Genomic DNA, 144,179 nt, shown 5'->3' on the forward strand with positions numbered 1-144,179 from the left:
GAAATCAGACAAGGTACAACAAAATGACATTAAGGACTAAGAAACTTCCTCGCGGACAAGAGAACATACATATGAATATGAAAACAAAACAATCACTTCACGATTGTTGAAGAAGCAAACATGTAATCTTCACTCTGTTCAGAAAGCCAGCCGTCAAGAGTTTCAGCCGACAGCATGACTAATGCTGGTCATGCTGTTGGGCATCTCAAAGCCCACCAGCAACATGAAGAGATGAGCTCCGGAGAAAAGAGTTGGAGAGCCCTGGATGTGCTTTCATGTGGCATACATTCGGAGGAAATCATATCGCCGTAAACGAGCATGTTGCTGAATCATGACGTGAGGGATGATGCCGCTGCTCCGTTCAGTTTGCTGGCCGGCTTCAAAGAGCACTTGAGCGAGTGCGAGTGCACACCGACATCGTTTCATGCGTTCAATTCAATTCAATTCAGTTTATTTGTATAGCCCAATTTCACAAATTACAAATTTGTCTCGGAGTGCTTTACAATCTGTACACATAGACATCCCTGCCCCAAAACCTCACATCGGACCAGGAAAAACTCCCAAATAACCCTTCAGGGGGAAAAAAAGGGAAGAAACCTGGAGGAGAGCAACAGAGGAGGATCCCTCTCCTAGGATGGACAGATGCAATAGATGTAATGTGTACAGAAGGACAGATTTAGAGTTAAAATACATTCAATGAATATGACAGAGTGTATGAATAGTTCATAGTAGGCATATTCCACGATGGAGACCTCCACGATCCATCAGGCAGATGGCGGTGGGGAGGAGGAGGGCGGAGTCTCAACAGGACAGTGGCGTAGTCATGAGCAGGAATTCCACGACCCAGATGATCCATCAGGCAGATAGGATCTATGCCGTCTCATAGGGTCCGATGACCCCATGAGACGAAAGTCAAAAGGACTTCCCGGGAGAAAGCAGAGTTAGTAACGTGTGATTGAGAGATGAAAATTCATCCTTAAGGAGAGAAAAAAAAGAGGAGATAGGTACTCAGTGCATCCTAAAACGTCCCCTGGCATCTATAAGCCTATAGCATCATATCAAGGGCTGGACCAGGGCAAACCTGATTCAGCCCTAACTATAAGCTCTGTCAAAGAGGAAGGTCTTAAGTCTACTCTTAAACGAGGTGACTGTGTCTGCCTCCCGGACTGAAATTGGAAGCTGGTTCCATAAAAGAGGAGCTTGATAACTAAAGGCTCTGGCTCCCATTCTACTTTTTAAGACTCTAGGAACTACAAGTAGTCCCACATTTAGTGAGCGTAGCTCTCTAATGGGGCAATATGGTACGACAAGCTCCTTAAGATATGATGGAGCATCACCAATCAAGGCTTTGTAGGTTAAGAGAAGAATTTTAAAAGTGATTCTTGATTTTACTGGGAGCCAGTGCAGAGCAGCTAGTGCAGGAGTGATGTGATCTCTTTTCTTAGTTTTAGTGAGAACACGAGCTGCAGCATTCTGGATCAACTGGAGGGACCTAAGAGATTTATTAGAGCAGCCTGCTAATAAGGAGTTGCAGTAATCCAGTCTCGAAGTAACGAACGCGTGAACCAATTTTTCTGCATCTTTTTGAGACAAGATGTGCCTGATTTTTGAAATATTACGTAGATGAAAGAATGCAGTCCTTGAGATTTGCTTTACGTGGGAGTTAAAGGACCTTTCATCAGCCGGACTCCTGTATCTGGGTCTTTGAGTGTCAATGGTAGCAACTAATACATTGATTTTGAGTCATTGCATTTAATATGTGCATAATGAAACGAAAAAGTAACTAAATATTAGATTTATTCCATATTGAAACAACCTTGAATTGGAAAGACGGTTCAGGATGCATTTAATACTTGACATTTAAAGATGTGTATGCAGTACGTCAAATAAAACTCATCTTCACACAGTTTAAAATGAAAAAGAGGTGTATGTAAAACAGTGAGACAAGGAAATGGACGGTGCGGATACATAAACGGTTAACTACTTAAAAACTAGACCGAGCTCGAGCTCTTAAGATAAAAATGGTTTCTGACATGTCAAGGACAACATTATTACTTCAAACTACACACTGTTGTGTGGCATCATGTGATCTACAGTATATCTGATCACTTACACAATAATAAGGACTTGACATCCAGATCACTGAGAGGAGGAGACATCAATTTAAGTTTCCTAAAAGAGCAATCAAACATCCAGACCAGAGCCCAGGCAGACTGAAACCACTCTGGAGACAGTTCAATCAACAACCCCAGCATCCCGCATGGCTCCAGTTCTGCAAATCAAATTCCAAAAAAGCCAATAAAGTTATATCATTATTAGATATGTTTAATTTCACTTTGACACAAGGGTAAACATAGTTATGTTTAGCTTTCAAACAAGCTGGTCTAATTGGATTTCACGGTTGACATCAGGACATCATCTGAATGAGACATGAGAAGCAGCGACGTCATGAGTGAACACTTCACATCTCGACCTGATGAGGGATCTGTCCCCTAAATCTGGAGGACGGGACTCGGCGGTTTGTTCCCACAAGTCTGATGAACACGAGCACAACCAGGGAAGCGGACATGTTTTAAAAAGGACAATGCCTGCCAGTACGCCACCCCTTAGTGACACCGACACCACCGGAGTCCTTCATCCACAGTCCACCTGCCAGCATAAGTCTGAAGCAGCGTTGGTGTCATGACTCACTGAAGTTCTGCACTCTCACTGCTCTTTAGGATCTAGCACCTGGACCTGATGGCCCTTTGACCCCAGCTACCTGGTTTATGTTGCAGCACATCTCTTAAAGCTGCATTCATTTATTGTGTTGGCCACCTGGCAGCAGCAGAGTTGTGAGAACAGTCGGGGACTTCTTAGCTGCTAGAAGTTCCCGTGTGTTCACCTGCTCGGCCTCCCTGGGCCCGCGTGCTGTTTGGGGCTGAGCAGGTAGACTAGCACTGAAAACAGCTGCTCCCACCAGCGGACGGAAAAGATCAATCAACTCTAGTTGGTGACATTTGTGGCACTGTTCACATTTGATCAGTTGTTCATATGTTCCTTTGAAAAAAAAAAAAGAAGATTGTTCAGTATATAACTGTCTAAAACATGCAGAGGGCCTTCAACAAATTCCTTATTTAAAATCAGTTAGTCATCCAAACTTTGTTAATCACTAAATAAGCAAATAGCACATTTAAGTAGTTTAATCAAAGGGGATAGTAGATACGTGACGGATCACACTCACACAAGATCGAGAAAACAATCCAGAAAGGTTCATTTGTGGAGCTTTTCTGACACGATAAAAAACATGTTCTGCAGAGTGAGAGAAAACAGTTACTCTAACCTCCCCTCACACGTGTACTGCCTCTTCAATCCATGCTAGTTTCACATCTACACATACAAATAGAAGGACCAGTAGAAAGGTCCAACTTCAGTCTTCAGAAGGATTATCCCCCCAAACATATCCAGCATTCATTTGGAAAAAACAACAATTAATTCTCTCATGCCCAAACATGACACCATTGTTGACAGTATTAAGATTTTCCAGAGCAGTGGTTTCACTCTGTTAGTGTGGTCCAGTAGGTGAGGTGAGATCACTGCTATTCCCCAAAAGGAGAAACGACAGCAAGGCCCAAAAATGCAGCTCTGTGCCACAGCGACGACACACATTGGAGTTCCGCTCACACTGGATTGGAAAACAATGCATCGCTCTCCATTGACTTTCCGTTGTCACTTACGAGAAAAACAATCGCCTAAATGGAATTTAATGAATTAGAAAGTTATGCAGTATTATGCTGGCAAGAACCTTTGGCGACTTCATTAGCTTGCTAAATTATCCCATTATTGTTAAAGTGGAAGATGTCAACAGGGTGCTAAAATATTCCCTGGAAATGATGAACTCTGATATCGGAGCTAGGGACGGGCTTGTCAGAACCTGGCTGCTCATGTGGCGCATATCGGTTTCCCTCCTGTGATACTGAGCTACATCTCTTAGCTCAGGATGTGGCAGCATTGAAAACATCATCTATTCTAAACCAACAGGACCTGAAACATGAAAGGGTTTATGGGTAGGAGGAGGTAGATATTGACATCTGGAATGGGCGTACCCAATTCCCTTTGAACCGTGCGTGCCACTGTTGACAGTAATGGTTTCCCACCATCTAGGACACTGCTGGTTTGCTTCCATTATAAATTGACACCACAAGATAAGAAGTGGAGGATGGTAGAATGCTCATTTGTATTAATGCCATGCTATTGCTGTGTGGGAAAGCAACTGAAGGTTGACAACAATATGCTGTTATGTCGTAACCCATCTGAAGCATTATGACATCATCCACGTGATGCTCATGGTCACCATGGTCCGATATTCTGACTACTGTGCTTCAATAGATTGAACGGCACAGTTTTCACCGGGCCAAAGTAGTAAACTGCTCCAAACAGGCGTTCTCCCGATAGTCCTTTTGATCAACGGCACACATTGGCCAAGTGTTGACATCTGGGCAGCCACAACTTTAACGCCCACAATATTCTCACACTTTCGAATTTCAGATACATGACCCGGACTGTCGTAAACAGCAGAATATTACAATCTGATAAGAAAACATGGTAAAAAAGCTCTACATGGTTTAGTGTATAGAAAGAGTCTGAAAAGCCAAGCCTGAGGGCAGCAATCATAAAGTCTGGAAAAGTAATAAAGGTTTAAATGGCAAGATCATCACTACTCTAGTGTTCCTCTCAGGGGGTTAAAGTTAACACATACTGGGAAGGACTTATGTATTTGCCTTAACATTCAAAATGATATATTAACAAAGTGGTATAATACAACGCGAATGCATTTCGAGACAGTTCGGTGAGTGCTGGGAAGAGTCCAGTTCCTCTCCCTGAGGAAGAGGGGGTCTCATTGCTGGGCCTTACATTGGCTGGTTTGGATTAGGGAGGGGTGAGCTGGTGGAGACGAGGAAGAGGGCAAGGCCACCACCAATGAGCCGTGATGGCTTCGCCATGGTAACCCTGATATGGTGCAGCATATGAGGATCTGAAATGCAGAACAAAGTGTGTGCGATTAGGGATTTTCAGCGCTAAATAAAACAAAGACATCATCTGTACCTCATTTCAAGACTTTTGAAAGTGAAAGTGCCGGCGGACAGAACTACAGAAGGCAGAAATCAAGGAGCACATCTCCACTGTGAGCTTAGTTAAGAAAAAGAAAGCAAAAACGTAGAAGATAGTCGGTCTGTACAGTTGAACACAGGTTTAATGATATTTAAAGACAATTTATTTTCAATTTCCTTAAATTGAGGTGCGTGTAACCTTTGTTCACTCAACTTAACCTTCTTCCAGCCTGTTGACTGGCAACATATATTTTCTTACAAGATGCCAAACACCAGATTAAAGCTAAACGGAGCCAGCCATAATGACTCTTACTTATTAAAGTGGCAATAACAGGACAACACTATTCATTGGCGGTTCTCTTGATGAAATGCAACTAGATCTATTTCTGGAGGCATCATCTCTTCCTTTTCTGAAGGAATGGGCAGCATGACCGGACATGGCCTGCTTTTCTGGGGTTGTGTTATGGAGATGGTAGTTCACTTTTGTTTTTCTTCTGTTACTTGATAGGGAATAACGGATAAATTAGTGACTCAAACATTTCTTTAATTCCATTATGCAGAGATTATGTCGATCATCCTTTTGTTTTGGACCCGTTCTTCCTCCATGATGATGTCAAACAAGTCAACAATTTAATGATGCGACTGATGCCTCTAATGCCGCATTTCACCCTTCATGGTATTCAACCGGACTTTTTGTGGTGCCACCTCAGTGGAGGCTCCAAGAGACCTCAGCAGATACAAGAAGATGGCGCTAAAACACTACAGGCCACTGACTGGTTGGAGACCATTATCCCGAGCACAATACTGGACAGCCAGCACACACCTACCTTTTTTAAATAGCTACCACTGTTGTATCCAAAATGTACCAAACTGGCAGCCTGCCCGTTTACTTCTGTGTACACAAGGTTGTACGTGACACAATCTACTACTTACATGACAGGGTACACCAAGTCCACGACAACTTACACTACCCTGTACAATAAGTCCACTACACTTGACTTTATACCATGTACACAACACTGTACACCACACACTGAACTTTGCACGATGTACACTACACCTTACACTACGCTGGAGACCAAGTAAACCAACACTGCAGGACAACGGCCACCATGTACACGACGGAGTACAATGAAATGCAGACGTTCCCGTTTGGTTGCAGTTGAAAGAATTCAGCGTCCCATTGAAGTCATAGCAGTCTCACACCGTGTCGCTACGGTGATCAGCTGAGGACCCCGCAAGTGAAGGGTCACTAACTGTCCGCAGTGGAAACAAGCCCCAAACACGAGAAGGTCGATGGTGGTAAAGTAACTCGCTCCCCAGCCATCAAACAGACAGGATGGTAGCATTTCTTTAATAAAGACAATTATTGCTGGGAAGAACTTTGCATTCATTTCATTCTTTCGTACCATAATATGGGCTCATTGCGTTGCTCATTTTCTTCCTGAGTGTTTGCTCTTCTGGGCTGACCATCTTCCTCTGGACACAAACACAAAAATACATGAACATCGGATATATACATACACCCCCAGCTGGGATCACGAGCTCAACCGACTTACAGGTGTATTATTATCATCATCATCATCATCAATTAAGGATTTAGGACAATGGTTATATTTGTGGGTCAGTTAAGCCAATGCAGAAGAGTCTTAAAACTGTGACATCAGGGGGCGACTTTTCTGGTTGTATAAAAGTCTATGACTCTTTATCTTTCTTGATACATTCCCCCAGTAAACAAATTAACATCATTCTGTTTTAGAGAAGACTTGAAACAAGAGATTGAGACCATAGAGTCACAGACTATAAAGCAGGCTATGCTTTTTCTTAACATGTCCGCCCTTATTTTTTCCCCTGCAGGAAATCTTGCTATTTTGCAACAGAATGGAAGAAAACGAGGAAGTTCTGTGCAGCATTCGTGACGCCACGTCCAATGACAGCGCTGGACGGAAGGATTTTGGTCTACCAACACGGATTGCCCATCCATATACAAAAGGGGAAATTATTTTTGTTTTTATCTTGTGAATTCAAATTGAACCACAGCTTAGAAGTTAGCTCAGTCTCCTCCCAATAACAAAGGATGAAGAAGTACAGAAAGGCTCCCTGGTGGCTCTTTGTGGACAGGAACCCGACGTCCGAGCGAACATCCGCCCCTGAAGCGAGATCAGCGAAGAAGCACAGTGACGGCAGCGAACCCTGTGACATGGTGTGGGGGACATGCACTTCTTACCGCAGGGGTTTCCTTCTACATCGTCGAGGAGATTGGCCGTAGAGTTGGCTGTACCCAATCTGAAAATAATTAGTTAAGGACACCAAAACCCTGGCCAGCCACATCAGTCCCAGAAGTCATGGACTCACACAAATCAGTTATGGAGTTTGATCTTTCACTGATGACGTACGTGTGAAGCAGAACACCATGGTGGTGATGGAGTATGGTCGTGCTTTATGTTGGTGATGTAAGTAACTTTGAGACAGATGGGAAATATTTTGCTTGCTTTCATATTTCACTTGTTCCATCAGCATTAAAGAAACTAAAACAATCCATCTCTCTGTACGGTGCACTCATGGGAGGACACGAATGTGTTGAGTCGCTGCTAAATCACTGGGTGTTATTGAAGAAAAATCCTTCATTTTCACTTTGATCGTGCATATGTTGTGGTAGATAAACATTTTCCAATATTAAACAGCCAGATATGTAACCAAGGTAAAGCAAAGAATACGAATGGTGCTTCAGGAGCAGCTTCCTTTTGGACTTTCTCCGCTTCGCCTTTTCTGAGAATGTTCTGGCAATTTCAAACAGCTTCTTTCTTGTTGCTGAAGGAGAGAAACACATTCCAGGTCATAGACAATGACTATTTTATATATGATTATTTGTGAAACATCAGCAGTATTGTAAACCAGGAGACATACATTTGCCCATGTGTTTGAGCTTGTCTCTGAAAAGGGCGTCGTCTGAGACCGCTTCCATTGAAGCTGCAGAGTATTGTTCTCCTGCACAGACACAGCAACACCACTCATGTACTGGCACATAAACACAGTATTTATAGTTTTATGTCTATGGCACGAATCCTTGACACAACCAACAAATATCACAGTGAATGCATTCAGTCAAACGGAGTGCAACAACACAGTTGAAAATATTTTGGCAGCGGAAGCTTGATGAGTGATATCTACCTGTGAAATTCTCCATACTAGATGAATGCGTGGACTTTGATTTCTTTGATTCATACTTCAAGCGATCTAAAAACAGAGAGCAGATGTTATGACTTTGGCGTGGTTCAGGCACAACTGAACCTCTATATGTACCGACTAAAACAATGGAAGTGAGGGCCTTGATTGTAAGGGATGAGAGACAATATGACAAATGGAAATTATTTTGTCCAAGTAAAGAAAAGCACAATTACAAAATAAAACACAAAGGACTAAAATGGCCACACAAAAATTGGTCTCACACTCTCTAACTCTCTCCAACTCTTTTTCACCGTGGCCCACATGAGCATCATGGCTGCCCTCAGAGGGCCGGTTGTAACTGTAACACTGTATACATGCAACTATTCCCAAACACATTGTTAACTAACCATCTCTGCATTTGATTACTCAAGTGTAAAAATATTGTACATGCATTTATATAAATGCATAACAAATCCATTTTATTTAATTAGATTTATTCTAACCCTACATAAAGTTATATGGCGGGCTGTTTCCTCCCTCACAAAACATTTGCCAAGCGGCATTTTAAATCCAGCATTGTTAAATGTTTTATAGACGGCGGTCTTCTTCTTCTTCCTGCCTCCGTATCTTGGACGGTTACCAACGCCTACGGTCACAGAACAGTATGAAACTATTGGCTGGCGTGTGTACTTTGTCACCCAAGTGTCATCATGCGATGAGACAAACAGGGACAGCACCACAGGGAACCTTTGATAATGAGAACCTCAAAAGGACTTGCGAGCATCCTAATAATATACGTGTTCAGTATCCCACAACCTCAAATATTACATCTATACATTAATTCCAGTGACTAAATCCATATGTGTATATATACACACACACACCACCAAATCAGTACAGCTATAGACACAGACCCTATGTTGACATTATGATCAGTGTCTCTGTGTGTGTTGGGATGAAGGGACAGTCGTACCTCTCTCTAAGGCGACGAGGAACTCGCGGTTGCGCTGCAGCTCTCTCATGAACTCCTCGTTCTGCAGGAACAGGGCGATGCGCTCGTCTTCAAGGTACTGCTTCAGTTTCTTGTCTTGCTCTGTAGCTCCTGCCGTCAGACCTGGACTTCCAGAGGTCCCTGCAGCTCCGGACTGAGAGCCAGACTGGGCTGTCCATTGGCTTCTTGAAGAAACGGACGATGACGATGAAGGCTGAGACAGACTGCTCTGAGAGCTTTGCTGAGGTGAGGACAGGAGAGACTATTGGTAAGTATCAGGACTAACCCTGCTACGCTAAAGGTATCGGTAAACATCCTTTTCTTTCCGAGATCTCATGTCTGTGTGTTAAATACTGAGCTAGCTTTCAGACATGGACTGTATGGATTTAACAACTAAGAAAACAAATTTCATTTATTCATCCAGTTATTTAAACTTGACTCATCCTTCTATCTACAATCTTTATGCTATAATAAGCTCATAAACTGCTGGATTCAGATCCACACAGGAAGACATGGACCGGAATGGTTAATTTAAAAAAAAGGAAAAAAGGATCAAAGTTATTAGCTGAACTTTGTGAAGACAAAGAATATTTTAACCTCCTACAGCAATACACACATTGTAGTTAGATTCACAGATATCGCTGCAGCATGCTGCCCAGGTGATAAGATGGCCAGATCAATAACCTCTTGGCAGCATGAGCCCGTCAAAACAAACTAACATCATCAGTGATTGATCAGGAAAGATTTACAAATAGCAAAGAAAGCCCTGTACATCGGCTGGCATTCATCTGACTGCAGGTGCAGTGTTGGCCAGCACTGTTCGTGTTTTCCCTTTACAATAGTGCATTTTAAAAGAACTAATAAATGACATGCACTCATTTTAGATCTATATATGTGGACATTCTTGTACCTTTATGCTATCCAACTGCTGTGGCAGGATTCGCAGAAAATCATCGGGGAGATTTCCAAGTAAAGGAGGGTTCCAGTTCCGGTAACTTCTGACCTGCTGGTGACCTGGCGGAGGCTGGGCTTCAAATCTATCAGAGCCCATGGAGGAACAGAGACACAAGTAAGTCTACCAACTACATTAAGTACATACCAACTTACCTGTAGCCATCTCAAAATACCATTACTTATTGACATCCTTTTTTATTTACATTGAAGGTATGAGACGATGAATATCCATTATTTCATCAAAAGTTATAAATGAGGACATGCCAGATGCAACTTACAGTAACAATGTCAGGCAAATAAAATTGGCTGATGGATTACATTTTAAGAATGATCTGACTTTTGGTTCATTATAGGCTATAATCTTGTTAACGAGTGAGCATAGAATACATCGTCATGTGTCGTCTATCCTCCATTTTAGCCACACAAGCTGCATGGCTGTGTGGGGGGCACCACTTTGATCTGGACTCAAATATCAGAACATCAAGTATCGTGTGGTCTCAAGAGGATGAAACCTACACTAATGACGGCTTCACATTTCGAGTGAAATATCCCCAGGAGCGTTTTGATGCAGCGACATGACATTTGGCACCGATGTCCAAAGTCTCGAGGATGATGATCTACTTGCGATAAAAGGCCACGAGGTCTTAACGGGAGTCAACAGAGAAGCCACTTCATCAGGATGGGGGAAAATCGGCAGATACCATGAGCAGGAGACCAGCAGCCACAGGATGTCAGTTAGGTATCCAAAGACATGGGGAGCTAGCATCTCTTTAATACGTTTGTGGCAGGGGACCACTGCAGCCCCCTCTGCTCACTGCCCCACCACCAAGGGGATAAGGGGCAAAACCTCTAAGAACGGTGGTCCTGGGCTGATGAGTCAGCAGCCTGGAGCCTAGCAGGATGTACACCTCACTGTTCAAGTCAAAGCTTTAGGACCAAATATTTGAAAAATGGGTGTTAGCAAAATACTACCACGCCAACATGCCAACCTACGGTTGTGAACATGGTAAACATTACACCTACAAAATAGGCGCAATAGTCAGCTTCGTTTTTACCCGGGCTCCAGAAAATGACATCAGAGCTTGTACGTTGCATGCCAAAGGTTTGGCCAGTGATGAAAGCACTGTTAACAAGTTTGATTTGACAAAGAGCCAGGTGGTCTTAAAAGTTTAGTATACATTTAAGTATTTATATTTTGCAGCCAAATCAAAATGTATTACAGTATATTCAACATTTGTTTTTAATATAATGCATTAAATACTTGACTTCTTTCTCTACAGGGCTTGTATGAAGGCAATAAAGTAGTCCATGAATATGAGATATCAGTTTAAAGTTCCTCCTCTGCATTCTGGAGGATGGCTTATGGCTTCTTTCTCATAAAACTGTTGTCTACGTCATGGTACACGTCTGGGCGCCCTCTGGTGTCTGAGAAGATTGTCATCAATTGCACGCTGAGCATTATTTTTTTTAAAGGGGAAAAGCTCCACAAAGCATTTTAACTACATTTATAAGAACATCAATGCAATTCATTCAAAACTATAAATCATCTGGTTGTGTGTTCTAAGCAACCAATAATAATGTTCATTTTTGATTGATCCATCTATAATTATTTGATTAATCAAGTAATGGTTTAATGTATAACATCACACACATGTGTCAGAGTATTGGTACCGTCTTAAACCAGAATCAATATTATCAAACCTTGAGGCACCAGCAAACACAAACTATCCATCCATTAAATTAAATAAGAGGTACTCTTAATTTGTGACACACAAACGCAACGAGAAAGAAAAAAGCTTCTTAAATGCAAATGTTTAGTCACCCTTTCTTACCTTGGTGGGGGTGTTGGTGGGTCTTCTGGGTATTTCCTGTCATAAATGTGCATATCATACGTGGGTGGGGAGTAGACTGGAGGCGGTTCCTCATCTGAACTGTCAGGTTCCAGTGTTCGCTCCAGAATCTAGAAAGGAACCGACAGCGCACCACAGGCCTTGGTTAATGAACCGGTCTTACTCTCAGGCACTTACAATTTTGCAAGAATTCTGCTTGGATTCCAATAAGAGTTCGTTATCTGATATTTATGCTCCAGCCAAGTAGAACATTGTGATGGGAAAAACAGAAAGGCCACTAGAGAATGCATCGTTGGGATCAAATGCAATCTTCAAACGCAAAGCCAAGCATTGCTTGGGTCAGCCTCCTCTCTAGCAGGTCACGAGGCCCTGGGTCAAAGCCATGTGACTGAATAGTCAGCAGGTGTATTTATAGTTCACGGTAATGTACGACATCGCGCATGTGATGTGTAACAGGAGAACAAGAGGAACTCCCAAAATAAAACCAGCCCGTCTTAAAATCGGCAGAAAAGTGCAACCGGTTCTTCGTTGGCTCACTGCGTCTCCAGCAGATGGCATCGAGCACCAATGAAAACGAACACGTGCTCAATTTGTGATTGTTGTTTACATTTGATGTCTAGAAGAGTTTTGTAAAAGAGATCTGTTTTTATTAAAACTTAATCATCATAAAGGTTTTTTTTGAGTGAGTATGTGATTGTATGCATTGAGCCAACAAAGAATTCTTAAAAAACTAGATGTAAGGATTGTGGAGGATTATTTTGATGTCCAGGGCAAAAGGACGTGATCATGATTAAAAATCATGTAGACAAATGTTGCCCGACTCATTCATCTGCAGGCAGCGCCTCGCAGTGACAGAGCCGGACAGAAAAAGGGAAACGGAATGAAGAACGAAATGACTTATGACAAATATCCACTTACAGTGATCATTTTTGACCTGATCAGAAAGGATCACTATAAGCAATTTCTACTGTATCAGAATTGCATATCCATGAAGTTTTATTAAGTTTAACTTAAAAAAATATTCGATGAAGGTCAGGTATATTTTCAACCCATCATTACCTTCGCATTGAAAATGCAGAAGGTAATGTTTTGATCGCCGTGTATTTATTTGTATGCGTGTTCCTCACATCACAAAAAAAGTTTTAAACCGAATCGCATGAAATTTGGTGGGATGATTGGTTATTATCCGGGGACCATTTGATTAGATTTTGGGATCAATCGGGTCAAAGGTCAACATCTTCTTTTTACCATAGCACGGTCAATTTTTATCCAATTGGCATGCAACTAATGCCAAAATGTTCATAATTCAATGCCCAATCTTGTGATATGCGAAGGTATGCACTCTACCGAGTGCCCATTCTAGTCTCAATAGGTTTCCGTCACGGACCCAACTGGTAATCACTGAAATAGTTTTGCTTTATAATGTCAATACCAACAGCCCATCAGGCTGGGCCTGCACTAAATTGAGTGCCGCAAGTGCCCTTGGACCCTTTCCACTGACCTCTGGTGGAATGCTGTCATCAGAGTCCGAGCTGTCATCTGAGCCCTGTCCGTCAATGCTCATCTGGAGCAGCTGGTCGATAGTGGCGTCCACTGCTCCGTTGTTGGAGCGCAGCACACACTCGATCACCTCGTAGTCCATAGAGGGGAACATGGTCTTGAAGTCCTCCATGGCCTGGTTGAATTCCAGGCGTCGGACATGCCGGTTGGACCTGCTGTTGTTGAGATGCCCCTGACCACTGCCGCCCCCGCTTCCACTGCTGCCGGAGCCTCCATTGCTGCTGCTGCGCTTGAACAGGCTCGTCATCCTCAGGGCCGCCAACCTCCTGAACGGATGGCTCTTCTTTACCAACACAAACACTCGGGCCCCTTCAGACTCACTTGCTTTCCACTTTTCCCACTGCTCAGTTCCTCATTCTAACAGACATGGCCGTCTTTTAAAAAGAAAGTTGAGAAGAACTTGTTCCCCCCGCCCCCCCCAATGCTACTTGTTATTCAGCTGCAACAAGCATGGCTGACTTGATTATAGGGTGTGTTGTATTATAGTCAGGTGGTGACAGAAAGTTAAATGTCCACGGTTCTGTCACCAGGTAGATATGAGAGTCAAATTTTGCCAGGAAACCCACATAGCTGCATCACAGTCATGAGCACCTACAGAGAGAGAAGAAAGGCAGCGCGTTAGCAACACAAGCATTATTATATTATTAATGTCATTAATTAATTAACGACATCATTCAGGGTTCTTACACATTTTGAACAATGGATTTCCATGACCAAACTAGACAAGTTTATTCATATAAACATGTATATAAATGTGTATTATTGTAATCCAACTGTTATCCTTTATGTGCAAATCCATCTGTTTGGACTGTAAATGGTGGTTCAGGCTTTGGTCAGATAGAAAGACATCGGCCCTTCAACACATTGACAACGTGAGACTCTTAAAAGTGAAGGAGCCACAACGAGCAGAGAGGTGAGCGTTTGCTTTCAACACAAGCGCCAAATAGCAGGCTGGCACCTTCGGGTGATTACAAGAAGAATGTGAATTGGCAACCTTCAGTGGCCACATTACATGACTTTTCCAGGCCTGGAAATTTCCATTTTAAAATGCCATGACTTTTCCAGGTTTTCCATGACCGTACGAACCCTGATCATTGCTTCATATTTCTTGCAATGTGTTTTTTAGTTTTGTCCAATGCTATGCTCCACCCTCCGAGACAAATCCCTTGTCCGTCCAACATAAATGGTTCTGATTCTGATGACTTGGACACAGACAACTGAGTAACAGGTTAAAACAATTAAAAGGCATTGAGGGAGAAGCTAGCTGCAGCCTTCTTTATTCAATTTGCAATTCTTGCCTCTCCCTTCCGTCCAGCTTCACTCACTTCACTGGAGCTGGCGGCAGCTCAGTGCCACATGGCAGTGCCAGGCCATCCGCAGACTATAAACAGAGCCCCTCTCAGTCTGCTATTTACCAAGAGTCTGGCTCGGATGTCAACACGATGCCCATCCTAGCAGCCTGGCCTTCCTGCTCCAAGCCGTGTGTGTGTGCATGTGTGTAAAACAAGAGATACTGAATGAGTAGGATGCAGGAACTGAAAATAGTCACTCCAGAGACACGCGCCATGAGAATAAGGCCGAGGCATACAATGAGGGGGCCGTTACGTCTAGGTAATTTATAAAAATTACTTGGAATGTACTCCAATTTTAAAACCACTGGCCAGTAGGCTCCAGCCAGAAATCTTGTTAGAACTATTGCATTTGATCAAGCACACGTTTCCACTGCAGAACCATAACTCCTAATGAACACCAACTGTTGCTGCGTCATGTTCCAGCTTAAACACATCTACAAACTCGTAGCTCTGTTCTCTGCTCCACGAGCATGTCATATTCATTTATTTTTGCCAACCAGGTTTATTGTCTTCTTACTCAATTGGAACTATTGTTTTATCGCTTCAGGTAAACAGGGCACCAGATTGAAGAACTTGATACGGCTGGCCTTTATGGCTGAAATCATTAAGATATTCATATGGATATTATTGCATATTATAAAAGCACACCCAAACAGTTTTTTTAGTCACTCAGGTAGGAAATGAGATGGAAAGCAAAAACAGGAATCAGACATGTTAACATTAGCTTTGGTGGTCCGAACGTTTGACTTGTGCACAATCCAAACAACGAAATACAGCGACTGGATTGAGAAGACCAGTCTGTATGAGTTGATATCCAACTATGATGACAGCTGGCTAATACTAACTATCATTTGCTAATGCCAATGCTAGCCATTTGTTTGTTTGCCAGAAGATAAAGTGGGCAATAAAGCGAGAAAGCACCGAGTCTCTGACAGAATAACGTCAAATAATTGGCAAAATAAATGTTCAATCTACTTTATGACTCACTTCACCAAGTGAAATGCTTACACACAGTAGACATGGGGTGCTGGTCAGATTAAGCTGCTCAAGGAAGGAACGGGCAGCCCACGGTCACTGAATTGTTACAGGCAATTATTTTAAGAATCGAGTTTGAAATGTCAAATTATGGAGTTTCCTGCATTGGACTGAGATCATGTAGAAAAATAAAATACAAATGTTAATTGAAACCTTTGAAATGTCTCACTACTAGTGCATAGTTTGTCTACCAGGGAGCACTGAATAAACGTAGAGCATCATCATCAGACAACTTACTCGACAGTAATAACGACAAGGAGAATAATGTTACCAATATTAGCATCAGGCTCAAAACCCCAGTATTGGTCTGTCTCCCAACAGCCTCAAAAAACCGCCACTACCTTCTAGACTGTGACCTCATACACTCTGGCCATGTCAACCTAAAGAGTGTGATCTGCGATCATATTGAGGACACATACATTACTGATGTTGCACATCATTCATAGATGTGATTTGTTTAAGCATTACATTATTTTAAACGCGTGTGTTCCAGTCTTTTAGAATCATTTGATGGCGGTTGACAAAACGGTGACCTCTTTGGAGATAAAAAAGGGCCACGGATTTGAGCTCGGAGCAGTTTCCCCAGCAGTGTGGCATAAGCAGCAAAAACAGAGACAACGCATCAACAGTCCCACTACTACAGTAAGGCCGACTGCGCAAGGGTTTGCACAAGAGATTAAGATAATCTCTGTTGCACTGCCCAACGCCGGTTATTTTAGGTGGAGGGTATTTTGAGCAGAACAGCTGACGAAATAAGAAGTTGATTTTACTTAAATATTTAACAATTGCCTCGTGCATCAGATATAAGCCGAATGTACCAGCATGTGTCAATATGCTGGGCCGCATTCAAATAGCAGTGTTTCGTCGCTGTGATAGAGCGGTATATCTTAACCGCTCCACTTCACGCTGCCTGTGGGAAGCGTTCGTGCTCCGTGCACGCGCTCGTCTCGGGAACAAGTCGCGGCTAACTGGCTAACGGTCCTCTGCGGCTATCAGTCACCTCAGGACCACCACACGTTAAATTAGGTTCAATAACGAGAGTAACGTCGTTCGAAATAAAGAGTGTAACGTCGGCCGTCCAAACAGAGTTGATTAAATAGAAAAACAAGACTCCAACGTTGACTGAACGCCCCTCTAGCTAATGTTAGGAGCGACCTTAAGTTAGCGGCGGTGGTAGCCGCTCCAGCTAACTAATCACAAGCAGGCTCCTGCGAGCAGAGGCTCGTCACACAGCGTTAGCCGCACGGTCGGAGCCTTCAGCCCGCATGAGTCCTGTCTGAACGTGTCATGGAATACAAGGCACGCGTGCGACACTCGGGAGGGGAAGAAGCGCCCGCTAGTTAAAACCGGGGCAGCTGTCCACCGCGGTGTTGGTGAAGAGGAGCGGTAAACTAAGGGAACGTCAGATAAGCAAGTAACGGTAGTCAAAGCGGTGCATCGTCAAAACACGGAACGATGTTAGCGTTACTCACCGGAGCGCAAAGGGTCCAGCGGAACCACAGCAGAACAACGGGGTTGTGAGGTTTTAGCATTCTAATGGAAACCAGAAGGGTACCGTTCCTCAACAGCACAGCAGGAGATATGCCATTAAATCCAGCTGGCAACCGGATGTTGCATGTAAACCAAAACACACTCACGGCTTCAAAATAATGGACATTTGTGTGTCTCTTATTTGGATAATATAATTATTTTTATTTTGTACTATTATTAATGTATTCCAGTAAATATAAGCAACATGATATGCATGAACATACTGGGGAAACGCATCGCTGCTGGAATGAATTACATTTTGAACACTCATGCTTTGCTCTTTTTCAGTAGCATGTCACCATTATGGATATTCATATTGTGCAGTCAACCCATTTCAAACCAACAAACGCCTTTGTTTTACATCATTGTGCAGGTTTCGTACTTGTAAAATGTATCAAATGTGAATTTTAGGGAAATTAGTATTATGATACAAAGTATATTTACATTTTTGGGGGGATATTAGAGCCACATATTGCATTATGAGAGTCAGTATTATGTAGCTAGTGTGAGAATGAGACAGTATGTGTGATTTTGTCAGTCTAGTGGAAAAGTATCGTTATGTTATGTTCACTACGTCGCCATTCTTTTGAAGTTTATTTTGAAGGGAAGGCCTCATTCTTTTGTATCCTGTGTTTTTTTTGTACACAGCCTCTGGCCTTTAAACGGCACATTAGATGAATGAACACTAGTCAGACAACAACACGGACTACAAATAAGTGGTAACTTGGAATTGTTATTATTATTGACATGGATTTCATTGTGAAACTGCTTCCACTATGAGGTTGGACTCCTCCCATCATTTATTTCAGCATGTCTGTAACAATAAGATTCCTTAGATGGGTAAAAACAAGTAATCAAATGTAATTAAATTGCATTACCAATAATTCAGTGACATTTAGATATTGATTAAAGTATTATTACTGTTTTCAACAATGTGGCCAGGTCACACAACTTATTTTACAGCTACAGTACAATACCATTTGATTCAGAAAACCTTTGATGTACAAAGTGCTTCTGTGACACCTCCTACAGGAACTAGCACAGTGTAGCTCTTCTGCCAGTCTTCAATGTGTAGAGAGTAGGGTTGTTTGTAATGGTATAAACACTTCTGATTGTGAGACTGTGCAAAATATACATTTTTGGTGGAATACACAGAACACACAACTTAGTGAGGCTTTGGGGTGAAAGGCTGTTGTTGACAAATATTCCATATTTTCGTCTTTTTTGTCCTATTTCGCCTCCAGTGTGAAAATGGCCTTTATATTTACCTTCGCATTGAAAATGCGGAAGGTTATGTTTTGATCGCCGTGTATTTATTTATTTATTTGTATGCGTGTTCCTCGCATAACAAAAAAAGTTTTAAACCGAATCGCATGAAATTTGGTGGGATGATTGGTTATTATCCGGGGACCATTTGATTAGATTTTGGGATCAATCGGGTCAAAGGTCAAGGTCAAGGTCATGGAACGGTCAAAATCTTCTTTTTACCATAGCACGGTCAATTGTTATCCAATTGGCATGCAACTAATGCCAAAATGTTCATAATTCAATGCCCAATCTTGTGATATGCAAAGGTATGCGCTCTACCAAGTGCCCATTCTAGTTATAACCTGTTTATGTAGGGGAAATAGTCAAAGCTCAAGTGCTAGATAGGAGATGGCCTGTCACACATGCAAGACAATGTTCTGAAATGTTTTTGTATGTATATTCAATTCAATTCAGTTTATTTGAATAGCCCAATTTCACAAATTACAAATTTGTCTCGGAGTGCTTTACAATCTGTACACATAGACATCCCTGCCCCAAAACCTCGCATCGGACCAGGAAAAACTCCCAAATAACCCTTCAGGGGGAAAAAAAGGGAAGAAACCTTCAGGAGAGCAACAGAGGAGGATCCCTCTCCAGGATGGACAGGTGCAATAGATGGACAGATTTAGAGTTTAAATACATTCAATGAATATGACAGAGTGTATGAATAGTTCATAGTAGGCATATTCCACGATGGAGACCTCCACGATCCATCAGGCAGATGGCGGTAGAGAGGAGGAGTGGGCGGAGTCTCAACAGTGGGCGGAGTCTCAACAGGACAGTGGCGTAGTCAGGAGCAGGAATTCCACGACCCAGACCTCGATGATCCATCAGGCAGATAGGATCTATGTCGTCTCATAGAGTCCGATGACCCCATGAGACGTGAAGTCAAAAGGACTCCGGGGAGAAAGCAGAGTTAGTAACGTGTGATTGAGAGATGAAAATTCATCCTTAAGGAGAGAAAAAAGAGGAGATAGGTACTCAGTGCATCCTACAATGTCCCCCGGCAGCTATAAGCCTATAGCAGCATATCAAGGGGCTGGACCAGGTGAACCTGATTCAGCCCTAACTATAAGCTCTGTCAAAGAGGAACGTCTTAAGTCTACTCTTAAACGAGGTGACTGTGTCTGCCTCCCGGACTGAAGGTGGAAGCTGGTTCCATAGAAGAGGAGCTTGATAACTAAAGGCTCTGGCTCCCATTCTACTTTTTAAGACTCTAGGAACTACAAGTAGCCCCGCATTTAGTGAGCGTAGCTCTCTAGTGGGGCAATATGGTACTACAAGCTCCTTAAGATATGATGGTGCATCACCAATCAAGGCTTTGTAGGTTAAGAGAAGAATTTTAAAAGTGATTCTTGATTTTACTGGGAGCCAGTGCAGAGCAGCTAGTGCAGGAGTGATGTGATCTCTTTTCTTAGTTTTAATGAGAACACGAGCTGCAGCATTCTGGATCAACTGGAGGGACCTAAGAGACTTATTAGAGCAGCCTGATAATAAGGAGTTGCAGTAATCCAGTCTCGAAGTAACGAACGCGTGAACCAATTTTTCTGCATCTTTTTGAGACAAGATGTGCCTGATTTTTGAAATATTACGGAGATGAAAGAATGCAGTCCTTGAGATTTGCTTTACGTGGGAGTTAAAGGACAAGTCCCGATCAAAGATAACGCCAAGATTCAAGTATCCATTATATAACAGTCAGGGCCATACGTATTTATTTGGACAGGGATACCATTCCTCAAATAGTGATGATGTCCACAACTGCTATTGATTTTAAATAAAACAGTCAATATGTGGTTAAAATGTAGATATTCAGCTTTATTTCAATGGATATAGCAAAAATATGGCATTAACTGTTTAGTAATTACAGCGATTTTTACACAGTCCCCCACATGTTCAGGGCACAAGTGAGTTTTGTGCGTACAAGCAGTTGGATATAAATGTAACATACTCTAAAATTCTAAATCAATACGAATCAGGAATAAGTGAATGTGGCAGCTGTCCCCAATCTGGCCTCGGCTGCTGGCTGGTTGACAATCAGTCAGCTGCTCTGACTGATTGGCAATCAGTCAGCAGCCAATGCTGCTCATATAAAAAGGGCAGCAGAGCTGGAGGTAGGGATAATAAAATATGTCGTCTAACGGAACCTCTTGGTGCCTGGCTGATCCTTGGAGCTTTTGGGGGGAACCCACGGGTAGCGGCAATAGAGCTGCTACAGTGAATTTCTGACAAATGCAGGAACGTTTTCTTTTGACTGTAAACATGCAGCGACTGGTTGTCAGAAGAATCACACAGAATTTGTAAATACAATATAAATACATTTAAAGTCTTTGTTGTTAAAGTCAAATGACCAGATCAAATAAAGTAAGGTTGTGTACATTTATCAAGGTATGATGTTAAAAAAAGGGGAACAAAGGAATGTTTACTGTACTAAGTGTATTAATTCTTCCCAAACTAACATACTAGTGAATAGAATGGTAATATGCATAACTTTGGAATAAATTTCTATGCAGTCAATGGTTGCCTGAAGTCTTCCAGCAAAGGCATCAGCAAACACTGAGTTTCCTCCCTTGAAATGCTTTTTTCACAGTATGTCCATAATCCCCAAACTCCTGTCGTAAACATTAATTAATGTAATTAAGCTTTCTCTTCCGTTGCTCTTCAAATAGAAATTGACGTGAAGTATCACGAGAACATGCAGCCGCCGACGGTGGCGGAGGCCAAAAGGCAGATGGCCGAGGTCGCCGACATCGAGGAACAGACGAGGAGTCGCGCGGCGACTCTGGTCGACGACAGAGCGCTCAGGCGCTCTGAGGACGACTACTCCACCCTTCAGAAGAAGCTGCTGCAGGACCAGAATACGCTGAGTACAAGTACAAGACTAATAGGACAACTCATGAATGCTCACATTATGTTTTCTTTTTACAATAGGACCTAAATGTCTCTTCTGCATACACCAATACAAGTTTAATAACTCCACATCGACTTCCCAGGGGCTGACATGGTATCTGTTGGCCATGTGGTGCATGCTGGTGAATTGATGCTGGAGCACCTGATGGTGTGTAAGTCTCTTGGCCGCATCGAGTTCAAGCATCCCACAGAGGATGTCCCCAAAGAGAAGCCTGTCATTAGACTCTGAAATTGTGTCAGCAGTCGTCCTCTCGATGAGCTGATGAGTTGGATTTGCCGTCTTGTTAGCAGTTTTTTCTCCGGGGGTGAGCAGGGTGTCCGCTGGATGACTGAGTCTCCACTATGTACCTCATCTGAAGATACTTAATGTATAAGAAGGCCTCAAATGTGCCACAATTATCAATTTAAGGGCCTCTAATTTAACATTGTTGGAGTGCTCTTCTGTATGTTTCCACAAATGGAAATTTGACAATATCTAAACTTTCCTTTTTACGATTTTGTTACATCTACACACCCCACTTCTGGAACGCTCTCCCCATCCACATCCGTCAGGCTCCCACTTTACCATTATTTAAGCAAGCCCTCAAAACACACCTCTTCCAACTCGCTTTCACCTGCTAAACCCCTGCTCCTATGACCCATACAGCTTCTCTAGTTTCCTTTCCTTTCTTAACGTTACACATATGTGCCGTTTGTTTGTTTTGTCTGCTTTCTTTTTGTTTTGTTCTGTTTGTCTCTTGTCCCCTGTAAAGCGTCTTTGTGTATTGAGAAAAGCGCTATACAAGTCTGAATTATTATTATTATTATCTACAATACCTGGGGACTGCTTTCATTTATTTTATAGTTAATTGGATCATTTATTAAAGATAATTTAAAGTGAGAGATGATTAAAATGTTATAACTGAACTATAAGAACATACACTACCGTTCAAAAGTTTAGGGTTACCCAGACAATTTGGTGTTTTCCATGATAACTCACACTTTTATTCATCAAATGAATTGCAACATGAATAGAAAATATAGTCACGGCATTGACTAGGTTAGAAATAATGATTTTTATTTGAAATATAAATTTTGTTCTTTAAACTTGTCACTCAAATTAAGGCCAGTTTTACAGCTTCTCTCACCAGTATAACTGTTTTTAGCTGCGCTAACATAAAAGGGTTTTCTAAGGAAATGCTGAGGTCGAAACAAGCGACCATCGACGCCTTGAGGAGCGACTTGGCTCGAATTCACGCATATTAGTTCATCATTCTGAGAGTCAGCTTTGTGTGTGTGTGTTTGTGTTGCAGGAAATGTCAACAGCTTACATCACAGACATATCGTATAGAACAACTCTGCACTGTTAGGTACAGCTAACTGTGTCCAGTGGTAAAGTGGTGTAAAGACGGCAACCACATCAACCACACGGTCCCGGACAATGTCGACCCCCCTCCAGTTTGCCTACCGCCCCAAACGATCAGTGACGCGGTAGCAATAGCTCTACACCGCACTCTGCAACACCTGGAAAGCCGCAGAACGTATGCCAGGATGCTTTTCCTGGACTATAGTTCTCCCTTTAATACCATCCGCCCGGGAAAACGAATCAAGAAGCTGACAGACCTCGGCGTCCCAACTCCCACCTGCAACTGGATTCTGGACTTTCTGATAGAAAGACCCCAGGTGGTGAGAATGGGAGGACGGGTGTCTACCGAGCTCACAGTCAGCACAGGATCCCCACAGGGCTGCTGCCTGAGCCCCAAACTATTCACCCTGTACACCCATGACTGCACCTCCACCCAGGACAACACCATCCTCATCAAATACGCCGACGACACCACCGTCCTGGGGCTCATCAAGGGGAGCGGGGATGAGTCGGGCTACAGGACCCTGGTGAACAACATCCTGGTCTACGGAGAGGAGAACGACCTCATCCTCAACACAAACAAGACCAAGGAAATAATACTGGACTTCAGGAAGAACCCTCCCCCTCTACAGCCTCTCATCATCAAAGGGACTGAGGTGGAGAGGGCTGACGGGTACAGATTCCTGGGAATGCAGGTGACATGTGACCTGAGCTGGACTCTTCACACCAGAGCCAGTGAAAAAGGCCCAGAAAAGGCTTTATTTCATCAGGATGCTCAGGAAAGCTGGTCTGAACCGTCGCCCTCTCACCCAGGCCTATAGAGGACTGATAGAGCATCCTCACCGCAGGCATCACTGTGTGGTACGGAAACACCACACAGGCAGAGAGGAAGGCTCTGCAAAGAGTCATAAGGACTGCGGGGAGGATCACAGGGACACAACTTCCGTCCATGGACTCTATGTATGTGCAGCGCTGTCGGAAAAGCGCAGAGGGAATCATTGGAGACTCACTTCATCCAGCTCACTCTCTGCTCCGACACAAACACTGCACATACAACCTGAGACACAGCCGAGCGGACACACCGTCACCCACAGGACACGCTTCTTCAACAGCTTCTTCCCTGCCAGTCAGACTGATGGCACAACACAACTACTGAGAAATGCGCACTCCTTGAAAGTGTGAAAAATGTGCAATACTACGATCAGTGTAATAGCCCCACACAACCTTCTCCCAACATCTGAACATGTGCAATATCCCCACATAACTTTCCCCTTCCCCCTCTTTTTCTTTTTACAAGCTAGGTACAGCACTAGCCTACTCACCTACTTATTATCTCTGCACTCTCCTCTTGTTTATTTTTGATAACCTGTTCCTGTACTTAATACTGTTAATACTGCATACACTTTACCACACTATGTAGTGTGTTTTTTGTACAGTTAAAAAAAAAAAATATGTTTCATATTTCTATTATTATTACGGTTACTATTATTATTATAGTGTGTTTGTTTTGTACCTCTGTTGACTCGAAGAACCCTGCAAAAATAATTCCGATGTGTCTGGACTGCTGGTCTAGGCACAGATGGCAAATAAAAAAACCTTGAACGTTTGTGCAGACATTCCCTCAAGGTGTTTCTGAGGAACAGTGGTGGACCGGGCGGACAGCCCGTAAACACAAAGCCTCTGGCCACCAAAACAATTCTCATAAAAATGTCCATTTGCCAACAAAACTAAGTGATCAAGACTTGCCATTAATCACTTCAATTCAACCAACAAAAAAGTACCATACACACGATCAATAACTTTATTTTTTCCCCTTAATAGATCTGTACAATCAACAAATCAAACTTAAGATGAGCCTAGCAAAACGGGTCTGTACATGTTAAATGCTTTTGGGCACACAACCTTAACACCTGTTTAAATAATCAAATGATGACTTGTCTAGCTATGCAAACACTTATCTCACAGCTTGAGAACATTGATTGAAAAAGGGGAGGCAGGATGAACCAGAACAAACCAAACAAAAAGAAAAAAATCAATAATGTTCCCTTTATAACTCTCTCTCCAGTGTTATAGAAAAGTACAGTCAAATATCTTATTTACAGAGAAATTAACAAAACTCCAGTTCGATTCAAATGATGTTTTAAGGTGTGTGAGGGTTATTGATCTGGATTTGAAAAAGAGGGACAGGCGGGATCAGACATTTCATGTGAAAGAGAGGAAGTATGCACACGAGCCAACGACAGATGATATGGCTACTGCTCCAAATCCAGCACCAACTTAAGAACACCTTCGAGAACTCAGAAATGTCTTCTATGTTATTCTTCGTCAAAATGCCTAATTTCCTATCCATCGTAATTCTCTCTGTTCAACGCATAACCAATGCCCTTTCCTCCTCCAGCTGCCCTCAGGCACGTTGAGCCCCAAACTGACCAGCTAGTCAACCATTCCTGAGATACAGTATCGACATGATGCATTATTGAGTTTCTAAAGTGTTGTTTACGTGTTATGAAGAGCACATTCTGTTTGTAGTCGTGTTATATGGAGCACTTAAAGCCCACCCCGTTTTTCCACGTCCTGTCCTTCAATTTAAAAATAAAGCTGCCTTATTGCTCGGGTAACAGTGATTTCATTTGTCATTGAAAAAAGACAACAAAAAAACAAAAAACTAGACGGGAGTTTGTGTTATTCATCTTGGAAATGAATCCCTCACAGGGTTTGTTTGAGTTGATCAGTGAAGTGCACACATGGGACGGTCTGACACTGGATGAACATTAGAATTCAATGCCTGAAAACAAAATGATCTCTATATATATATATATACACACACACACACACGCACACGAGCAAGAGACACATTCTGCTGTAGACTGACGAGAAACACGTGGGAGCCTTGTTCTTCCAGAGGACCGTTTCATGAAACATTACAAGGAGTGCTTTGTGTGCAATCAAGCTCAATTAGTTTCATGACGTAATAATTATCACCAGAGGGAGATCCCTACGGTAACATATGCTGCACTGCTACCTCAGAAGACCCAATCACAACCGGTCAACTGCCCTCCTCCTAACCAATCGGATCACTGGGAAAGGACTCCTGCCTTGCTAATAAAAGGCTCCAGTAAAGTAAGCGCAACACGTTTCTAGAGGTCATTAGAAGCTCCTGGTTGGCTGAAACAGGGGATCCAACAAATAATAGTGACCACACTAAAGAGCCTGTGTTGATGTGCAGTTACACTCTTATATCACTTTAGCTCACATTGACATGATTATATGCATTAGAAAAATATAACCACACCATTAACTGGCTCCCACTCAACTATAAATGCAGCATTATGGTCAGAGACCTGATCAGCCATTAGTACTTTTTACTGTTCATGTGTATCACATATTTTGTGTTAAACTTGGGGTGACGTCAATATTAAAAGCAAAACATTTAAAAAGTAATAATTTCCACTTATTTATACCTTTACTTTTAATTGAGCAAGGCCCTGCCCTCTGTGGGGACAGAGCGCACCCAGGGGCTCCCAGGCTGGTTTACCATGCGCACCAAGGACACCAACAGGGTCCAGCTCAGTCAACACCAGGTCAGCCCTGCTAACCCTCTGGTTTAGTGGTTCTCCCATGTCATGGTGGTTCCCTCAAGTCTTTGAAAGCGCAGCACACTGAAACTCAACAGTGTATGAACTCTTCATCGCAGCTCACAAAACCCATTTCTTTGGACTTGTTAAACCAGTGGACCCCCATGAGACATTCAGTGTATTGACAAACATGTAAAGATTAGTCAACAGACCCCCTTCCCTTCAGATTGAAATGTTTGAGCATTTGTTACCGAGAGTCTTGATCGGTAAATGAGAAAAAAGCCAACTCCGTTACGGTGCCATTAACGAGCACAGCTATCCGTAGTTCTCGTAGGACAGAATTGTCTTGTGATTTTTATTTCTCTCTTAACTGTGGGAACTGTAAATTTAGGGATTTGGTGGTGCCATCAAAAAATAGAGTGGATCTTTACAGTTCCGTCAGTCTTGAACAAACAGCATCAGCTTGTTGCCTTGCGGTCTGAAAAAATGCACCTTGGAAATATTGACTGAATAAAAAGAAAATGGAGCTTGAATATGAAAAACTGTCCCAACTGCTTTTTGTTGAAATGTAAGTTGAAATGGCTGGCTCTAAAACGCAGTGCAAGATGGTGGAGCAACAGGAAGCAGCTCTGTCCTGGTACAAGTGGAGCAGCAGCAGCAGCTCTGGATGGCCACCCCAGAGAAGGCCGTGCCTCTTGATGCCACGCTGCTGGGCGCTCCTCTTTCCCACGCTGCCCCTCATCAGTCTCTCAATCAGTCAAACCAAACTCAAAATTGTTCACAAACATTTGTCCTTCCACACAGCATGATGATCCAAAAATTAAAGTTTGGATGTGGGAGAAAAAAATTATATTGGTAGAACCTTTATTTAGTTACAATATAGATTTAAAAATGTTTTGTTTTGTTGTTAAATTTTTTTTTTAACAAGTTTCTTATGTTCTTTTTGTGTACAAGAACAAGAGGGGAGGTCGTTGTTTTTTTTAAGCGGTGCTTTTCTTGTAGATTATGCCCGCACATAATTTTTAATGTATTTTCAAAGAAATGTGGTGGATGAAAAAAAGAGCAATGAAAGAAAAAAAAGCAATCTTCTTCGACGCATCGGTGTCTGATGGGGCTGGGACCTCACGAGGACCCGGATCCAAAAGAATAAAGGGTGGATGTGGGGTGGAGCTGAGAGCATGTAGGAGTTCAAAATCCCTCCACCCAAACACCCAGGCTCCTCTCTGCTAGCGTACGGTTCACCGATACCACCTGAAATCAGAAGAGAAAGATTAGATTTATTCAAACGATGGCAGCAAGAGTTAGTCATATTCATCAACATCACCACTTCAACAGAAACACTGCCATCATCCATTTGTTTCAGGTGCCTCAACTCCTGCGTGTGTTTCACATGACTACCAACAAAGGTCAATATGTTAATGTGAAACATCTGTGAAGAAAGTGTTGAGTTTCATTGAGTGCTGAATGAAGATCATTATAAAGCGATGGGGGGGGGGGTCACATTAAATAGATCAGATTGAACTTTGAGGGTACAAGTACAACAAAAGCTCTAAGCAGCTTATTCTTATTATAAATCATAAAAAACTACTTCATCAGAGCAAACATTGAAATAAAAGTACACACTTTGGGTTTTGAGTGGGCAGTCGTCGTCACGCTGCAGCCGTTTGTAGCATAGCGTAAATATGACAATATGTTTTAGAATTTCACGTATGCAACTTTATTAAGAGGAACACACGGTCAATGCCCGACTGCTTTGCTTGGTTAACTCGTGCAGCCTCTTCACCGATACACACAGCTAACACCATTACAGTCATTTGGTATTTTCTGTTAATTGTATCGAGTCCAGCTTTCCAGAGACCGCTGTAGTGTACCAACTGTTTACAGTTACATGTTATGCCGAGGGACAACGGGGTTGGTTGAGGCCTGTACAGAAGGATCTATTCTGCGAGAAGTAAAACCTCCCTCGGTGTAGTCAGGCCTTGTAACCGACATCCTTAACTTTCAAGCTACCAGTCTGGTTGTAGGACATTTGTGTTCAACAGTGAAGCGCATGTCAGACGGCTCGGTCGGAGCATCGTACCTCTTCTCCGACCATGTTCCACAGGTGGACCAGCGGGAGGCCTGTGTTGTTGTCGTAATTTGAGACCTTCACAGAGGGACAGACAAATGGGGGGAGGGGGGGTGAGTTACAGTAGATTGACACGCTGGAGTTCAGTCCAGTGAGGAGGAGGTCTAACCTGTGCAAGCAATGCCACTCCTCTGGTCATCTCCTCCAACGCAGATGTGGCCTCTGGTGAGAAGCGATCCTCTCCTGATGACAGGGCGTTAACCACACGTGAGAACGACCACAGAGGAACCTCAAGCTTTACACGAGCTGCAGCTTTCAGAAACAGACACCAGAAATACTGGCACTGCCGGTAAGATGGTGGTGTGGCCGTAAGCTTGAAAACGATGCATTAACAATGTTGTACCTGGAAGTGGGGCGATGTTGTCAAGCAATACTTCAGCCCCTTGAAACGGGAGCGTTACAAAATCAGACCTGGAAAATAAAACAGAGGAACCAGTTAAAGACAGTATTCAGAAAATATGTCTCATTGTATATATATTTTACACATGGTATTCCATGATGACACACTGAAAACCCATTTTAGTAGCCTTTACTAATCCTCATGCTTTAGTCAGCACTTTGTCGAACCACCAGAACTGCTTCGGCTAGGCCTTCATCAGCGTGACAGTATTGCTCCACAACACTTCTGTGGGTCAGGGCAAGGTCACAATTACAACTGAAACTTTCCACCTGATGGTGGCAGTAGTGAGAAGGTCCACTGATCAAGGCTGCAACAATCACATTTTACATTTCAGTATGATTGCGCCTCAGGAAACACTTTGGAGATCCTAAAGTTCGAAAGAGTGAGACAAAGCACAACCACACGGGCCTTTGCCAGGGAGAAGAAAGAATGCTGACATCCTGGGAGAGGATGGAGACCAGCACAGTGTTCAAGTGTGTGCAGCTCTCAGGTTGTGAGATTGACAGCACGATCGTGAAGTTGTGTCAAAAAATCTTGAATGTAGAAAAAGACACGCCTGGTGGAAGAATTAGGAATACTATTCCCACAGCACAATTATAGAAAGCTAAAGGGAACTATTGCTTGTATTATAAATGGCACGACACAGTTATAATACAGCGAGAGCTACGACACGCACCGTATTTGCCGTAGTGAGTCGATCTTAACGCGGTCGTAACCTCCGTAGTCAACGTATCTGATCTCCACCTCATCAGTTTCTTTATAGAAGGTGATGACCTGAGCTCTCCACCAGGCTTCCTCCGCCGCAGGAGCTGCACAGATCACACCAACTGGACGACAAACACAGATGCATAATAAAAAAACACTGTTGATTACAGAGATAACATTTAAAAATGTATTTTCTACTTTTGTTTTGGCAGATGATTAGAATAGTCACAATGAAGACAAATGTATCTTTGTTACTGTAGTGTGGATAGAATGGATTTGACCGTCCGTGGTTACCTTCGGCGGGCGAGGGCAGGGCAGGGGTGCCCGGCTGCGAGTAGCAGAGGAACATCTGCTGGTCGAGGCTCCGCAGAGCGTGGTAGGAGGGATGGGTGTGCTGCTGGACAAAGACGTGACCGGCTGACACGATGTTCACCACGATCACTTCGACGGTCACTCCACTGGGGAGCAGCAGCTGAGGACGCAACAGAGGCAAGAGGAAGGGTTACTCCTCCAGGATTCAGTGGGCCGTCTACACGTCATCACAACAAATATAATACGGCATCCTAAATTGATATCAATAAGACCAGTGCAGCGAACATCCAGAACTTTTGCCACGGTGAAATGTCCAGTTAACCCGCAAAGTAAAGCACAAGCCAACAGAAACAGCACAGCAGGCAGAACACCTTGCAAGGTGAAGCTCGCCATCTTCTGGTCAGTTACTCTCCTGTCAATGGTTGGACAGTCCTGCTTATACGAGAAGAAACCCACGTTTCCAATGAGCCGTTGTTTGGACTCCAGTGGTGGTCTACCAAGTGTTTACTGCAGGGGTGCCCACACTTTCTTGGCTTGCGAGCTACTTTTAAAATGACCAAGTCAAAAAGATCTACCTACATTAATGATAAATATATATATATACAGGACTGTCTCAGAAAATTAGAATATTGTGATGAAGTTCTTTATTTTCTGTAATGCAATTAAAAAAACAAAAATGTCATGCATTCTGGATTCATTACAAATCAACTGAAATATTGCAAGGCTTTTATTCTTTTAATATTGCTGATTATGGCTTACAGCTTAAGAAAACTCAAATATCCTATCTCTAAATATTAGAATATCATGAAAAAGTATACTAGTAGGATATTAAACAAATCACTTGAATTGTCTAATTAACTCTAAACACCTGCAAGGGTTTCCTGAGCCTTGACAAACACTCAGCTGTTATAAATCTTTTTTTTACTTGGTCTGAGGAAATATTAAAATTTTATGAGATAGGATTTTAGAGTTTTCTTAAGCTGTAAGCCATAATCAGCAATATTAAAAGAATAAAAGGCTTGCAATATTTCAGTTGATTTGTAATGAATCCAGAATGCATGACATTTTTGTTTTTTTAATTGCATTACAGAAAATAAAGAACTTTATCACAATATTCTAATTTTCTGAGACAGTCCTGTATATATATTGATATTTATCATTAATGTAGGTAGATCTTTTCCATAATATATATATATATATTAGGGATGCACCGATCTGATTCCCATTATCGGTTTTGATCGGCGTTCTCAAAACGGCCGATCAAAATTGGCCGATCAGATGACGTAACATCTGCGAGAACTATCAGAGACGTTTCAATCGCAACGCACCGCAACGGAGTAAATGCGACGGGCGAGGGCCGGCTGAGTGCAGAGGTCCAGGAGGGGATCCTCACGTAGCGAGCGGCGTCCCCGTCCCCCGAGTTGAATCACTGGTTCAACTCAGCCGACACTCACATGTCTGAGCCCCTATAGACTGATGTTGACGGTAAACGCATTCGATCGGGAGCGCGCGAGGGTTTTGATAAAGTTTGCGGAAGGATTTACGTGACACTATCCGGTTTTGCAAAGTTAGCGGAAAGAACCACGTGAAACATCCGTTTTTCAAAATAAGATGTCGACAAATCATGCACGAACTTATACAAGTAAACAATTCACTGATTTTGTATCTTTATAGATCGTTTCTGAGATTTAGCTTAAATTATGCCAACATTAAAACATTTTTACTGTACCAAGGAAGAGTTTATAAAAATAAAAGTCAGACTTTTGTATGTTAAAAAAAGTCCTGTATATAGATTTCCCCAAGAGTTCCAGGAAATGAATGATGCAGATGTGTTCCATACATATCTGAAATCCCCTACAATAGCAATCAAACAATGTTAATGTATCAATTCGGACATTTTTCATAGTAAAAGTCCTGTGCTGTAGGGAGGATGATTTATTTTTACTTTTTATGTCATGCAATAAACCACGAGTTGATCAAGCGTAACTGCCACAACCGAGGTCATTATAGAAGGTGAGGAACCAGTTGTTCATAGGTTCTTATCACATTTGAGTGTTTGACAAGTTCCCTCTGCAGGACAAAAACTGCAGAGAAACAAGTACGTGATAAAGTCAAACTAACACCAACTAGTTTTTTTTTTTTTTACTACCGCGGTGAGTCGACAATCTGTCATGAAACCTGGGTTGACATATACCCTCATTTTTAGAGTACTTTCTCCAGACGTCTCCTCACGCTCCGCTGCCACAAGGAGAGAGCAGAGAACACATGCCCCCGCGGCTATGAGAAGGCTCAGCTCACCACCTGCCAGATCCAGATAACCCTTCTTATTTTTATTTTTTTTTTTTTTTTTTTATTTCTTGTGTGTTGCTGCTACTGGCTCGACAAATTTCCCCTTGGGGATTAATAAAGTATATATCTATCTATCTATCTATCTAGACTGACTTTTCTGCCTATATATCGTAGCGGAAAAAAATATGTCCACTTTAGTAACGGAGGAACCGAACAGCCAGAGAGCCCACCCTTACCCAAGAGGTCATGGGAAGTGATGGCAAATTCAGTGGGGGCGGCGGCGGTGCATATAGGTTGGTCATGTCCAGATCTTTAAACTTCTTCCCAATCAAGGACAGGGCTTTGTCCACCTGCTGCTGCGTACCTGGAGAGAAACACAAGAGGCTCAGATCAGCACTGGTATAAAACATGTCAAATGGTTCCTTTGAAATACATACAAATCCCTCCACCCCCCCCACAAATGGGATGTGGGGATCCAAAGCCCCCAACTCACCCTCTATGTGGCAGATCTGGAACTCCTGTGTATAAGGCAGGGTGGAGATGTAGATCTTTGCGCCCGAGTTCTGCTTCAGGAAACTCACATATCTTCCCTGCTTCCCTATTAACCGCCCGACAAGATGCTGGTACAGGAAGACAAAGCGTAAAAAATAAATACAAAACTATAACGTTAACATTTTCTAAGAATTTAAACCAAGCTCAAAAGGGAAAGTCAAAGTCCTGTGTTTAAGAGAAAAAAAACATGGCCTAAACTGTAGTAGTTTAAGTCTGGGAGAGAGACCAGGTCTGGTGACACCTGCACCTGCTCACTCCCACAAATGGCTACTGAACTGTGCAATGTGTGGAAAACAAAACTATTTTTCCATTTTTATTTTATGAAGATTGAAGAGAGAAGAGAAGAACAATGAACAATACCGTGTTATCAAGAGATATATCAAGAAACCCATCAAGTACTCATAATTATTATTACTCATGAATTAACAATCTGATTAGTCCTAATGGTCTCACAAATCTCAATGATGCTTACACCAAATGCACAACACACTGACTCACTAATAATTAAAGAAATAAGATAAAAAATTTTAAAACCAAATAAAACCCTAAAAACCAGCTAATACCCTAAACCCCAAAATACCCTAAAAAACACTAATAATAAAAAAACCCCGAACAATCCACGAAAAAAGGAGAAAGTATAGTTTTAGTTATGGGTTGCCCTTCAGGTAGTCAGAGCTCAGTAGTGATCACACTTGCCCCACTCATGCGCTGATTACTCACAATACTGTTACTCTGATGAAAATCATTCTCTGGACGCAGCAGCAGGCACTGCCTGCGCGCAACAGCGCGCCATGTCACCGTCTGCTCCGATAACACTCGTCAGTTTCAAACCCCGACGATCCCATTAAAACTAGGGATGCACCGATCTGATCGGCGCCGATCCATATCAGCCGATATTCCCATTATCTCCATATCATGATTGATCCCAAAACGTCTACAGAGATGATGCAGAGACGCGGCGATACTATCAGAGCCGAGAACCGCAACGGAGACAACAGGACCGGGCGATCGGAGCAGGAAGAGGGTCCAGAGAGGGGTCCACGAGGGGATCCTCACATCGAGCGGCGTCCCGATAACGGGTCACCCCAGTCCTCTCAGCTGACCCTCACAGCTGCCCCCCATGACTGATGTTTGAGGTGAAATCCGGCGGGATAAGTTGGCGGTTTGAGGTTTTGATAAAGTTAGCGGAAGATCCAAGTGACAACATCAGTTCATTAGGAAAAACAGTAGGCGACCGTGTAACTCATCATTAAGTCAAGTAAAAGATTTTCAAGATTACAAAAATAAAGAACAACTAACATATTTACTAAACACAGCTGATTTTTAGTCTTTTCTATTTTTGAGTTATAATTATGCTAACATTAAAAGGTTTTTAAAATAGTTTGTAAAAGAATAAAATATAAAAGATAAAAATATATTATATAAGAATTGTTAAAATGTAATCATGCATGATCAAGAAATCATCCAGATAGTCTGAAATCTTAGTATATCTCTAAACATATCATCAACAATTTATCAATTGTTACATTTTTATTAATTTTTTTCTTAAATAGTCTAAATGTTTAAGCAATAATGCTACACAATAAATAGAATGCTTCAATCGACACCGTGATCGGTATCATCGGATCGGCAGATACTGATTTCAGTGATCGGTACCAAAAAACCTGATGGGGCATCTTTAGTTAAAACTGAAATTTACCACAATTGTGCACATGTTCCATTTCATTAAACATGAGCAATACTCCACAAAAAGAAAAGGAACAACCATGAGCAAATTTGGTCAGGATTTAAAAGCCTTTTTTTTGGTTTAACACCACTTGAAAATCTTTCCCCAACACTGGCACAGAGGGAGCCGCTCGGTTCCATTTCACAGCGAGAGGACTTCTCTGGTGACAAGGTGCATGGCGGTGGGGTAGTCATCATGTCACACTGATAATTACTGGGTTTATTCCTTGTGCCCTTTGTACCGACTCACCTTTGGCACCTCGATCTCCCAGACGATGAGCTCGGAGCTCGAGGAGGCAGCGTGGTTGCTCTGGCTTTCCCCGGCACCCATAGTGCAGCCGCTGTCCACAGAGTCCATACTGTTCACATCAGATCCTAGACACAAAACCATCAGCACCGTGAACATTTACAGCAACATTAGACGTTTCCTACAGAGACATCTAGTGCACCATTAACAAAAAACATCACTTTAGTTGAGACGTCAGCATGACACTGGAAACCACACAATCTACACTTTTACATCACATGAAATCACTTTATTCATTCCCTTCGAAACGGCAAGGAAACCAACAATAGAGGACCGAGCCACTCGACCTTCTGAGCCACATACGATTGTGTAAACCAAGTGGCGGTGGCGTCTGAATTAGGTTTCACTTTCATGAACATGTGCTCGAATGGCCATGCTGATGCCTCTCCTCTCTACCTCCTGTTTATCTGGATCCACTTCACATTATTCATAATTTATCATATTCATTGTGTTGCAACTCTAACGCTGTTCATCTGTACACATGACATCTATTGCCTCGGTCCGTCCAGGGAGAGGGATCCTCCTCTGTTGCTCTCCTGAAGGTTTCTTCCCTTTATCCCTGTTAAAGGTTTTTCCTGATCCGATGTGAGGTTCTGGGACAGGGATGTCGTATGTGTACAGATGGTAAAGCCCTCGGAGGCAAATTTGAAGATTTGCTATATAAGAAACTGAAACTGATTTGTAAAGTAACAAGCGTAGTTGCATCTACTCGAATAATCTTCACGTCACCTGGTTCATCTTACCACCACAGCAGCGCCTGTGCTTGCACTTTGGGTCCATGTGTGTTTCTATTAGGGGGTCTCTAGGCACCTTACAATTAAATTATGAGGGCTACAAGGTGATTATAAAAAGATAATACATTCTTTTTGATGCATCAAAATGTGTACAGGATTTATTTTGTATCACTGACAACTATTTTTTAAATACATAGATCCCTAGTTAAAGAGTTCAGTCCCATATTACCCTCTAGAGAGCGGTGTTCTCAGGATGCGGGGCTACTTGTGGTTCCTAACGTCTTCAACAGTAGAATGGCAGCAAGAGCCTTCAGTTATCAAGCTCCTCTCTTCTAGATTCAGCTTAGTTTCAGCAAATGTAAGAGCGGGCTTAAGACCTTGTTAAGCTTTTAGTAAGGGTAGACAAATGTTACTTGGGGTCAAATTATTCCAATTATAGGCCTATAAGGGGCAGCCTTTAAAAAAAAAAAAATCTAAGATCTATTGGCCGATATATCATTGTCCATATTTTAAACCCTCAAATAAAGTAAATACAGTACGAGTGTTGCTAAACCATCCTGAATTCAAAGAACACGTCACTATTTGTTCTCGTCTGCCTGTGAATGTTAAGTTGTGTTTAGTTTCCCCCCCGGGCATCTTTCAAGCGACAATAAATGCAACAGGGAGACATTTGCATAGACTTGTGGCTTCCCAACCCGACCGCATTACAGTAGCCCAACAGAACTTAACCTTTAGCTTCTGAAATAAAATCAATGAAGTTCCGCTGTTATTCCTTGTGCGGAAATATGCACAGTGCCTGCAGAGCTTCTCTCTATGGTCACATTTTAGAGCATGGAACGTAATTGAACTCCGCAACACTTGGAACACCAATCCAGAGAATCAACAGAATGATGCCTCACCTCCAGACTGGTCCGTCTCCACCTCACATGTCCCGTGAGCTCCATTCCTGAGGCCCATTCCATTCAGCCTCTTCATCTCACACACAGCCGCCAGGGAGTTTACGCCAGTCGCCTCCGTGGCAGTCTCCGACGATTGTGGCCGCGTGGCTTCTTTTGCCGACAAGTCCGTAACCTGGATCACATCAATTTGGTTTTCAAACATGCTGTTCTGGAGGTCCTCGTTGCTGATGCCGTCCTCAGAGTGGCATGTACTGCAGGCCGAGTCGTCGGCCAGCGCTGCCGCTTCATCCCCTTTCAGTTTCATGTTTAGCAAAAGGGTACTTTGTGCTGCTTGATGCGAGGGTGTTTGCCAATGGTCTCTCTGTGCATGGTCTGTCTGGTGAACCCTGTGACTGACCTCAACCGGCTTCCACACCGGAGCCGAGGAGCAGCCATTAGGCATCCCCTGGTCTCCAGTCTCATTGCCTATCTGAGAGGGGCCACTCAATAGACGGTGATGCTGCTGCGCTGCTGCGATTGGCTCCTGTTGGGAGCACAGTCTTCCGCCAACCAGTGGTGTGTTGCTACTGCAGCTTGGCTGGGTCACATGGCAGCTGGTGACACCAAGGATCTCCTGGGTAGCTGCTGAGATGACCTGCATTATGAGTCCAGCTGCTAATAGTTCCAGATCCTGTTCCTCTCCATGAATGTCCTCTTGGGTTTCTGAAAGGGTGGTGGAGTTTAGGACTGGCGTCAGGACGGTGGAGGTCAGGGAGGTAGGTGTGCTGGTTAGAATATGTTGGTGGAAATCCCGTGCTGAAGGCGGTGTCTCTAGAGAGTCTGCCTCTGATGGGGTCACTCTCTGCACTTTGGCTGGGGTGGCTGCACAAATAACCATCTCATCTTGTGTATCAACAGTGCTGTAGTGCTTTGCAACTTCCCCTTCTGGCTCCGGCCTCTCTGCGTCAGAAAGGTGTATTGTTGTTGGGCAGGAGCTGGTTACATTGGGAGACTGGCATGGCAAGATGACCTCTTCTGCAGTGGCTTCTGGAGCAGAGTCTGGATCTTTGACTCTGTGTTTCTCCAGCTCTTTTATAAAGGCAATTGTTGAGCTTTTCTCTGGGTCCGTGTGGTCCTTCAGTGACACCCGCACACTGTCTTCTTTGCCAGGTGATGGCAAAGTCGAGACAGAGGGTTTATGAACTTCTTCATGTTGTTTTATTCTACCAAGATGAGGGGCAGCTTCTTCAGAATTTTGTTTCAGCAAAGGCGCTGCTTCAGTGCCATGGACATGGCTTTGGGAAATATTCTCATGTTTTGTTACCAGGTTACTGATCTTTGGAGGTTTGTGGGTGGGGCTTTCTGTGTCATTTGTTGAGGGTACATTGCTGTTCTCGACCAAACCATTGCTACCCTCTGCTGGAGGTGCTCTAAGACCCGCAGCTGTTGGAGCCCCGTCTTGGCCGTCATGGCTGATGAGCCGCTCTTTCTTTCGCGAGATGTACCACCACCAGCCGATCAGTGCAAGGACTCCGGGCAGTGTGTAGGGCACCACAGAACGAAACCTCAGCGGCATTTCCTCAGGACACTAACGTCTGAAAGACACACAGATTTGTATTAGTGAGGGACAATTCACAATTAATACAATCTATGCAAAACCTGGGTAAACTGGTCTGGATCGGCATGTTGATGCTAGACTTTCACTTGCGCTGGACCTGAATATTTTATTATTTGTGAAAAGTATTTTTACATAGATGGATTACAAAAAGTCGAACTAAATAATTATACAAACAACGATGAACAACAGAATGCTTAAAACATTATGCATTGAATTAAACTGAGAGACAGGTGTGGCAAAGCTGTCCATCTCAGCTGGGAAATGTCTGATATAATCCTGAGACATCATGAAGATGAGTTGAGCCAGAGTGCTCATCATCGTTGTCCGTGTCAGAGCACAACCCATGTGGGGAAACCCTGCGCAGGCTGCACTAGGTACGGGCCTGCAGCTGGACACTGCTGCCTCTAGAGGGCCGGCAAACTCGAATTTGAGGTGTGTTTACATACACACACTCAGAGGGATGAGGAGGGGATGCTGGATACAGAGAGGCGTGTGTGCACCTTCCATACGAGCAGCAAAAAAAAAACGGTGTGGAAGAAGCCTCCGAGTGCGGAACAGGAAAAGTACGGCTTTAATGACACAAGTCCGTGCTGCTACCAACGGTGGAACGGAACACTGTCCGGAGGAACCCACTCACTTTGGCAGGCATACGAGATGCAGATTAATTACAGTTTCACGTTAACCATCAGTGTGACAAAGTTTTTAAATCAACCAATATTCAGTCTTGCAGACCAGCTGCTTTAATCAAACGACAAACTGATTTGCCTCCGTTATTATGGATTATTGATGATCCTCAATTAGAATCAGTGGCAACAAATGGGATCAAAGTTACATGTTCTCCCTTTTTTGTTGTTGTGCCGATCCGATCAAAAACAGCGGGTTTTGTGATCTGTTGTAGTCCTCATTACTACCGAGGTAAAACAAGTCCTCCGCTTACGCCGGTCCTATCGGGCTGCAGGGAGAGTTGATAACCCCTCTCTTCCACCATGAGGACAAGACTCGAACTCAAATGCCATTTGGAACTTTAGCTCTGGGCTCCCTGTTGCTTTGAGTAAAGACGCCAACCACAAATCAGGATACACACAGTTCAATGCACTCCACTGTACATGCAACAACCCCCCAAATAAGAATGCCTGGAATGAGCCTCGATGGCGACCCTGCAAATGGCTTGAGATATCCCTACTAACAATAAAAAGGTGCCACTTGTCTCTCCATGACAACGACAAAAAGAGTAACAGGAGAATCAGGGACATACCAAGCTAACCCAGCCAGTACTTCCTACAATCAGTTTAGGGCTGTTTGAAGACTGGAGAACGACTGCCACAACAGAGCGCGTTAGCTAAACAACAAACACAAAAAAGTTGTTGCGGCTAAAAGGTTGAACCAGTCATAACTTTTGCTGCAACAAAGTCATCCAGCAAGATCCTGATATATTCCTCAGTAAAATCACCGTCACATTTATAATGTTCATTTAGTTATTTTCGCAAACAAAAGATAAAATAATTGACCCGTGATAAATTTACCAGAGTCAAATCTTGTCTCTGCACATCAACTCCAGCGGAGTGGTTCATTTTATTTAAAGATTTTACATTACTTTTGACTACTAAATTATATAAAAAAACATGTACTAAGAAACCAGCCCCAAAGGAAGACCCTGGAACAAGCCTCTGCATTCCCAACTCTTGGTGTGCCGCCATGAAGGAGGTGACTCTCGATCCATGTTTAAAAAAGGACATGTGCACATGCCTTTCCTTAACAAACCGTGCCAAGGCTGCCTTCACCAGGAGGAATGAATCACATGATCTGGATGCGACTCAATCATATGCTGCCCCCCCCCTACACACACACAGTAACAATATATATATATATATGAGAGAGAAAGATATGGACCGTTGACCTCTATGGCTGCTGCTTGCCTCCCACCTGCTCTTCATTATCAACTGTTGGCCCTCTGCAGAATCCAGGTATACATTATCAAAATTAAAAGCGCCAATCTCATAAGATTTTTTTATAAATAAATGTCTGTTTATTCACTTTTGCCAAAAGAGGTAACACCAGGGTGATTGAGCACATGTTGCTCTGATGAAAGTAGGTCAATATGTCTACATTTGCAGTTTTACAAATGAGTACCTGTGGCGACATTCCAGGAGAAATGAGCTGTTACAGTTTTCCTTCATTGTATGAAGACAAGGTGTAAATACGCACACAGTTCTAAGACTCCAGACTGCTAACTGAGCACAATTGCATTGTTCTCACTTAAATACAAATTATAGTCAACCAGGACTAAAATCCTGAGGATTGCCACATTAAATAATAGAAAGAGCTGCTGTGTAGCAATACGGGCTCTTGTGTCAACATTTAGGCTAAAGGCTGCAAACACATGACTGTGCCCAAGCTGTGGCCCACATCCTAAATAATGCAAAGCCATGAAGACGTATTCCCAAAGACAGACTCCCATCCAAATTTGTTATTTTTATAGGGATAATATTACACACCAGTTTTCTGTGCTTCTCTTAAAGACTTTAACTTGACAAGTGGATTCAAACACAATCCTGGAAACATTTGATATGTGGCACATTGTAATAATCATTTCAGTTCCATTCTAGTATGGTGTAGAGTTCCTGTAGAAATAGGAACGAGTGTCACAGGTTGTCAGTTAAGGTGAAACAAGGTGGTCGTTGGTGTTGGAGCCCCCTATAAAAGCACCAACAGGAAGGAGTTTGAAATGGGGGCCAAATATTAATGCCAAGGCCTGTTTCCAAATAGAGGTTGACACTTGATCAGAATCTGGGCTTTTGGCAAAGCAGGAGGGCAATATGGAAAAAATTCAAAGATCACAATATTTGTAACCAAATACCTTAATATCGATATTGCGACATTGTCCAAGGGTTGACCATTGGGGTAATCATTTTGTGAAAGCTCCAATTCGATTTTTGACATGTGGAATATCAATGAATAATAAATGTCTAGGAGGATAACAGAACTAGAACAGTCTGGTAAGTTTATAAATGTACCTTAATATAATGCAACCTCTAACAACAATATACACATAAACAAAATGTCATTTTCTGCCCCAGGAGCAGAAGATAAATCCTGGGGAATATGCTTTTTGGAAGTTTAAATTGAGTATGGGCGAGATATCAGGGCATCCACTCAGCAATACTTGATTAATATTTTTTCCTTGAAGAAAGCTATAAGCATGATTGGCCATGGTTATTTTACAGCACAATTTAACTAGGTTATAGGCACAAATCAAAGACGTAAAACATTATTGCATTTAAAATCACCTTCCCTCAAAATTGCTGCTCTGGCTTCTCATCAAATGTCCAGCAATTTTAACTCAGGTGAGACTTTCAGGGCACTTAAAACCAGGCAAACAATGAATAAGAACTGTAGCCTGCAAATATCTTTATCAAGCAGAACATGTAAATGGACTGTCCCTAAGCTCTGAAATGCCACACTGATAAGTCAGCAGTTTAGTTTAGCAATGATACATATTTGCAATGATGAATGTAATGTTAAATCAACAACTGACATATTATGTTTCATGTTGAAACCTAAAGCACAACAGAAAGGTTCTGATGAGCCTGTATGCCTATGTGTGCCTATGAAATGGTGGCCCACACTCATGTCACCTTGGACAAGGTTACTTGAGCAGTCCAGCAGCCAAACTAATGGTGAGCTCTCTTCACTGTGCCCATTGGTGCTTTCCTTCAGGATTCTCGCTGACCTTGGCTTCCCAAAGGGGAGTGGTCAGGCTGCATATATATATGTCACAAACCCAACAACGTGCTGAGCAAAGGCACCCAAACCAGCTTGCACAATAGAAACGGAGTAGCCTTGTTATAACTTCCATTTCTCTCGAGTAGTTCAGTCTGACGTCTGAGCAGTGCAGCAGACGTAGTGTACACCTGTACCACTTGACCTTTACAAACCCTTCGCACTGCTGGCAGACGTGCGGGTTTACCCGGATACACACTGCGAAAGAGTGACATTTCGTACCCATTAACGCAGACCCGGCAATTGCAGTGGCCCCGGTTAGTCTCCCTTCAGGAGACCTTCAGGGACCGAGAGCCAACGCGGACTAATTCAGCATGCAGTCTGGGAGCGGACAAGGGCTCCACTGCCAATCAACTTTGAACCAACTAGTCTGGACGTTAGCCACAGCGCAGCGAAAGGCTAATCATTCAATATAGCTGACCGAACTGCACGGCGAGATCCGCATTGTTGCATTCCACCCTCCCGTGACGGGGACAATGTATCGACTTGCGGGGTCGTCTTGTGTTCACGAGGGTCGCAATGCCAACTTCCAATGACTTAATGTAAAAAAAACGTGCCAGCTAGCGTTACGTGCTAATAACCCACACCGAGACTACAGTTACATGTGGCTCACAAGATGTGCAGTGTTTAAATTATTCTCATGCAGAAACCCGTCATGTAACAGTCAGACCATTTCATCACAACGAGAGGAGCCCAGCGAGTCACGTTACAAAGACCCCGACGTGAGAGGGCACTTGTCATGGTGCGTTTGAACGCGTCCTCGCAGAGAGCAGCAGTCTGCACATCAAACGAGACTCGAGGCGTTTAACTCAGAATTCACACTGGTCAATGTTTCAAACACTGCTGTGGCCAACGTAGTATACAGTCAGTACAACCCGTCTTTGAAAGAAAAAATAAACGTCCGTGCACTAAGTAAGCAAGCATATGCAAATTCACAGGAACCGTAACTTAATAAGCGAATGAATGGAGAACTTGTCAGACAACTCGTTACCGTCCACAGACACAAACTTCTGTCAGTCACCAACATGCACACCGGTTTACCCGTAGAATTGGAAGTAATATGCGAACGCTGTACAAGTGGAAGTTTGGCTAAATGTTGACAAAAATCATCCCAGTCACCCAGGAGAGGTGGTGGTGTCCTGACGCTAGCGTTACACCACCGGGAGTAAAGCGTGGCTGGTCGGGAGGCCCCGGTGCAAAGTGTGAAGTTAGCAGGCTAGCCCCCCGCACAGCGCTCGCAATGCTAAACCGGCTGTGGACACAAATACGCTCTAAAAATGGTAAAGCAGCTCGTCACACAGTCCATTGTAAAAGCCGGTGACAATATAAAGCCTCACTTTTAGAGCTTTATTTCGCATGCTGACCACCGCATGAGGTCACCGCAAAAAGGCGATGCATCACGTCGCTTCAAACGCAACCCAATACTCCAATGAGGGCTTGTCCCAGACTGACGCAGGGTTTAAGGACGCTCCTGGAGTGCTTCTGTCCTGCGCGGGCCTCAGACCTTCGCGTTAGCTCACTAGCCGGCCCGGCGAAAATAATAACTAACTCATTCACATTCGTGCTAATGCCGACCTAGGGGCGTTTGTTACCGTTCAAGATGCAGGACCCAGCGGTTAATTAGTGCAGGGAGACCGCACGGGAAAGGGAATTATGGTAATCTAAATTAAACAGGGAGAGAAGCTAGCTTGAGTGTGCTGACTGGTGAATTACAGAAAGATGTGTAGGCTAGTAGTTCAATGACATGGGATTATCGTACTCGGTCGATGCACCGGTGAACCACAGACAGTTTGCAGAGATGTCAGTAAATGGGATTTGGCACACATTGCATGTGTTGCACCCCTGTGAGTTGATTTAGAACTAAGTCACACTGTGTGACCATGATGCAGATGGCTACAGGCGTGCATGTTGTCCCCCCTTCACGGCTACTGGCGTATCCAGAGTTTTGTTCATTTACTTACAGTGTTTTAGGGTCCTCGGTGCCGCCACAACGAGCGCGATACTGATAGTTTTTCAAACGTGTCCCTGAAGAAAGTCAGTCTCTCTTCCCCACGTGTAGACCGACGAGCACTAGTCTAAAAAAACAGACTAAACAGCTGGGGAAGTCTCGCGATACTCAGCTGCTGGAGTCGTTTGTAATCTCGCGGTAACTAAGAATGCAGTAAAGTCACCTATTTCAGTCATGCGTCCCTGTATGATCTGACGGTAACGCAGCGCCCCGGTCTAACTACGTCAGAGTCAAGACGGCGTTCTCACGAGGTCGTACCATGTAGCATTTTCATATCGCTTCCGTAAGGCTGCAACAGCACAAGGTTAAACACACACACGCGCACGCACACACACGCGCACGCGCAAAGAGAGAAATACATATGCACCTTCTAAGATCCCTGTTATATTTATTATCTCAGTAATCATGTCTCATGCACAACATGAGGACTCAAGGAAAGACTGTGAAAGAGCCACATTAAAGTGAATGAGTAGATCGATATCTTAAGTTATTAGATATGACATATGATATGACAAGAAAAATAGTTTCTGGACATAACTCCAGTTCTGTGAGTAAGTGTGGCGTCAGACCCAGTGGCCGACATACATCCGTGAGTGGGCATTTGATTTGAGCTGGCCCAATAGATGTGGATCAGATAATCCTTTATTAGTCCCACAGTGGGGAAATGTATAGGATTACAGCAGCAAAGGGATAAAGTGCACACATGAAACGTGATATAAACATAAAACAGTAAGAATCTACAGTAACATTAGATATGCACATATAAACAGTAAGAATCCAAAGTAACATTTTACGCAGGCAGAATAAATATAGTTATTTTGGATGATGATAAAGTTGTGGTCATTTAGCAGTGAGCCTCACTGACAAAGATAAATAGACCCTACACCCCTAACTGTAGCGTTACTGCTCGGTTTGTCTGAGTCAGTTTGTCTGACCTTTCATAAGTCAGAGTAAGTCCAATAGTCTGTGGAACAGCTGGTAAAGCTTTGGGTCATCCTTCACTAAAATGATTATCTTCTCCTCCCTATATTCACAAAGACTTAAATTTACAGAAAGAAAAGATATCTACCAGATGTAATTGGTTGTCCCATGTCACATGACATATGTTGCATTCCAAAAGTGTAACTATTTTTATCTGTGGATGCAGCTGCCACTCCGTTGGCTCCTGGGAACTCTTGCACACCTCAACAGCGTAAATCTTGCTTGAGCCTTCCGCGAGTCTACATTGACAGCCATGGATTTCAGGGCACAAAAACATTACATGTCAACAGACCCTGACCAATACTGATCTCACATTCAAACATATCACACGGTCCAATGTTAATATAATAAGCAGAGCTGGCACATGAGTGTATAGATCAGGATGTTGGTTATCCAGGCCTCACAAGGGCACTCAAGTGGGCTTAAGACTTTAGTTGGTCAGTTGTATTTCTTGCTCCTTCTGTTAAAATTTTCGGCATCTAGTGACACATTTGATTTAAATCAAATATTCAATTTCCCTGTGAAATACAACACAGTATATAAGTTAAAAAGAAGCTCTGATGTTGGTGTGCCAGCATGTATAGATGTGTGGAGAGGCCATCCATCTTCAGGTGGTGGATCTTCAATAATTTTCTAAATTGCTCCAGTATTGAGGGATGAAGCTGTAAACCACAGAAAAGAGCAAGAAGGGCAACTGCTCAGTGTCAATGTAACATTGTATCCCTAGTGCTTGTCTCCCCCACATTATGTTATGTTAAGTGCCTGACAGCATAACAGAAAAAACCCTCAGAGAATTAACATGTTTTCCTTTGCTTGGTCTGGTCTGTTTGTTTTTGTGTCCAAGTCTCGTTCACGGAGATGCCTCGTTGTGAACTGTGAATATTGGGCAGGAACAGGTCCCACTCTTAATTTACACTTAATTTAGCATTCTTCCTCCGGCATTGGGGTCGCAGCAACCACAGGAATAGGCCATCAAATTGAAAGACCTAATATAGTTTTTTAAAATCCTGTCAATATTTAGCTATGACTTTGAAAATTGTGCTAAATAACACTAAGCTACCCTCTCTGTACTCCAACACAAAATTGTGCCTGGCCAGCATTTATGTTTGCATCGTTGTCTTCAGCAACACGCCACCTTGCACATTTCAGAATAAGGCTTCTCCTTGAGCAAGACTCAAGAACAATCCAGTCGGATGTAAACTGACTGTTCCAAATGGCCCTGATGCTCTTGTTCAATACAAAACTCTTTAAACCTACTCAAAGGCACAACCTGGTGCTGGAATACCATACAAAAACATCCATACTGTATTGTTTGAAATACTAAATTATGCAAAGTTGATCCTGGAAAACATACTAGATCAGTACATATTGGGATATAAACAACAATTGTGGGTTCCTTGAAAACAGTTAACAGAAGGAATAGACCCCTTCTCCCCCATTTAATTACAATTAAACCAAATATATGTTCTTGTGAAACAGCCTCCCAAACATAGGCATCACTTATCGCTATCCTGGTTTAAGAGCAGATTCCCTTGCCAAGTTCTTTTCAATTTTGACAGATGAGCAATAAAAAGCATTCTGAATACAATCATTACAGGGTGATTAAAACCAACCAGAACCTCATTGGTACCATCTACTGAGCATCAGTGATGTTAGTGACGAGAGGAGCCTGTGAAGATGAAAAGACTAAACCCATCGAGCCACAACCTGTTCACCTGCTGTCATCTGGAAAGAGATGCAGACGTATCAGCTGATGAACCAGCAGACTTCAGAGCAGCTTCAGTTCGTCCTCCTCCCTCCACACATGATGTTGTTGAGTTTCTTGTTAGGTGTATTTTCCTATGTTTCAGAATGCAACAGCAACTTTGGTTACGATGACAAAGAAACCTTGACAACTGTTCGGGAAGCGGCAAAGCTCATTTTCTATGTAATATCAACATGCCATAGAGCTGCTGTGTGACTGGCTCTAGCCTTCTAATAACAAGACCACAAATCCAATTCTCCAGTTTATTTTGAGAAACCACGATGGTAGAAGTGGCTGGCGGGGCCCATCACGAGGATCAAACTTTTGGAAACATTCCCAGAAGCGTGAACGTGCACGGTTCTACCGTCTGTGGCCGCTGTGCCTCTAAGCCACGGCTCCACTAGCGTCCTGTAACAGGTCCCAAATGGCTAACAGAGCCAGCACAATTATTGTTCCACTGGAGTCATTTAATCAGAGGATCTGTGGTTCGATCCCCAGCTCCGCTAGTCCATGTCTATGTGTCCTTGGTTGAAGAGTCCCACTTTGCTCCCGTATCTATGCCATCGGTGTGAATGCTGTATGAACATATGTTAGTCCTGATGGGCAGGTGGCACCTCGCATGGTAGCTCCTCCCATCATTGTATGAATGGGTGAATGATGACTATTAGTGTTAAAGAGGTTTGAGTCATTGGACTAGAACAAGTACATTACCATTTGAACTGACATTTTTCATGTCATACAGTCAACATGTTGTTGTATAGCCAACAGTTTTTCTATTGACACAGGTCAACGTTAGCATTCATTCGTAGTCATTTTTCTGTCCATGCATGATCAGTGTAAATCCATAATGTGCTGAATGCTCCTCAATGGTCGCCGTGTAGCTAAATGTGTCTGTCTGCTGGGTTTTTTTGAGGAGAGTGGTGAGATTCAATCAACGTTTGTGTCATGTTATGCAAAATCAAACTATTGTTTCGAGCATCTTTAAGTTTCACTGATTGGATTTCATATAGATATTTATATGGAGATTCCCGATCCTGCTAAACATGCCATCAGAGATCCTACAATCAAAAAGAGCCACATAGATGCGTATCAAATCATTCAATATGCAATAACATTAAGAAGCAGCAAAAACAGCAGCTTCATGTCTACATTTGCAGGTCTGCAACTGTAGGTGGTGCTGCTTTCCTGTTATATTATACTGGCTGGGAGGAAGAGGAGGTGAACTCTTTTGCAAGACATTTTGACTGTACAACACATATTTTTGCTCATGGCCACGAAGGCTATCCACAATATGGGGTATTCAGTTTATTTTATTTTTCAGTTTATTTTATCGAGCCCAATATCACAAAATCGGATTTGCCTAATTTTAAGCTTTCCTTTATGTGGAGAAAAGGTCCAATACTTTATCATAACTTGCTCAAACATGTATCACCTGATTACAGAGAGCACATTGTCCTGCCCAGATAGGAAATGGGTGTTGTTCTTTTCAATGCACAAATCACTTGGACTTTCACCAGGCAGCCAGTCTGGTGTGAGAAACTGGGGCTTAACTATGTCTACCCTTCTGCTGGTCGTGGGTGTTGTTGTAGGACTTGCTTACATTTTCCGTCATGTGGTGGTAAAAGGGAAGCGGTGCACAAGTAAAACAAAGCTGCATGGGAAAACTGTAATTGTGACCGGTAAGTAAATGCTCTTTTTTTATTGAGGCTGCTGTTGGTCATCAGAGTGGCAGTAGTCATATCCAACAACCTTTTTCTACAGACAATATCGACAATGTGTTCACTACTTCCAACTAAATGGGTATGAAGAAAATGCCATTTTCAGCTTGATATAGATTGCAACTCTGTATGAAAACAAAACTTTATGAATTAAGAAGTTATTGGTGCAGCTTTCACACATTTTGCAGCTCTTTGAGGGATCCTGTGTTATGGATTCAGATTTCAGAGACCCAAATGCAAGACACCAAGCAGGCAGGTATAATATAGAAATGGTGAGCTTTCATAACAAAAAGATTTTGGAACAAACTGTCAGGAAACAAAAGAAGTGAGCAGGGTGTGGCAAAACTAAGTGCAAAGTAAAAAAAGAGCGAAAAACTAAACTGAGGACAAACTAGGATGACATGAGAAATACCAGTAACTAACGACCAGACACTGAACCTGTAGCACACTGAATGAATACACAAGGATAACAAGGTGATTACACCGATACACAGGTGGATTACATCTGGATGGGGCTAACTTGGGACTACAGATGAAAAATAGCCTCTTGGCTAACTCTGGCACATTCACTGCAATGTTTTTATCAATGTGCACTGTCCCTTATTAAATAAACCATTTAAAAAATAAAAAATAAATCACAAAGTGTGTTGGGCTGGGTTCTCTGTAGAAACAGAGAGCCCAGCCTTCTGCCTGGAATTTCTCTTTTGTTTTACTGTAGTTGGAATGTTAAGAGCATTTAGGCCCCACTTGGGGTTGTTACCCTATATCAATAAGCGGGATGTGCAGGTCAAATATCGCTACTTTGTTACAGCGGTGCGAGGTATGTAGCACTCTTTAGTATCTCTTTGATACAGAGCGGTGGCTTGTGGGTTGTTACATCCCTGTGTGTGTAGCTGTCCACTTTCCAAAGCCTGACCAAGTTGACAACATACTTCTGTTGCTGTCAAGGTGCTCCTGTTGGGAACAGGATACATCTGGGTGGCAATGGTGTGTTTTTGGAAGTGCACATAGGCCAAATGTGAAGAAATTCAAGACAAATGTGCTGGAGAACGATCGTCCAACCATTCTTAGCCCACGAGAACACACGCAGTCACAAAGTACACTTCTCTCCTCATAACTCTGGGCCAGAGATAAGAGAGCAGTTCATCACTTTGATAGAAAAGATTTTTGTGAAGTACCATGACAACACAAAGGTCTGGGCTTATGTAAAATACATGACATTAATTGTTTTGTAATTATTTCATATGTTCCTTTCTCTCAGTTTCAACCCTGTTTTATGGCTTAATGCATACTGAGCCTTCATTAAAGGTTCGGATCAAGAGACCTCTATCCTGACTCAGCAACTCAACTCGTACAGTATAAACACTATTCTCCGCCGACTAGAATATCCAGTTATAGTTTGTTTGTCGTTTTTGGACATGCCACACACTTTTTCTGTAATTGGATGTCTTGTTCTTGTGGGTGTGCCACATTGAACACACTGCCATATAACTCTTAAACTCACTGTGCATTTGTAACCACATTTAATCCAGTACAACTTCATGGCATTCCAACATCAGGTGGTCTATTAGTTACATGATTAATTTAAATTAACATAACTTTATGTTATGAGTGGGTAAGGAGATTGAACCCAAACGCAGACTGACAACAGCTTTAATAGAATCAGAGCTCTTTATTCCAAAAATGCAGGGGTCTCGGACCAAAGTCTCTCGCTCCGAGGTCGGGAGGGAAGCTCGACCGAACACTCAAAAAAAAGGAAAAACAGTTAAAGTTGGCTCCTCACTCAAGTGACCACGACCGTGTCTCTACACTGAGCGAAAACAAAACAAAGTACAGGTTACGGAGTAACGACGGGAAGAAAAATTCACAGGGCGAGTGGACGTACGGACTGGCTTCGGGTTGGTAAACCAACGACCTGACAGTGAGCAAGAGCAGGACCGGGGTATTTAAGCCAGCTGGAGATGATCAGGTGAGATGCGCTCCAGCTGGCTCTTCTGGAGGGAGGCGTGGCAGTGGGCGGAGTTCGGAGGAGGGAAACTGCGGGGTGAGACGAAAACATAAACAAAAGCACATGGCACAACGACAACACACATGAGGAGAGGAGGTAAGGGGACAACAGAGGAGAAAAACAGCAGGGGCAGACAGAGATCCTAACACTTTCATCATGAAACAGGTCCATCATCCTTGCACCAGGAATAGGTATATTCCAAATACAAGCGCATCAATTGAAAGAAGCAACATCTGTGTGTTGGACTTGCATTAAACATAGATCACCTGTTTTATATCTCCAGGTAGCAACACAGGTATTGGGAAAACTACAGCCATAGATCTGGCCAAAAGAGGAGCCAGAGTGATTCTGGCCTGCCGCAGCAAGCAGAGAGGGGAGGCTGCTCTTGAGGAAGTCAAGAAGGCGAGTAGACATCTACCATGCTCTGCGTGTTCCACCAAGAGAAGGCTTTCTGTCATGCAAGCTGAGAGTTACTTGCTTCTAATGATATATTGAGGCAATAAAAGGTGTTTCGAGAACATGGGAGTAATTGCAACCACGAGAAGGCTTAAGCACACAGTCATAACTGGACATGCACACATGTTACGCTGTTTGCTGCAGTCAAAAGGGAGATTAGCTGTGGACAGACACAGAGGAGTTCACTCACTCACAGATGCACCCACGCAGGCACACACACGACCTGCTATAATCAGCTTCTCATTCAGTGGAAATACGGCTTGATTTGTCCCACAGGAGAGTGGCAGTAATCAGGTGGTGTTCATGCCGTTGGATCTGGGGAGTCTCAAGTCTGTCCGTAGCTTTGCTGAAACCTTCCTGAAGTCTGAACCCAGACTGGACATTCTCATCAACAATGCAGGTTAGATTGTTCAGATATTTCTATTATTCCTAAGGAACCACAAACAGTTGTTCCAAACAATTTTGAGGTATTCACTGTCAGTTTTACATTGATGTAAAGTTGTTCAGATCATAAAACTTTTGGCTCGTTTACAACATGATCTTATCACCATTTGTGTTTTTTTAAATATGAAACTCTCAAGGAATCATTATACTCTTCCACAGATTATTGAATAGTTTAAAGCCTTGCTTGGTTTGCCATTGTCTGGAAACAGGATTAAGCTTTCTCCATGTTTTTGCTTTAGGTATTTTCCTTCAGGGTCGAACAGAGGACGGTCTGGGGATGATGTTTGGCGTCAACCACATTGGTCACTTCCTATTAACAAACCTATTGCTGGACCGGCTGAAGGAGTGTGAACCTAGCAGAGTGGTTATCCTGTCGTCTATGGCACACAACTTTGGAAAAATAGATTTTGACTGCCTGAACTCCCATAAAGCCCTGGGACTGGGGAACTCTGCCATGGAGGTTTTTCAGGTCTACTCCGATAGCAAGCTGTGCAACGTACTCTTCACCCATGAGCTGGCCAAGAAACTGCAGGGAACCAAGGTCACCAGCTACTGCCTCCATCCGGGTCAGTCCACAACCTTTTTTTCGTTACGGACAGGTTTGGTGTCAGACAGTATTTTCACGGACCGGCCTTCAAGTTGTGGCAGATCAATATGATGAAATAAAATGATACGACCGGCATTGAAACAAATCTAAAAATCTAACTCACCATTACACTGAATTATCATTACATATAATGCATGAGAATTACCTGACTCGTCTTCTTCTTCTGTCTCCTCATTGGGCCTTTTCCCCTTTCCAAAGAAGCTCTTTGAAGATGTCTGTTTTTCATATATTCTTGCATGCGTGTTAATTTATGGGGTAAAGTATAACGTGACCAAGACGAGCGCACAGACGAATGTATCTGGTGATTTAAAAAAAAGAAAAAAAGATTGATTAGCAGATCTTGATAATCAATCAAATATATATTTTTTTGAAATATCTTTCTGTGCGGTCTGGGACTAAAGGACCCACAGACTGGTACCGGTCCGCAGCCCGGTGGTTGAAGGCCGCTGGTCTAAACAACATGAAAACAAAATGAATAGTTATTTTTACAATAACCGCTGATGATCAGGCAACTAAACTACATTACTATGTTTTCACAGGAGCAATCAACACTGAGCTGGCAAGGAACACACCCTCAATAATGCAAATGTTCCTGAAGCCTGTGACCGCCTTTTTCTTCAAAGACAGCATTCAGGGAGCCCAGACCACCCTGCACTGTGCTGTCGAGGAGGGGATCGAACCTCTCAACGGACGTTACTTCTCCAACTGCACTGTGAGAGAAGTCTATGCTAAGGCCAAGGATGACGCTGCAGCAAAGAAGCTGTGGGAGCTCAGTGAGAGACTCTCTGGTCTTGCATGAAAAGGTTTCCATGAACATCATGATATTGGGTTGTTATTGTTCTGTTAAACATGAATTATTATGTTATGAAATACAATTTTATAACATAAGAACATGGGCTAGCAGGCAATTATAGGTAAGAAATGTAATATAAAGGCTTGCCAGTCTCTTGGACTTGCCATGACAATAGTTTTTTCCAGCGGTGCTGAAGAATCTGTCGGAGAATAGTTTGCATGTTATATGCATAAGGTGTGTAATCAAGGATACGGTAATAATTGAATTTGTAACAGCTTGTTAAAATGTCAGAAATCCCCTGAATTTAATTAGTTGTATTAGGATGATTGGTGGCAAATATAAATAAAAACATTATTCTAAAAAACTTGTTTTAAATCATTCAATTCAATTCAATTTATTTAGTATAGCCCAAAATCACACTTTACAAATTTGCCTCAAAGGGCTTTACAATCTGTACACATACGACATCCCTGTCCAAGGACCTCACATCGGATTAGGAAAAACTTCCCAAAAACCTAGAAATAACCCATCATCAATAAGCTCATGAGCTTCAGCTGGCCAGCAGCAATTGTTCTAACAGCCCTGTTTACTTTTTGGTTTGACCTACTTCAGAAACGGTCTACCAGCAAAACCAGTCTACTACCGACAGCCACAGTCTATTCAGACCACCACATTCTTTTACAGATGCCAATGTCTCCAGCAGACACAAAGTCTTCTCTGCACCACTACAGTCTGCTACAGACAGTGCCATGGATCTAAGAAATAACCAGAGAAACAGGGTGTGCAGCCTTTTAGGACCGTCCAGGACCTCCCACAAAGAGACATCATCTGAAATTGTCTCTCATGTTAACAATGAGATCTACAGTACAATCTGACGATGCAGCTGAGTGACCGAGAGGAATTAGAGCAGGTCCCTAGCAAATAGTTTTCTAAGTCTACATGCGTTACATGTGAATACAAAATGTCACACATCCAGGGGAAACACACTGCTTTGGCTGCTATTTTTAAACATTTAAAGGGGGAACTATTAAGGCAATTTTAGGCGGCTAAGACAAAAAAACATATTCAATATTTATGTTCATCAGGGGGCTGTCCCAAGGCAAACCTCAACCATCCCTAACTATTAGTGCACTCAAAGATATGACTCATTGGATGAACTCAATTAAATTGTTGGCAGGTTTTCCATCCAATAATTATATGCAACTCCAACTCAAATTTAGCACATCAGTGCAATAAAATGTAATTAAGTTTGTCCAACTCATTTGTATCAAATACATCTCAAATAAAATAACGATATTCATTAAATTAAATTAATTTGTGTTTGTCCAACTCAAAATATAAACTAACTAACTAACAAAATATGCAAACTCCACACAGAAGGAACGCCCCAACTGGGAATTGAACCCACGGACCTCTGGCTTTGAGGCGAAAGTGCTAGCCACTACACCACCGTACAGCCCTGAAAGTCTCTTCACCTCATGTAAACAACTGATTTTCAGCTGGCGCAGGCGCAAAGGATAGTCCTCAATGAAACACATTCATTTTTAGTTGATATGCACACCATCTAACCTAAATAAATCTAATAAATGAAAGTATTCATACATTTTGTGTTACACCTATAAAATATAAATATCTATTTTTGTAATTGATTTATTTAAATGTATCAAACAATATTTAAATGTGTCACCTCGAAGAAGGGCTTGAATCGTTTTTGTGAGTGTAACCTAAATAAATCTAATAAATGAAAGTATTCATACATTTTGTGTTACACCCATTCAATATAAATATCTTCGTTTTGTAATTGATTTATTTAAATGTATCAAACAATATTTAAATGTGTCACCTCTAAGAAGGGCTTGAATCGTTTTTTTGAGTGTGTTATCTAATATGAAAGTCTGAAGTCTACTCTTAAATGTGCTGAGTGTATCTGCCACCCTTACTGAATGTGGAAACTGGATCCAAATAAGAGGGGCATTTCATTTTAAGATTCTAGGAACCACAGGTAGCCCTATATTCAGAGAGCGTAGCTCTCTAGTGAGGTAATATGGTATTATAAGCTCTCTATAGTGGGGTAATATGTTACTAAATGCTAAATGGACCTATTCTTTATCTATTCATATACTGATTAGAAGGGCTGAGGTTCCACCTGCACATCAGCAGTAACTAACATTCATACACACTCACACATCATACACAGCTATGGGAGCAATTTGTTTAGGCTCATGTGTCTTGCCGAAGGACACATCGATATGGGCTTGTGGATCGAACTGCTGATCTTCTGATTGAAGGACGGCTCTGCTCACCACTGAGCAACAGTTGCTCTCTAGTGAGGTAATATGGTACTATGAGCTTTCTAGGGGGGAATATGGCACTATAAGCTCTTAGGTGGGTTAATATGGTACTATCAAGTCCTTAAGAAATTATGGTGCATCAACAATTAAGGCTTTGTAGTTGAGTAGAAGGATTTTATTGAGTGTTTTCTGATAATATTGCCTAAAGGAAGCACATATGAGGTGAATAAAATTGGCCCAAGCAAAGAGCCATGTCAAACTTTGTGACTAATGTTGCCAGCCACGTATTGCCCTCCTCGCCGGTCTGATACGGATCCGTATTGCCCTCTTATGTCATTTTCAAAATGAGCGATATTGATAGACATCAACAGCCAAGAGGAAATTCATAAGCAGCGAAAATGTGTTATTGAAAATGAGACTAGAAACTCTAGTTTGAATCACTTGTGATGTTACTTTACTGTAAATTAAAACTATTTTAGCTGAGCCATGTTGTCCATTTTCTACAAGATTGATTGTTATAAGACTGGAACAGACAAACAAAGAGATACATAACACATAAAACAATGAGGCATAAGGATAGCATGACACAGAGTGCTAGCATTGTTAGCATAGTTTAGCTGCTACTTTATAGCTGTGAATTCTCGTGACATTTCTAAACATACTTTCAACATACTTTCGAAATTGTCTAAACATATAACACAAAGAAGATGCCTGCATGTATATATCTCCCTCTCTCTGTTCATTAAACATGACATCAGTAAACAGCCGGACAAGGCTTTGAAATCACGGATTTCGGGAGCCCAAATAAAAGAAAAAAATATTTTTCCATTTTACTTGTAGGCATTATTTATCAATCTAGATTGTTTAGGTGTGAGTTGTGTCTCTTAGATATCGTCCATAGAGGTGTCTGTCTTCTCTCCAATATAATGCAACTAGATTAAAATATTATAAATGTATTAACAGGCCCTCGACTTGTGGTCGAGGGCCTGGTAATACATTTATAATATTTTAATGGGCAATAGTATGTAGTGTACAAAGTAATATAGCATAGTAATAACAAAGTGTGCTTTCTTAGTAATTGGAATAAGCCAAATGTGTAACTTCTAGCATAGTATTATCATATTATGACAATATTATCATATTTATAATATACAAAAAATGAAAATGTCACTCACTGCTGGATGTATAAAGAGCGAATTATCTGTTTACAATATCACAATATTTAAAAGGTGGAGATATGTTAATATAGGTTTCACAAATTCTGCTACCGCTAAGCGAAAACTTCAAGTGACGTTTCTGCTGCTTTCAGTGCACTTAAAACTCAGGTTAGTGCTTACAACAATGTTAAATTGGAGGCCCCATTGATAATTGTGGTACATTAGAGGCCTTTTAATACATTAAATATATGTATACTATGTATAGATCTGAATTGTCTGTTAAACATGTGTTGATTGTGTCCAAAATGCAGATATTCTACAAGTATTATTGTTTTTGTCAAAGAATTGAGGCAGATTTCATGGTTCTAAAATGTGTGTGTTCTGTAGGAGTAAAGGGTTGAATCCACCAAGTCTGGCTTATGATACAATGAATATAATAACCTTTAATTTAACCATTATGTTCATTCAGAGCCAGATTATGATCAAAGGTGAGTTTAGAATGTGAAGCTGTGAAATGGAACCATAGAACGGAATGTAGAACGCCCAAGCTGGAGGCCCCCAATGTTGGTGATCAGACCCTTCAGAAACACAGAGAGAGCAACAACCTTTTACCTGAACCTCCAAACCTTCACTCTTGAACTTTGAATCTTCAACCAACTCACATCCGTCCGAACTTGTGATATACACGCATTTATTTCCAACATTTGCCGGAGAAAATCCCAACAAATCCAAGTGACGACATCTGCCAAACTCGGTGAGTACCTTGTTCTCGTATCATAATCTTCATCGAATTATTACCATTGTAGCGTTACATTGTCACTAAATGTCGTGTCCACATCTGCACTCCTCTCAGCTTTGAGTTCCTGGCACCAGGTGTCACCTCTGGTGGGTTTAACCATGGCTGAAGCCCCATCCAATGAGAACCGGGTGTTCATTGGAGACTTGCTTAGTTCGGGTACCTACAGCTACCTGGTGGAGTCCGTCCTCGGGCAAGGTACCTTCGGCATGGTTGCCAAGTGCAGGAATATCGCAGGCAACAAGACGGTAGCCATGAAAATTATGCAAAACTATTGCTCTTTAGTCGACCAGGCCAGAGGAGAGGTAGGAGAAGAAATGTATACGATACAATTCGACATATGATGGTTTGTTCCTGTGGGTCGAGTCGATATAACATCTGTCTGTGGCCTGTTGTGTATCACCAGGTGGATGTCCTGTTTCAACTCCAACTGCTGGACTCTGACAAGAGCAACCTGGTGCAATGGTAAAAGGTGTTCACCTTCATCTGTCTGGAGTTTAAGCACTTGGACAAAAGTAAACCACCGATCGATAACATTCTCACAAAAACGGTCTTGTTACATTGGAAAAGGTCCAGACGATCCAATCCAGTAAATTGTTTAATCCAAAACACATTATGATATCAATAAATATCCACGGGCTGCTGTTGCAACACTTTAAATCAGCCAGCAAATATGTCTAATTATTTATGTTTTTTCCGTCTTAAGTAAAAAATGCCGATATCTTGGTGTGCCTTGAAAAGGTGTTTTAGGCTTATTTTAAAGGAATGGAAAAAAACAGTTTAGGGTTTAATGCTGCCAAACATCAACTTCGATGGAGGTTGGTGTCGGAGCGCCTGTCACAGGCGGGAGGTTTGTCTTGTCTTGGGTTTTTGTCTCGTAAATTCCTGTTTTATTTTAAAAGCCTAACTCTCCCTCTCGTTTCAGGTCACTTGCCCTTCCTCATGTGTCACCGGTCTGATTGTCTCCCCTGATCCCTGATTGTTTCCACCTGTTCCCCATTACCCGCATGTGCTTATAGTCTGTGTTTCCCCTTTGTCTTGTGCCAAAGTGTTTCGTCCTTGTCCGTGCACCTAAGCCCTTTGCCACAGCCATAGTCTCTTTTTCCAAGTGTATTGCCAAATCACGTAAGTTGCTTTCTGTTTCCTCCTTGAGATTGATTTTTCGTTTGTAAAGTTTCTAGTTTAGCTGTCCTCCCGTGTGGAGGGATTTTGTGTTTAGATTAGACCTAGATAGTTTTGTAGAGCCTCCAGTTTTAGGTGTGCTTTTTCTTTTTTGTCAGCTGTTTTGCTCTCCTTCCGTTTGGAGTGATTTTGTGTTTGGATTAGATCGTCATTATCAGGAAGTTTTTCTTTCGCAAGTTATCTTGCCAGGCCCTAGTTATTTAGAGTTTTTTTCATAGCCCATTTATTTTGATAACTTTTCAAAGAGGATCGGAAATCAATAAAGTGGGCTTATACGCTCTATTTTTCTGCATCTGAGTCCTCATTTTAGTCCAGTCCTGACAGCGCCGGCAGGAACTTTAAACTACATTGACCCCTAACTAAACACCTAACAAAGACTTGACATACACAAAGCAAGCTTGGATATTTATGAAAAGAGATTTTTAAAAAGAGCTTCAGCGTGATTCCATACATCTTTTAGTACATCAACAGGCAATTAAATTGGTCTGCTATGTTAAATTCTCTGAAGGATGGGGTTGTACTTAACACTTTGGAACGCTTGAAATCTTGACTAATAACATTTGCCAAGGTGGTTTTGCAGTTATGAATGTATCCTTGAGGAGAGTTATAGCTGCTGGTGTTAATGATTCAAGATTCAAGATGATTCAAGATGTTTTATTTGTCACATACACACACAGGGTGTGCAGTGAAATGAAAGTGGCAATGCTCAGCAGGAATGTGCAAGGGCAACAAGTACACACTATTTACAAATAAAAAACAACACAATATTTACAGTAAGTGTGTGTGTGTGTGCCTAAGAGGGGCAGTTGTGTGGGTCTATGTGGGGGTCCTGGTGAGGTCGGAGTTCACAATCCTGATGGCCTGAGGAAAGAAACTCCGTCTCAGTCTCTCTGTTCTTGCAGCGTGACTACGGAGGCGCCTGCCTGACCGCAGCAGCTGAAACAGTCTGTTGTTGGGGTGGTGAGGATCCTTCATGATCCTGCCGGCTCTGGTTCTGCACCTCCTGGTGTACAAGTCCTGCAGGGTGGGGAGTGTAGTTCAATAGTGCGTTCAGCCGAACGCACTACTCTGTGCAGAGCCTTCCTGTCCTGAGCGGAGCAGTTGCCAAACCAGGCTGTGATGCTTCCTGTCAGGACGCCTCTACAGCTCCAGAGTAGAAGGACTGAAGGATCCTCTGGGAAACTTTAAATTTCCTCAGCTGCCTGAGGTGGTAGAGGCGCTGCCTTGCCTTTCTCACCAGAGTGTCTGTGTTTGTTGACCATGTCAGATCCTCGGTGATGTGGACTCCCAGGTATTTATACCCGCTCACCCTCTCCACAGTAGTCCCGTTAATCCCCAGTGGTGAGTACGTCCTCTGTTGTTGTACCCTCCTAAAGTCCACAATCAGCTCCTTAGTTTTGGTGACATTCATGATGAGGCTGTTGTCCTGGCACCAGAGTGACAGATCAGCAACTTCCTCCAGGTAGGCCTTCTCGTCGTTGTCGGAGATCAGGCCCACCACCACTGTGTCATCCGCAAACTTGATGATGGTGTTGGAGCTGAACCTGGCCACACAGTCATGTGTGTACAGGGAGTACAGTAGGGGGCTGAGGACGCAACCCTGGGGGGATCCTGTGTTCAGGGTGAGGGATTTGGAGGTGTGTCTGCCCACCCTGATGTTAGTAATAATTGTGTTATTCTCAACATGTAACTTTCTCTTGTGTTAAAGACATGCTGGTCAAACTGACATTACCTACCTGACTCCAGGGCTGCTTACTCTCCTCTGGCAGGGAGTGCTGCTCTCCAGGGCAATCAGGGCTATGTGAATGTAAAACACTTTTTGCTGGTTGTTTTTAGGGTTTCTGGGTATATTATGGGATGTGTCTACTGAGTCTGTAGATAGTGGGAGGTGACAGGGGTCATTAGGGGCGACTATACGTTTAAAATAATTTGGGGCACTGAGCAAGTTACTGGTTCAACATTGGGACTTTGATAAGCCATTGGCTCTTGACATAATTCCATGGCAGCACATGATTATGATATAACATCAACAACATATCTCCCTGGAGTTAAGTTGACAGAAAAACAAGAAAGTGATAAAATCAACAAAGAAGTAACTGTACTGACATGACATAGTGACAATGAAAATAATAAATATTCATCTAATGGGTTGGTACCCTGATTTTCAAACTCGGAATAATCTTTCATTTGAAATGGTAATTTAAACTAATAAATGATTAGCTGTAACAACACGTTCTGATGCAACATCCACAGCAAGTTGAGTCCACTGCAAAACACTGTTTGGATGTGAAAACAACTTTCATTCACTCTTTTTTTTCAACTTGCTATCAAAGTCATCCAGCCACACAGAAATACCAAACGGGAAATAGAAACAACAAAGTTACGCATCACATACCAACATAGACTTAAATTCAATTCAACTGTGTTTGAATAACCCAATATTACAAATTTGCCTCAGTAGGCTTTTCAATGTGTACATCATTAGACATCCTCGGTCCTTAGACCGTTGCTTTGGAAAAGGGAAAACACCCCAAGGAAAGAGGAAGAAACCAGAGAGAGCCACAGAGGAGGATCCCTCTCCCAGGATAGACAGAAGTGTGATGGCGTGTATGTGTACAGAATGAACAACATATAATGATAACATATATGACATACATCGAATGAGACTAGTAATAGCAGTACTTGTAATATTAGCAGAAATTGTAAGGCTATGTTCTTTGTCTCCTCTGTCTGTCTCCTTGATTGTTTCATTCCCTGCACCTGCCCTCAGCCACTCGTCCCATTACTGTTTCCATGTCGTACACCCGTTTCCCCCCTATATATTGTGCCACTCTTTCCCTTATCTCTTGCTGGATTGTTGTCTTTTGTCCTATCTTTTATGTTGCTATCGTGTATGCTGCCTGTTCTGACCCTGCCTGCCCTGACGCCCCATTCTCCGCCTTTACCCTTTTGCCTTTTTTTGTGGAACTTTTGCCTCATTGAAGTTCAGGCTTGCCCCCCTTTAACACAAACATTTAAAACAGCAGTGGTACGTGAGGTTGTGGTGCGAGTGAGCCACAACTATTCCTTTAAATTATGAAAAATATGAACCAACTCAGATCTCATCATCAGCACTGTTGCACGATCGCGTAGCTCGGAGGAAAGGGCCTTGGTCTGTTAAGATTATAGTAAAAATTAAATCGAAAATACGCAATTGGAGACAGTGCAACTGAAAACAAAGGCTCACTTTCCTACTTTAAATGTCGTCATCTGAGATTGAACAACCAAAGGCATTTACTGACTGTCCACTGACTGCTCTGCAGAAGCAACTAGAACTATACACGTGTAGGAGATTGTGCAACTTTAGTGGGATAGTATATTACATTTAGATAGTGGCGTATAACGTACCCAAAAGCAGTACTTGAGTAAAAGTCAAGATACCTTACTGGAAAATTACTTTAGTAAGTCACCTATGAGAATACTACTTAATATGTATTGTACTTAAGGATCAAATGTAATTGTCAGTTTCAAGTAATGATTGGGTTCTTACTTTCGGTGCTGCTTTAGTATTGATTATGTTTTAATATTTGAGTAATTTTGTGGATGATCAGATCGAGTTATGATGTGAGCAGTCACCAAATTGCAGATTCAGCTTGAGCAAAACATTTGCCTACTGTGTTTAAATCAGGCCCATAGTTTACAAGGCAGGTGTCCTTTCTCAAAACCCTGACCTGATGCATCATGTTGATATTTGATATACATTTGCCCTCTACATCCTCTAGTCGGAATGAGCATACTTATAAACTCCTTCAGTGTCATATTGCTTTTATGACAATTATGATAAGTTCATAGTAGAACAGTATACTAATGTACAATATATTAAGTTGAACATTGTCACTTCTGGATGGATCACAGCCAACACAATTTAAAAAACATTTCATTGTCCTTGGTCATGGTGGACACAGCACTTAAAAGAATAAACTTAATAATTCTCAAAATTCTGACTTTTTTATTAACATGGGCTATACAAATAAAATGACTTGAATTGAATCATTTACTGTACATTTAATATCAGAAAAATTACTTTTAATACTTAGGCTACAGTAATTATCAGATAATCTAAGATTTACTCGAGTAGTATTCTCATAGGTGACTTTTACTGGAGTCATTTTCCAGTACGTTGTCTTTACTTTGACTTAAGTTTGGTTTTTGGGTACTTTATACACCACTGTGGCTAGCTAATGTCATGCTAGCTAACATTAGCCTACTCGTGCTGCAATGATTATTAGCTAAGATGACTCAAATCAACAATCTCACAACTGTCAACACGTTGTTAGCTCAGACGAGCTTGACAAAAGGTCAAAAGAAAACATGGCGGTTCTGTTTACCCATGGTGCCGCATTGTAGGCCTATTACAGTTTCTAGGAGCTAGGAAATGTAGCTTCAATAAGTTGACAGCAAGGACTGTAGTATGTGAATAAAGCATTGGCGGGCCGTGCATTTACTACCTAGGCCTTCAATGCCGTCTTACTACAGCTGAACAACCTAATGTAAGATTAGTTCACCATGTATTTATGTATGTACATGTGTATATATATCAGAGAACCCCCCCCCACCCATCAGTGCTTGAGCCTGCTCTATCCCCCCCAGTCTACGAGTATCCAGGGTACACATCCTGGTTACCATATTCTGCTCCCCAGGACTCTCCCAGATCCTCAAGTAGACCTCTGAACAGTGCTTGAGTCTGCTCTCTATTTACGCACTCTGGATCAAAGCTCCGTGACGTCACTATAGCTTATAGCGAGTATCGACGTCACAGCACAGAACCAGAACGCTGCGTTGTGAGAGCCAATCAGCGCTGAGCTGCTCCGCTGTTGGATCTAATTGGCTGTTGCTGCTCTCGTGATGCTGGATGCGGAAGTCATTCACACCGGGGCGCTAGATGTTGCGACGTGTGTGGCATTTCCACAAGAAGTATAACGTAGACAAATTGGTTAATTATTCCGTGGCGGATGGCGGAACATATTTTCCCACGGAGCAAAGTAACGGAGATAAGCCACGCAACCCTCAAATATTCTGATGATGTTTTAATGACGTGGTTTAATTAAGTACTCGCTCTCTTAAACTTTAAATCTTGAAAGAAATAATATGTTGTGTTTGTGCGTGTGATTTTGTCTGGTGAATTCAATTCAATTCAGTTCATTTGTATAGCCCAATTTCACAAATTACAAATTTGTCTCGGAGTACTTTACAATCTGTACACATAGACATCCCTGCCCCAAAACCTCACATCGGACCAGGAAAAACTCCCAAATAACCCTTCAGGGGGAAAAAAAGGGAAGAAACCTGCAGGAGAGCAACAGAGGAGGATCCCTCTCCAGGATGGACAGATGCAATAGATGTAATGTGTACAGAAGGACAGATTTAGAGTTAAAATACATTCAATGAATATGACAGAGTGTATGAATAGTTCATAGTAGGCATATTCCACGATGGAGACCTCCACGATCCATCAGGCAGATGGCGGTGGGGAGGAGGAGTGGGCGGAGTCTCAACAGTGGGCGGAGTCTCAACAGCTTTAGATGACAGAGATCGAATATTTAGGAGACCACATTTAATAGACCTATTTTGTTGCACTGCTGAAATAATGGTGTTAACTTGTATAAGGTTATTGTGTACGACTCCTCTTCTGCTTACTTTTGATTTATTTAATTGAAGTGGCCGTGGGACAGACACAGTCTCTACTCTAAAGTCATGGGTGGGTAAACTCAGCTGTCATAACAAGCAGCAAGAGTGCACCGTGTTAACCTCTTGGTATACTGCATGCTCAAAACATCAGAGCATTGTTTATTAAGGCTGCCCACATAGCATTTATCTCTTTATTTGCAGGCCTAGGAAAAGGACCCTCTCAAAAAAATTTCCAAACAGTACTTTGAACAAGTAAGATGTATTCTAAAGAATGTAACATAAAGACAGGACATTTGTGCAATAGAATTAGGCATGTTTTTGTAAATGAGAGTAGAGTTATTAAAACACATTTAAATTCTTTAAGGTAGCAAAGATGCCTCGTAAAAGACATTTGCCAGGCCAGATTGCAGGGTACAACATGGGTACAACGCCAAATTAATTCAAATTTCCTGATATTTGAGCCACCAACGTGTGTGGCTGCGTGCGCGGCAACATTTTGGTCACCCCTGACAAAATCTCACTCCAAGGTTTTTTGAAAAGTTGGCAGCTCTGTGTTTAGGCCAGCAGAGAAGGCCTTGCTGGCCCTGACGGCCCACCACTGGTGCATACAAATGGTTTATGTGTACAAAGGATATATGATAAACCTTGTATTGCTCTTTTATGATGAATACAATGTATTATTATTTATTATCAATATTATTAATACTATAAACAAAAGGTGGAATCAGACACGCTCACAAAGTTATTCTAGAAACTCCAGTTACATGACTCATTACTGTTTGAGTCACCAGGCCTACTGTAAGGGATGTTCTTTGTTCTTTATCCAAGTGTAAAATCCAAATAGTTGCAGTAAATCCATATGACTTGTTTCAGCGTTCATAGATTGAGATTCAGATCACACCCTCCTTTCACTGCCACGATTAAGCAACTCTAAATAAATGTAATTTAGTGTTAAGTCATTTATTGAAAGTGTTGTGTTATGGTCAGGTAACTCTAAATCTAATATACTATCCCAGTAAAGTTACACAATCTCTTACACACATGTATAGGTCTAAATGCTTCTGCAGAGCAGTCAGTGGACAGTCAGTACATTATTCAATGGGTATCATGGTTCTAATGCCCTGGCTTTGTGTACACTATGCCTCAGTACACAGTCAATGCACATATTACTACACCTGTGCACTTTCTCCATGTCCACTGCGCATATACACACTACTTCATATCCACAAAACTACGCGACACAGTTTTTAGACTCTGTTGTAAAACAGTACTTTAATTTTTTTAATTTTTCCATCTTTTTATGTCTAATTGACCTCATTTTCTCTCATCACGTTTATAAGATAATTATATGCACTTCAATTACATTATATGTATGACATTGTTAAAGTAAGCCCATAAGAAAAGAACACAATTTCAATACAACTCTCTCACAGTTTTAGTATTAGCTTTAGTACAAACTAGAGTATATTTGAATACAGTACTCTGTTCAAAATGTACTTTCTCTTTGACAACAGAGGGTTACATTGAATGGCGTTGGGCGACATCTGGCGGCAGAGAAACGCTAAACGGGGAAGCTCAACCGGATGCAAAGCTGTTGGTGTTGGACTGACTTTCAAAGCAAATTATTTATCATATTGGCGAAACGAAAATGTTGTTTTAAATTATATCATTTAGCCACTTTTGTGAAAGCACCACGTTTTGTTAATATTTTTTTCCAAACAATCTCGATACATTCCCGATTAACAAAGAGAACAAAATAGTCTGTGTGGCTACAAATACTTTACTTTGAAAGTCTTGAACTGTGTATTCCGTTTTAACGCCACCCCCTGCCTTTAAACAAAACGAAGAAGAAGATCATGATCCTGGCTCCACTGGCTCGGTGCTGATATGTCGGCGTTGCTCTGCCTCGTAGCAGGAGCACTTTTTTCTTACGTGCTAGTTTATTACAGCGTGTTTAGGGGAGCTCGGTGCTCCAGCTCAGTGAAGCTGAATGGGAAGACGGCCATTGTGACAGGTACCAAGTCTGAGCGGCTTACTCCCAGTGACGCGATCTGTGACAAACTCAGCGGGAGTCTCCCGGTAACGGAAACACGTGAACGCTGTTTGAATCCCGTGTCAATAGGTGCCAATGTTACAAACGGGTCCACCGACTAATACCTACACATTCACAGACGTCTGTTTTCAAACGCATGCAATATACTGCCCTCACCTGTAAGAGACACGCGCCTCTGAGCATACAAGCTGCACTATGTGCTGTAAAGAATAATGTGCAATGGGTGGAGCCTAGTTATGATAAGCGCATTGTTTCTAATAAGCCCACATAATTCTTACCTCTGTTCATCTTTGTATCACAGGTCGGCGTGCTTGAGTGCAATGTGTGTTTAAAGAGCTGGGTTTGTTTTCAAAGGATGTGCTGACTACTGTCATATAGAATAACCACATGTATAAAGGAGTGCTGGTTTGTTCATGCTCTACTTTACTCGTCTGTTTGCCAAGCCGTGTGCTCAGCCTAGCTGCTTGTGTTCAGGGTGGTGTTCAGCTTGATGTTTTTCCTGCACAGGAAGCAACACTGGCATCGGCAAGGCCACGGCTCTTGATCTGGCGAAGAGAGGGGCCAGGGTGATCCTCGCCTGCCGCAACAAGGCCAGAGCTGAAGCAGCTGCTTTCCACATCCGTAGAGTAAGTACTCTGACAACTATTGTTGATAGGCTGCCCCAAGACATAGTGCCCCTGATACAAATGACATGCTAGAAACACTTCTCATTATGACCTAACACAGCACCACAGGCTGCAGCTTCCTCAATGAATCAAATAGTTTCAACAATAACTGAAGACTCATAAGATGTATTGTACTGTTGAACTGCAGGAGCTATAGTGTAGTATTCACACAGTTTCATAGGACGTATTCCCGTAGAAAGCCTCGCGGGACCAGGCCTTTGTTAATGTCTAGTTAGACCTGCCCAGTATAAGTGGAAAGTCAATGAAATGACCTGAGCCCCCAGGAGACGCTGTCAAGAAGGACCAGTCTGAAAGAAACATTGTTCCCAATATATTTAAAATGTAGTTTAAAATGCAAACGCTTCAGCTCTGCTAGTTTTGTGTATCAGAGCCACACTTAGTCAGGTTGCTCGTCCTTCAGGAGAGCGGGAACAACCAGGTGCTGTTCATGCACTTGGATCTGGCGAGTTTCCAGTCTGTGCGCTGCTTTGCTGAAACCTTCCTGAAGACTGAACCCAGACTGGACATCCTCATCAACAATGCAGGTGAGGATGTAAAACACGCTGGGACAATTCTCTGTGTTACCAGCCACGTCTCTTTATGTAAACCAAATGGAAAAAAAGCCCTGTTGAAATAAATTGCCCACATTGGACTTCACCACGACAGTGCTATACAATGTAAGTACAATGTAAGTGATTGAGCTGCTGCTTCAGGTGTGATGGGGCCAGGGCGCACTGCGGATGGTTTCTCCATGGCGTTTGGAGTCAACCACCTGGGTCACTTCCTGCTCACCAACCTTCTCCTGGAGAAGCTGCAGCAGTGCGGTCCCAGTCGCGTGGTCACTGTGGCTGCACTTCTGCACCGCTGTGGCAGCGCTGACTTCCCTCTGCTGGCTCCCAAGAGGGACCTGGTCTCCGGTCAGTCGACCTGGCACAACGTCCGAGCTTACTGCAACAGCAAGCTGTTTAATGTGCTCTTCACCAGAGAGCTGGCCAACCGGCTGGAGGGCACCAGTGTCACCTGCTACAGCCTCCACCCAGGTTAGGTCTGCACCTTTCATGTAGGAATGTTGAGGGAAATGAAGGGGGTGATTTACAATATCTCACTGTGCAGAGTATTGGCTGTCGGCCAAGCGGTGCTGTACAGTATCGTGGCGCGCTTCCACAATCCTCAAATGTTTGGATAATTTCTTCTTCCAGGGGTCATCCACACAGAGCTGTGTCGCAGTATGAGCTTTTGGCTGCAGCTCCTCATGATTCCCTTTGCCAAGGTCTTCTTCCTGGATCCTGAGGGGGGGTCCCAGACCACCCTGTATTGTGCCCTGCAGGAGGGCATCGAGCCTCTCAGCGGACGTTACTTCTCCAACTGTGCACTACAGCCAGTGGGTGCCAAGGGGCGAGATGATGCCCTGGCAAAGAAGCTGTGGGAAGTGAGCGAGAGGTTAACCAGATCCTCCTCACAGACTGAATCCTGATCTCTGTGAATGTCAGCAAGACTAAGCAGCTGATAGTGGACTTTAGGGAGCAGGAGAGGAACCACCAACCCCTCTGGAACAGCAGGGCGTCTGTGGTGAAGGTGGACAGCTTCAGGCCTGGTCCTCTCACATCACCATCGGGGAGAAGAAAGCCCGTCAGCGCCAGCCCCCGGTTTGAGAACCCCACCAAGGAGGATTACATGGCCCCGCATTCAATGTGAACTCTGTCTACCACACATTTCCAGCAGGAGGTGCAGGGTGGGGATCCACTGAGAGGATCATAAAAGACCTCCATCATCCCAACAGCAGACTTCACTCGGCTGCTCCCGCTGAGGCCAAAACAGAGAGGACGGGGGGAGTTTCTTCCCATCATATTGTTTTACTGCTGCTTCTGTAAAATGTTATTACGCTACAATATTTTATCTATTCTATTTTTTAAATGTTATTTCTTTCTGGAGCAATGCACAAAACAATGTGCGATTGTGTACGTGACTAATAAACATGTGCAATTGGAGAAGCTTCTCTGCTGTAGAGAAGAACATGTGATGCACCCGGTTCACTCCGGAGTCGGGACCAAGCGAGTCAAGACAGAACGGGGACGTTTGCCGCTTTATGATCGGCTGCAGTGGTTCATGTTTTGGCAGTTTTCTACAAAACGATGGGCAGACGTGCTCGTGGCAGACTTTATCTGGACAATGTGACCATGGAGTGGCAGTAAAGGAGTCTCCTGACGGGTGTCTTGGCCCCGTGTGGCCACAGGGGGGCAGTAGCGTCGCACCGCTGTGCGGCGCCTGTGTGGTTGTTGCTTGGAGCAAGGTTGTTGAGGACCTTAACCCAGCAGACCTATGGATTCTGTTCATTATGAGCACTGATTATTAACACGGGTAGGCGTGAAAGTCAGGTCACTTGAGAGTGTTAAGAGAGGTGCTCTTGTAATTACTCAGTAGGACATTCTTGTGCGCAGCCTTCTCCTTTCACCTCGGCGTTGGGGAGGAACACACTTGCACGATCGATTCCTATCTCCTGCTGCCTTCATGTAACCTTCTGTGGTAAACTCGGCTCCTCACTGGGTCTTTCCAGTACCAGCTCAGCACTTCTTCTCCTCACCTGCTCCAGGAAATGGTTACAGGCATTAAGGAGAAGCACCTCAATTGAGATTATGTGCAATTTAAATGAAACATTTACTTTACTACTTATTTATTATCATATTTAAAAAAAAGTGTTTTTCCCGTGAACGTTTTTTTTCTCATTTTTGGGAGTTTTTCCTCATCCGATGTGAGGTCCTGGGACAGGGATGTTGTATATGTACAGAGTCTAAAGACTTCTGAGGCAAATTTGTATTTTGTGATATCGGGCTGTCGAAAATAAATTCAATTGAATTGGAATTTGTGTCTGCAGAGTCCTCCTAAATTCACCAGATGTTACCATTAGATAATACCTAGTTTGGATGTATTAGATACTTTTTTTTATGATGTTGAAAACAATTTATTCATCGAGTGGTACAAAGAGATTTTCAGAATTCCCTCTTTAAAAAACTTTGACTAAAATATCAACACAAATAATGTTTTACCTATAGTTTTATTCAATGTGGCATGCTATGAAAATAAGCACATATTGAATAAGAGAATGCCTCATTTGCACATTTAAACATAACATTTCAGAAAAGTTTGTACATTTGTAATTTCATGATAATCTACTGGCTAAAATGGTCAATTCACCTGTAGTATCTGCGCTTAAGCTCAGCATCAAGCCGAACACACCACTAACAGCTGCAATGATGAAAGCAAGCTCTATGGATTACCCTGGAAGCTGGCAGTGACAGACAGAATACATTGTGTCTGGCAATGGATCGCCATCATGTTTTTGAATGTCATTTTTCAATGCTGTTAACAATACGAACTATTTTATTTACCTCTACTGTATCCTTGCGGAAATCTCACAACCTCTTTTTCACATTTAATGTTATAACTGATGCACCTACACAATATATCCCACACATTGGTGTTGTCACAATATATTACACAATATTTTAAGAACAAAATCAATCTGCTACTCGGCATTCTGATGCCATAGTATTTGTATGTGAAACAGCTTTGTGTGATACAGTTGAATCTGTCCATGAATGCATTACATGACTCACATGATGTGAGAAAGTCCTCTTGTATGTCTTTCTCCTCCACCATCCCGACAGCTACTTGCATAGTTACATATTTATTTTAAGCCTGCTACGACATTATTGTTTTTCATTTATTGAAAACAACTTTACTTTTGAGATTTTTGGCAATTTTGCTTTCATTACACGACTTCTTTAAGACTAGTGGAAAGAAAATGTTTATTTTACTACTTTTTCTATTTGCATCTGTATATTTCTCCTACATTCACGATTAGATAATGCCTCATTAGGATGTTTAAACATAACATTTCATAAAACATGTAATACAAAAATCATATTGTCCTAATGTCATTAATCAACTGGGGAAGTTTCTGTTAGGATCTGGAGTTTGTGTTTAGTTTTGTGTCTTGTTTTGAATTCCTTGTGTCGTCTGTCTCCCTGTGATTGTCTGCCCTGGTCCTGATTGTTTCCTTCTGTGTGATTGCTGGTCCCGCCCTCATTGTGTCCACCTGTGTCTTGTTCCCCGTTGTCCAATCCTCTCACCTTGCCTGTGTATGTAAACCCTGTTCGTCTCATTCCCAGTGTGGCTTCGTACTGTTTGGTCCGCGTGTTTGTCCTCCTGTTCTGGTCTGTGATTTGTGGAAAATAAATATAGTTGTGCAGTAATGTCGGCATTTGGGTCCTCTCTCGCTGCGACAACCCGGACTACCCCTGACAGAACGAAGCCACCAAGAATGGACCCAGCCTTCAGTTTCCGCTGCACGGTTCCTGCCTGGCCAACTAAGTCTCAGGTACTTCTGGAGGAGATGTGGGAGTCCCTCCGGGCCCTTGGTCCTGTGCTGGCTCCAGTCCCCGGTGTTCCGGTTCCAGTCCCCGGTGTTCCGTCACAGGCTCCAGACCCCGAGGTTCCAGTCCACGATGTTCCAGTCCCCGGTGTTCCGTCGCCGGTTCTGGTCTGGCCAGCCTCCCATGATGTGCATCTCCACAACATGTGGGAGTCCCTCCGGGCCCTTGGCCTTGTGCCGGCTCCAGTCCCCGGTGTTCCGTCACCGGCTCCAGTCCCCGATGTGCCGGTTCCAGTCCCCGGTGTTCCGTCGCCGGTTCTAGTCCACGATGTTCCGGTTCCAGTCCCCGGTGTTCCGTCACCGGTTCCAGTCCACGATGTTCATGTTCCTGTCCCCGGTGTTCCGCCGCCGCCTCCAGCCCCCGATGTTCTGGTTCTAGTCCCCGGTGTTCCGTCGCCGGTTCTAGTCCACGATGTTCCGGTTCCAGTCCCCGGTGTTCCGTCACCGGTTCCAGTCCACGATGTTCCGGTTCCAGTCCCCGGTGTTCCGTCACCGGTTCCAGTCCACGATGTTCCGGTTCCAGTCCCCGGAGTTCCGTCACCGGTTCCAGTCCACGATGTTCCTGTCCCCGGTGTTCCGTCGCCGCCTCCAGCCCCCGATGTTCTGGTTCTAGTCCCCGGTGTTCCGTCGCCGGTTCCAGCCCCCGATGTTCCGGTTCCAGTCCCCGGTGTTCCGTCACCGGCTCCTGTCCCCGATGTTCCAGTCCCCGGTGTTCCGCTGCTGGCTCCAGCCCCCGATGTTCCAGTCCCCGGTATTCCGCCTCCGTTCCGCCCGGCCCCGGTTCTCCCCATCCCGCCGCCGTCCCGGTCAGTCACAGTTCCCCGTGTACCGTGGCGTCCATCCCCGGTTCCCGTGACCTGTCCCATCCAGTCACAGTTCCCCATGTCTCGTTGCCCGGTCCTGGTCCCACAGAGCCCCCATCCCAAGACCCCGGAACCCCTGTGACTTCCTCTCCTGAGCCCGGTCCCCTAGCTCCCCACTCATGTCCTCCGGCCCGCCCTTCCCCTTGGCCTGGTGATCGTCCTGCGGCCCGCCCCCCGGACTGCTTCTACAGCCTTGGACCCTCCTCCGGCTCCCCTCCACCCACCCGTGTGGAACGCTTGGGACGTCTGGAATCCGTCCCTTGAGGGGGGGGTACTGTTAGGATCTGGAGTTTGTGTTTAGTTTTGTGTCTTGTTTTGAATTCCTTGTGTCGTCTGTCTCCCTGTGATTGTCTGCCCTGGTCCTGATTGTTTCCTTCTGTGTGATTGCTGGTCCCGCCCTCATTGTGTCCACCTGTGTCTTGTTCCCCGTTGTCCAATCCTCTCACCTTGCCTGTGTATGTAAACCCTGTTCGTCTCATTCCCAGTGTGGCTTCGTACTGTTTGGTCCGCGTGTTTGTCCTCCTGTTCTGGTCTGGTCTGTGATTTGTGGAAAATAAATATAGTTGTGCAGTAATGTCGGCATTTGGGTCCTCTCTCGCTGCGACAACCCGGACTACCCCTGACAGTTTCAAAGTGCTATCTATTAGTAATTGTTTTACCCTGTTCACCTGCAGTGTTTTTTCATTATTTATTAACATGGAGATTCGAGATATTGTTGAAAAAGTCTTCTGCATGCTACAAGTAATAACTTATCAGTTAAATCTAATTAATCCCTAAGAATAGAACACATTTTCAAAAAACACCTAAGCCCCAGCCTCCCAAACCCAGAGGACGTGACCTCAGTGTGGGCTGAGGTCACGTCAGCAAACCTCTCCGTCAAATATGTATATGATATTATAGAAAAGTAAAAATGTGCTGCAGCCTCATTTCCTGAAGTCCAATTAGATAAGAAAGCCGAGTTGCTTCAGGCCAAAGGTGTGTGCACCTCTCTGCCTTGATCTATAGTGCATAGATGTTCTGTCAGTCCGGCTCCTCTCTCTTGTTTGAGAAGCAGCTCATTGACGACTCGTGTGGCGTGTTTGCTTTGGGCAGACTCCACAGCGCTGCAGTACTTAGTGACTGGATTAGTGCATCAATTAGGCAGCTATTGGATGCATAGAGCCATGCTGATTGATTTAGATGCTGTGGTCGCTGTGTGCAGCTTGTTTGTGTGAGGACAATATCAATACACCCGGGTGAAAGAAAAACGGATGTTCTTTCTGCTTCACCCTGTCAATGTTTATAATAGATGGAGCATTTTTTGTAAACATGTAACATGAGTAGTTAGTGTCTGCTGCTAAAGAAATGTCTTCTCGATCAGCCCTGTCAGATCTGGGCCGTGACAGTTAACATGAAGAAGACCAAAATGATCCTGGGGTCCATTTGGGAGTCTTCTTCCTGATAGTCGCTCCTCTCCTGCCCGACACTTCCAGTATATTGCGGCAGACGACCAAACCACAGTAACTGATGAGCACCTTTGTGACGATGTAGAGACTGAGTGACCATAGTCTGGCCCAGAGACGACACCGGCTTTGTAAGGAGGGAGCTGAAGAAACAGGACTATGCCTTGAATTCTGAGGTCTGACAGGAAGGGAGCCCAAACTCTTTGAATTCGGAGGAACCTTCGGGTCTATGCACCTCTTAACACACTCCGGACTCTCTCACATTGACAGAGTATTCAGAGGGAAAACTGGAGGGTTGACCATAACAAAATAGTCTCTACCAATACTACCAATGGGTTTTTGCTTTCTTTCAAAATGTATAAAACTGATATATAATGCAAAGTAAAATCAGTTGAGCACTTCTTTATTAAGTAACTACGCTCATAAAATTGTCTTTCTAAATCGTAGTATGGCTGACGCTTTTGCTCGTGACTTTGGTAGTGTGTGTGTGTGTGTGTGTGTGTGTGTCTGTCTTGTTACGGGGAGAGAGATGTGGGTGGGAAACAACAAAGCAACGTGTTAGTGAGCTCATATTCAACATAAACCCCCTTCGTCACCTCGTTCCTCCAAACAGTTTTTATTTTCAGTGTGAACACACACACACACACACACACACACACACACACACACACACACATCTAGCCCTTATCAGTAGCAGTGGGGGTGTTGATAAATAGAAGCATCCTCTGGGTCTTGTTATTTCCTCCATTGCAATTAACATTCTCATCTGCTAACCTGTGATTAACGGTGTTTACCGATATGTGTTCAACTTTGCGTCACAGGACACACCTTCCTTTGCATTTCCCAAACCCTCCCATATATATATATATATACTTTATTATTTATTCAAGAATCAGCAACAGTCCTATATATATATTTAATGCCATATTGTAGTATATATACTGTATATACATGTTGTGGCAGTCCGGCGCGAAGGCCGACCCCTGTACCCCGGGACCCGTCGGCGCGAAGGCCGACCCATGTTCCCCGTGACACGTCGCCGCTGCCGACCCCTGATTCCCAGGTTTCACCAGTTACCCCTGGCCCGTCGCCATCCTGGCCGGTCCCAGTTCCCCATCCCGGCAGGCTTCAGCTCCCCGTCCCCCCGTCCCGGCCGACCCCAGAGCCCCCTCCTCCACCCAAGCTCTCATGGGGGGGGAGAGGGAGTAGGTTAGGCCGGATGGAGCCCCGGCCTAAATCGGGCGGTGGGGGTGTGTGGCAGCTGTGGGGGTGGAGTCTCCAATTTGGCCTCGGTTGCTGATTGGCAATCAGCCAGCAGCAGAAGAGGGAGTGAGCAGAGGCGCCGTCGTGCGATCTGCGTTCTGATTCTTGAATAAAGGTAGAAAAAAACACATCATTTTCAAATGAACTGCATCACATTGATTCAACTAAATACATTGTTCAGTCAAATTTTTTATTTGGGTTTTTAATTCTGGAATTTACTGAACACATTTTCTCCATTAGGCCAAGTTATCATCTTTACACATGTGGAAAGGCAGGTAATGGGCAGCCTACTTCTAGGACCCAGACAAAGGGGCTGAGCCTCTAAAAAGGGCCTTTCTTCCTGGTTACTTCCAGCACTTCTTCTCCGAGTTGCTTCTGGATATCTGAGCTCTGCACGATGTTCCCAGGAGCTTATAGCCACCAACCCAGGGACCGCTCCACTCAGAAGGGCCGCCCAGCGGGATCAAATCTGGGCCCGTCTTGCTGTGAGGTATCAGTGCTCGAGAACACAGACCCACTTGGCTAAATAACGGAACTGTTATTAACAGAAGATGCATTAAGTTATATTAAGATGCATTCAAGTTCTATTCAGTAAAATGTTTTGGGCAAAGTTAAATTATAACATTATCATGATGTGTTCAGGTGTAACATGTCCGTTCTGTAGATAAATTTACAAAGAAAAACAATTGTTTGAAGGAGATGTTTGAGCAATATAAAAATATATTCGAGAGGGAATTATGACCTGTTTAACTTTCTCATAATACCTTTTGTTATTAACATTAACGCCAATACATTTTTAATCAAAGCAAATATTAAAATAAAAAGATCTAGAATAATTGTTTGAATTGCGTGCTGATTAAAAGGCTTTTCAGAATTAAAGCAGCACAACGATAACCTAATCATCTTCTGAGAAATATCGATTTGCTATTTAATAGAATTTCAGCTCAATGGACAATATCAGGATTTGGGATTGTATGAATACATTCTAAACATGAACTCTCACAGGAAACAGCTTGTCACTCTCAACAAGAGCATGTGGAGGGGGTGGAGCAGACGATACCGTCATCACCGAATCAAATCTTGAGCTATGCACTGGTTTTATTTGGAGATTTCATTTCACCACCGCTGCTTGTCCAGAAGTTAGATAACATGCGAGTAAATCCCTTCATTATGAAAATGTCCAAATGCAGAATTAATTGATGAGGTAGCAGGGAAAGATTTCTGAAAACAAAATGTTACTAAAATCAGTCAGGTAACAGAAATACATTTTAAACAAAACAGAAGGTTTATTCACTGGAAAGACGAGGAGCAAGGAAGGTACACTGGTTAGAAAGAAAGGTGATGAACGAACAGGGATGTCAGGTGTTGCCGTAGAGAGAGGACCCAAATGCCGACATAACTTCCAAACCAATATTTCATTCTGAATTCCAACTAGACAGGTAACACAGGACGACAAACACAATCCAAACGGTACGACGCCACACTGAGGAACGATACAAACGGGGTTTAAATACATAGGCAGGCGGAGGTGATTGGACAACGGGGAACGAGACACAGGTGGACACAATGAGGGCGGGGCCAGCAATCACACAGAAGGAAACAATCAGGACCAGGGCAGACAATCACAGGGAGAGCGATGACAAGGACTTCAAAATAAGACACAAAACAAGACAGAAACTCAGAGTCATGACAAGGGAGACGGAAGCACAGGAGAGATACACAGGGGAAGAAGTAATGAATGAAACACACACAAAGACAGGAAGTAAAACCAAACATGAAACATGGGGAGAGTAGATTTTAAAATAAAATGAAAACACACACAACCCAAGACCATGACACCCAGCGTTTTATTCATTCTTGACAGGGTTAATGGCTTCCACAGTCACATTAACTCTGCTGCCTGATGACGACAGCTATACCACCTTATTTTAACATTGATGAAACCAAGGGAAACATTTTTGACTCCAGGTAAGCAAGAACCTGTGACCCTGTTTAGTTGAGCATAGTGAAATTGGGCCCACATGGGCCCCTAAATAGATGCAGCCCCCTAGAACCTCCCCTTGTAGTTGAAGGCCATCCGGCTGCCGGCCGGTTCCAGTCAACTTCCAGCTGATGTGAGGCCGTTTGCCTGTTCTGAATATTTGCAAAGATACTGTGCTCTGGCTGATATACAAACACTTCACCAGCCTACATTGAAGGTCCTTCCTGTGAACAAAGACCAGCTTCATATGTTGTGACAAATCACTGCACACAAATATCAGGCTCAGTGTGCATGTGCTAATAGAGGTTTTAATCATGTTACTGCTTTTCATTTGTCTTGGAGGTATTTTAATTATCCTGCCTGTTCCCCACTGTGTCTGGAAACAACATTAAACTGGCATGGAGAGAAGGCAAACCTTTTAAAAGCCTCTTAAACATACATTCAGTCATAGCACTTAGGGAAATGAGCTCACTCTCATTGCCTTTTGCAATTTGCAATAAGCTAACATGAAAATGTTACTCGCTGAGCAGAGACTATAAAACAGCAACATACATGCTATTAATTAGACATAAATTATACTGTTTTGTTGGTTGCTGTAGTAACAAATTCCCAATTAGCTATGGCGAAAAATGTATCTGGGTGACACACATCCATCCAGTCACAATAGCTGTGCAATGCTTGGCTAAAGGTCTGTATCGGCTCAAAGCATCCAGGTGAACACACTTCTTCCTCTCGGCTGTAAGGCCTCAGGCTGGTCACAGCTTTAAAAGATGGTGACGGTCATCGTTCGGTCACATAGATCCATAGTTCTAGTCATAACTTATGATCTATTTTGACCTCACTCAGGCCGTTACTACAGTCTTTACCTTGGATGACATCAGCGTGGCCTCCACTCTGTTACATCCTCTGGCAGCAGTTGAGAGCAGCACGGCGGAGCAATCACATCTGTACAGGGAGCACTCCATGTTGCTGCTGCACAGATTTGTGAAGGAGCAATCCATTTTAAAGCCGCCCAGAAAGCGTTCACTTTAGAGATAGTGTGAACGATCCAATGGGATGAACACTGTTTAGACACAGAGGACCCAGCCTCTTCGTCATTTACACAAACAAAGAACTCTCCGAGTTTCTGAGCAATCATTTATTTTCTTGTGGCTGGAGATTATTTGCATCTGCAAATAATCTCCAGCCACAAGAAAATAAATGATTGCTGGGTCTAAGAGATATCTCCCTCAATTGAGCCACATACCTTTCAGATCATGTCCATAGCTCACTGCCAGGTATGCTGCTCAGGTGGGACTCCCCCTGGAGCTGGTCTCATCCAGCAGTACCACTTCCACCACTTCCACAATTGGAATTTCGATCAGAGACAGAGACAATACAAAACTAAAACTAAAATGTTAACAATTAACAATTTTAACTGAAGTGTAATCATGCCCTACATGTGCCAGTTTGTATCTTAATATATGTTTAACCTCCATAGAAATAAAAAAAATAGGCAACACAGACTAAAAAGGATGATAATATGTTTTTTTAATCAAATCCTATCCAAACAAAAGACCTCTTATTCCCTAAAGATGAATGTGAAGAGTATGTTTTTCCTCTCATGCTGTAATGGGAAAGAAGTGGTTGTTATGTTTACACCTGAGTAGATATATGTGTCAGTGACTTCTGTAAGGTTTTCAGCTTGTGTGTGTTTGTTGTTTGTTATGTTTTTTTAAGGACCAGGATGGAATGCTGATGGCTTCTCAGGGCTGCTGCTTTTCTTTTCTTTTCATTGAAAATTGATTGAGAAATTCCTCATGAGCAACACTATCTGTCAACAGTTATTGTGACGGCTGAGAATAGCCACACATCCAGAGCTGGCAGTCATAGATGGAAGTCAGCTATTTGCGCCATTAACACCTCGTTGGATATACAATAGCCTGCATGACAAAGTGTCTTTTTGTAGGTGTTGGGATATTTTCCTGCAAGTGTAGTGCAGGAATCTGGCTTCCTTTGTGAGGTAGGCACGTTTACACACCTCACAGCCTGTCTTCCTTCACTGTGACATCTGAAACGAGGCCAGCATTATAGATTAGACAAACGTTTAGAAATAAGTTTTCTTTAAAAGTCTGCTTTGAGTTGTAAAAGGTTGTTGGTTTTTAGTTTGTTAAAGACAGTTAACCAAACTCCACTCCACATTGAACCACCACCTGATCTCAATCCATAGTTGTACCCCCTGACAACTGAAGGCCAGTGACCACAACGTCACCACAACTTGGCTTGGCACTCCATCTGTATATTTTGGGCTAGTCAAATCTCATGGTAATGTATAACAGAGTTGTGGGTCCATACCGCAAAGCTTTGTCTCATAGATTTCTCTCTTATTTCTCATTTACACTGAATGGGCTTCATGAATGAACTAATTCCAACAGATCTGTTCCTCTGTGGCGTTAACAAGTTATTCAGGAGAACTTGCTGCTTTCATAATTTCTTGTATTTAGAATGTTCTCTTCCGTACGAACACCATTTCATGTGGTCCCGTCCTGTTGGAGGAGTCATTTGCAGCTATCTAATGGAGTGAATATTTCATTACCTTGAAGCAATTTTGTGTTTAAAGTCAATCATATGTATGCCATATGTTATATGATCACATGTAATCATATGATGATATGTTATCATATGCCGTATGTTATATGATCAAATGCCATGTTATCATATAATCATATATCATATGTTGTCATATGATCATATGCCATGTGTATTTCATGAAAAGCTAGTTATTGAATTATGATGTATGACTTGGATGTAGATGTGTTGTCGTTCAGAGGCCCTCCATGCAGTGGTCTGAATAGTGGTCATGTGGTTCCCATCAATCTTGTATCGTCTCTAAATTTTTCAATCCCTTATCATGCCTGTTTAGTTGGTTGCAACCATTCCAGCTATTTGTACATCCATTGTATAACTCGACAATGTCGGGCTCTTCTGTTTAGCAGTCTTAAATTAGGAAGCCCATTCTTGCACCGATGCAGAATGGGATCTGGAGGAGCTTGAGAAGACAAATGTGGAACCAGAATGCACCTGAGCTCCAGGATGAGAGCCCCCTCAGCTGAGACCCCAATTGGATTTTTACCTCAAGGCCTCCTTGTAGATATTTGAATGAGCTATGAATGCTGTAGATGAGCTCTGACACAACCACCTGGTGCACCTGACAATGTGTAATCCACAGTCCTATATCCTATTATCAGTGTATAGTTTACTCCAGGGCAAACAGATTGGCCATGCAAGCACTTGTTTGCAATTTACAAAAAAACATTTGACTTGTATACATTATATGTTGTTGTCATTGATGATTAGTTTGACCTTTTTGCTCAGCTTCATTGTCCTTGTTCGTGGCTGTATATCTATTTACATCCATCTTCCTGAAAATTGTTCTGGGAATGCTGTCTTTGAGAGCTCAATGCACTGCAAAATGCAGAAAACCCAACCTAATACAAAACATTGCTGTGAATATTAAAACACAACCAAATACAGAATACACAACCATAAACACACAACGGAAACTGATTCCAGACACTAAAGAGTGGTGCACACAGCTAGAACATGCTTGTTGTTGCCATGATTTGAACGTTCGTCCTCAGTGTCAGCAGGTACAATTTAAAGTCACTAAAACAACAGCATTTCTTTTTCCTATTATGTTTATTTAAGCAACAGTAAGTAGTTCAATTTGTAACCACACTCTCTAAATAGTAATCACAACAGCAGATTGGAATAGGGCTTCAAGGAAAAGCCTAACCATAGGTGTTTTTGTTTGTTGGATGTTGAGCTAAAATATAGGTTTATTTGGCTCATGTTAGTCTCATGATCCAGCTATTATTGCAGGTATCGGCAATCTTCCTGTCATGAAAAAACACGCTCATCAATACAATAAAACAAGCTAACTTTTTCAGCTACTTGTTAACAAGTAAACAAATCAAGCAGAGGGATAGGTTTCATTTGATGAGTCATGTCCGCATAATTTCAGCCTTTTTCTCGTCACCTTTTTTGAAATGGCAGGCTAATAATAAGCAACAGGCTAAAATAGGCTCTAGAAGACAACACTAGCTATCTGCAAAAATATCTGAATCATGTGACCACAGTGTTAACAAGTCAGTGCAACTAAACAGGACTTCAAAAGAAAAAAGTAGAACAGAACAAGGCTGCTTTTGTTTGGCTTGTGTGTGTGTGTGTGAAAGAAAACAGTTTAGGGTTTGCCAGACCGTCAACCCTCATTAATGTTTGTCAGCAGGGGTCCACAACAAGTGTGTGTGCGTGAATGTGTGTGTGTCATCCCGCTCCTGGCTGTGGATGTACAGCAGATGAGTAAGCGTGATTAATCACTAGTCACTAGCTATTGATTACCTCGTTGATGAGGCTGGGAAAGAGGAGGAGGTGGAGGGCTGGGGCTGCTGTTCATTCAGGGTCACAGGCCAACCCAGTTGTGTAGAGCTGGGGCCTTTCATGGGATTTTGCCATTTGGTAGCTGTCAGTCAGAATTAAGCTTAGTGTCAAAAGGCTGCAGATAGTAGGCCGGGTCATTATGAGAGTGCTGAGTCCAGAGAATGGGCTACGTTCCACACAGCCCGGTTGATCTTACAGCTAACCTAGTTAGGGTTCACGATCGACTGGACAGGGAGCAGCGGCCAACAGGTGGAGGATCTGGCTATGCCCGACACGTGCAGGCTGCAGGCCACTCTGTCAGACCACAGACAGACGGACGAGCGGCAGGCGGTCTACATTTGCCATGGGGCCTTGCAGGTGCTGAGGTTTGTTGCAGGAGATGATGGCGCCTCATCCCTGGACCGTCCCCTAGTTCCGGGAGGCTCTGTCTCAGAAGGCGAGGGCAATAGGAGCGCTGCCTTCTCCATGCTTGGTTCCTGAGAGGAACGGGCTGAGGAGGGATGGTCTGTTGCAAAGCCTCCACCACTGCCAGTGTCCCGCTGAGCCTCTGTAGTGCTCCTCTCTGAGGAAGTTGTTATTGAAGACAGCTTTGCCGCCTGCCCTGACCTCAGCTAAGAGAGTATGTGTGCTAACCGCCTGTCAGTTGCTTGAGGCTTCGTGTGGACGGTAGCAGGGCTACACTCAGACCAGATCCCTTCTTTGTTCCCAAGTACTCAAGGACTTCATTCAGGTTGAGGTTTATTTAGCTGAATGCTTCTTGTCTACATCATGCTTTGGCCACTGCTTTGGCCACTTTGTGCATTAGCATGTTATGTTGAACACACGGGCCGTCGGCAGGCGGCACTAGATGAACATTTATTAGGATACATTGTCTGGCCACCAATCCACAAGATGTTGAGCTATTTCATTGGATACTTACAACATGTTATGGTAATCCATTCACTAGTTATTGAGATATTTCAGTTTGGACCAATGATATTGGCAAACCAACTTTCTATCAACAATAACAGAAACAACTTCCTCCTTAATGTTCCAGAAAACCCACTATACTGTGTAACACACTGTCATCTTTCATCTAGCTCTGTCTACTAAAACCTCTCTGTGAAGGAAAGTGCTGTTTCATTAGCTTCAGGCTTTGTTGAGGTCAAGTGTCTCACTTGTAAACTTGAGGGCTTTTGATTTGTTGTTCAAAGCACAAGTTGTAATATTAGAGCTGCAAGATTCTATAGCTCTCTGGCATGTTTCTCAAGACAAGCAATCACACACACACACACACACACACACACACACACACACACACACACACACACACACACACACACACACACACACACACACACACACACACACACACACACACACACACACACACACACACACACACACACACACACACACACACACACACACACACACACACACACACACACACTTTGCTACCTTCCCAGATTTCCTGCTGACCCCTCGAGACCATGCAGCTTTTTTTCTGCACACATTGACAAATACACCTGTTTGCTGCAGTTCTGCTCTGTGTGTCAATGACCTCGCGTCCTTAAATCCTTGAACTGTCCCGTCTCAACAGGCTAAGCTACTTGTTTTTCATGTACTGAAGCTCCTTTGGGACATCAGCACCCAGTGGACTGTCAGTGGGTGGAATGTAGGGCAACTTGGCTCCAGCAGGCCTGTTAAAAGGTTTCTAGGTCACGTTCATAATCAATTTTTCAATAAATGTGGAGCTCCACTGAGGTTCATGTGTCATCGCTGAATACATATATACATGCAGACATGACCTTATATAACATGTCATCTTGGGGCACAACTTTCTAAATGCAAAGAGTTTATGAATTGTAATTGACAATCCCTTTTTTTGTATAATTAGTGTTATTTACATTCTTAAATATTCATAATGGTCCATAATTATCATCGAAAATGATAAAATATTTGATAATGACTTATATGGTCAAGTATCATAATACTTCATAATTGCTAGTCATTCTCTGCCTTTTCTTTGTGCAATTATCATATTGTATTATAACAACGCGTCAGTGCTCCTCAGAGTCCGACACCGATGCTCATTTAGCGTGAGGACGAGACGCAAGATTACGGGCAGAGCAACTGACGAAGTATAACTGCTCGTGGCCCTTGCCAAACTAAAAGTAACGTTGACAAGGTTTCACTTGAATAGTCAGTGATGTGAGTCGTTAGTCACACAAGTCACGTAACATAAATCTATTTAGAAAAAACACTTTTCATGAAATGAGCTCACACTGACATGCAAACCAACTGAGGCTAGAGGAGCAGCTCGAGCACCACCGTTTTGGAGCTTTGACCAAGTCGCATTATTTGATGCATTGATGTGAGAATATGTTGATGATAATTACCTTCGCATTGAAAATGCGGAAGGTTAAGTTTTGATCGCCGTGTATTTATTTATTTATTTATTTATTTGTATGCGTGTTATTCGCGAAACAAAAAAAGTTGTAAACCGAATCGCATGAAATTTGGTGGAATGATTGGTTATTATCCGGGGACCATTTGATTAGATTTTGGGATTGATCGGGTCAAAGGTCAAGGTCATGAAAAAGGTCAACATCTTCTTGAATCGCATGAAATTTGGTGGGATGATTGGTTATTATCCGGGGACCATCTGATTAGATTTTGGGATCGATCGGGTCAACGGTCAAGGTCAAGGTCATGAAAAGGTCAACATCCTCTTGAATCGCATGAAATTTGGTGGGATGATTGGTTATTATCCGGGGACCATTTGATTAGATTTTGGGATCAATCGGGTCAACGGTCAAGGTCATGAATAGGTCAAAATCTTCTTTTTACCATAGCATGGTCAATTTTTATCCAATTGGCATGCAACTAATGCCAAAATGTTCATAATTCAATGCCCAATCTTGTGATATGCGAAGGTATGCGCTCTACCGAGTGCCCATTCTAGTTCCCATAGTTGTAATACATTATACTCTTTTCATAACGTAATGGATTTAACTTTGGGGGTGGTCTTTTTCTTTAGAGGAAGGAATTTGTTGCTTTACTCCTATAAAAAGTCAAACACATCTGTTTTGTGACTGCACACATATCATTATGTAGTTCATTATCTCAGTAAAGAGGATTTTTGTCATGAATTGACCAGCCAGAAACAAAGCAGAAGTGCAGTTGTTGTCTTGTTCTTCACAGATCCCTCCAGTAAGTCAGGCTGCTTATTCATTCGTTCTCTCTCTTTATAATTAAATTTGTATCTTTTGAATTCAACTTTCTTTGAACAAATTTAGTTTTCTGAACTTTTGTGCTGATTCTCACAACAGATCCATTGGTCTTTCAGTAGTGAAGTCTTTGGATTGTGGGTTCCTCAAGTGCACCAACACCAGATTGTCCATCATCTTTCAGAGATGAGCTCCACTCTGTGTTGGTTGTGCTGGGACAGATGAATCTCCTCTCACATACAGCTGAAGAGACTAGGCTATCCCTGTTTCTTATGTTACAAAGTGGTTCCCACTGATTGCAACCAAAGGCCAAGAAGTGGTTGCCAATTTCTCAAAATGAGTACCCACGGCAACTGATCATCCCCCCTCTAACTGCCAACAGCCAGTGCTACAGAGAGAAGGCAGTTTAGGTGGTTTTTGAATTAAAACTATGACCTGGGGCACTTCGTTCACTTATTATGGAAAAGAGAGGCCCTTACCAACGCCCTCTTGAACACGCACACAACCCCACAACCCCCCCCCCCCACTCTGACACCCATCCTCCTGTCATTTGATAAGGCTTGTACCCTTGTCAACAGGCACACAATCTAATTAGCGTTGATTGTTGTTGGCGTGTTCAATAGTTATTAATTAGAGTGGGGAGGGGCCCCGGTCTCGATCACTTGCCTGAAGCTGTGACGCATCGTGTTGTCTCACACTCCAAAATAGAAGAGATGCTGTGAAAAATCAAAGGCTGGTGTTTTATCAAGACTAAAACAATTGTTTTTTTACTGGGATATACACATGGCTATTTCTGCTGTAAAGACAGGCCTTAAAGTGCCATGGTAGCTCTCCTGGTAGCTCACCTGGTAACTCACCTGGTAGCTCACCTGGTAGTTCTCCTGGTAACTCACCTGGTAGCTCTCCTGGTAGCTCAGCTGGTAGCTCTCCTGGTAACTCACCTGGTAGCTCTCCTGGTAGCTCACCTGCTCGCTCACCTGCTTGCTCACCTGCTAGCTCAGCTGGTAGCTCTCCTGGTGACAGGGGTGCAAATGTACTAAGGCTGAGTCTTTCCTGCAGTTTGCAGCTGAACTGTCAAATAAAAGCAACAATGCAACAGACAAATAATCCTTTAAAAAAGGGGGTCAATGGGGATTGACTCACTTTTGGAGCTAGCCTCCAGTGGCCATTTGAGGAAATACAGTTTAAAAACAGTAAAGATAAGTTTCACTTTCAGTTCAGTTCCCAATCTTAGAACATCCTAAATATAGTGTACACGTAATTGCTTTGCTCCTGTGCTAGTGCTTCTATCTGCTTTTCCAAACTGGGGGCAAGCCGACTGCCATGTCAGTCAGGGAGAGATCAGTTAGATGAAGAAAGATGTTTATTGTTAAAAGGTGATATGCAATGATGAAGTCTAAGAGTCTTTGGCGCTTGGACTCTATGGTGAGATTTGTAATTGAGGGCCGACTGCCCCGATCAGCAACGAGATAGATCCCCCCGTGGAGTCCAGACCTGGTGGTGGCTGATGAGCTGATGGAATGAGTTGAAGCTGATGGATCCGTGAAGACTAAGTGGAGATGGGGAGGTGGAGGGGTGCGTAACAGCAACCTGAATGAACTGAAGGTAGAGAGACAGTCATATTTGAATGAGACAGCAGCAAGATGATTGGCTCGCCATGTCATTGTTTCCCTGTGCTTATTGGATAGAGTGGACCAGCTGATCTGCGCAGCTGGTGTCATGATTATAAACAATGAGTGAGCATGTGAGAAATGATTAACAAACATATGAGGGATAAATGGCTGGCATGAGGGGTATGGTCCTCCTGTCTGAACTTGCGCTATAGCTCCATGCACTGTGGCCGGTACGCTGAATATGCTGAGTACCTTACCCAACCCCACTCAAGTTTTTGAGTGGGGTTGGGTAAGGTACTAGGTATTAGGTATGAGGTATTAGGGATAGGTAGGGTGTTCACTGTTTACCCTACCTATCCCTAATACCTCATCATAATTGGCACATTTAGGTGATCTTATATCTAAGGCATGAAGTCTAAAAGTAAGGATAACTAAGATTCTAGCATCAAAATCTTCATCCAACAGCTAATATAAGGACACAATTCTGCGGATGTACTCAGTATTGGTTTATTTCCTCATATCAGTCTCTGGAGTTACCCCTTTTCATACATGCTCTTCAGACTCTTGATTATCTAATGGACATTTTCCACATCCATTTGAGGTTTTATGGATCCTGTGAAGAAAACCTAGACCCAGACATAGAGCAACACGATCGTGCGAAATCCGATGAAATTATGCAGGTTCACCAGAAACTCCTTCAGCTCAGACTCCAGCAGGGCCTGTGGGAGAGACAAAAAGACAGACCCAGATCCGGCTTCACTACAGCCTTCGACCTGCAGTCGGAAGCTCAGGCAGGAGATGAAGAACGAGGTGTCCGGCGGCAGTGTTTATCCTCCGACCAGGGGCAGGGGTCTGGGAGCCAACACAGGCCAAGGCTGTATTGCTTGGCCCTCTGGAGAGAAGGAAGCTCTGGAGAACCTGAACCAGGAAGGAGCAGGATGGACTCAGACCCTGCTGTAGCAATATTAAAGGTTTTCTAATGGAACTGTGTCTGTTAACTGTTTGCTGTTGAGTAAGGAGGGCACTGTGGCTTTTTGGAGCTTTTTCACTGAAAACAGCTGCTGGCAGCATTTTTAAAATCTTAAAACCAAAACAATGAGTTGAAAGATGCTAAAAACGTTGTATAGCTGGTGGGACTCCAGAGTTGGTGATCATTCTGTGTTGGTTTTTCACTGCAAGCGATTCCTTTTACACTACACAGATATTTGCCCGATTGTTCAAATATAAATCTTGACTATTGCAGTTTAAATTGGAAATCAATCCGAACCGGTTCCTCAAAAACATGCAGAATAATTGGCCTTTGTCTTACAGTCTTAATATATTGTGCCCTTTTCTTTTCTACATTGTGTTCATTGTTTATAATGTTGCAGTGTTTTGCAAAATGTTGTGTAAATTAAAATCACATATGTTATTTTGTCCCGCAGGTAAACTTGCCTTAGGTTCCAAGCCCAACATCACAATCCATGTGCATTGATACACTCGTGCATAAACATGTTTAAATACACATGTCGACAATATTTATGAATAATACAATAATAAAACCAGTTGTGATCAACACAGATAATAACTAATCAAGTCAAAATACATTAATCCCCAAAAATTACATCATATAATACTCACTATTTTATATTTTGATGATGAGGATTATTGCGATTCACAATGCACGATTGTCATTCTGAACCGTATGCCGGAAGGTAACAGCTGGAATTCAGCTCAGACTTTAATTGTACTGACAGGTTGCCATAACATACCTGTATGCTACATAGAATTACACTCTCTTGAATCATTTGCTGAAACATAACCATGAGTTTACTATGAACACCACAGAGTTCAAGCTTTATGGGTTGTAGCCTAGAACAAAGGTTTTCTACATGCACATGTCATGTGAGCGAGATGTGAATGTGGACACCAAGCTATCTAGAAGTCATTTCTCAGGTCTCTTCATTCTAGATTCTAGATGAAGAGACCTGACGTATGGGAACATTGTGAATGCTTACTGGACTATGGTCACCAATTGACTTTGGGATGAATAGCTTCTCCTCAGTTTTCCTCACAGTCACAATAAGGTGGTGAGCATCACACCAGTCCACACAGTGTTTGCTTTCAGAGTGCTCCAGTGATGTGTCCTGCTCTGAGAACTACATGTTGAAACCTTATTCCTTAAAATCAATTCAGAGATGGGAAGAAACCAATCTAGAAATTATCAAACAAAAGCAGCATGTGCTCGGCTATGGCTTCAGTGTTGAAAGTGGGCAGTCTGTTGCTCCTACAGCTGCACTCCTATTGACCTCCTTCCTCGTGCTCCAGAGCTGACACTTCATCAAGAGGCCTTATGACAGAGCAGGAGTGACGAGGACCATCCTCCCCCCTGCGCCTCTTCCGATTGTCCTGCTCTTGATGTGCCTTTTGTTTGGTGCCTAATGACAGCTGTGATGGAACCGTCATGCTCTGTGATCACACCGGCCCGCAGCCAAGCCTTCTTTCGGCTGGCGCCTCCGCTCTGCTCGTTCCCCCGTCTCCATCTAGAGAGAGCTCACCTCATCGCCCCTGATCTAAGCTGGCACCACCTCAAATCTCATTTCACAGATCTAGTTGGTTTTGTAAAATATGCATTTGTGTGCATATATATTTATGTATGTATATATGTGTATGAGTATGCCGCCATAAGCTGCAGACAGGGAGGCCCAGTGGCTAAAAATATCCTTTAGTCCTGGAATTGTCTGGAGGGTTCATTGGAAACTTGTGCAGCTGGGTGGGTTTCCTGCTGTTCGCCTGAACACATACCCTCATTCGGAGACGGTGAGCAGCTCTGCCTATTAAAATGTAAATTCTCTCTCGGTGCAGCGGCGGCGGCAGAAGCAGCGACGGCAGCAGGCGAGCTCAGACGAGGATGCTGCGGTGAAGGAAGGGGAAGCTGGTGGGGGTGAGAGGTGTTGGCGCTATAGGCTGGATGAGTCTTCCACCATGCAGCGGCTCCCAGATAGCCAGCATGTGGCTGTATAATATGCTCGACGGGCTTGAGCTGATTTCAAAGCCCAGGCTGGAAACAAAAGGTGATTCCTCTGATGTAACATACTTTATTCTCCTGACCGTCTTCTCTGTATCTTTGCTCATGTTTGTCTTTTTTCAAAGAAAATATTGACCTGTAATTATTTTCATACATATGTGGTTATGAAAAGTCGTCAGGAAGCGGTTTAAAATAGTCCTACAATAATGTTTGTTTTACGACACATCATTCCTAAAACTTAAGTGATCAACCATTTCTTTCACTTTCCAAGCTTAAAACTAGAGATTGCAAAGTGTTTTTGAGCTAAATTCATCATAAACACATTGAATTACCAAATGTGTGTAACAGTTTAGCTCCACATCTTCCTTTTATGAGTTGTTTTCATCCTGTGGGTCTGTTTCAGTAACTATCATATCATTGTAGATACTGATTCCCACCTCATCAGTCCAACTCCCTTCACCTGTTCTCTCACCTGCCTCTAGCCACTCCAACCTCATCAGTCTCATTCCCTTCACCTGGTCCTCATGCCTGTCTAACCTGTTGCTCATTCCCTCATTAGTCTCTGACTAATTGGGTCCCCTCACTTGCACTTGTCCTTGGACAGATGGTTTTGTGTTTTTCCTGACCAAGCCCTTGAGCATTTCATGTTGTGATACTCTGAGTAAAGGATCATTATTTGCATTTCTTTCTCCTGAGTCGTGCTATTAACTTCATACTTATCTCCCCGTGACAATGTGTATTTACTCACAAGTTGGTACCAGTGGCGGCTGGTAATTTTTTTTGTTGGGGGGGGGGGGGGGCGCAGTTGGGCGACGCGGTTTAAATAGCACTCAACAATGAGAAGAAAAGAGGTTTTGAGTAGAATATTGTCAAAAACAAAGCTTTATTTCAAGAAAACACCGTGCTCAACACGGTCCAATAACAACTATCAACACACTGTGACTTTGGGCGTGAGAGGGTCAGAGCAGAATGCTTTAAGAAACATTGGGTTGGATTTCAGAGGTTTGCAAAATAAAAGAGTTTCACCCTCACATGAAAGAGGTTCAGAGCAGAATAGTCAGAAAGAGATGCAGCACATGTTACATTGGATGTTTGACAGAGTAGTGTTGATGTTGGAGGAACAGGAACACACCACCCGGACGGCACTGACTGAAAGAAACAGCGGTAGACTTCTACTTTACATCTATAAGCGTTTTATTCAGAAATCAGGATACAAGTAGACATCATGCATGGACCCCCTCCAGCCCGATACCTAGAGTATTTGGACCAGAGAGAGGCACCTTAGCAGAGGGTGCGACGGTTTAAATAGTCATCAAGAATAGTTCTGATTGGTCCAGCGAAGAGAGGGCGGTATCTTCTCATTGGTTCTTGTTCCTCTGCTTCTGCCGTTGTCACTCATTCATTGGCTCTTCGTGGCCCGCCAATGAGAGCATATGTTGTGAAAAAGTGTGGGAAGAAAGATGGAATTCACTTCTAGCTTCCTTTGACTGAGCTCGGGAGTTTTCTAAGATAATCTTATCTCTTCCGAGGTGGGATGCGCTGCGTCTAGAAGGTCATTTATCAAAAGGGCCCCTTCACGTGTGTGTGTGTGTGTGTGGGTCAGAGAGGCCTGTGGTTGAATCCAGATATTAAATGCCAAAGCTGGACCGTTCCTTATCTTATCTGCGCTCATTAAATGTCTCTGTCGCTCTCCTGTTCATGTGAGCATGAGTGTTGCTTTGTTCTATTCAAATCTAGGGTGAGCTTGGTGCATAAAGTTTATTTTGTGTGTCACTGTTATCTTCTTTGATCAGTTCAGGCGCCGGAATGCCCTGCTGAAGCTTCTAACCTTCCACAGTGATTTTCCACTTTACACATAACATTTATGCACAATACACTCGGCTATGCTAAGCTATAATATATATTCTTTACAGTAGCCCCACGACTGTAAAGAAAAGTAGCCCCCCTCTCTTTAAAGTTGGCAAACTTCTCAATAACTCTCTTTTTAAAGTCAATCATGTCTGTAACCAGCCTGTTTCCATTATTCTTGAGGGAATGTGTCTGTTTTTCAGAACTCCTTCGTTGTGTTTTTGATGGCAGTTCGGTCTCCTGCTGCTCTGCTCTGCAAACAGGGTTAGCTTCATGCTGTTAGCTCCATGCTCTTAGCTAGATAACTGCGGCAAGATTCGTGCTTCTTACACTTGTCTGAAGCTCTTTAGATCCCTCACCCCGTTGTAGTCCAGAGAGTTTCAGTCCCAGGACTTTGGAACAACAGACAGGGGAAACTAAACAGCGCATTACTCACTGAGCCTCCAGCTAACCAGCTCCATTAGCTACCTGCCCGTGTAGCTCCGTGGAGCTCTCTGGGCTGAGGGAACGATACCGGTCTCTGATTTGCCGAATTTTTCAGTTTCAATTCAGTTTATTTGTATAGCCCAATTTCACAACTTACAAATTTGTCTAGGAGTGCTTTACAATCTGTACACATAGACATCCCTGCCCCAAAACCTCGCATCGGATCAGGAAAAACTCCCAAATAACCCTTCAGGGGGAAAAAAAGGGAAGAAACCTTCAGGAGAGCAACAGAGGAGGATCCCTCTCCAGGATGGACAGATGCAATAGATGTCATGAGCACCGAAGACCCATTTTGACCCAGGAAAAACCCTGCTGTGTGCGCGGATGTGTCGGTGCGCATCACGGCAGAGCGATGCGACCCGAGAAGTGTTAACGGGGGTGCTGAGCGATTAAATATATCTCTTGTTCTGCCTGTTTTGTGATATACATGCCTAAAAGGCGCCTAATATTTCTAGACTGAAATAATATCGGCATTATAATTTTTATAACTATGAGGATTTTTTTTGTTGCGCGTTATGGGAGCGGCGGCGCTGATCACAACTCTGATCAAAACATAAACTAATACTACAAGAGGGCGCCCCATTTGACATTGTTTTGTTTGGCGGTCAGAAAAATAGGTCAGATAAAAGAATCACATGTAATTTAAATCATAAATATTTTTATATTAATTTCAAACTTTTCAAAATTGAAAATTAAAAACATTTTATTTATTTATTGTAAATGACCTCTCGCGGCCCACCTACAGTACCCACAGTTTGGGAATCGCTGCTGTAGAACATCTAAAAAGATGTGAAAAATAAGACTTTATGCTATATAATAGGACTAGTAATGTTTATGTTTTTGTCAGAATGCCTGTATATGACAGAAAGTGTGAACCTCTATTGTATCCAGCTAACACAAGTGGCATCTTTTTATTATCCTCATAATTATTTTCCCATATTATGAGTCGCTTAAAATTATGAACGTGCATGCATGTCCCTATTTATATTTAAAAACGTTACACATACTATTATTTTGTCTACATTTCCTTTCTTTCAAAATTAATAAAAAATTGACAATGTCAAATATAGTTGCTCTAACACGCACTATTAGGAAAAAACGCACATGGCCTTGTTTCAATTTCTAGCCTGAATTCCCAGCTAGATCACATTCTGCCTTCAACTTGGATTAGTCTCCAATGACTAAATGATAAGAAGAAATGACAGGACTGGATGAATGATAAGAATGTATTGTGTAACTGAAAGCTGCCTGCAAACCATTGTAAATGCTGGCACGTCTGAGTTCTCAGTTTGAAACACTAGATGGAGCTGCGCTCATACAGCTGGCAGCTCTCACACGCACACACGCACGCACACACACACACACGCACACACACACTGACTGACATGGTGCCGTGGCCTCCATCTGCGGCCCCACACAGGCCGGAACACAAGAAACACTTCTCCTGTCGGCCTTTGTGCACAACCACGTTGCTGCTTTCTGTTCCACTTTTCCCATTCAGAATGCTGTTGTATTGAGGAACAAACAATTGGACAAAGTGAAGAAAAGTAAAAAAACACACATGATTGCATGCGTTCCATGTCAGCGACAGTGGTGTTGGCCTTTTTTTTGCTTTTCTACAGCATCTGTATTTCCTGCATGTGTTTCAGAGAACCAGAGGGCTCAGGGGGCATGAAGCTCATTATTCCCTGAAACAGAAAGACTGTGGAGGAATTAATCCGACACTGTCCATTGTGTGACAATAAGCAGCATTGATTTAGCAGTTACAGTTTGAGGTCCACTGCACGCAGAGCCTGTGTCCTGTCTGTGCTTTTGGAGGTTATCAGATATGATGGGTTTTTGAATGAAAAGCCAAAGCTTTATTGCTCTATCACAGGCTGTAGCAATGTTGTTGTGAGTTGAAATGCACTCCGCAGCATTCTGAGCAGGTTTTGCAGAAGTCACATACCACTTTGCCTAAATTATAAGGCTTTTTTTATACAACAAATAATAACACTATATTTAACTGTGTAGCCAATACACCACTCTGTTGATGTACACAATTGATCCACAGCTAAAAATATTCGCCAACATTATTTCCTCCTATTTGTATAATGATTGCTAACAGTGTCCTATGGTAACTTTCTTAACCTTTAAAAAAAAGATTTGCTTCTTCAGCATGAACCAGTGAGCTTGATGCTGAGCCACAAAGTATTATATACTAAATATAGTAAATATTGAGAGATGGACTATCACATTTGTTTTTGTTTTTACATTTTTGGATTTGTTGTTTTAGTGAGACTTGTTGCAAATAAGAAAATTATAGAATACCACCAGCATTGTTCTTTATTAAATTGAGTAATGGTTAATTTTTTAAAATGTTGTCACTGCAACTTTCCACCTGTAAGAGGAATAATTTGTTATTCCATTTTTTTTTTAATGTATCGTCTCATTCTGAAAGTTGAAAAATGTAAGACAGGCAGAACATCAATCCATTGTAACCATATAAGAAAATGAATCAGCCAGTGAAATATATTGGGGATGGCTGTCGCTCAGGTAGCAGAATAGGCATAGTCTACTAGTCTTCAGGTTGGTGGCTTGATCCATGCTTCCTTCTAATTATGTGCTGCCCTGCAGCAAGACATCACGTTGGGTTAAAATACTTGGACAAAAGTATAATTTCCTTATGATTTAAAATTTAAACAGTAGAAATAATGCCTACATTATGACACATTTGCTCATGCCTCAGGGTGGCTCAAAAAGTTTGTTCGATAGATGTGAAAATCCATATGAATAAGATTTTTTTCCCCACATGTCATTACACAGAACATACTACATTTCTTTCCACATGTGATAATTTAACACACAAATAGACAGGTATTTTACAGATAAAATAAAATTCCATCGCGTTCACAAACGAAGCCCAGCACGCGCCCCAGAATTCCCCTGTGGATTTTTACAGGGAATCTGGGACTGTTTTGAGTTGATTTTATTGCTAATTAATTAAAATTGTAATAATGTCATTGTGATGAAACACATGACTAGATTATAATTGTAGCCTGCAGTGGCTCTGACAGACTGCATTTGGACATCACGATTTGACCATGTATTGAATCACCGGTTTGTTTAAAGTCTCCGTAATTGAATAAGATCTGTGGAGGCAATTGCTTTCTCAATACTGATTATGTTACACTGTCTCTTATACAAGTGCAACATGATACTGCAGGAGCCAACCAACCACACGCAAGAGCTGGTTCCTCTTTCTGAAGAAGGACAAACACACGCTATGTCTGCTATTACTGAGATAAAAAAAGTAAATTGAAAATGACAAGCTAATCATATGGAAAACAATGAAATAAATTAAAATGTACATCATTTATTTTCATGTATCTTGCTGGTTTTATGAGACGGGGGAGAAATTGTCATAATTGATCCCCTGATAAACGCTCTCGCCATTTCTGAAGCATTATGTCTGTTGGTATGTTCAGAAGGCAAATGATGCTTTTTGATAATTCCCCGAAAATAAAAGGTTTGAAGACATGAATTAACAAATATGTAAAGAGGATGTTATTTCATCTCTAGTTACAAAACATTACAGAGTTACAACACAAGGTTTAAGGTCTGCCAAGTGAAGCCAAAGCTGCATTCTCTATAAAGTCCATCAGGGGGCGACTCCTCTGATTGTATAGAAGTCTATAGAAAATGACTCTCCTTCTCTCTTGATTTATTCCCTCAGTGAACATTGTACACATGAGTTTATGGTCTCAATCTCTAGTTTCAAGTCTTCTTTAATGCAGCATGATGTTCATTTAGTAAATTATGGTCAATTTAGCGTCAACCAGACTATAAATCAGAGTATACTTTAGGTCGAGGCTACAAGATGAATGATGGTGAGTTGTCAGTGTTTTGTATTACCACTTTAACCCTTTCACAGTGTCGCCTAAAAATGTCTTATTCAGTATTTAGTTGCTCTATCTTCTCTGGGCAACGTCCCAGGGTCTAGGTCCACTTCTTTTTATACAGTCTTCGGCCAAAATAATTCAATCTTCTTATACATGAACAAATTAAATAAGGTGTTGTCATTGCCTAAAAAAAACTATATATGCCACCTATGTGATTAAGGATTGGTTACATTTAGGCAACTAAAAGAAAGATTATGGTTATGTTAAACAAAACCTCATGTTGACCGTTGGTGGGAGATGTGTCAAACTAAAACACCTTTCCCTCCCAACCCACTTAACCTCCCTGTAATTTGACTAAAGTGGAAGCTCATTTTAGAGGCAGTATGTGTGATGAACAAATATTGCATGGACTTCAAGTTAGTTCCCTTAAATAGCATCTCTTCTATTTAGAGTGACATTTAATTTACTTACCCAAGATTTTCTACTTCAAAATGACATTCCCAGACAATAAACTGCATTCTCCATTGGGCTTCGAGGGAAACATATATTCTCCTGGATTATGAGAGCAGTTTTAAACATGTGGTAAATGTTGTAAATATAAAAAATAAAAATAAATACTTGGAACATCATGATTTGGCATAAATAAGTGTATCACGTTATTTGCTTTATTTACAGTGTAAGAATGGGTTAATGATGCTTTGAGTGGTCGGAAGACTATAAAAGCCCTTTGCAAGTACATACAGTCCATTTACCATTTATTGATATATTGTTTGTTTGAGTGACTACAAATGGACTACCAAAAGAGCCAGCTGCAACAGTTTTGGACATAATGTGAGGTCAAGCTTTACACTGAACACACCTCAACAGGTGATGCAATAACAACAACAAAACTTCCTTTGCCTCTTCATCTGAGCGAGGACAGTCTATCTTTCTCTCTCTCTCAATCTCTGTCTGATGTCAGCAAAATGGATAAAAAGTTTCAAGCATTTAATGCTATCTTTTTTCACTTAATCTTTTCCATAATTTGGCAGGTGCACTCCAAAAAAATTTCATTTATTACATGTAGCAACTTAAGCATTGCATGGGGCAGGCCAAAGCAGGCTCCACTGAACATGGCCTGTACCTGCTGTGTTGCTTTGGATTTGACTGGTGGTCTTCACTTCACAACTCCTCACCTGTACTAAGTTGTTCGCTCCACGAAATGGTCCTCTTCCGCCTCACAGTGAATTGGTTTATCGCTCACAAAGGATTTAAGAGTTGAAAATTGTCCATCTGTCTTTTTCAGTGAAAACGAATTCCAGCTCTAACCAATTGTCAGACCTTGTGTAATTTGAAGAGACTGCTCCAAATATCTTTTAAGTAATGAGCAGCCATTTTCGGGGCTGTTGTGCGTATTGCACAAAGGCTTCCATTCTGTCTGAAATGGTACATTCAGCCATGATGAGGGAAAACAAGTCTGAATGACTCTTCGGCCTTTTGAACCCGAAGTCAAATATCATTGTGTGAGCTCCTCTCCTGAGAGGCAGTCACCAAATACTGCTGTTAGTACTGATTGAAAATCTATGAGGACCTTCGAGAAAGCAGAACAGTGCCCTTGAAAAAATGATCCAAAATATGTCTGTGCTTCCTATCAAAATGTTGTCTCTGATGTCCACAGCACCTCAACTCCCAGCTCAATTATTGCACCTGAACAAAGAGAGAGAGAGGCTGGAGAGATTTCATAGACAATTTCACTTTTATTAGAAATTACGTTTCAGTCGACGTTTAGAGGCCATCAGAGCTGTTTTGGTGTTACAGTTTTGCCCCATTTCTAACATATTTGTTGTTGTTGTTGCAGTGTTTGTTTAGAGGCTAACTTCAAAGAAGAAAAAGCCATTGGAATAAATAAACGTAAATCCAGAGTGCGTGTCTTTTTGGAACACATGTACGTTCGAGCTGGCCGATTGCTTTGCCCCGGAAGTGCTCCTTCACTCCAAGGAAGTAAGAGTCTTGTTGTAATTGAGTACATCTAGTATCCAGCAGCAAAAGTACATCGCAGTCAGTGAGACAGATTCTGTAAAGGCCTGCTGCAGACAACATGCTGGGCAAACCTCGGTACCCAGCAACACACTCATCAAATGTGGAGTAGATTGGATGACCGATTCTTGAGATATACAAATGACAGGCAGACAGGCAGACAGAGAGGCAGACAGACAGACAGAGAGGCAGACAGACAGAGAGGCAGACAGAGAGGCAGACAGAGAGGCAGACAGAAGGACAGACAGAGAGATGGGGAAAGAGACAGAGAGACAGAGAGACAGACTGACAGAGAGACAGACAGAGAGACAGACTGACAGAGAGATGGGGAGAGAGACAGAGAGACAGGAGGACAGACAGAAGGACAGACAGAGAGATGGGGAAAGAGGCAGAGAGACAGACTGACAGAGAGGCAGAGAGACAGACAGAGAGATGGGGAGAGAGACAGACAGAGCTTTCTTGCTTTATAGTTAGACACGACCAAAACAATAACAAAATGGTGTCTTGATACCTGTTGCTTATCACAAGTTAAAGAGTTAAAGACAAAGCGAGGCCAGTTTATTTATACAGCACATTTCAGCAATAAGGCCATTCAAAGCACGTTAGCCGACATAAAACATAAAACCTTTGAGTGCAAAAGAAAGACATTACAATAAGACATTCAAATGCAATTAAAAACAAGAGTATAGAAAATAAAGAACAAACTATAATATAATTAGAATTGTATATGTGTAAGAAATAAAAGAATACAATTTAAAGTTCATAGTAAAAAAAATATAATTACTTGTTCGTATTCATATGTGATTTAAAAGTTGTGTATAAACTATAGACTTTCTCTCGTATTACCATATTTATGCCTGGATGACAATATGCAAGTGTTGATGGCTCAGATACAATGTTGACATTGATTGATCTATTCTCCATTCAGGAAACAAGCTTTTAAAATGTTGTTGGCTTGTCGTCTTGCCTACAGACCTGACAAAGCATGAATTCAGACTGTATATTGAATCTGCATCTTCATGTAGTTATATCGGCATGCTTGTGGTCCGTTTATTCAAATTAAATCACAAGATGTTTGTTTTTATGTACAATCATCTTTGGGTTGCTGTACATTTGCATCTTGCGCTTCTTTGTGCTCTTTGCTCGAAGGTGAAGGAGCAGTGGTCTGTGCTTCTCCTGCTTACAAGGCATGTATGGGGTTACAGAATAATCCTGGCTCCCATTAGGAAACAGGAATAAACTATCCTCCTCCTCCTCCTCCTCCTTTTTCTTCTTCGCTGCTGATGCATGCATATGAATCTGTCATTAGCCCCCCCACAAATCTCCAAGCCTCCTCACACTGTGACACCCCTCCATCTGCACTCCATCTTTCTCCATCTCTTCCCCCTTGTTCTTTGCGACGAGGCAAGGCGCCACACGCATGGCGTAGTTAAACACCTTGTGATTTATGGAGCTTTAATTTGGTTGAGGCCCATCTATTGTTTTGCGGCTTGTGGTGCGGCGGGCTGCCCCGCTGACAGTAATTTCCCGCCAGTTGGGGAGGATTGTGTATCATAAGCTAATGGCATCCACTTTCCCCCCCATCTTCAGACGAAGGAGGAGTGTGTCAGTGTGTGGTTGGAAAAGAGAGCTTGTGTTTTTTAAATCTAGCAAGAAGATAGTGGCGGAGCAGAAAAACAAATAGCAGTTCCAATTTAATCTGCCAGTTGCACTTGACACAGGGTGGATTGAAATGAGCCGGGCTGTCTGCAGCTGGATGAGGGCCGGGGTCGGCAGATGTGGAATAAATAGTAGCAGGTAACTGTTGCCTGATGAGAACGCTGTTGTACCTGAGCCCTCCCTCCTAGCCTCAGACCTCCCTCACCTCACTGTGGCCAGTTTGATAGCCATCACACAAACACTAAATACACCCATAGCTACTTTGCTGAGGTTAATCGCTGCATCACGCACACAAATGCCATCCTGACAGTTTATTTCCTCTCCTTGTTGGTTCCTTCTCTTCTTTACGTCTGTGGATCATTCCTTGACTTCCCTCCAGAGGTTATGAAATATCTTAACACATATTGGATGGATTGCTATTCGGTTTTGTCCAGGTATTAACGGTGTCATTACATTTCATTTAGCTGACGCTTATCCGAAGTGACTTGCTTCAAGTTCAAGCATTATCAGGTTCATTTATGTGCAATACTTAGATTTATGTTTATGTTCTACTGTTCATGTATTAATAGTGAATATAGTGCCGTAGAGACGTGGCATTGCATTGTCAATGCCACGTACTGTAGAGTAAAACAAAATGAATGTGGAAATCTTCGTTCTGTTGTCTGTTGACTCTTTGTGCTCATCGGATACCCGGAACTAAAGCCAGTTAAATAACACATCATGTCTCTCCACAACACCAACCACGACGCAGGATGTCAGAACCGATGTCCCAACAGCAGACTCAAGTTCCACAGAATTCTGACGATTGTTTCAGAGCGACATGTGTTTCAGTTTAAGGATTGACCGTCCGGATGAGCCAGTAGTCGCTCAAGAGAAACTTACGGAAATCATTAGCATAGATAATAAACACAGATGTGTATGCATTCAGAATTGATTGAAGGCTTTTACTATTACACCTATATGTTCTGTTAGGATTTTTTAACAGCTGCCGTTATTACAATCAACCACGGACACATTTGTCTGAGAGTCACCAGAAAAAAGGCAATTTGTGAAACCAAAACCCCAGCAATCTGATAAATGTGGCTAATGCCTCACTGGACAGATACAAAAATACTTGTGTTTGTAGCGCCCATTTTAAAACTCCATATAGACAACATTCTGAGTCTATGCCATGGTGATGTACTGCACATGATCACAGATAACATAGATGAGACCATCTGGTGACTTGAATGCTCATAATTTTACCGATTAAATGGTACAATATCTATCAGGCCACTAAATATTGGGCCTCTTGCTAATCTGGTATATCTTCTAGTATTTGGAAAATAGTTGTATAAAAAAAAATTACAAACAAATGGCTATGTGCTGATCTTGCTTTTGGGATAACAATCTGCATGATTTGATTTAAACACTAATACATTGCAATGCACACTGCAGCTTATAGGGTCCGCAGGTGACTTGAAGCGTATTTTACAACAGTTGATTTGAAAATTTAAATGATTGAATAAAAAGTATTCCTTACTCGCCTAACATTCTCTTACCACATGTAGTTTCTCCCCCATTTCTGTCTGAGGGGACAGGTGCATAACAAATACAAAGTTGATTTGAACATGACCTTTTATCAAGTGCACAAGTAACACAGGATAGTGGAGTTGAGTGAAATTATGGTTTCCTTGATTTGTAGTGAGTCTGTCCACTTCCATATCTTTCACCTCAGGGGAGCTGAGCTCTTGATGTCTCTGGTGTCCCTATTACATCATAAAAAGCACTCATTATTAAAAGCTTTAGAATAACATTCAAGGGTAAATGACTTTGAAATGGCAAACTTGATGTTTTTCTTTCTTCTCTCCTCACACAACATATTAGATTTAGCTACCTCTCAATAGTAATTCACTTTGATATGGTTTTCCACATAAACAAAACTATGTGGCTGGAAGCAAGCCGCTGGCCGATGGAGTGTGACGGCCATAAGAATCCATATCGCCACAGCTACAGAGCACTGTCTCCACGGAAATGGAAACGGTGTCATCAGCATTAAGGGAAGGGGAATGCCCATGCTGATTGCTCTCAGTGTGTATGTGTGTGGAAGAGAGAGCGATCGAGGGGGGTGGGGGAACATGATTGTCTGTGCTTATTGAGCTGTGTGTTTGTGTTTGTGTGAATGTGTGTGTGTGTGTGTGTGTGTGTGCATTCACGCTGACTAGTCTCATGATAGCTTGGCTATGTGGTGTCGACTGGTGCTCAAAGCGCACTCTACTAGCTGCTGCCAGCATCTTACCTCCGGCTGCTACAGCTGTCAGTCAGTGTGTGTGTTGTATAGACACAGGCTGAGGGTTAGAGACAGAAAGAGGACGACATTGGTTTGTTATTATGCCCATTAATCATAATGCAATTAAAGGAAGTAATCCCGTGCCCCCTCGAACACCATAATAAGTGTGATAACGCTGGCTGGAAAGGAATCATTAGGTTTACTTTGAAGTTTAAATATACTTCAATAAACCAACTATATATTATTTGCGCGCACACATACCTCATACTCCAAAGCAATTTGATTGAAAATTAGCCAGAACCCCTTCTTTCATTTCTCGGCCACTGACAGAGGATGACTAAAGTCATCAAATAATGCAAGTATTGCTACATTGTACAACATGAGGTTGCACAAGGTTATAACAACACATTCTGAATCTCAAGTTGTCAAACATGCAAGCTTAGTCAGTGGCCCAACGTCAAACTATGACGCTCTACTTATCACGCTACCGTCAGTTTGAGCTATTGTGAGACTCAGGGATGGCAAGCTGACTCAGTTCCTCAGGGAACATCAAGAGTGGAGTTTGTACGTCTCTACAGCTGCTAAAGGGTGCCTTGGTACGTTAGTATCAGACACTTAGGGGTACTGACCAAGCCAAATATTTTACAAGTATAGGTCCTACTTGACTTTCAGACATACAGCCTTATCAGTTTCCATCCAGTCCCACATCAATCCGAAGGAGAATTGCTGCTCTGATTTGTCCTCATGTCCAGGCTGCAGCTCCCGAGCTCACTCTTGTCTTCCTGGAGTTACTGGATACAGTGAAAGAAGTACAGTAGCAAGAGAAAATCCTCCTTACAACTCCACTCCATCCTATCTTACACTTACCCGCCCAAACCCTGCCATGCACGGCATTTGGAGGTGATATATACTGGCATAGCACAGTCCACAACCAACCAACCAGACGATAAAACTCTTTACATTTGGGAACCTCGGTGGAAACTCTGGTTTTGGGCAGTGCCGAAAAAGCCTTAATTCCCTTATCACTTCATACATGTCTTCTATTATGCCTTCTAACACCATTTTAAGTTGCATTAGCAAATCGGGCACCCCTTCAGCCCCACAAAAGGTAAAGCTTCAATGGAAAGGCCCATCCCACCATTTAGAAAAGCCCCACTTTTTAAAGAGTGCCACCTCCGAGAAAGCTGTAAGCACTGAGCCCAGCTGTGTGTATTAGCAAGGCCTCCAGAATTAATCCTGAGCAATTTTTCTGCACCACTTGTGCCTGTGATAAAGGAAGCCTGAGCATTCAAATGGGCTGGGTCCCTGGTGGCATTAAGTTCTTACCATATTGGGCTGCAGTGAGGCCTGCAGTGTGAAGAGAGGACGAACCACTGAGCCCTGCCCGGCTTAACACTCTGTCCCTCCATACCTCTCTCTGCCAGCCGATCTTCCTATCTCACTGACAAGGAAACCAACACAGCACGTGTGGTATCCTCTCCTGCAATCAATACCAGCAACCTGCTCAGTTATTGTGTGATTCACATGCATGTACTAAACTAATTAAAGGCATGTTAATTCAAGTGTTCAGAATCTTCTGAGGCCCCTTCAGGCTTTTTGTAACCTTGTTGCAATTTTTTAATTTAACAGCTTGCCTCACCAATTTGAAGGTACATATTGCATTTAGCATGTGACCTATTCAACCCCACTGACCCACATTACATAGTCATGAGCTGCTGCCACACTTTGGTCAGGCAGGAGTAAATTCAACTGGCGACGCATAAATAAATCACGTAATGGTTAAATATGATAAGATGACGGAGGAAGAAGTTATTCAGTGTTTCCCCTTTAGAATTTATTGAGACTTGTGTTCAATAAACACAAAAGTAAATCTTGTTTATTGAAATGTAAAACATTTTTTGAACTTTGTTATAATGACACTCACCAAAGTCCTTGCTGAGCTCTCACATCGCTAAAGCAACACTATAACCAGACAAGAACGCTGATATTTTAGGATTCTGGAAAACAAAATGTTGCCTGCATGATAACGATTTCCTCTCAAATAAAACTCTATATAAACTAAATAACGTCCGCACATAATTATTTCACAATTCAAAGTATTTGTGTTTGGTTTGAATAATCAGAACAAACTGTTATGCTACTGTCAGTGTATGTGTTACTTGTCCATTATTCACAGATTTGATCAATTATTGTGTGATAGAATAATAAATGATGGCCAGTGCTCCAAAAATATATAACCATGCAAGAAACAGGAAATGATAAAGTACATTCGTGGAGTTACTGAATAAGAATTTACATTTACTTTGCCTATTGTCGACTAATTGTTGTATATGTTTTCTGTACATTGATTGTGTTGAAGCTTCTTTTATCGAGAGAAAAATAGTAGAGATACAGACTATCACATAGAAGTGTTTAGTTCTGAAACAAAGCCAAGATGGAGAGACAGAGATACAGGGTTTCTCTGTCTGTTTCTACCCTGCTGGAGAGAGAGAGGAAGAGAGGAAGAGAGGGAGGTTAGCAGTCATATCAGGGTCCTTCGATTGAATCAGAGAATAATCAACTATTCTTAGTACAATTTATGGAGGAGGTCAAACAAACCAACCAACTTTAAAATGCCATTGCCCCCTGCACATAACAAAGGGACAACATTTCATGGAAAAAACATTAAACATGTTATAGTATAGATGTCTGTTTCTCAACCATCCACAATTAATTCAACCTTTAAGATACTTGACACACCTACTTACCATGTGAATTAAAGGGGGAAACTGGATTGTAAGGGGTTCAATAAAAAGGTGTGGAGGTGAGATTTAGGGTTGAGGTATGTGAGTTTGTGTGTGTGTGTGACTTTTCCTGTGGTAGATCTAAAATGTAATCACGGCAGCCCTCGCATATGCCTCGGCTCTATAAGCCGCTGTTTTCACAGATAGTTGATCGGAGGCCGGAGAGCTGCCGAGAGATTGAGTCTCGGCCTGGCTTTGATAGATAGAGCTCCTTATTCAGACGGGGAGAAAGGGGAGAGTGTGGGGAAGGGGGGAGGTCTCTGAAAATCAGCAGAGGCTGTAGAAGAGAGAAGAGGCAGCATCACGGCTGAGGTGAAGGGTTTTTGGAGAGTGGGCACATCAGCCTATCACAGACAACCTGCCGCTGCAACAATCACGCTGCTAGAGAATGGAGAGATGTGATGGCGCTCAGCGAGACAGAAACGTATAAAACTCTCCAGCCAGCCCTATTATACCCACTGTAATAAAGCCCAATAGTCTGATAGCGCCGCTCCTCTCACTTTCAAGCTATAAAAGTCACCATTGAATGCTGCAACCGCTGCAGGAAATTTATGTCACGCTGTTTATTTCTCCTTCCACACACTTGGTAAAGAATGGGCTCCCTTTTAATGCTGTTTGAGAACAGGGCGGTTGCAGTCACAGGCTGATTTTTTTTCTTTTTGAAAAATGAAACTGTCCTTACGTATTAGCGCATGTGCATTCTGAATATACAACATTGATACATTATGTTAGAAATCATGTCCTGGACATTCACAAATAGCTCAAAAAGCTGAGCAACATAACAAAGGCTGAGAATGACAATGCTGATCATTTTATTGGTGAACGGCTAACTACCGGTCTTAATTAACTTTCCATGGGAACTGTCTCCATGTAAGTACCTCATTTTAACACATTGCATGCCACAGCCTATGCTGTAATATTTCTGTAAGATCAGGCAACAGCTTTGATTTTGGTAAATGGGGGGAGTTGAGCTGAGCTCATATTTAGTAAGAATCCTTCTTATTTTTAGGTTTCTTTTTTGAATGATCTGTTGATTCTTGTGTGATCTACATCTCCACAGCACTTATACCATCAGTGCAACACTTTCATTGTCTCATTTCCCCTTTTTAACAAAAAATTTATGTTCATTCAATGGCGTAATTGATTTTGCTTGAAGTTGGCATGATGCTCTTTATGCTGAATCATCATGTCAGTTATTATTGTAGAGATTATTCCACCTCTCCTCTATGCATTTATGCCAGAGATGAGTTCTTTAAACATGTCATTGCCTGCAGGCTTGGCTTAAAAAATATGCATTCGACATCACAGCACTGTGTCAAATCCCTCCCACTTCCTATGTTGAGATCAGAGTACATGGAATTGTCCGTGGGAGGTCCGTCGGCGAGTCACTGGGTCATCTGTAATCGCAGCAGCTGACGTTGTGTACTTGTGTTGCTCTCTGCTTTCCCTGTGTGGAGACAGATGAAGGAGGAACAGACATGTGGTCCACTCTCCAGGGTTACACTGGGTTCTGGTTGTATCTGCTTGTTTTGGCTTACCATATTCTCTGTTGCCCCCCAGAAGGGAGAAGCTGAAACAGGTTGTATCCAGGGTGTGAAGAGTCTGCAGTGTTGTTTCCTGCCAATTTCCAGACTCTGGAGACCCAACTCTCCATTGTAGTCTGTTCATGTCCAGTTTCGTGGCTGATCCAAATGTGCAGAGGACACACTGGACCATTGGTGTGTCAAACTGGATCAGCTGCTCTTGAGGCAGGTTGAGCTACCTGAGCTGTCGTAAGAAGTATATCCTCTGCTTGGGCCTTTCCCCCAAGGGTGTCTATGTTGAAAGAACACTAGAGGTCTGAAGCACGGAGCGAGATCAGGAGGAACACATTATCATTAGAGCATTATTAGAGCGATCTCATTTATAACACTCTGACAGTTTGGGAAACACTGCTGCTGATGTGCAGAAGAAAGTGTGTAGAATAATTAATTAAAACAACACATTTGTTGGGGGAGTGATATTACAACAGTCTGATAATAGTTGCACAACATGTAACCAGCAGAACTGCTTCGCGTACTTTTGTAGTTAAGTGCGCAACGTCCCTCCGGTTAGCGTCTGCAGATTGAATGGATACATACCTGGTGCAACATTTTAGGATATTTTCACTCGTCAGCGGGTTAAGTGATTAATCAGCATCCATGAAGCTTTGAAGTCTGGAAATGCTCAAATGCTGATCAACCATACGTATTCATGATTGTTATTTTAAACAACATTCCTGGGGGTTTAGGAGTGATTACCTCTGACACCGGCTGTGTCAGGATCTGGAGTTTTTTGTGTCTTGTGTCCTGTTTTATTTGTAAGTCCCCGTCTCTCGTGTCCTCTGTTCCCCTGTCCTTTTGTCTCCTGTGTGTTTTACCCTGTGAGTCTGGTCTGTCGGCAAGGAGGTGTGGCCATCTCCTCCCTCTCCTGGGCGGTGATTGCTGGCTCCATCTGTTTGGCCAGATCATTCTGTTGTGTTCTATAATAGAGTCTTGATCGGAGATTGGGCCCAGCTGCTCCAGGAAAAGGAGAGGGAAACACACGAGAGACAGGGACTTCAAAATTTAACAGGACACAAGACACACAAACTCCAGATCCTGACAGGCTGGGGGTAATGTCACAGAATGATGCTCATAAAGTGCATTGACTTCACCGTTACTGAATTTGTGGTGAATTTACGAGTGATTTTTTAAAATCGTGACATTTTAGTTTCATATTGATATTTGTCGGGACACCCAGCTTGAAACATTATATCTTCTGAATGCCTGGTGGGCCGGCCTCCTGCCATGGCCCTGCTGATGCATCCCCCCTTCTACCTCCTTCTGTTTCATGGATTGTGGAGGTCTGGATCGTGGTCCATGCCTACTACTAATTAATTATACATTTCTGTCATATTCATTGAATGTGTTGTCACTCTGTAACACTGTTCATCTGTACACATGACATGTATTGCTTCTGTCCATCTGGGGAGAGGGATCCTACTCTGTTGCTCTCCTGAAGGTTTCTTCCCTATTTTCTATTTTTTGGGAGTTTTTCCTGATCCGATGTGAGTTCCTGGGAAAGGGACGTCGTATGTGAACATATTGTAAAGCCCTCTGATGCAAATTTGTAATTTGTGATATTGGGCTATATAAAAGCAACTGAATTGAATTGAACATTGAATTGAATATCATCGCGCTAACTTTGTTGTTTTGAGCCAGTTTCGCTGATGGCCATCCTTTTGACCACAGTCCAATTGTTTTCAACATCTCTCTCGGTCGACTTGGCCGAGTACAATGTTTTCTCTCTGTAGACAAATATTGTGCAAGCATATGATGATATATCATAAAACCTCATTGTTTGATAAACAGTTAATGTTGGGTGCTGAATTTATTGCTCTGCCTATTAATTAGAGTTTCCCCAGGGTCATTTTTTAAAGCCTTTTACCCAGGCTCTGAGACATGCATCGGCTTTGCTCTTGAGTGTTTAAACCTGCTTTTTGCATTGTTTCAAGAGAACGACATCTGTTGGCATATTTACACACTGGTCACCAAAACAAACCTTTAGTACAGAATATTTATAGGGGCAAATGGTGTAAGCTCAGCGCGTCCACATCGGTTTGTTGTTAAGAAGCCGATGGAGTCCTTGACGTTTTTAAGGAAGAATGCGACCCATCTTGATAATCACACCCGTAAAGCTCAATATCAATCAGGGTCACTTTGACCTGCAACATATTCCTTTCAACACAGCTGTGGCTTTGTGGTTGGAGGACAGGCGCACATGAATAGCCTTCGCTTAGGCAACGCTGATTGGCCACTTAAGAAGAGAAGGAGACGTCCCTTTCAAACATAATGGAAGTCGTGCATCAGTAGGAGCTTTGTGACTGTACTGCTCTGATCAAGTAAAACTCGGGGAACACTTTATGCAGGCAGGTTAGCTGATATGTTGGCTGGGCTATCAGTCAATAATCAGCAAGGCTCTCCATTCTGTCTCCTGACATACACACAACCTCACACACACACACACACCTACACACACACACACACACACACACACACACACACACACACACACACACACACACACACACACACACACACACACACACACACACACACACACACACACACACACACACACAGCACCGAGCTTCTGAAAACACGGACATACTTAAGAACTAAAAAACGAGAATAATTGAGTCTTTGCTAAGCCCTGCCCCCCTTAGTTACTGTTGCTCCGGCTGTCAAGCTTTCGTTATAAAATGGTGGTTGAATATGATTGGCTGAGTGACGGACAAACCCATTTCAAAATACTGGACAAACAGACCGCTGTCTCTGCATTACAACTGTACCACTGCGCCAGTTAGTCCTCTCTTGTTCTGTTACAACACAAACACAGCAAATAAGGGAAGCACACGTAAGGAGTTCACTAATACAATGGAGTTTTACTTTCCATAACATTAATTACATTTTTAGGGAGAACAAAATACAAATTCTGCCAAGGAGAACACACTGCCAAGATAACGAGTTATGATAATCAATAGTAATGACGAATATACAGTAAGGCAAAGGTTGCTGAAGAAAAACATTGCTTGGCGGAAGAGGAATTATTAGCTATCAATAAAATGCTGCAGTTTTTTGTTGGTGTAAGTTTATTTTCTAAAACCTCCACAACCGGGCTAACAACGCCACTTAGCTTTTTAAGTCACCGACTGAGCTCTTGCTATTCAGCTCTTGCGTCAGATAACGGTGTCTGTGTCTTGGCCAAAAAGTTGCCCTTGAACCAACTCGTACGTTAGTTCTGTGCCTGCATTAGAGGAAATAACTCTTCGTACCAGCAGGGGGCAGTAGTCTTCATCATTCAAAAAGGGAAATCGGACACATAAAGCCACTGATGTACAGATTTTTACATATGAACAATTGAATATGTTGCAATCTCATGATGTTATATATGTAGTTGTGAAATATGCTTGTGCTAATACTTCGAATTTAATATCCTTACCATTGTAGCTTACTCACCAAATGTTCTATATGCTGCAAACGCTATGAATAGTGTAACTAATTATTTCACTTCACATTACAATAAAACCCCACTGATAAATTTCACAATGATAAACAGAAAGTAATCTGGAGACACAACACTTTTCAGTAGATAACATTTTTGAATCGTTTGATCAACTAAGTCACCTAATTGTGCACACAGTAGTCCTACAACAATATATAGATATTTAGATATAATATACGATGTCAGTTATTATTATCAATACTGTAATAACTTGACAGCACAAAAAACTGAAACAGCAACATCAAGGGATAACTATTCCTCTATATTTATTCATGTTTGCTAATACCCACATTACTAACCATGCAATATGTCAAACAACATGTTTTGTCAGGAAATCTAAAACCGTCACCGCAGACAAAAGCAAGCGAGAGATTTAGCATCTGTTGTAGAATAATCTACATGAGAAAAGACCACTGGAGCCCCCCCCTCCCCCTCTTCCCCCACACTGCTCTTCACCCCTCCCTGTTAGCTGACAGAAGACTCCACCTGAATGACATTTACAAATTACCCGGCCCAGAGTGCTCGGTCCCCTGACCCGTGAGCCTCTGCTCAGCACCCGGAGAGACTCGCCAGCGTTTTGTCATATAATTACTGCAAATCCCCTGAAAGTAGCCCCCTTCACCCACCTTCCATCACCAGCATCACACACACACACACACACACACACACACACACGCACACACACAGACACAGACACACGCACACACAGACACACGCACACACAGACACAGACACACGCACACACAGACACAGACACACGCACGCACAGACACACGCACACACACACACACACACACCGCATCTTCTCCCCTAGATGTAGTTTGACAGGCGCATAGGTGCATAAGAACAAACTTGCCGCGCTGAATGTAAATGTGTGATGAGCTGCTATCTGTAACTTACCAGAAAGTTCACCATGATAAAATCCACAAAACCAAAGAATTGTGGGGAAAATGTATTTCTGATCAGCATCTGCGGAGAAGAAGAAGAAAATGGATTCCGCTGTAAGACAGGGGTGTATGAGAAATTATTGTTGTTTGGAAAAATTCGAGCTATATTGCACACCAAAACCACAAAACAAATATTAAAAAACATCATACAAAAATAAATGAGCATAATGCACACTGGAACCAGTTGCAAAGCATTTGATTTGATTTACTGGGCACTATTTTGGGTCACTGATGTCCCCATTGTAAAATTCATCACCCAATGGGAGCTGGAGGCGGGCCAAGCCCACTGTGACCCTGAACAGGATACAGAGGGAACGAACTAGAATGGATGAAGAATTAGTAAATCGCTAATACTGTGATTCATCAGCAGAGAAAGTACTAACACCGTTATTCGGTCATTTGTCTGTTCTTATCATCCAGCATCAACATCTCAGTTTGCGGACAGAAGGCAACAATATTTAGATTTGCCAAATTTATTTGAAACAAACACTGTCGGTAATTAACAGTTGCTTATTTAGCAGATGTATTATTATTATTCATACACTCTGTCATATTCATTGAATGTATTGTAACTATAAATCCGTCCTTCTGTACACATTACATATATTGCACCTGTCCATCCTGGAGAGGGATCCTCCTCTGTTGCTCTCCTGAAGGTTTCTTCCCCTTTTTCCCCCTGAAGGGTTATTTGGGAGTTTTTCCTGATCCGATGTGAGGTTTTGGGGCAGGGATGTCTATGTGTACAGATTGTAAAGCACTCTGAGACAAATTTGTAATTTGTGAAATTGGGCTAAACAAATAAATAAACTGTAACTGAAACAGATGTGTTTTTTTGGTGGAAATCCAATTGTTACGGGTTGATATATGTAGAGAAGGTCCATTATATGTGGACTTTAGCAGGCAGATCCATACACCTGACATATAACTGCTTATCATGGAGGTTTCATAAAGCTACAAAAGTTGTCAGCTGTCCCAACTCCTACGTTATACAAATGTGTCGAGGAAGAGCTAAAGGCGCTGTTTACCAATCGAACAACTACTTGGAGTTTGGCTGGCTTGACCTCCCGACAAAGTGGTTTAGACCTGATGGCTTTTTTACCTCTCCTCTTTTCTATTTTCCCACAGCTCAGAACATGCTTCCATAGCTGACTGGAGCGATGGCCAAAAACTAAAAACAAATACAAAAGACCCCACAAAGGAACTATAGATTACAATACACATGAATGATCCTATAATGGTTCTGCGTAATGAAGACTATCTATGCGTAGAGAACCAGCAGAACTGAACATAATACATACTCATGTTGGTGTGAAGAGAAAGGTAAATCCTATTTTGTAATTGTGAACGCAAAACTTTGGAGCACCTCTGTCTAAATGGTGATTGTCAGCCAATTGTGCATTGCATGCATCTTTCCTACATGTCAGTAATAGTTGTTTGTACCTGAATAAATACAATCATGGTCCTTGCAAAACAAGAAATCAGCTTTCCATTATAAGCGATGCATATGTGACCCGTCACAGTGATTGTGCAATCCCTGCCTCAGTCCAGCTCTGAGTGACTCTGCTGCATTATTCAAGCCTGCCCCTCTCCTCCAGGCTCTCCTCCTCCCCTTGCCATGTGTGCTCAGGAGCATATGTGTCTGTGATGTTTGCTTGTCGCCGGCTCTTTCTGTCGGTCCCTTGATTGCACACGAGTAAGAAAATGAAAAGGATGATCTAATTGAACAACTTTAAAGCACGTGGCCCATTTCATGTAGTCCTTTGGCACGGCCCTCATTTCGCCGTTGTTACCCAGCCGAGCGTGTCTGTGCTGAAGGTCAGCCGTCTGCCTCCGACAACATGCACAACATGTAAAATCAGGCTCCCCCTCACTCCCTTACTCCCTCTCCTCCTCTCCTCCCCTTGGCATCTCACCCATCTTTCTTCTTCTCTTGAGCACTGGTCCAGGTCTAATCCAAGCACAAACAAATTCACAGACAGCTGGTTTGGAGAGGGTGTGTTCATATCAGAGTTCGATCATTGCGTATTTCTGGAGGCAATATTTTGCCAATATGTGTCGCTATTTTTAGCTTGAGTGTATGTTTCCTCTTTTCTGATGCACATTTAATATTTTGCATGATGTTTGCATTGTTCCTTTGTTTTTTTATCTTGCATTTGGTTTATTTCTCTCTAGTCTGTTACAATGTGCCATACACATTGGGGTTGACCAGACATTTAAATTCAAAGGTCTGTGTCCAGAACACATGAAGTCACAAATGTGGGATTCATTGCAAATCAAAAATGTTTTTATTTTCGAAAACCTTTTTTCATATTTGCACATAAAAAAATAAAAAAAAGTCATTACAATAATACATTTAACATCAATGCTGCTTTCCATGGAGTTGTGAGTAGGATACATAAAATACAAAAAAAAAAAGTAAAATGAAAAACCCGATGCAGACACAGAGGTAAACAGTATTGGAAACACAGTTTGAAAGGGGGAAATACTTCTGTTCAATACAGGACACATACAATTAAATACATTTAAAAAGATGAATTGGGCCGGAAGAGGAGGGCTGTAATACGACAGGAAATCCAAACAGTACAATTCAATGTCTGCCACCTGGAGGCATGGTGTTCCTCACCCATAATTCTCACAGCTTTGATCACTTGATGCACCAAGTTGAACACGTTTCAGTTCTTTACATAGCAGCTTTAATTCTGCTCAGGATTCAGAGAAGGGGGGGCTAAGCCCCAAGGGGAGCAGTATGGCAGGTTATGTTTGGGGTCATAGTGATAGCTGAAGCTCCCCTAAAACAGGCCTACTGACGCTCCTGATTCAGCACAATGTAAAGAATGTTGAACCACTAGTTTCACAAGTCATATTTCCTTCATTGGGGTCCGTCCACATGCCTTCACACCTGCCACACACACATTTGCGACACACACCTGCCACACACACACACACACAAACAGGCATACACTCCCCCCCCCCCCCACACACACACACACACTCACACAAGGGCAAGGGCCTAGATCCCTCGATCGTAACACGCCTCTCTGAGTCAGCTGCTTTCATATCCACCTCAGTTTGTAGGTCTTTAAATGGATTTCCAGTCCTCTAAAGAGCAAAAAACTTCAGATCATGAGTTTACAACAGCCCGTGCTCGCTCTTCACTTCACAGGGACGACGCTCCGGCACTCATGAGCTCGTGTGAATTCTCCGTTATCTGGAGCTTGTTTCTTTTCACGACACTTTCTGAATGCGTTTTCGTTTTATTCTTTTTTTAATGCTTAGATTTAAATAAGTCTCTGATCTATATACGTTCTCACTCAAATACTCTGTTCACTCCAAAAGATGAAATACTTAAAAGTAGCACAGCCAACTTACTTAATTATTTGTTTTACATCAAAAGTTTCATTAATTATTCCATAAACTGAAAGGTAGGGGCTGCAGCGAGAATGAGACAGAAACACAGTGCATGAAAGAGAAGATTTTGAAGAGGAGTATGAGCTGAATGTCTTTTTTTCTGAAGAAGGGACGAAGGTAAGCGTCAGGGGAGAAATTAAAGTTGACTGTTGAATTTTGAAAAGTAGAAATCCTCCTTGCTGTCCATTTAGTGCCGGACAAATGACAGCATAATGTTACAGGAAACCATTTTTGTTGTGCCAAATAAAAGTCAAATTCTAGACCGACTTGAAATCAGTTCAATCAGTTCAGTACTTATAAACTTGGAAGACGTTTGTATTTTTGAAGAAGCTTTTTATACCTGACATTATTTGTAATCTTTTACTGATTGCTCTTGTGTACCCAATATAGCTTTTGGTATGAACATTTTGGATTGTTTCCATACCAAAATCCACAATATTCAACAAAGTGTAATTCTGCTGTTACATTTGGCTGTGTGTTTTTCAGATTTTGCTGCAGAGTTATGTATTGTGTTCAAGTGTCAATAGAGCAGGTTGTTTGTGCCCCCTACTCAAAACATGGTCCAATGCAAAGCTACTGATGGCTGAAATCAGACTTTTTGTTTATCCACTAACATTTTTATCCAGCTAAATATAAGCATATTTCGTTGTGGGAGTCATAGTATTAAGAGTTCTACTGTATTATCCAATCCACAAATTCAAGACAAGCAAAAATGTTCATGCAGCCAAACACAATGTGATGTTACCATCATCAATTCAACTATAAAACTGCTGCACACAACTCCATGAGCAGTGCGGTAAAGTAAAACCAGGAAGGAACTCCAACAGACCGAATGGACCGTTGGAAAGACATGCACCCTTTATTTTCATTTCCAAAAGTAACATGACTTTCAACTGTAAGGTTGCTATGCTATGTCATTTTGCCACATTCTAGTTAACTAAAACATGGGAACATAACGTAGCATAGCAGAAAATTAAGAACCCTGGTTCTAAAAAATACATTTTAATATCATTGAAATTATGTGACCCTAAAATGTATGTTATACTCATATCAAAAAATAGTTCACAAGACTTTGATCAGATGTGCCATTTGATCAAAAAGTGTCATTCAAATTAGTTCAGGTTAAAGGCTACCAGTGCAGTATTACTATATTCTATTAAATATACAAGTTTACCCCTCATATATGGGTAAACTGGTATATTGGTCTGGCGAGAGAAGAGAGTGAGACCTAAGGAAGAGAAGAAAAAAAGGGAAAGAGTTCGGTGACAGGCGAGGTCGAGCAGAGGAGGAAAATCTAATATGAAAATGAAAATGTAAATGTATTGGGGGAAGGGGGGGCTAGCAGTTCTTCAAACTGGCCCTAATCTTCCCTCGGCGGGGCCCAGATAGCGATCACTAACAGGAGGCCGGGCTCCTTTGAAATGCAGAGCGGCTCGGTGTGTAAATTGGAGGCAGTGCCGGCAGATGACACGTGGCACTTGCGACCCTCAGCACCCGTCCAGGGGCCGCAACGCCACAAAGGGAAATCTTGCACATCAGACAATTTCGTTTTCAGCACAGAGGGCACAAATAGCACAATACCTGGATCCTGTCAGATGATAATGTCCCCCCCCCAGAGGCGGATCATCATTTAGATTTTCTTACTCAGGGCTGAAATGCATTGCAGTTATTTACCACATTGACAATATTGTTGACGGTCTTCTTCAGCCATCTTTGAAAAACCATGACATGATCACAGACTAGAAGAGGACTTGGATACTGACGTCACCCACTGCTTTGTGGAATATGGTTTGAGGCCTTGAGTTTGGTATTTTGTCTGTCGCCATCTTGTTTCTTTGACGTTTCTTTGCCGGCACACAGTTTGTGCTGATGCACATGAAATCTTATGGGTTCAAACTTTAAAGTGCAGCAAACACCTGATAATTCATAGATTCAGAAGTATAGTAGTCGAAGAGTCTTCTTAAGTTTTCATTCTTCTAAACTTGCTGTTGAATGTCAATTTAAGCTATATTTTCCATTTTATTTCCCCTGGCTCTTAATCTCTGACAAATCACCCTCAAAAGAGGAAGTGGAAAGCCAATAGCGCTTCTCTTTCAAATTTCCATGCTATCAACAAACTGTAATCCACAGCCGTCTCCCACTTTGTCTCCACCCCTCCATCCTTTGTTCCACCAGGCGGCAGGTCCTGCTGTGGTCCGCTGTCTCTGAAGACGAGGATACACCGCCTCTGTTCCGCTAAGTTGTCAAACCGAGCCCCTCTTCCTATGTTCCTCCACTCTCAACCTGCTTCTTAGTCAGTCTATTACATGGCAACTCATGTTCCAGCACATGTTCTTCGGCTTTCTGCATTTCAATGTATTTCACACTGGCTTATGCTGGCTATAATCACTTGAACAGTCATGAAGCTGCCTCATACTGAGCAGGTCCGTGAAATAATATCTCGCGATTTGTTCTCTCTTGGCTTATGTAATTGGTTCATCCACCATGTGTAAACGATGGTGATGGACCCTCTTATCCAGCACTGGAGGGTGAAGGGAAGGAATCTTCAGCGGGTGAAGATGGAAGAGAGGCTAAAGTCCTACGTAGCATGAGAGCTAATGGCATCACAACTCTGCAAATCTGCTTTTTAACACAATCTACACATACATGGCTGACAAGAGGAAGAAAAAAAAGTCCAACTAGGGACATTATGATAAAAGGTTCCTGTAAATATTTGAGCTTGGCTACTTGCATGACTGGAAGCCCGACGAAGCCAAGTATGCTAACGGATCGAGCTAGGACCTGAGCCCCCTCCTCCCTCATCTCCTCGGTCCCCTGTTCCAGCACTACCACTGGCACGCGGTCCCGCATATAGATGGAAAGTGACACCCTGATTGTGTGTAGGGCCAGGCCATGCTCAGATGAGGGTGTCACTTCTGCCTAGCCTGATTGCCACATTCGGCGGGCACGGCAGCAAGGTGTTACATTGAGGGAGAAAAGGTCAGGAGCCAGTGGTCATCTGCTCTCCCTCTCTCTCCCCCTAATTACTTGTCCTCTTGGAGGGGAATGAAAACAGACAGGGCCTGGCCCAGGCACAGGGAGATGATCCAGGGGCCCGGCAAGCCGCCGGGAGAAGAATGTGAACGAGGGATGGGCGTGAACAATAAGGCAGTGGGTGCAGGGAGGGGGGTGGGGCATCAGGTGTGTGCCTGAATGAAAAGAGAGGATCTGGTAAAGGTGTCATACTCAGATGAGTGTACAAAGCCACAGTAGAAAAAAGACAGAAGGTCAAGGCAGGAGTGAAGTCCCAAAGATAGCGGTGGAACATCCAAGGTTTCATTTCAGCGGGGTGCTTGTTGCACAGGGTGGGCTGCAAACCACAAATCTATGGCAAATAAATTCCACTCAGTTCCATACTTCATAAGGAAATAGCAAAAAACGCATTAACATTGGAAAAGGACACAGATATGGCGCTCTAGTTAAAGTCTGTCTTGCTATAATACTCACACACTGTATCTGCGTGGACCGATTGTAAGAGGGGGACTTGTGGTAACCGTATTCTGGCAACAAAGTGACCTCCGGAGATATCTTTACACCATGGCTAAACAAAGAAACACAGTATGAGGAAAACAAAGATAACTTGTCATACTAACTCTGGAAGATACCAACAAGAAAGATCTTAAAGGTACATTTCCCCCTGTTCAGCAGTCAGCATCATGATGACCATATCATTTATAACTATGCTCTCCTAGCATTATTGAGAACAGGGAGGTTTTTTCTCGATAATTAGCACTGAATTTTGCCTCAAATACCACAAATAGTCATCTATAACCCCCGATTTGGTGTTTTATTTCGGAATACAACCTGGCTTTTGCTGTATACCGCAGTATACTGGACTGCTCACTTTATTCTCCATGTCTTTGGGAAAATAACAATTACTGGATTTGTATTTTGATGTGCAGCTGACACGTGATGTGTGTCATTGTGATCAAATTTACAAAAAAATTGAACATCAATCAAGTCTAAGGCAGCAAAGCACAGTGTCCCTGAGAAAAGATTAGCTTTTTGGTGAATATATATATATATATATATATATATATAGTCTTGCTTGCTTTATTTAGTTTTCTACTTTGTGATTAAAGATGAATATCCCCATGCTCTATTCGTGAAACTAAATATCATATTCGGGGTTAGTGTTTTCAAAAGTAGTGGAATAAAAACATGTTCTTCCTTTCCTTTTGTTGATTGAGGTTGGCAGTAAGTAGCTCATGGGAAGAGTTGCATGTCGAAGTGTCCTTGACCAAGACACTGAACCCCCAGTTGCTCCCCAGGTGCTTCACTGCAGCCCACTGCTTCTTAATAACTAAGGATGGGTCAAATGAAGAGAAGGATTTCCCCACAGGAACACATTAAAGTGTACATTTCTAAAAAGAAAGTTTGCAAATGTTTTTTAAGAAACACACTGTTGCGTTTTAGTGACTTGAAAGTGAACTTCTGTGGGACCCAGCTAAGCCTGTAAAAGTCCAAATACTGTACATGGAGTGGAGATGCAATTCATTCTTTTGTTTTCAAGAGGAGCCATGTTCACTGACAGGACTCACTCACACATCTACACCTGTCATGGGAACTCTGTCAGACCACAAGAAACATACACAGAATAAAAGCACAGACACTCGTGGTTTTAGAGATTATTGAGATTATTATTGATCGATATTAATAGGAGGCACTCATACTCTGTCTGACTTTGACCCTCGACAACCTGACCTCTATATCTTTCTGGAGAACATGGACATTCATTTTCATTGGTTATCTCCCAATAGACCTTTTGACCAACGAGTACTCACAAAACACACATTCCCTCATCACTCCATAAGCATGAAGGACATAATATAGCTTTCTAAGCAAGTACTACATCTTTGGATACTTTGGACATGAGATACTTCACACAGATGTTTCTAATGTGACGAATCTGGTCGGAAGATGACTTGTAAAATGATAAAAAACAACCTAATCAGATATTTTATGAACTTCCCCTTTTTCCCCTTTCATGATGCATCATTGCCTCTGAAATAAAACACGTATCTACCTGTTATACGAGCTCTGTCCACCGCCATTTAACAAAAGGCAACTTACAGTAACAGACCAACAGGCTGTGTACGGAGAACAAACTCTCCAAATCGACGAGATCCCTGACAGGACAAGGGCACATTGAGCCAAATATTCTAAATTAAAGTCCGAAAGTAGAGATTCCTGTCACACTGACGTCCTAATGTAAACTACATCTACTGCTCTCTTTGATATTTTGAAAACATTAAAACAAGTTATTTAAATGTATTGTGTGCAAATGAAAAATTAAATGTAGTTACCTTCAGGGGGAGAAGTTGTCGAACATAACTAAGTACATTTACACTATTTGTTCTTTATCATTCCATTCCATCTTACTTAATACTTTTACTTTTAGGTTTAGGAGGGATATATTGTAGTTTTTATCTCTTAACATTTAGTTTAAAGCTAGACCTTTAGGTACAGTCATGTATATTTAGCACATTACAATATTTATATATTTAGGAAACAATGTGAAAGGATTCATACTGGATAGTGACTTAATAAATTCAGTATATATTAATTTGAATGTTCATGATTTAACAGAGTATTATTTATGTAAATAGTTTTACTTCAGCATGTGGTTTTGTCTTCCATCATTGAACAGCCATTTCATCTGCAAACCTAAGTCTTTCTATTTCAATTATTTTGCCCAGTTTCACTTCTTTTCCCTCACATTTTACCAGACATTTTCGATAATCACACCATGAAAACACCAACAACAGCTTGAAACACAAACTAGATTGGAGCAGGGAACAATCCATGTCAACTTTATAGTATTGTGAGAAATCAGTCCAGATTTATTTGTACTTACAGCGTCAGTTTGAGACGTTTGCTCAAACACTGTTAAGCATAATGATGAAGAATTGACTATGCTCCCAATATGACACTGTACAATGTTATATATGTAGTGGTGGTTTGTCAATGGTTAAACCTACATTTATTAATTCAGTTATTATCAAAAAGTGTACTGAAACTTATGCCAACAATGTACACCAGGAATTTTCAATATCATTAAATTAAAACTGAGCCAACAGTGAGCTAGAATCTCCATCATAAATATAATCTATAATATAATAAGTTACTGTTGCATCTCAATATATTATACAAACCAGCGTGTGCCATTTATACACATACATTGACAATGTTTGAAATAAACAAAAACACTGGACTGAAATTAATATTTAAGCAGACACAAAATCACTTAATGTTGGGGAAAAGGACAGAAAGGCAACCCATCTTCCTCAGAGCTGCTGCTGTCCTCTGCTGCCCCCATTAGGTGGCGCTGTGTGCCAGCTCCTCTCTCTGACACCATTCCATGATGATGTGCCTTGCATCATATACAGTATGACACAGCTGCCAGCCTCTGATTCAGAACTTGGGGATTACAGTACAGGAATGCTAAACATTGAACTAAAATGGCATCCTATAGTCGTCCGGCCACTCTTTTGCACCGGGGCAATTAACCTGCTAATAACAAAATGTGCACAAGTCCTCCTCATCCAACACACACACACACATGGAGCCTCCTTCCTCCTTGGGCTCATAGCCCCTCAGGCCAGAGAGAGCCATTGGATTAGAGGATGCGAGCGGAGATAGTTTAACGTAATGAACCATCAAGATGACGACTATTAAAGATGATTTGCAGTGTTCCTTTGCACAGAGGAGAGAGCAAGAGCTACCTGAGTTTGGCTGACGATATCGTGTTAACTCTTTATTCTGTCATTGATGGGCAGATAAAGATGAGAAGAACCACTTTCTTTGAAGACAACAAGCACATGATGAATGGAGCAAGTTGGTCTCCTCATTTTTGAATGATGGTAGTAGGTTTTAGAGACATGGCACATTAGGCCACTAACCAGGATGTTCCCAGCATGCACCTGAGAGATGCTGACGCACGATGCTGAAAGTCGGGCTCAGAAAAAGAACAGCCAACTGATGAGAACATGATTTCCTTTTGCACTGTAAAAACAAGTACACTCTTACTTTGCAATATTTCACTATTCTACTAGAATTGATTAAGGACATTTAATGTACAATAGATTTAAAGTTATTAAATAGGTCCTATTTATTGGCATATTTACACAAACCTTGTGTCTATATATTTGTCCATTGTCTAAATTACTCTGAATATGAAAATAGAAATACAGGAAGAAAATCTCACCAAAGAGCTAATTCTGCTGAAATAACAGTCGGCATTGATTTGGACTTTATTAATCTGTGAATTGGACATTTGAATTTGTGCTGAGTCAGATAGTCCATAAGAAGAAAATTAATCAACAACTTCTTAATAATTTTCTTTTTTTCTCCATTTGAATATCTTTCATAATGGGGGAAGTTGCTGTGAGAATAGAAGCAATTTTAAAGTCCCCTTTGGCTCTGGGAACATTTGATGGCATATTTCACTATTTGTTGTCAATTTATAGGCTTTATTGGTTCTCAGTACATAACAACAAATTGTGTACAAAATTAATTCTTGACAAAGGAAATCGTGATCCGTTCCAGAAAGTAGAAGAAGAAAGTGTATTTTTCTGAATTGTTGAAGGGGCTTTTGTAAAAAGTTTCATGTTGTAAATACTGTAAATAACTTGTATTTGTAAGTCCATATATGCTGAGAATACGATACGATCATTTAACCCTGTGTTGCCTTAGGGTCATTTTGACCCGAATCAATATTACACCCTCCCCCCGCCTTAGGATTAATTTGACCCCATTCAATGTTTAATGTCGGTGTTCTTTCGGTAGTCAACAAACAAACATAAAGTGCCTCACACTTAAACTTGGAAAACAATATTAATTCTAATAATTTTCTGGAGGTTTTAATTGCTGGCGTCAAATTGAACCCAAAGGGTAAAATATGTTAGTAAATATAAAGGTAACAGGAGGGTGAAACATTGAATCGGGTCAAAATGACCCAAAGGCGGGGGGAGGGTGTAATATTGATTCGGGTCAAAATGACCCTAAGGCAACACAAGGGTTAAAACATTGTAGCTGTACTCAATAATTTTTTGTTGTTGTGACTAAAAAAAATAAATCGACAGTGAAATGAAATGTTAAAAGCTCTGAAATAATGTGAGGTCGTAGAACTGGAGTCAAGATTACTTATATTGAAAATCATCTTTTTGCATCTGTAGTTTGAATCTTTGCAGTTAGACTTGATTGTTTTTTATAAATGTCATTCATTACATTGCATCACTAATAAAAAAATGTCAGTAAGAAAGTTCATCCCTAACTTCTGAAATGGCAGTTCAACAAAAACAAATTGTAATAAAATGATCCATTTGTATATTTTTGTGCATAACATTTTTTTATTTGTTTTTCCCTTCTAAATCACGTTATCTGACTCTTCCTTTTTAGTCTAAACCTGTGGCTTCGGGACTCTTCTATCACATTTATCTATTCTTTTGAATTATTTGAATTTTTTAAAACCTTATTTTATGTCATAGAAGTCATCAAATACAATGAAAGAGTAGTTATCTCTGCCTTTTGAGTCACACTTGAAGTTTGGATTGATTCTATCAAAAACAGCTAAATTAAATTTTCTTTATATTTTAAAACTATTTAATTCTTTCAAAACTAAAATCTCAATCTTTATGATATGAAATACGAAACAAAACAAAAAACAGAGCCAGAGCTTGTGGCAGTTTTTTTGTCATATATATCTTCATATAGTATCAAAATGTCTTTTATTCTGATGCGCAGCCACTTTGCAGTGTGTACTGCACTGAAGCGGCTGTTTCTCCTGTTGTGATGCAGCCCTCGTCTCTTAGCCTTTATTTACCAGCAGAGCCCCTCACTAACGTCTGCAGACCTCACTCAATCTCCCAATATCTCTGCAAGCAGAAGACCAGATTGAATTTTCCTCTGGAGTCTCCCAGGATGAGAGCGGACGTCACTGGAGGATACTTCCCTTCCTACGCCTCCTGCTGCGGCCGTATAGATGCACGCCTCAGATATTTCTTCCCATACGGGAGCGAAGACGTCGGCCGTACTGCGGGAATGCTCTGGATTCGCTTTAGATTTTACATCAAGTCAACACTGGGAATTCACTGATAAACAAAAGAAAGTCCATCTGGCATGAAACACAGCATCCGCAGAGAGCAGGAGCGTGTTTTCTGGATTGGACCTTTTTTATAGCTGATCCCCGACATAAAGATAGTCACACAAAAGGAACAACGCGCTTTGCGTTTGCCTCGACATTCTTTGATAATTTCAAAGCTAATTTCCCCCATTGTCATGTCAGCTACCACTGTGTCCCATCTATTTATGTGTGTGTGTGTGTGGGTTTGTGTGTGTTCTGTAAGCAGGATAGGAGAATACATATATACCATCTGTGGTGTTTTTCTTCTCCCCTCTCTCTCTCCACCCCACAAAATTCCGGCACTTTTTTATTTTTTATCAGTGCTTTAGTTCAGCCATGGGCCTTTTTAATTTTCTGCTTTTGTGTTTTTAGCTGAGATTGACAGGCTGCTCTCTCCCTGGAGCATTGTTCTATTAATCTGTTTAATATGCTACAGAAACATTCGAGTGCCGGAACAGGCAGCCGGGGTAATGGAAATCGCAGCAGGTAAAGGCGGGCTTGCATATCTGACGACTGAAGAGGCGCAATAGTCGGCTCGGCGTGGCGCAGTAATGTTGTTTGAAACCTCCACCTCCCCACCTCATGACCTTGTATGGATAGACAGACAGATGGACGGAGTGTGTCCCTTTACACATATTGTCGTTTGCAATGTCTCTCTCCCCGTCGTTCAACATTTGCCGTCAGCCATCTCTCTCCACGTTCCTGTACAGATTGTTCATAAGACGCACAGTTAAAATCAAAGCTCGCTGACTTCCTTCTATAAGCTCTGAGCTGGAGCGGCATGAATGAGGGTAAGAGTGAGGCATGTGCATTGAGAAGTGACCGCCGGCTGAGCACGATACGTTGAAATGGTAAGTAAATGCCAATGTATAATTGTGCAACCCCCCCATCCCGCACACTCCTTTTTCCTCCTCCCATTCCCTCCTGCTGAGGCAATGAGTTGTGGTTTAATTAACTCTGCCTTAATGGGTGCACAGCAAGACGGAGGTTGGGTGGAGGGGGGGTTGGAGGTCACAGGTTTGCGGCGTGTGGCGCTCCGTGACGCCGCTGTGCCCGTGAGATAAGCTGAAAACTGTTCACTTCCCTCAGACACAAAGCTGTGACCTGACATCCTGTCTGGGATAAAGACAGTGGACACTGTGCGGAGACAATGACAGTCCAGCTAGCAGGCTGAAGAGTGAATAGAGCGAGCAGAGCGCTAATGACATAAGAGCGAGATAAGTATGCAGAGGAACTCATGCTCAAAGCCTTTACAGTTTTACAGACAAGGTCTAACCTCGCTTTATCCCCGTAATGCGTAATGTGCTGATACTCTGACTTAGGTTCAGCTTTTGATCAGCCTGTTATCCCGGACTGGCCTGGGGATAAAAAACAAAGGAGTCACAACTGGATTTTCGGAGCGCGATGACACAAAGAGCAAAGCAATCCTGGGAGAAGGATTTGTCACGTTTGCTTTTCCCTGGACCTCAAAAGACAAAAAAAAACATGATTTTTAGATGAATCATTAGTTCCTATAAACACCATCGGCAATAATTATTTACAAAATAAGTCTCAAGTCACATGACCAATTTTGAAGGCAGATGAAAATTACACATGCACTTAATTTCAACAGAAGCTTATAGTTCCAACTTTTAATGAGGTGAAACTCTTAACAGGACTCTCCCCTTCTCACTCCATCCCATCACAGGTGTTGTCATAACACCGTGTCCAACTCCGGGATGCCGGGGACATGCTGCTGCCCGATGTCTCCCCTGCCATGTTTAGTTCCATTAACACCAGCACTCTGCCTTTATCTCAGCCACGGAACTGAACTCCTACATCCGCCTTTACAAAAAAAAGCAACTGTGCCAAAAATAAATTAGAAGGCCTGATGAAAAGCGATTGGAAGAGAAGCTGCGAAGCTGCAAAGGGGCCTGAGATCAAAGCGAGCCACCGGTAATTAGAATACATGCTGAAGAGAAGCAGACATCTGCACATATCAGGATTTTAGCTGGAAAATTACCTGTTGAGCTGTTCAACTAATAAATGAGAGCCACGTCTTGGTGAAGTGGGGAGACTGAGACGCAGCTCTGCAAAGTCAGGTTCACCGGTCGCCTTGCTTTCCCAAGGCAGCGTGACAGACATCCAAGGGAAGAAATAATCTACCCTATTTTCAGTTTCTCTCCGTATTTCAGCCAGCTTTTGTGGCGCTCTTTCTTTGCCCACGCCCCTTTCCCCAAGGACAATTTTCTTTTATGACTTTTTTGAGCATCTTTTGTTGCTATCTGCTGTGTGTGCTACCTCACATATTAGATTCACAGCTCCTTTAGATATTATCTGTCATGGAGGACTATTAGTTTTCAGTGTAATGTCGCAAAAAGGGTCACTTATATCCACCAGTGCATAATTGTTTTAATTATTTGTGATCTGTTAGTATACCACGTGGGAGACAACTGATGGTTGCTTTCCCAGTGGTACTGTAGGCCTGCATCAGGACCACATTTCCCATGAGCTTTAAAGCATCCTTTCAGAAAAATGTGAATATCAATAATCTTTTCTTAAGTATCTTTTGTTCCTTCTATCCTCTAACATGTCTACACACATCTAACCTTTAGCTTTGTTGTGCCTGTAAAACAACATCTTCATTTTTGTTTATTTCTTTTGGAGTTAAATGAGCAGATTGATATCAGCTGGAGTCCAGCTTATTATAGTTTTACGAAAAGGAAAATACAACCACCAGCCCCTCTAAATGTAACTAGTTAACAATCACCAAATGTATTCTAATTCATCTAATGAGTTAACCATTTCATGGCAATCAGTCCAAAAGCTGTGACGGTATTTCCCAAAGTGGCGGACCGACAGACTGACCATCGGTGCCATTGTTAAAACTACACTGCTAGCAGGGCTTAAAATACCTCTTGTATTGAAGTGAACTTTAAAAAAAATATATCCTGCTCAAAATTTCTGTAACTCCTTCTCTGGTGTGCATGTTGGAGCTCAATTGAATCCACATTAAAAGTGTTCTGTCAGTACAGCGTGTTCCCTGCTAACCTTCCATCCAGCGATGAACATTACATCGAGGCACACTGAGGCAGATCTTTGCACTCGCTGTCCAAGCAGGAGATAGAAACCACACACTATAAAACACCGGCCATCCGCTGGCCATCTCATTTAGAACTTAGAGGACCCAAGAGATGACTGGGTGAAAGGAAGTTAAGAGGCCAAGCACCTGAGCATCGCCTGGGTTCCCACAGCCACAACCACATGCCTTTAAGCTTGAAGCGAGACCTGACCTACTGTAAGTGTGTAAATCTGAACCTGATGGTGCCCCCACAATCAGACAAGATATCCCTGAGGTATCACACCACAAAGGAAGATATGGCAGACATTGTCTGCAGATCATCCCACTGGGATCCAGGCTACAAGTAGAAGGACACAGACATGGAGCAGGCTATGGGGCATTGCTGCATGAGAAACAGGAAGAACACGAGGCAATGAGCGAAGGGATGAGGTTATCAGAAAAAAGCCTATTCGAGTATCTCAAACTAAATTAAATTTCATGTTTCAGACTGAAAACCATCGTTTTACTTTGCAGCTGCGAGTAAGCAGTTCAGTTCCACCCATCCAGGAACTTTGTAGGTCAAATTACTCATCACCAGTCGCTCATTGGATCATTACCGTTATAGAGCCTCAAGTTTGTCAACTTTGCATATAGTTTTTTTGCTACCAATGAACAGAAGTGACCATATTTGGAATGAGAAGGATGCAGGAGGTACTGCAGGTTTTAACCCGTGTGTTGCCTTAGGGTCATTTTGACCCGAATCAATATTACACCCTCCCCCCGCCTTAGGATTAATTTGACCCCATTCAATGTTTAATGTCGGTGTTCTTTCGGTAGTCAACAAACAAACATAAAGTGCCTCACACTTAAACTTGGAAAACAATATTAATTCTAATAATTTTCTGGAGGTTTTAATTGCTGGCGTCAAATTGAACCCAAAGGGTAAAATATGTTAGTAAATATAAAGGTAACAGGAGGGTGAAACATTGAATCGGGTCAAAATGACCCAAAGGCGGGGGGAGGGTGTAATATTGATTCGGGTCAAAATGACCCTAAGGCAACACAAGGGTTAAGACACTTCAGGATTGGCTCCAGAAGTGTTGCCACCTGCTTATACCTGGCTAATCAGTATACAACAGAGAAATACGGGCACATGCACAATACTTTATTGTACCAGTCCATATTAAAAAATACATGTGTAACTCAAATTAATTTCAAATGAGACTAAAATAATGTATATTTCAGTTTGTTTTATTTTTTGCATGTTAATGTTACCATTTTTGCAAACCTCAAATTAAACAACGAATGTAGAAATGCCACGTAGAAGATAACATCCCCTATCACTTGAAGATGAGCTGTTTGCTCTCTTGTAGGTGTCTGAATAACTTTTCACCCACAGACTCTCTCGAGTATTTACGAAATTATGTGAAATCACTGTTGAAGGTAGAAATGAACCACAGCACTGCTGTTTCACAATGACTTGGCTTTGCCTCCCAGGCATTGTTGTGGGTACTGGTGTGTGTGTGTGTTAGTTTATTTGTGCATGGTGTTTGCAGTGGCAGACCGAGACTCGGCGTGCTGTAAATGTCACCCGTCATCAGGCGTTTGTGCAGCGTGTGCCCTTGTAGAAAGAGGAAAGTGCCGATGTTGCAGATCCCAGCCTAGCCTTTGATTTAGACACGAAAGGCAGACTGGCAGCAAACGCACTGAGGCGTGAAGGTAAATTCCCATAATTCACAGCTGAAAGGTTAGCCAGTGGTGCGCTTTGCTCCTCCCTCATGTTAGTTGCTAACAAATGTCACCTGATTGAAACAAGCACATTTATACATGTTGTGTGTGTGAGTGTGTGTTCCTCCTCTAAAACTGATATACTGTGTTTGGTCAGAGGCTCTCATACAGAGTAAATCTGCAGTGTTGGTCCTGTGGCAGCTTGAGTTCAGCAGACACACTCCCCAATAGGCATGGGCATCGAGAACCGGTTCTGTTTTAGAACCGGTTCCCAGTGAACCGATTGTTTGGGATCGTCAGCCAAATTCTTTAACGGTTCTGCTAACGGTCCTCTGTGGCGATGCGCATGCGCAAACTTTTTTAGTTTCTTCTTCAGACTGCAGCAAAGATGGCAACTAGGCAGAGGCGTTCTAAAGTTTGGCTCTATTTCACACGACAAAAAGTACTCGTGTGAGGTGAGAGTGTGCTCACCTGTGTGCGCGCATTACGGCTGAGCGCTGCGCGCGCCGACAGCATTTAGCGGAGCGGAGCGTTGCGTGCGCTCTGATCGCTCTTTTAATGAAGTATCGATACTAAAACTATGCGAAATCACATCGTTTTTAACGTACGGGTACTTTGTTAGTATCGCTACACCGTGCAGCATGACAGCAGCAGATGTAGCAGACTAACATTCAAGCTAACCTAACTCCCCAAACGCCGTCGACATCTGAACGCTGATTGGCCGAGACGCGACACGTCCCATCAAAGATGTTCTATTGCGAAGAGCACCACTTCACATTTTCTCCGCGTCTCACTGCAATCTCAACGGCAGCGGGCCAGGTGAAAAAAATAATAAATCGGAACGCGTCTCTGGTATTGTTCAGGGGGCCGGTCCAAATGGGGAGGCCCTGACCTCTGATTCTCTGCCCTGCCCCTTTTTGGACTTGTTTGCTTCTTCAACTGATCTCCCAGTTTTGACCCAGCCTGTTTCCAACCAAAGACAGTATTCTTTGTTACTCTTGTCTGAGTCATACTTTTGGGTCCACTCTAATAGCGTCGTGACATTAATTAACAAGTCCAAAAAGGGGCAGAGAATCAGAGGTCAGGGCAGGCAGGCAGGCAGGCAGGCAGGTCAGGAATATACTCTAATAACGCTGGAGAACTTGGCACGAAAACACAAGACAATCTGGCAGAGGACAAGTGGAAGTGAGGGAGCTAAATAGTGAGGGACTAATGAGGGGATGGGCTGCAGGTGAGAAGGGCGTGAGGACCAGGTGAAGGGAATGAGGGACTAACGAGGGAGTGATCAGAGGCAGGTGAGGGGAGTTGGATTGACGAGATGGTGTGACAGGATGAAAACAACTATTACAAAAAGGAAGGCGTGGAGCTAAACTGTTACAGTATGAAGCAGTTATTACCAAAAACTATATCACAGGTAGATCACAGGAGATTTAATTAGGGTTGTAAAATGAATTTCTTGTCTTAAGTACCATTTATATCTGCAATACAAATTTGAGCCAAGCATGGGAGCCTGAATGTTCGTATTGTTCTGATAATTGTAGCCGTCTTAAAACATTAAATCTATTATATGAAGCTTGCCTATTTATTTCTCTCATGAGAGGGAATACACAACAGCCTAATTCATAATGTATTAAACATGTGAATCAAATCAAAACAATATTGTGATTTATCAAATGTACATCTCTTCTAACCTCTAACTCATATACATGATAATGTGGGAATAGCAGTAAAATCACAAATTATCTTTTTTCATGATTTATAGATAAGGCATAATTTGAATCACAATGGTTTTACTTTTTTTAAAAGAGCTTCCAAAATCCTTTTTTTTTCATTTACTCTAGAGAACCTTTACATCTGCAGCCAATCTGTCAATATAATTTGTGGATAACATGAAGGCTGTAGCAGCATTTATCTGTACTCATTAGTTAACAGCAATTTCACCACAATTGGATCCAAAAAAGCCAATTTACTGTAAAAGGTGTTATTACTGGAAGTCGATTTAAAACGAAATGTTCTTATTCATATTTTTCACAATGTGTCTGTTGCTGTAACTCGTACGGTGATTGAGGAAGCCAAGTAGGAGAGAAGACATGTTGAAAAGATGCGCAGCCAATGTGACATAAGAAGTAGATATGAACAACAGTTGTAAGATCACAGCCACTGAAACTGTATGGTGGTATGTCGCCGTTGGGGTTTTGCACTTCACTTGCCATCAGCAGTGGTAATTGACACTGCTCACTGTCTTAGAACAACACTATAAAGGTTTTAACTTGTTTGGATCACTTACCTTATGCACTTGAAAAGAAGAGCAACACATGCTCTCATTTTAAGAAAATGTCACTGATGATTAGTTGAATTCTCACAGAGGAATGCGAACACAGACAGAAGCAGTTTTCTAATTCTGCTCCTTTTATTTCTCCTGCTCCCCCCTTTCTCTCCTGGAGCTAAATTAATATCCCCCCCACACAATTGAAAAAACAGCATAAATTTTACATGACAGCCCCCTGGTTCATTACGGCCCATGAGTTATTAGCTAATTTGCGGCCGTGAAATTTCTAACCACTATGAGTGAACTGAGGTGTCAAGAGTTCGCTAAATGTGGTGCGTGGAATTTGATGTTTGATAGCACCTTCTGGATAGGAGTGTGCGTATGAGTATGGTTGGAGATATGCAGAGATGTAGTTTAAGGAACACAGTTATACAATCTTAGTCACTGCGTCCATGCCTCATGGTACTATTTATCAAACAGATTAGAATTATAAAAAAATTACAATCCACATTAGGGTTTAGTTTCAGATCCTGACAATGAAGAAAACTAAAATGTACTGATGACTCTTCGTATCGACAATCTAAACATAGTCTAAACACATGTGTTGCACATATAAGCTTGTGGATGAATTGAGAAAAAATTAACAAGGAGATTAAATCGTCTTTTAGCACCACCAATTCCCAATTTATATACAGTAAATATAACAAAAGGCGGATTGACTTGTTTGATGCGAAATGTCATCAATTAACTGTGTTGAGTTCATCAGCAGTTGTCAATTTCCAGAGGAATTATTCCTTAATAAAAGGAATCTCTTTTCTTCATTTATGTGGAATTATATGTAAATAATCATTTATGTGGAATTATATGACGCTTCATGGAAGTTCAGTCAGAAATCTCTCTGTCGCTCAGGCTTTTACTTCAGCTGACTATATGCATTCAGTCCAACCAACCAGATTTTAGCATGGCCTCCATAAACCAATTTTTGTTCTCTGTGTGAAACTTGAGGTCAACATTGATTATTTGTCAGGTAACTTCCAGAATTAAGTAACGCCACTTCTGTGGCTATTTAAACACAAAACAATCTTTTCCTAAAACCAAACTAAGTTGTTTCCTGTGAAGACAGAAGTCTATTTTTAAAAGACTGTATGTGTGAATTGACATCTGTTGCTGGACGTACGATAGTTTACTTTTCCCTTTTGTGCCTTTTGTTTGGGGAACTAACCTCTTTAATGTGGCACTTAATCACATCATTGAAAAATCTATTCATAAACATCAAGACTTATACTAATACACACTTGACGGACCTACATTTTGCGTCTTGATTTATCTTATTTTCTGCTTCTGCTGTTTCTTCCAGTCTTCCCCAGGATTCCTTCTCTGGAAACTCAACATTACTTTTTTTGCATTTGATGGCAGATAGCAACCATTTCTTTTGAGGATGCATAGTGCTCCCCACTTTAGCAGTGGTATGTTGCATCTAAGAGTCTAGTAGTTATTCAAAATAAAAATCCTCTGTTTCTTTAATGTTTATTGGGTGGGGGTCACGAATGGGGACATTTCTTCTGTCTCCACCAGAAACCTACGCCTATTGGACAGCCTGGTTGGTTACTTCCCCATCTTCTCCCCGTCTTCTCTTCAAAAACCTGCTTGTGGGTCTTTGCGCTTTAGAGAAAAAAGTCCAAGTGAGTTGAGACCTGCCGGTCTCCCGAGGTGAGAAACAAAAGAGACAGTGCTTCTTGCACGCCCAGTGTCCCGCTGTGGGAAAAGCTTAGCAGCAGCTCAGGTCAGCGAGGTGAGGGCTGTTCGGCTCGGCTGCTGCCCGGGGCCGACCTCTCTGCTGCCCGCCTTCTAGGACATTACAGCAGGGGCCAAGAAGCAGCTCCCACTCCCATGGCTCTCTGTGCCACACACACACACACGCACACGCACACACACACACATCTTAATATTTTAAACCTTTCACATTGTGTTTCAGTTCATAAAAGTTAAGTGTTACATTTTGTTTGCCTAAAGATGTCTTATTCAGCATTTAATAGTACTTAGCTCCTCCCTCTCACGTCACTTCTGGTTGTAAAACAAACCAAGATGGCGGTAGCAAATCATGTTGTAGCCGCCCTTACTGTAAAGACCCATAACCTACAACCATCTTGGGGCTTGCGGGAAATGCTGTTTGCTTATGGCCAATAAAAGCAAATATTTATCCTTTAATACTCTCACCCTGTTCCTCTTGTGGTCCTCAGTCCTCTGGGCAGTGCAATTTCTCTTTATCTAGATCAGATTTAAGTCTCAAAAAGGAAACCTCTTCTGGTATTATTAAAATAATAATAATCCTTTACATTCAATCAGGACAAAGCCTTGATGAAGAGCTTAATATGGCTTTGTTGAATTAGTATGACTATTGCACAAGTAATATACAAGCATGATCTACCTGGACCATGACTGGACAATTCACCTGGTTGGTGGAATTTGTCTGAATTTCTTTGGTATGCATTTGATTGAGTCTCTTCAGTTATTCCTCTCACAAAAGTAAACTACATTACGATTTAAATACATAATGATAGGAATTATTATCGAATGGTAAATCATAAACATGACACACACACAACTTCCTAACTTCCAAACCAAAAAGTTCTGGCACATGGTGGATGTTTTTGTTGTTGCTTTACTTCTGGATTGACTTTCTGGACCAGCATCTTGTGACACCCTCTCCATCCCTTTGTTTCTTTGTCTGAAACACTTTCCCCTGGCAAATTCACACTCTCACTCGGACTCTCTTTGCTCTGCTCCACAATCCCATTTCTTATCTGTGTCCCCCATGTTCAAGAGGACCCGGAAGCTTAGCTCAATCCTTTGAAAACACTGATATTAAAAGAGAGATGCTGAGAAGAAAGATGGTGCCACAGCCCACCCCCCCCCCCCCCCCATTTACCCTGTCTGAACCATGCAGGTGTGTGTGTGTTTTTGCTTCTTCCACACACACACACACACGCAGATCATTCTGAAAATACTATTAAATTAATTGTCTTGTTCTTAGACACACTCGCGCAGGCGCGGGCGCACACAAACACACACATCGGAAAGAAACATTAATCCTCCAATCTACATAGGCACTGGTAGCCCCAGGGGCTGTGTGTAGGTGTGTGTGTGTGTGTGTGTGTGGGAGGGAGGGGGGGCGGGGGGCGGGCCCAGCATGTCGTGTGATCTCACATTGTTTTGCAAAAATTGCAGCCTCTGATGATGGGAATTTCATTTGGCCACCGCACGAAGCAGATGCGAGGGAGAAGTGGAAGGATGAGAGAGAGGGAACGATGTGTACGAGAGTGAGGAAAGGAGGCTAGGTAAGACAAATTAAGGGGAGAGGGTAGGAAAAAGGTGTGGGAGTGTGATGGGGGGAAAGTGAGGGAAATAAGCAAAGGAAAGATCATAAGCAGAGGAGATTGAAAATGCAGGACAGGGAATGACTAAAAAAGGGAAAGAAGGGAGTAAAGGAAAAAGGGAACTCTGGAGGTAAAGAGATAATATATGGGGAGGAGAAAGATGTAGGACTGAAGGCAAGGAAGGAAGGGAATAGGAAGCTCTGGGAAGTTCCTTGAAAGCAGAAGGGAAAGAGATAGAGGATGTAGGAAAAGAGAGCAAAGGGATGAGAGAGGCTGATGAAAGAAAGAAAGTATAAGAAAAAGGAAATGTAATGGAGGAAAACCACAGGGAGATTTAGGCAAGAGGTGAATGAGGTAGGGCAGAAGGGAAGGAAGGAAAGAACATGGGGGTAAAAAATAATGGATGGAGAGAAAATGGAGCAGATGAAGAGACACATGATCCAAAAGGAGGAAAGAGTGTACATGAAATAAAGTGAGAGTGGATGGAAGGAAAGAGAAGAAGGGAAACTCAGGGTCCCAGCATAAGCAAATAGAGCAACATATGGAAAATAAATAAAAGAAAATGAGGGAAAAGTGAGGGATGAGGTAGGAACAGAGTTCTTGAAAGGAAGAAAAACTCAGGTGAGAGTGGCAGCATAAAGGCTAGGGAGCAAAAGAGAGAGAGAATGGGGGAAATGGTGAATTAAGAAGGGTAAACATTGGGGAAGAGGACAGGGGAGCAGGAGGAAAAGAGGTGAAGAATGGAGTAAAGGAAGGAGGCTTGGGGGGGAAGAGAGGACAATGAGGGACGTTATGTAAGAGTTTAGCTCCACGCCTTCCTTTTTGTAATAGTTGTTTTCATCCTGTCACACCATCTCGTCAATCCAACTCCCCTCACCTGCCTCTGATCACTCCCTCGTTAGGCCCTCATTCCCTTCACCTGGTCCTCACGCCCTTCTCACCTGCAGCCCATCCCCTCATTAGTCCCTCACTATTTAGCTCCCTCACTTCCAATTGTCCTCTGCCAGATTGTCTTGTGTTTTCGTGCCAAGTTCTCCAGTGTTATTAGAGTATATTCCTGACCTGCCTGTTCTGACCCTGCCTGCCTGCCCTGACCTCTGATTCTCTGCCCTGCCCCTTTTTGGACTTGTTTGCTTCTTCGACTGATCTCCCGGTTTTGACCCAGCCTGTTTCCAACCAAAGACAGTATTCTTTGTTACTCCTGTCTGAGTCGTGCTTTTGGGTCCACTCTAATAGCGTCGTGACACGTTTGGTCTCAATCCTTCAAACTGATTTCCTGAACCTCCCTATCCTTTTCCCACTTTACTTTAACTCTTCTTCCCTTCCTTCCAGTTGGCCACCACACTGCCACGTCTCACCTCAGTAGTGTGGCTGTAGAAGGAGGGGTACACAATGTGGTCGATCCACATGCGAGTGAATGTTATGCTAAAGTGATTGGCTCTCATCAGGCTCTAACCTGTAATGATGCTAGAAAACGGCAGAAGAGGAAGAGCAAGCCACATCTCCGTCCTCACCTCCCCTAATTTGCATTGCATGCTGAAATGCACGAACCGGGCCCATTAACCGAGGGGCCGTGCTGTGTTTTGGTTGTAAGCGAGGGGAGGGGGGCTGTCATATCTTTTGATTTGCTTGATATGAAAACAGTGGTGGTTTGCAATCAATGGAACCTGTGGTTTATTTGGGGTGAAATGAGATTTTTTATTGGGATGTTTGCATCTCGATGCAATTTGCCAGCTTTATTGTGGCAGACCCGGGAGCATACTCACTTGATTTTACAGTAAATTTGTCTTGGGGCCAATACAAGAGTTGAAAGTGAATATGGTTATTTATTTACATGCACACAAACAGACACACTTTGTTAGACACTTCTGATGATTGCTGGAATGGAGATCCCAGCTGGCTATATATGTGCTGGAGCCTGGTGTGAAGGCAGCCTATCAGAATGATTAGGCAGAGAGAGGGAAGGCCTACCAGCTGCTCTACATGTCATTGCAATGGGCAATATAATCCAGGAATCAGAAGACACCCCAAAGCTTTGTCTCAGTTTAGGGATCTGGTTTTGGCTTGGAGAGTGACACGAAACGTTAATTTGGTTATGGGTATCTTACTCTTTTATTCCAGTCTGTTAACCAGAATTTCGCCCACCAGATAAAGTACTCAACTCTTAACGCTCTGCAGAGTGAATTCATATATTTTGGTGCGGTGTGCAGTGGATGCAGTCGTTGGTTGTGCTCAGGCTTTGGTGTAACGAATTACATTAGTCGATGGTACATCATTTGAATACAGAAAGAGGTAACTATATACCGATTCAATTCATATGACATGAAGGCACGGAGGGATTTCACATTGCTGAAGGAAAGCTGAAGGAAGAGAGGGAGACTCTGAAATGGGCTAAAAGCTACCCATATACTTGGCAATGCTCACCAATGCTGTGTCATTATTCTTCATGAAAAATATATGTTGCCAAGGTACAGAATAGTTTGAGATAATAACATACAAATTATTCAAATTGATATCGCAATAACCTTGGTCATCTAAGAATGTGTTACATAAAAGATTTGGTTTTTGTAACAGTAATAATAATAACTTCCACAGCACTATTCCTGCACTATAAATGCAACCTTTTTCCTGTTATACCTACATAACCTACATATTATTTTCCTGGTTAGAAATGTGCTAATTTATTTGGCTTCCAACACCTGTTGCCCCTTTTATCTTGAGAGACAAGGCACCCGGTATTTGCTGAAATGAAGAAGAAATCACATTAATCAAGCCTCATGTCGATTATTATCAAAAGACAGATTTAATTCAACATGTGTGCTTGTCAGACACAAGATAGACAAAACCCAGCCAGCTTCTGCACAGAAAGCATGCACACAGATTTATACGGGGAGGATGGATGGAGATTATAATAATAAGTATGGAAGGTCTTTGTCCACAGTGAAAAACATGTCCTCAGTGACACAAGATATTCTTTGTCTGGTTTTCCTACCTCGGCTAAGAACATCTTTTTGGCATCTTTCCAGCTTGGCAGAGAGACAATTTTTTCAAGTAGCTTTCGAGATAAAAAAGGTGTACATACTTTTATTTTAAGAATATAAAAGCTGGTATCATCAGTGCCCATTATATATATGTATTTATTGAGTTTAATTTGTACATTAATGTCAATGTAGACTAAAGATGAATGATCTTTCAGTTTGATTCAGGACAGTGTGTAACAAAAGAGTGTTTTTGTTTTGTTTTTTGTATCTGATCTGAATAACGAAGAAACAAAAAATGTTGATCTGAATTGGGACATAAAGAAGCATGTCTATACATCCCAAAACCTTAAGTTTTAATCAGTGTTGTAGACAAGACCAACTTAATCATATTTATTCAATGATTCCTTTACCATTTAAGTGAGTCATATGGTCTGAAGCAGAAAGCTTTAAATTCAATCACACATGAATCACATAGTACAGACAATTTAGCAATATCCACGCAAATTGTGGTCTTGACTCCTCTTTGTCTGAAACTGAAACAAGACAAAGAAAAATGTGTTGTGTCAAGACCTTCAAGTTCCAAATTACTAGTTAAAAAACAAATTATTTTGACCAAAATCTTGAATAACTAATTGTGATTTCAGTCAGACCATATGAGCATTTTTATTTAGATTGTATTCATAAACTAAAAAGTGAACCACACAACACGATTCCAGGATATTTTCTGTCATGTACAAACAGGGATTTGAGATTCGTACCGATTCATAAGTGTTCCGTATCAAATCAGCAAGTTGATATATTACAACACAAACCAGGCTTGTACTGGACTACTTATTTTCAAGCATAGAATAATGAATCCGCAACATGGGACGGCCACTGTATTGTATGCTGACAGTGTGTAACTGTCAGCATACAATGCTGTGTGATTATACTGTTTCGGTGTGATCTTGATGAAACATCTCAACACTTTCATGCACATTAGACACCATACATGTCCAATCCATCTTTTGGCTAATCATGATCTATTTCTGTTACTTACTTATGCCACTGCCTGGACTAGTTTCCAATTATAAGAGGTATATATCACACATCCAATCTTCACTGGTTACCTGCAGAGAGAAGAAAGGAGCTCAGAGGAGGAGGAGGAGGCGAAGAGGTAAAGGTACAGCAGTGAGTGGAATAGACAGAAATAGAGAGGGAAGGAGGTGAAGAGGCAGTGTAAAAAGGATGGCTATTTTTCACCAGGGTCCATAGTGAAGTTGTCAGGTGGGAGTGTATGTGAGCCCGCCGGATGATAATGTGGCATGACACTTCTGAAATGAGAGTTGGGTTGCCATGGCAAAAAGCGGGGAGGTACAGTCTCTCCAGGGGCCCAAATAAAACAAGCTGTAAATGATGTTTGATTAGGATTTAGATCATGGAGCTGTTCGGAAGGCGTTCTTGTTCTGTTTGTTTCTGAGCACCACAGTGTGTGTGCTGCTGGGCTTATACCCACATATCTGGGGGAATAGAATGCCAATGCTGCCCTTTATCAAATCAGATTTGGACCAATAGCCTTTAACCACTTTAAAAATTACAGATATAGTTTAATTAGATAGGCAGTTTAGCCACAAGGAAGCATACAACCTCAAAACTAGCTAAAAACTACTCAGGCTCCATGTGATAAAAGGTTGGGGTGGCAAAATATATTAAAAAACACATTTTACTTTCCACATTGAGCAGACACTAAGCAGTATTATCAAAGCTGCATGCACTTGTAGTTGTGTTGATATTCACCTGATTAATGTTAGTGCAATAAATACTCATTTCTCAGCTGCCTCCTCATCTTTTTCTGCATTTGGGTCTCTCCCCGGTTGCCTGCTCTCCAGATTGTGACGAGAAAGTTTACATAACATTGTGATAAAACTATAAAAGCATATTAAATATGGTTATCAGATGTCATCATATTCAGCCCATCAGTGCTCATAATTATTCATGCATTACCCACGAATTTAATTACAACCTTATTTTTAATGTTAACTAAATAATAAGGATTTCTCAGTTTGATTCAGGAAATCAAACGTTTTCTTTGACGGTGAAAAACATGAAAGACGTTTTTTTATTTTTTATTGTATCCGCTCAACACATAATGGAACAGTTAGACCAACCTCCTAAAGACCGAGACCCAAGTTAAGACCAAGACCAGAGTGATTTGAGACCGATACAAGACCAAGATTTTTAAGGACTGAGTCCAGGTCAAGACCAAGGCCGTCCAGTGCAAGTCCCATACTTCATGACGCACCTGATCTGAATGAGCCACATTCCCATTAAAACAAATGTAGATTCCTCTCCATTCAGATCCCACCAACATTAGGTAGTAGTAGCAACCTGTCAAACACAAGGTAGCTAAAGCATTGGCCTTTATGGTCTATTTGTCTCTAAAGGGACCACCATTTACTAAATTAACATCATCCTGTACTAAAGAAGAAACTGGTGCTTGAGACCATAAACGAATGTTTACAATTTTTACTGAGGTAATAAATCACATTAGAAGTAGGGTCATTTTCTCATAGACAACCATTGTATTGGACGTCTTTTTGCGATCATAGTCGCCCCCTGATGGCCAGTAGAAAGAATGCAGGTTTAAGCCACCTGTCAGAACCACAGACTGCCATCTGGTTTTATCAGGAAAAGCTAGACATGACCCAGAGTGTGAACACAAGAAACATGCTAATGTAATTTATCAAAGGAAATGATCAGGCCATGAGGGCAAACTCCATGGGCAAAAAGCTTCAGCAGCATAATTATACATTAATGTTTGAACTAACAGTATATGCCCTAGCCATCCGTTATTGAAGGAGTTACTGGGTCTTACCACTTCATAATGGATGTTTTTAAAATGTGTTAAGAGTGATTTCTTTAATGATGGTGGTTTTTCTAATAAGGATGGTATATGTGGGTCACATCATCAGAAATGATCGATGTAACGATGAGGATGTGCAGACAAAGTGTTGCATTTCAAATATATATGTTGATAAATTGATGTTAAACAGCTCTCTTTAGAGCTTACTGTACTGTGCGGATGACATTTACTGATGCATTCAGAATCTTGCTTGAGCTCCAAAGACAGACAAAAGCAACTCATATATTTGCGGCTTTTAATGTTCCCACTTTTCATGCTGTGTTGAGTGAGTTGAGTTTGTATTGATTTGATGTACACATTTAAATGTCGATAGATTTAATAAGTATTAAAAAAGTATTCATAATGGCCTTAACTGAGCCAATACATAGTACCTCAATATATTGCTCTTCTTTTTGGAAACATAGGAATAAATGTCTATGTCTTTTAATTAGGGCTGTCAGCGTTAACGCGTTAATCTATGCGATTAAATTTGGCCGCGTTAACGCACTAAAATATTTTAACGCAATTAACGCAACTTTGTTTACTTCCGGTGTTCGTTGACGTTTTTACACTGAGTGTCAAACCGCGGCAGTACGGTATGACACTGTTTACGTTTTTAAAACAATAATGTCTCCGCGAAAATAAGGAGCATAAATCAGTTTAAACTCGTGGATGAATCAGTCGGGTTTCCTCCTGCTCCTCCTTCCTCCCGTCTCCCCCTCTGATACACAGAGGAACGGAGGGGCGACGTGTTGGGTGACCCGGCGCGGAAAGAACTCGTCACACGAAACCTTCACCGTGATTGGTCAATCCGTTTGTCTGTCAACATTTTGCGAAAAAAACAACCAATGAACACTCAGTAAATCACAAAGGACCTCCCACCACACAGGTGAGGCTCATTAGCAACCTGTCAGTCAAAGAACCAGAGCACACGGTGCGAGGACAATGTGCCTCAATATATAGAGAGCTGAGATTGTTCTGGAATTGTTGATGTATACCACGTGGGTATGTGTCACATGCAAATGCCTTTAAAAGGTGAATTTACATTTTTTTGTAGAATGGAGACATGTCCCCAGCCTCCAGAAGGTTAACGTGACATATGTGAATGTCAGTCAGTTTACCAAGGCCACTGGTTCTGCTGTTGTTCAATGTTAAAGATGACAGGACCAATGGGGTCTCAAATATACTTCTTTTTTATTTACTAATCTGGATGTTTCACTGAAGAAACAATTTATCATCCACAATATTAAATACCTCGCTGGCACTTTATAGGTAGGAGCCTCTTTGAAAACACAGCTCTGTGGGAAGTTTTGTCTTTAAAAAGAAAAGAAAATAACTTGTAATCGCGATTAATGAATTTCAAAATGTGCGATTAATTAGTTAATTTTTTTAAATCGATTGACAGCCCTACTTTTAATCAGTGTGGACTTGTGAACTTTGCTTTGATAAGTTGAGAGCCTCTTACACGAGATGGATGGTGACACAGCTATTTTGGACTCTCCGGTTCTCCATTTGGTTTGCAATTAAAGCGTCATCTTATATTATGATCTTATCATTTATAATGTAAGTATGATAGTCTACAAATCCTCTTATTGTTGTTATTTTGGTTTGGAATCCCCAGAGTAACTGTTGGATCATTATTTCACAATTAGCATCTGTCTTTGTGGGGATAGTTGCAATGTTATCCAGCTGAATCTCCAATTTGAGTCATTCAGTTAAAAGTCAATTTGAGTTACTCTTCTGCAAAAAAATTGAGCTAGACAGTCACAGAGGAAATATGTTACACATGTTCATTCTTGAACCTTTGTTGGAAAATATCTAAATATCATCAAAAATGTTTTTCATGTTTTGCTTCCATCTTATTTGCCGTCTTACATAGACACTGCTGTTACTGTAGTCTTCGTCAACTTCACTGTACCTTACTTTGTTTTAGTGACACACAGACACACACACACAAACACACACACACACAAAGTAATGTAAGCCTTATCGCGCCACCATTGAGAGAACATTATGCTGCGTTTCTCCTTTTGTGCAGTCTCTACGGCCTCGTCTATGAACAGACAGGGGAGACATGTATTCTCTCCTCTATTGTCTTTTAGTGTCTTCTATTCACTTCAGGGAGAGCCTTCCAGTTTTCCATTTTGTTTCCCTCCTTTATTTCTTCGGGAAGAGAAAGGGTAATGAAGATGTTCCGCACTGCATATTACCATAGTCATCATCAGCATCATCTTTTACTAACTTTTCATTGACATGTGTTGCAACATCACCATGTGGTTGAAACAAAATAATTGGGCCAACCAAGCAGCCTGAGTCTCAAATACACATTTGTTTACTAATCTGGATGTTTCACTGAAGAAACAATTTATCATCTACGATATTAAATACCTCGCTGGCACTTTATAGGTAGGAGCCTCTTTGAAAACACAGCTCTGTGTGAAGTTTTGTCTTTAAAAAAGAATACAATTAAACAAGTGTCTAAAATACACGCTGTCTGAAGTGATTACTCGTTAATTTAGAAGATTTAGTCTTTAGAAGAAAAAATAACTTTTAATCGCGATTAATCGCGATAAATGAATTTCAAAATGTGCGATTAATTTGTTAATTTTTTTTAATCGATTGACAGCCCTAATATATATATATATATATATATAAAAGAGATAGGCTAGAGCCTTGACAAGGGTGGAACAAAAGAGGCAAACAATAAGTAATATTTTACAGCTTTAAGGCAATTTAAACTAAAACAGAAGCAAAAAGGCCAGGACAATAAACCAAAACTCCCATGCCAACTAGAACATAAAAGGTCATACTGAACTACCGTATTAAAAGGATAAACAATACTGAGCTGAGAAAATGGCAGAGAACCCCAACACAACTTTAACCTGCAGAAGATATATTGTTATATTCTTTATTCATCCTACAGAAGGAAAACCGAAGGAATATTCAAATGCCTCCCAGACTCTGAAGAGAAGGATAACTTTTACGCCCGCTCTCTTCCTATTATAATTAACATTTGCCGGTTGTAGGAAAGAAAATTCCCCTAACTTCGGAAGAATTTAGCTGCCATACGCAGGATTTATCGCAGCGTGGCTTCACTGAACCAGTTAAGCTCCGGCTCCCAGATTGAATACAGAATTTTGATGAAACACACCGACCACTACGAGGTCATGTCAGAGTCGGAGGCTTTTGTCTGGGCAGAGATAGGTCTCGGGGGTTTGTCATCAGCAACAACGAGTAAAGTTAGAACTGTACTAACTGCGCTAAACTGTACTTAGTTAAAAGAACTGCCAGCTGGGTTTCTGTGTGATAGAGTAACAGTTACTGTATGTTAGTGCGTCGGAGAGGACCTGCCTTGTTTTCAGAGTATTTCCTTTAAACTAACCCCCACACACATTTATACACACATGGGTTGTTCTGTTATGCTTATCTCAGTCGTTCGTGGTGTGTAATCGTGGCCTCTATTGTGTGACTCATAATCGCGGCCTCATCATCATGTTATGCTTGTAAGTTTTGCGTAATCACTAACTTGTGTCTGGAAGCTTCTGTAGAGACCGGTACACCGGTCCACGGCAGTGGCATAAGTAAGGTTTGGCTAGCTGGATTATGTTGTTCTAATGCGGTATTTAGCTTTATAAATCAATGGGGACAGATCCAGCATGGACAGTCACGGGAGTAATGGACATGATGAAAAATTAAGAAAACAATAGAACACCAGGACACACATGGATAACTCCCTCAAGCTGCCATATTGGGCAAAGTGAACGTCGCTACCAGCTTGACAATGGACACAGGATTGCGGTGAAGAAACACAATGAGGAAGTGGATAAAAACAGGCACGCTTTAACCCTAAAAAGGTTCATAGGGGCATCTTAATATGTTCTGCGATTTCTATTATACAATATTCATATTTTATTATTATATATTTAGGATATTTATATTGTATATGATATGGTATTTATATATCACATTAAACTGAATATTATTATATGATATATATATATATTAATATACTGAATTGTATGAATAAGAACAACAATATTGAGACCTAATTTAGAGTTTGGTTATTAGTCCCTGATTTCAGGATGGTGCCTCTTAAGATTTGATAATAATCGTATTTATATACATAATTGTATTAATGTCATGCTCCCACATGAAATAAAAAAAACACTAAAGACAGCATCAGGGTTGGCTGAATTATTCATATGAGATCAAGTTCTTGAGATGACACACAGAGACTTTAATCCAGCCTGATTCCAAAGGATGTGTAAAATGACCACAGTGGTCACAATGCCAGTGGCGATTCTGTTAGGATCCTTTTCTGTGTTTGGCACATACACTCCCAGGTTCAAGCCTGCATAGAGAGGAGGTCGCGGTGGCTGGATGGGTCAGAGATGGGACTTTAACCCAGGTCAAGAACTTTGACTTTGACTGGTGAAACAAAGATATTACGCAATGCCAAGATCACCGACTTACTCATCTGATCTCCACGATTGCTTGTGTCCATGTTCGTATGTGTGGTGACGTGGTTAATTATATGATCTTGTCGCTACAGTTAATTTCACTCAAATCTGCTGGAGCCGGCTAGTCCTGAGTCAACTGGTTGAGATGAGATGAGCGAAACAAAATAAGGAAAAAAAAGGATTTATGAATTGGAAGAGGTGCAATAGAAGGCCTGAATACAGCATGCTTGAGTGAGAATAAGTGGGAGGTAGAGCCAGAGTGAATGGATCAAATATACATAGTGGTTACCAAAGAGGCCCGACCTAATTATAAGAATTTCAGGTTGTTAAACTTGTTCACCCAGACTTAGGACCCACGAAACAATCTGGTCTAAGGCGCATTGTGCCAGTGCATTTAGGGCGTGTCCAACTTCACCTGATAAACAGTGCTACAGGCGCAAAGTATGGAGCAAGGGGCAAAGGGTTGAATTTCAATCAGGAGAGACTTGTTTTTTAACATAAATTAATTACAATTGCATATATTTGAATAGTGCAAAGTATTTGGCCAGACACTGGTGGTGTCCAGACACTGGTGGTGGTGTCGATTCTTGTTGTTCTGAGTTTGTATTCATGGTTGAATGCATTTATTGTGAATCGCTTTGGATTAAAGCGTCAGCTAAATGACATGTAATGTAATAATGTAGAAGAAGAGAGTTGCTGTAACCTGATGATGAATGATGAGCAGGACTGATGCTGACGGGAGGAGCCTTGGGTGGAGGAGGGTTGCATCAGTTTGAGCTAAAATGACAACTGACAGAGATGAGAACATATTTTAAAGGTTTGCCAACAACGCTGTGATTGGTTTACAGAACTGCGATGCTTCCGATTGGTTCATTCATCGTACACGAGCCCAATCAGCTCATGGAGTAATCGCTGCAAGACTAAGAGACTGCTTATAAATATACAAGAGTGTAAAGAGTGTCTTCCTTACTGAACTTCCGCTTGAGCTTCAAATAATCTATTGGACGTAACATTAATCAAACAA

The 144,179-nt window shown here is 42.2% G+C and overlaps 5 protein-coding genes across 8 annotated transcripts; 3 read left to right on the plus strand and 2 right to left on the minus strand.

The window, feature by feature from the left end:
• Positions 1-1,780: 1,780 nt before the first annotated feature.
• Positions 1,781-17,570, minus strand: cuedc1b (CUE domain containing 1b). Of its 3 annotated transcripts, XR_008834798.1 has the most exons (12): positions 17,473-17,570; positions 13,555-14,204; positions 12,036-12,163; positions 10,160-10,286; positions 9,232-9,490; positions 8,262-8,327; positions 7,998-8,078; positions 7,808-7,901; positions 7,318-7,376; positions 6,500-6,569; positions 4,894-5,014; positions 1,781-2,272 (listed from the first exon to the last, which is right to left on the minus strand). XR_008834798.1 is itself a non-coding variant. In XM_056440664.1 (11 exons), coding segments are annotated over exons 2-11 (1,191 nt in total). In that variant the 5' UTR covers positions 13,861-14,204; positions 17,473-17,570; the 3' UTR covers positions 2,300-5,013. The 3 variants fall into 3 exon arrangements, 2 of the variants coding, with proteins under 2 accessions (XP_056296639.1, XP_056296640.1); XM_056440664.1 differs by lacking the exon at positions 1,781-2,272 and having other exon boundaries at positions 2,300-5,014; XM_056440665.1 differs by lacking the exons at positions 1,781-2,272; positions 17,473-17,570 and adding an exon at positions 14,939-15,094 and having other exon boundaries at positions 2,300-5,014.
• Positions 17,571-24,877: 7,307 nt separating this feature from the next.
• akap1b (A kinase (PRKA) anchor protein 1b) lies at positions 24,878-44,288 on the minus strand. Of its 2 annotated transcripts, none has more exons than XM_056441617.1 (11): positions 44,055-44,288; positions 36,717-38,290; positions 35,027-35,151; positions 32,993-33,119; positions 32,736-32,863; positions 30,193-30,370; positions 29,870-30,020; positions 29,137-29,204; positions 28,903-28,976; positions 28,746-28,811; positions 24,878-27,916 (listed from the first exon to the last, which is right to left on the minus strand). In XM_056441617.1, exons 2-11 carry the CDS (start codon positions 38,269-38,271, stop codon positions 27,854-27,856), a joined length of 2,535 nt encoding a protein of 844 aa, XP_056297592.1. In that variant the 5' UTR covers positions 38,272-38,290; positions 44,055-44,288; the 3' UTR covers positions 24,878-27,853. The 2 variants fall into 2 exon arrangements, with proteins under 2 accessions (XP_056297592.1, XP_056297593.1); XM_056441618.1 differs by lacking the exon at positions 44,055-44,288 and adding an exon at positions 43,431-43,516.
• A 4,064-nt stretch (positions 44,289-48,352) lies between these two features.
• On the plus strand, positions 48,353-53,245 carry LOC130210572 (dehydrogenase/reductase SDR family member 13-like). Its single transcript, XM_056440996.1, has 5 exons — positions 48,353-48,505; positions 50,836-50,954; positions 51,285-51,408; positions 51,692-52,018; positions 52,599-53,245. Exons 1-5 carry the CDS (start codon positions 48,379-48,381, stop codon positions 52,856-52,858), a joined length of 957 nt encoding a protein of 318 aa, XP_056296971.1. The 5' UTR covers positions 48,353-48,378; the 3' UTR covers positions 52,859-53,245.
• Positions 53,246-56,926: 3,681 nt separating this feature from the next.
• LOC130211158 (dual specificity tyrosine-phosphorylation-regulated kinase 4-like) lies at positions 56,927-58,524 on the plus strand. Its single transcript, XM_056441818.1, has 2 exons — positions 56,927-57,401; positions 57,503-58,524. The coding sequence occupies exons 1-2, from the start codon at positions 57,198-57,200 to the stop codon at positions 57,563-57,565; spliced, it is 267 nt and encodes an 88-aa protein (XP_056297793.1). The 5' UTR covers positions 56,927-57,197; the 3' UTR covers positions 57,566-58,524.
• A 7,265-nt stretch (positions 58,525-65,789) lies between these two features.
• Positions 65,790-69,522, plus strand: dhrs13a.3 (dehydrogenase/reductase (SDR family) member 13a, duplicate 3). Its single transcript, XM_056441772.1, has 5 exons — positions 65,790-65,959; positions 66,506-66,624; positions 67,085-67,208; positions 67,377-67,703; positions 67,863-69,522. Exons 1-5 carry the CDS (start codon positions 65,833-65,835, stop codon positions 68,135-68,137), a joined length of 972 nt encoding a protein of 323 aa, XP_056297747.1. The 5' UTR covers positions 65,790-65,832; the 3' UTR covers positions 68,138-69,522.
• The last annotated feature ends 74,657 nt before the right edge of the window (positions 69,523-144,179 follow it).

The sequence above is a fragment of the Pseudoliparis swirei genome, chromosome 20, assembly GCF_029220125.1.
Source record: "Pseudoliparis swirei isolate HS2019 ecotype Mariana Trench chromosome 20, NWPU_hadal_v1, whole genome shotgun sequence".
NCBI lineage: Eukaryota > Metazoa > Chordata > Actinopteri > Perciformes > Liparidae > Pseudoliparis > Pseudoliparis swirei.

Excerpts from the sequence above, each read along its gene's own strand:
- dhrs13a.3 (XM_056441772.1), top strand. The coding sequence starts at position 65,833 with ATGTCGGCGTTGCTCTGCCTCGTAGCAGGAGCACTTTTTTCTTACGTG. Across the intron at positions 65,960-66,505 it reads GAAGACGGCCATTGTGACAG|GAAGCAACACTGGCATCGGC; the intron begins GTACCAAGTCTG and ends TTTCCTGCACAG. Across the intron at positions 67,209-67,376 it reads CATCCTCATCAACAATGCAG|GTGTGATGGGGCCAGGGCGC; the intron begins GTGAGGATGTAA and ends CTGCTGCTTCAG.
- akap1b (XM_056441617.1), bottom strand. The coding sequence starts at position 38,271 with ATGCCGCTGAGGTTTCGTTCTGTGGTGCCCTACACACTGCCCGGAGTC. Across the intron at positions 33,120-35,026 it reads GGGAGATCGAGGTGCCAAAG|CATCTTGTCGGGCGGTTAAT; the intron begins GTGAGTCGGTAC and ends TTCCTGTACCAG. Across the intron at positions 28,812-28,902 it reads GAGTGGCATTGCTTGCACAG|GTCTCAAATTACGACAACAA; the intron begins GTTAGACCTCCT and ends CCCTCTGTGAAG.
- cuedc1b (XM_056440664.1), bottom strand. The coding sequence starts at position 13,860 with ATGACGAGCCTGTTCAAGCGCAGCAGCAGCAATGGAGGCTCCGGCAGC. Across the intron at positions 10,287-12,035 it reads CCACCAACACCCCCACCAAG|ATTTGAAGCCCAGCCTCCGC; the intron begins GTAAGAAAGGGT and ends GGGCTCTGATAG. Across the intron at positions 9,491-10,159 it reads AGCAGTTGGATAGCATAAAG|CAAAGCTCTCAGAGCAGTCT; the intron begins GTACAAGAATGT and ends TCCTCACCTCAG.
- LOC130210572 (XM_056440996.1), top strand. The coding sequence starts at position 48,379 with ATGTCTACCCTTCTGCTGGTCGTGGGTGTTGTTGTAGGACTTGCTTAC. Across the intron at positions 48,506-50,835 it reads GAAAACTGTAATTGTGACCG|GTAGCAACACAGGTATTGGG; the intron begins GTAAGTAAATGC and ends TTATATCTCCAG. Across the intron at positions 50,955-51,284 it reads CTCTTGAGGAAGTCAAGAAG|GAGAGTGGCAGTAATCAGGT; the intron begins GCGAGTAGACAT and ends TTTGTCCCACAG.
- LOC130211158 (XM_056441818.1), top strand. The coding sequence starts at position 57,198 with ATGGCTGAAGCCCCATCCAATGAGAACCGGGTGTTCATTGGAGACTTG. Across the intron at positions 57,402-57,502 it reads TCGACCAGGCCAGAGGAGAG|GTGGATGTCCTGTTTCAACT; the intron begins GTAGGAGAAGAA and ends GTGTATCACCAG.